The sequence below is a fragment of the Rhinoraja longicauda genome, chromosome 1 (genome assembly GCF_053455715.1).
Source record: "Rhinoraja longicauda isolate Sanriku21f chromosome 1, sRhiLon1.1, whole genome shotgun sequence".
Lineage (NCBI taxonomy): Eukaryota > Metazoa > Chordata > Chondrichthyes > Rajiformes > Arhynchobatidae > Rhinoraja > Rhinoraja longicauda.
In genome coordinates, this window is record NC_135953.1 from 142,383,307 (window position 1) to 142,527,485 (window position 144,179).

General features: G+C 48.6%; 1 protein-coding gene across 2 annotated transcripts; it reads right to left on the bottom strand.

Moving 5' to 3' along the window:
• Positions 1-1,733: 1,733 nt before the first annotated feature.
• LOC144597937 (sodium/hydrogen exchanger 9B2-like) lies at positions 1,734-119,985 on the bottom strand. Of its 2 annotated transcripts, none has more exons than XM_078407762.1 (13): positions 119,853-119,985; positions 59,824-59,917; positions 49,120-49,288; positions 45,421-45,591; positions 43,066-43,208; positions 38,783-38,910; positions 36,959-37,134; positions 29,183-29,289; positions 25,465-25,614; positions 23,817-23,925; positions 19,453-19,589; positions 12,429-12,621; positions 1,734-4,691 (listed from the first exon to the last, which is right to left on the bottom strand). In XM_078407762.1, exons 2-13 carry the CDS (start codon positions 59,905-59,907, stop codon positions 4,624-4,626), a joined length of 1,635 nt encoding a protein of 544 aa, XP_078263888.1. In that variant the 5' UTR covers positions 59,908-59,917; positions 119,853-119,985; the 3' UTR covers positions 1,734-4,623. The 2 variants fall into 2 exon arrangements, with proteins under 2 accessions (XP_078263888.1, XP_078263896.1); XM_078407770.1 differs by lacking the exon at positions 119,853-119,985 and adding an exon at positions 106,663-106,793.
• Between the last annotated feature and the right edge of the window lie 24,194 nt (positions 119,986-144,179).

Consider the following 144,179-nt stretch of genomic DNA (forward strand, 5'->3'; position numbering starts at 1 on the left):
GAGAACATGGACACAGAGTGCTGGAGTAACTCAGCGGGTCAGGCAGCATCTCCGGAGAACATGGACACAGAGTGCTGGAGTAACTCAGCGGGTCAGGCAGCATCTCCGGAGAACATGGACACAGAGTGCTGGAGTAACTCAGCGGGTCAGGCAGCATTTCCGGAGAACATGGACACAGAGTGCGGGAGTAACTCAGCGGATCTGGCAGAATCTCCGGAGAACATGGATTGGGGAACTTGCTTTATATCACTTCCTGGTTTAAGCAAGTAACTATTTCCCCAGACGGCAGTAACAATTTGGGAGGTGCACACCCAGGGAGAGCAGCCAGGAAAGTTACATCAGCATGTTACATCAATAGGCACCAACTCCAGAGATGAGTGTGAGTGTGTTACACTGACAGTCACTGGGCACTAACTCCAGGGATGAGTGTGTTATACCGACAGACACTGGGCACTAACTCCAGGGATGAGTGTGTTACATGGACAGAGGGCACTAACTCCAGGGATGAGTGTGTTACATGGACAGAGGGCACTAACTCCAGGGATGAGTGTGTTACATGGACAGAGGGCACTAACTCCAGGGATGAGTGTGTTACATGGACAGAGGGCACTAACTCCAGGGATGAGTGTGAGTGTGTTACACCGACAGACACTGGGCACCAACTCCAGGGCAGTGTGTATCTGAACACCTATTGCCAGCGGACATGCAGAGTAATTTTGTATCCACTCCCTGCTCTAGATTCAGGAGTTGTTGTTTAATTTTTACATTTTTCTTCCTTCATTACCTCCCCCAACCTAAATAAAACCTGCAGGCGAAAAGAATTCAATAATAGTTGAAAATAATTCAATAAATAATTGATAAATAATAAATTGAAATAATCCAAGTGAAACAATTTAGGGAGAGTTTTGGTTGAGGAAAAGATTTGTTTTTTTGCTTGGTGTTTTATTGGTGTGACCAAAGTAAAGGTGAATTACAAAATGTATATTTGGTGTAATTTTCTCTCAAAAGCATCAACCTTATTTATGCTATGTCTCTCATGTACAAAACAAATTAATGCCTATTCCAACATTAAATTAATTAACAAACCATTTCTAAATACATAACAACTTTTAGTAAGGTAGACACACAATGCTGGAATAACTCAGCGGGTCAGGCAGCATCTCTGGAGAACATGGACACAGAGTGCTGGAGTAACTCAGCGGGTCAGGCAGCATGTCTGGAGAGAAGGAATGGATGACGTTTCGGTGGTCGAAACCCTTCTTCAGTCTGAAGAAGGGTCTCGACCCAAAACGTCACCCATTCCTTCTCTCCCGAGATGCTGCATGACGCGTTGAGTTACTCCAGCATTGTGTCTACCTTTTCGATTTTAACCAGCATCTGCAGTTTTTTCCACAAGTTTTAGGAATATTTAAAATACAATCAATGCAAACATCCAGAAGCAATGATACTTTAATAATTTGCACAGGTTTAGCATCTTTTGTGTAAAATGTCCTACATCGCTCTTTTATTTCTATTGATGCCCCTCATGACACTTGAACTCTTCATTGTAGTTAATTCAATCACCTCCTGAGACTTCTCTTTGTAAAACAAAATGATTTGAAATCTTTATTTTACTTTTGTAAACATGAGCCACTTGGTCCAACAGAAGGTAGACACAAAAAGCTGGAGTAACTCAGCAGGACAGGCAGCATCTCTGGAGAGAAGGAATGTGTTCTCTGCAGAGATGCTGCCTGTCCCGCTGAGTTACTCCAGCCTTTTGTGTCTATCTTCGGTTTAAACTAGGGTTGCCAACTGTCCCATATTAGTTGGGACATCCTATATTTTGAGCTAAATTTGTTTGTCCCGTACGGGACCGTCCTTGTTCCATATTAGACCTGGGGTGCGCTGTAGGCCCAGACACTGTAGGTCCAGACACTGTAGGCCCGGACACTGTAGGCCCGGATAGTGTAGGCCCAGACACTGTAGGCCCGGACACTGTAGGCCCGGATAGTGTAGGCCCGGACACTGTAGGCCCGGACACTGTAGGCCCCAACACTGTAGGCCCCGGCACTGTAGGCCCGGATAGTGTAGGCCCGGATAGTGTAGGCTAACGGAGTGTGTTCGGGGAGTGGGGCCGAGTGTGTTCACCTAACGGAGGTTGCGTAGCAACGCTCCTCCCGGCCCGGGCGGCCACCATTGGTGGAACGGGAGCAAGTGGCCGCTGGCTGGGTGAGGTCACATGGGGCGCGGGGCGGTGACGTCACCTTTGTCCCTTATTTGGGAGTTAGAAAGTTGGCAACCTTTGTAGTATCTGCCTCAACTATTACACATGGCAGCCAGTTGTATAGAATCGTTTCCTAAATAAATAACAAAGTGTGCAAGTTTTACTGATGAACTGTTGAGATCCAGGGCTGACGTCATGCAGCGAGCTTTGCCCTGCATTCTGTCAGCTCAGATTCTGTGCAGAGTAGGGTTGCCAACTGTCCCGTATTAGCCGGGACATCCCGTATTTTGGGCTGAATTGGTTTGTCCCATATGGGACCGCCCTTGTCCTGTGTTGGGTGCACTGTAGGCCTGCAATGCCGTCGGCCCCGACATTGTAGGCCTGGACACTGTAGGTCTCGACAGTTTAGGTCCCAACACTCTAGGATTCTGACATTTTAGCTTTGGACACTGTAGGCCCGGACACTGTAGGCCATGGGCCGTTGTAGGCCCCTACAGTGTAGGCCTGGAGGCCCAGGGACTGCCTAACGGAATGGCGGCTGCCATTGGTGGATTGGGAGCACGTGGCCGCTGGCTGGGTGAGGTCACGTGGGGTGCGGGGCGGTGATGTCACCTTGTCCCGTATTTGGGAGTGAGATAGTTGGCAACCCAGAGTGCAGGGTAAACCCGCAATCATCTTTGGTTTCCCAAAAGATTTACAGGTGACTTGGGGATGTTTGGCATGATGCTGTACACATTGGTGCTCTCAATGTGACTCACCAAACTAATTTCACCGTGCTTTAGGGGAATGGAGCGTGACTGGGTCTGCTCAGTACATCAGTAATTGCTGTAACTCACTGAGCATTTCAGGCTGTGCTATCAAGATGGAAACTTTATCACAGCTTCAAAATCTTTCAGCTTTGATTTATTGCTTGGCCTTTGTGCACCAGGTAATCTGTGAAGGCATCTACAGATGATGCATTCAAGGAAAGAGAATCAGGGACTGTACAACATTATTCGCATCGGCATGTCCCTGAGTGTAAACATGTTGCTGTTAAACTCAACCCGTATACAAAGAGGGAAGCACCATGAGAAAGCCCACCAGCGAGGCCTCGTCCTCAGCCACACCAGGAGGATCTCAATCAGTTACCCTCCAGAGGCACAGAGGGATGAAGCAGGTACTCGACAGGGACTGCGGTGGTGTGGAGAGGGTGCTGTGACAATACTTACTGCCACAGACCCTGAGCTATTTAAAGCAGGATCAGCCAGGGAAGCACCCAGCGGAGTACGTCAGGCATCAGATCAGGCTGTGCCACAGCTCCAGGGTTGCCAACTGTCCTGTATTAGCCGGGACATCCCGTATTTTGGGCTAAATTTGTTTGTCCCGTACGGGACCACCCTTGTCCCATATTAGGCCCGGACGCTGTAGGCCCGGATGCTGTATCATATCATATCATATATATACAGCCGGAAACAGGCCCTTTCGGCCCACCAAGTCCGTGCCGCCCAGCGATCCCCGCACATTAACATTATCCTACACCCACTAGGGACAATTTTTTACATTTACCCAGCCAATTAACCTACATACCTGTACGTCTTTGGAGTGTGGGAGGAAACCGAAGATCTCGGAGAAAACCCACGCAGGTCACGGGGAGAACGTACAAACTCCTTACAGTACAGCACCCGTAGTCAGGATCGAACCTGAGTCTCCGGCGCTGCATTCGCTGTAAAGCAGCAACTCTACCGCTGCGCTGCCGTGCCGCCCGGAGTGTAGGCCTGGGCACCGCCTAACGGAGGTTGCGTAGCAACCAGCCTCCCGGGCCGGGCATTTGGTGGAGCGGGAGCACGCGAGCGCTGGCTGGGTGAGGTCATGTGGGGAGTGGGGCGGTGACGTAACCCTGTCCTTTATTTGGGAGTGAGGAAGTTGGCAACCCTACCCAGCTCCCATTCTATCCCCATAGTCAGCCCCGGTCAAGGGAAGCCCATCAGTGACGCTGGGCAGACCCGAGCATCAGGCTCCACTGCGCTGCCTTCAGGAACATGTGACAACTCACCCGTGAGAAGGAACTGAGTGGGGAACGGACTCTGATCAAGCCCACGCGGACTTCCTGGCCAAGCTATAATGCCCAGGGAAGCTGCAAAATACTGACATCAACCCTGGTAACAGTGGTATCAAGATCATTGTAAAACACAACCAGAATGTCAAGAACAATGCTAAAACCTCTTGTTGATTTCCACAAATAAAAGGTCCAAATATGCTTTTTTATACATTTTTGATTGTTTCTTTAAAAAATAAATCTACATAATGTACAACCGTTAATTTTTAAAAAGCATTTTAAAATCCATTTCCTCCAGTGTCTTCAGAACTAGTTCCAGGAATCAAATCTGAGTTGAAACTCTCAGCAATGTTTTGTAAGAAAAGTCGGAGCACAGGTGAGCATCTCAGACCTCAATCTCGTTTTCTATCCCTTCTCCAGGATCAAGTGTTAAAACGGTCCGTGATTCTGTACCTGTGGATCAAAATATCAGGATGTAAAGCAAGGGAGGTGCCAGCCAAAGGCCCCACACACGCTCATAGTTTAGTCTCGTTTATTGCCATGTGCACAGAGGCACAGAGAAAAGCTTTTATGTTTGTGTGCTATACAGTCAGCCAGAAGACTAGACATGATTACAATCAAAGGTAGATACAAAATGCTGGAGTAACTCAGCAGGTCAGGCAGCATCTTGGGAGAGAGGGAATGGGTGATGTTTCGGGTCGAGACCCTTCTTCAGACCCTTGACCCGAAACGTCACTCATTCTTTCTCTCCCGAGATGCTGCCTGACCTGCTGGGCTACTCCAGCATTTTGTGTCTACTTCGATATAAACCAGCACCTGCAGTTTTTTTTCCTACTTATGATTACAATCAAGCTGTCCTGTATCCACTCATGGACAATAACCCCTGCCATCACCCACACCTGGAGTCTCATGGACAATAACCCCTGCCATCACCCACACCTGGAGTCTCATGGACAATAACCCCTGCCATCACCCACACCAGGAGTCTCATGGACAGTAACCCCTGCCATCACCCACACCTGGAGTCTCATGGACAATAACCTCTGCCATCACCCACACCAGGAGTCTCATGGACAGTAACCCCTGCCATCACCCACACCTGGAGTCTCATGGACAATAACCCCTGCCATCACCCACACCAGGAGTCTCATGGACAGTAACCCCTGCCATCACCCACACCTGGAGTCTCCCTCACTAACTCAAGGAAACTGCATTACATTGGAACATTCACGTTCATGTTCACTAGTGATTGGAGCAGAATTAGGTTATTCAGCCCGTCAGGTCTACTCCGCCGTCCAATCATGGCTGATCTACCCCTGACCCCCGTACTAATCAAGAATCTATCTATCTCTGCCTTAAAAATGTCCAAAGCCTTCCGTGGCAATAAATTCCACAGATAACTCTGACAAGATATTCCTCATCTCCTTCCTAAAGGAACATCCTTTTATTCTGAGGCTATAACCTCTAGTCCTACACTCGCCCACTATTGGAAACATCCTCTCCACATCCACCCTATCCAAACCTTTCACTATTCAGTACGTTTCAATGAGGTCCCCCCTCATCCTTCTAAACTCCAGTGAGTACAGGCCCAGTGCCGACAAACGCTCATCATATGTTAACCCACTCATTCCTGGGATCGTTCTTGTAAACCTCCTCTGGACCCTCTCCAGAGCCAGCACATCCTTCCTCGGATATGGGGCCCACCATTGCTCACAATACTCCATATGTGGCCTTATAGAGCCTCAGCATTACATCCCTGTTTTTGTATTCCAGTCCTTTCGAAATAAATGCATTTGCCTTCCTAACTACCGATTTGACTTGCAAATTAACTTTTTGGGAATCCTGCACCAGCACTCCAAAGTCCCTTTGCACCCCCAATTTCCATATTCTCTCTCCTCTTTATTCCTACCATCAAAATGCATAACTCCACACTATGCTGCACTGTATTCCACCTGTCACTTCTCTGCCCACTCTTCCCAACCTGTCCAAGTCCTTCTGCACAGTCCCTGCTTTCTCCGCACTACCTGCCCCTCCACCTATTTTCGTATCAGCCGCAAACTTGGCCACAAAGCCAATCCCCTCGTCCAAATCATTGATATACAACGTGAAGAGTAGCGGCCCCAGCACCGAGCCCTGCGAAACTCCGCTAGTCACTGGCAGCCAAACAGAAACCCCCCCCCTTTATTGCCACTCTTTGTCTTCTGCCACCCAGCCAACCTGCTGTCCATGCCAGTATCTGCCCTCTGATACAGTGGGCTCTCATCTTCGTTTGCAGCCTCACGTGTGGCACCTCATCAAAGGCTTTCTGAAAATCCAGGTAAACCACATCCCTGACTCTTCACTTCACATCCACTGACTCTCATCATACATCATACACATACAGCCGGAAACAGGCCTTTTCGGTCCACCAAGTCCGTGCCGCCCAGCGATCCCCGTACATTAACACTATCCTACACCCACTAGGGACAATTTTTTAAATTTTTTTTTAACATTTTACCCAGCCAATTAACCTACATACCTGTAGGTCTCCTTTGTCTGTCCTGCTATTTACTTCCTCAAAGAATTCCAACAGATTGGTCAGACAAGATCTCACCTTCACAAAACCATGCTGACTACGGCCTATTTTATCGTGAACTTCTAAGTACTCCGTAACCTCATCCTTTATAATTAGGGTTGCCAACTGTCCCATATTAGCTGGGACATCCCGTATTTTGGGCTAAATTGATTTGTCCCGTACGGGACCGCCCTTATCCCGTATTAGGCCCGGGGGGCGCTGTAGGCGCTGTAGGTCAAGACAGTGTAGTAGGAAAAAACTGCAGATGCTGGTTAAAATCTGTGTCCACCTTCCGGACAGTGTAGGCCCGGACAGTGTAGGCCCGGACAGTGTAGGATCGGACAGTGTAAACCAGGACAGTGGAGGGCCGGACAGTGGAGGCCCGGACAGTGTAGGCCAGGACAGTGTAGGCCCGGACAGTGTAGCTCCGGACACTGTAGGTCCGGAGGCCCAGACACCGGAGGTTGCATAGCAACCCGCCTCCCGGCCCGGGCGGCCTCCATTGGTGGAGCGGGAGCACGTGGCCACTGGCTGGGTGAGGTCACGTGGGGCATGGGGCGGTGACGTCACCTTGTCCCTTATTTGGGAGTGAGATAGTTGGCACCCCTATTTATAATGGACTCTAAAATCTTACCAACCACTGAAGTCAGGCTAACTAGCCTTTGGTTTCTTGTACAGCGGGTTCATATTTGCAATTTACCAATTGTCTGGAACTACTCCTGACTCTGGGATTATTGAAAGATCACTACAAATGCCTCCACAATCTCTAGAGCCACCTCTTTCAATACACCCTGGGGTTCTCCTCCAGTACCTGAAGGCCATCGAGTTGCAGGAGCCCACACAACAGTTCCCACACAGCATCCCATCCACCTCTCAAATAGTCCTGTCGTTAGAAACTAACCCATGCAGATCCCTATTGAATGCTTGCAGTGAACACATTGTCAGAGCATTAACTCCAGAGGTTGAAAAACCTCCTTAAATCTAATCAAAAACATTCTGACAAAGTCATGACCGGGAGTGTAACCCTGAGTCAGTCCTAATGTTGCTTCAACTCTGGTTAACCTAAAGATGTTTTGCTTGCAAGCAGACATTCCAACAAACATATTTCTAAGTTTACGAGTTTGGATAAAACTGGTAATTGTCACTTGCTGTATTTTGCTCTTTGGGATTTAATAATCAGTGGGTTCAGCAGTTCCTGCACTACCCATAATATGGGTTTGCAAAAAGGTTGCATGTACAAGTAGTGTTACCAACTTCCCCACTCCCAAATAAGGGACACAGTGACGTCACCGCCCCGCGCCCCACGTGACCTCACCCAGCCAGCGGCCACGTGCTCCACCAATGGCGGCCGCCCGGGCCGGGAGGCGGGTTGCTACGCCTACACCTACACTGACCAGACCTATAGTGTCCGGGCCTGCAGTGTCCGGGCCTGCAGTGTCCGGGCCTGCACTGTCCGGGCCTGCATTGTCCGGGCGTACACTGTCCGGGCGTACACTGTCCGGGCGTACACTGTCCGGGCCTACATTGTCCGGGCCTACAGTGTCTGGGCCTACAGCGCCCCCCGGGCCTAATACGGGACAAGGGCGGTCCCGTATGGGACAAACCAATTTAGCCCATTATACAGGATGTCCCGGCTAATACGGGACAGTTGGCAACCCTATGTACAAGTGAAACAAAATCATTAATTTGTTCCTTTAGGCTAACATAATTCCACTGCCTGGATCAATCTTCCTTCAGCTCCTACTCTTCAACGAGCTTTTCTGATAACTTACACTGTGGAGTAACTCAATGGCTCAAGCTGCATCTCTGGCGAACGTGGATAGATTGGAGAGATTTTGTGTCGGGTCCCATCTTTGACTAATTATTACAGCAACAGGAATCAGAGGGGGAGCAATGGGAGAGGATATCAAAACTCCTGTTGTAGAGAGGAGAAGAACTTCTTCAAAGTAGGCATGCCATGAGGAGATTTCACAGGGAAGCAGTAAAATGTAGTGACGAGGAACTGCAGGTGCTGGTTCACAAAAAAAGACACAAAGTGCTGGAGTAACTCAGCAAGACAAGCATCATCTCTGGAGAACATGGGTCCTCTCCCGAAACGTCCCCTCCCGAAGTGTTCTCCAGAAATGCTGCCTGTCCCGCTGAGTTACACCAACACTTTGTCATTTTCCTGGGCTGATCAACTGGATCCATTCGAGAAATTACTACTGAGTTAATCCTTGGTGTCAATTTGTTCTTGTCTAAACTTGCTCTTGAACTAAGGATTTAAAATAATGTGGCAACATGCCTGGAACAACCTTCAATTTCTGAAACTGATTGGATTATGTGGAACAAATGTCAGGATTAAAGGATGTTCCTTTAGGAAGGAGGAGGGGGGATTTCTTTAGTCAGGGGGTGGTAAATCTGTGGGATTCATAGCCACAGATGGTTGAGGAGGCTGTCAATGGATATTTTTAAGGCAGAGATAGATAGATTCTTGATTAGGCGGGTGACAGAGGTTATGGGGAGAAGGCAGGAAAATGGGGTTAGGAGGGAGAGATAGATCAGCCAAGGCTCGGTGCTGGGGCCGCAACTATTTACAATATATATTAATAATTTGGATGATGGGATTAAAAGTAACACTAGCAAATTTGCAGATGACACAAAGCTGGGTGGCAGTGTGAACTACGAATGTTAGGAGGTTGCAGGGTGACTTGGACAGGTTGAGTGAGTGGGCAGATGCGTGGCAGATGCAGTATAATGTAGATAAATGTGAGGTTATCCACTTTGGCAGCAAAAACAAGGAGGTAGATTATTATCTCAAATGCTGTCAGATTAGGTAAGGGGGAAGTGCAACAAGACCTCAGTATCCTTATACACCAGTCACTAAAAATTGGCGTGCAGGTACAGCAGGCAGTGAAGAAAGCAAATGGCATGTTGGCCTTCATAACGAGAGGATTTGAGTATAGGAGTAAAGAGGTTCTTCTGCTGTTGAACAGGGCCCTGGTGAGACCACATCTGAGGTATTGTGTGCAGTTTTGGTCTCCTAATTTGAGAAAGGACATCCTTGCTATTGAGGCAGTACAGCGGAGGTTCACAAGGTTAATCCCCGGGATGGCGGGACTGTTATATGAGGAAAGATTGGAAAGACTGGGCATGTATTCACTGGAATTTAGAAGGATGAGAGGGGATCTTATAGAAACATATAAAATTATAAAAGGACTGGACAAGCTAGATGCAGGGAAAATGTTCCCAATGTTGGGGGAGTCCAGAACCAGGGGCCACTGTCTAAGAATAAAGGGGAGGCCATTTAAAACTGAAATGAGAAAAAACTTTTTCACCCAGAGTTGTGAATTTGTGGAATTCTCTGCCACAGAGGGCAGTGGAGGCCAATTCACTGGATGAATTTAAGAGAGAGTTAGATAGAGCTCTAGGGGCTACTGGAATCAAGGGATATGGGGAGAAGGCAGGCATGGGTTACTGATTGTGGATGATCAGCCATAATCACAATGAATGGCGGTGCTGGCTCGAAGGGCCAAATAGCCTCCTCCTGAACCTATTTTCAATGTTTTCTATGATTGAATGGTGGAGTATTGATGGGCCGAATGACCTAAATCTGCTCCTATCACTTCTGACCTTATGACATTGACTCTTACTTAATTTCACCAGATATTGGGTACAGAGTCAATAAACGCTTGTTCTCCGAATCATGATGTATAAAATCATGAGGGACAGATTGGGTAGACACGCACACTGTCTTGGCCAAAGCAGAGGAATCGAGAACCAGAGGTGGTTAATAAGTTGGAGGCCATTCAGTCCATCGTCTACTCCGCCATTCAATCATGGCTGATATATCTCTCCCTCTCAGCCCCATTCTCCTACCTTCTCGCCATAACCTTTGACACCTTTGGGAAGTGGGGGGGGGGTAAGATTTAATAGGAATGTAGGTAACTTTTTCACACAAAGAGTGGTGGGTGATTGGAACAAACTGCCGGAGGAGGTAGTTGAGGCAGGGACTATTGCAACGTTTAAGAAACAATTAGACAGGTACATGGATAGGTCAGGTTTGGAGGGATATGGACCAAGCGCAGGCAGGTGGGTCAAGTGTAGATGGGACATGTTGGTTGATGTGGGCAAGTTGGGCTGAAGGGCCTGCTTCCACGCTGTATCACTCTATGACTCTAGTGTAGCTGGGACATGACTCTAGTGTAGTTGGCCGGTGTGGGCAAGTTGGGCTGAAGGGCCTGTTTCCACACTGTATCACTCTATGACTCTAGTGTAGCTGGGACATGTTGGCCGGTGTGGGCAAGTTGGGCTGAAGGGCCTGTTTCCACACTGTATCACTCTATGACTCTAGTGTAGCTGGGACATGTTGGCCGGTGTGGGTGAGTTGGGCTTAAAGGCCTGTTTCCACACTGTATCACTCTATGACTCAAGTTAATGCTCTGAATCATTCACTCTCTACCTGACCCCTTGACCTCCGGCGTTTGGTGTTTTGATTAATTCCAGAGTCCTGATTTGGCTGAATGTGAGAAACAATTGAACTTTTCCTATAACGCCTTCCACAATATATCAACATCAGCTCCGTCAACATAGAGTGATACAGTGTGGAACATGTTCTTAGGCCCAACTTGCCCACACTGACCAACATGTCCCATCTGCACTAGACCCACCTGCCTGTGTTTGGCCCATATCCCTCTAAATCTACTCTATCCATGTGCCTATCTAAATGTTTCTTACATGTTGTGAAAGTACCTGCCTCAACTACCTCTTCTGGCAGCTCATTCCATACACCCCCCACCTCTCTGTGTGAATAGATAGGTTCCAGGGATAGAATAACCCTCAGGTTTCTGTTAAATTTTTCCCCTCCTCACCTTAAACCTGTGTTCTCTGGTTCTCAATATCCCTGTTCTGGGCAAGATACTCTGTTATTTATCTAACCTATTCATCCCATGATCATCTCCTATGAATATTGAACCTAAATGAAGGATTTGATTTCTATTGTCTTTGTCCATCTCTTTTGTTTTAGTTTAGTTTAGTTTAGAGATACAGCACGGAAACAGCCCCTTCGGCCCACCGGGTCCGTGCCGACCAGTGATCCCCGCACATTAACACTATCCTATCGACACTAAGGACAATTTATACATTTACCAAGCCAATTAACCTACATACCTGTACGACTTTGGAGTGTGGGAGGAAACCGAAGATCTCGGAGAAAACCCACGCAGGTCACGGGTACAGACAGCGCCCGTAGTCGGGATGGAACCCGGGTCTCCGGCCCTGCATTCGCTGTAAGGCAGCAACTCTACCGCTGCGCCACCGTGACCGCCTGTGACATTCTCCCCGTTACCTCCAGGGTTTTCTACAGGTGCTCCGATTTCTTCCCACATCCCAAAGACGTACAGGTTTGTAGGTTAATTTGCTTCGGTAAATTGGCCCTCGTGTGTGTGTAGAATAGAGATTGTGAGTCAGCGCGGACACCTTGGGCCGAATAGCCTGTTCCCACGCTGTATCTCTACAAAATGAATATGTTCTATGTACCTCTGGCACCCACCCATGTTTACAGAACCATCCTTATTTCATTTAACATTGCTCACACTTGCATTGAGTGGGATTCCTGTAAAGAGGTCCCCCAGGCATCAGCATGTTTTGGGACTGACCTGCATCATCTGCTCCCTGCTCCCTCTCCTTCTGCAGCAGCTTTGGGCCCAGCAGGCCGATGATGACGGCTCCGATAGGAGCGGTGATGAGGATGCCCAGAAAGGCCAGTGTCAGAACACTCATCCCGTACTCCACCGCCATCTTCTCATTCCGGGTCCGCGCCATGTCCAAAGCCACAGAGCCGATGGCAGCCTGGCGCAGCACAGAGGGCAAGGTTTAACGCACAGCATCTTGACAACACCACATGTCATGCAGCATTAGATCACCTCACTTTGCCAGCACGCCCCCTGGTCGGCCAGTGTGTTTCCGCTCCACTCTACAGCCTGACTGAAGAACGGCATTACCATGGCCGCTGCCAGAAATGTAAACCACAGATGGCCGGAGACGCGGTGAAGATTTGTTTTATTTATTCTTTAGACATTAGAGATACAGTGCATAAAGAGGCCCTTCGACCCACCGAGTCCATGCCGACCAACGATCACCCCGTACCCTAACACTATCCTATACACTGGGGATCATTTTTACTGAAGCCAATTAACCTACAAACCTATATGTCTTTGGAGTGTGGGAGGAAACCGGAACACCCGGAGAAAACCCACTCGGTCACAGGGAGAACGTACAAACTCCACACAGACAGCACCCGAGGTCGGGACCGAACCCTGCTCTCTGGAACTACCGCTGCGCCACCTGGACTGTGTAATGCTGATGTGACTGGTGTTTATTAACAATCCCTAATTATCAAAGAAGTAAGCAGCTTTCTTAAACCACTGCAATTGCTCTTGTAAGGGAGATCCAGGATTTAGACCGAGTGATGTCTCAGAGGCAGATTGCAGTGTGGACACAAGAACTGCAGGTTCTGGTTTACCAAAAAAGGACAAAGTACTGGAGTAACTCAACGGTCAGGCAGCTTCTCTGGAGAACATGGACACAGAGTGCTGGAGTAACTCAGCGGGTCAGGCAGTATCCCTGGAGAACATGCACACAGAGTGCTGGAGTAACTCAGCGGGTCAGGCAGTATCTCTGGAGAACATGGACACAGGGTGCTGGAGTAACTCAGCGGGTCAGGCAGTATCTCTGGAGAACATGGACACAGAGTGCTGGAGTAAAAGACGTATGGATTTATAAGTTAATTGGCTTCTATAAAATTGTAAAATGTCCCCAGGGTGTTGGGTTGCCAACCATCTCACTCCCAAATATGGGACAAGGTGACGGCACCGCCCCACGCCCCACTTGGCCTCACCCAGCCAGCAGCCGCGCGCTCCCGCTCCAGCAATGGCAGCCGCCCGAGCTGGGAGGTGGGTTGCATAGCAACCTCCGTTAGGTGGCGCCCGGGCCTACACTGTCCGGGCCTACAGCGCCGTCTGGGCCTAATACGGGACAAGGGCGGTCCCGTACGGGACAAACCAATTTAGCCCAAAATATGGGATGTCCCGGCTAATACGGGACAGTTGGCAACCCCACCAGTACGTAGGATAGTGCTAGTGTACGGGGTGATTGCTGATCGACATGGACTTGGTGGGCCGAAAGGCCTGTTTCCACACTGTATCTCTAAACTCCAAAGTAAAATCTAAAGATTAGGACACCAATTCTGTGGTGAAGTAGATGCCAGCGACCAACTCGGCCAGGAGTGCAGTTGGACAGAACAGATCAACCCAGTTATTGAGAAGGTACATCCTGACTTCACTGCTCTTGTACTCAATAGACAATAGACAATAGACAATAGGTGCAGGAGTAGGCCATTCAGCCCTTCTAGCCAGCACCGCCATTCAATGCGATCATGGCTGATCACTCTCAATCAGTACCCCGTTCCTGCCTTCTCCCCATACCCCCTCACTCCGCTATCCTTAAGAGCTCTATCCAGCTCTCTCTTGAAAGCATCCAACGAACTGGCCTCCACTGCCTTCTGAGGCAGAGAATTCCACACCTTCGCCACTCTCTGACTGAAAAAGTTCTTCCTCATCTCCGTTCTAAATAGCCTACCCCTTATTCTTAAACTGTGGCCCCATGTTCTGGACTCCCCCAACATTGGGAACATGTTTCCTGCCTCTAATGTGTCCAATCCCCTAATTATCTTATATGTTTCAATAAGATCCCCCCTCATCCTTCTAAATTCCAGTGTATACAAGCCCAATCGCTCCAGCCTTTCAACATACGACAGTCCCGCCATTCCGGGAATTAACCTAGTGAACCTACGCTGCACGCCCTCCATAGCAAGAATATCCTTCCTCAAATTTGGAGACCAAAACTGCACACAGTACTCCAGGTGCAGTCTCACCAGGGCCCGGTACAACTGTAGAAGGACCTCTTTGCTCCTATACTCAACTCCTCTTGTTATGAAGGCCAACATTCCATTGGCTTTCTTCACTGCCTGCTGTACCTGCATGCTTCCTTTCATTGACTGATGCACTAGGACACCCAGATCTCGTTGAACTCCCCCTCCTCCTAACTTGACACCATTCAGATAATAATCTGCCTTTCTATTCTTACTTCCAAAGTGAATAACCTCACACTTATCTACATTAAACTGCATCTGCCATGTATCCGCCCACTCACACAACCTGTCCAAGTTACCCTGCAGCCTTATTGCATCTTCCTCACAATTCACACTACCCCCCAGCTTAGTATCATCTGCAAATTTGCTAATGGTACTTTTAATCCCTTCGTCTAAGTCATTAATGTATATCGTAAATAGCTGGGGTCCCAGCACCGAACCTTGCGGTACCCCACTGGTCACTGCCTCCCATTCCGAAAGGGACCCATTTATCCCCACTCTTTGCTTTCTGTCTGTCAACCAATTTTCTATCCATGTCAGTACCCTACCCCCAATACCATGTGCCCTAATTTTGCCCACTAATCTCCTATGTGGGACCTTGTCAAAGGCTTTCTGAAAGTCGAGGTACACCACATCCACTGACTCTCCCCTGTCAATTTTCCTAGTTACATCCTCAAAAAATTCCAGTAGATTTGTCAAGCATGATTTCCCCTTCGTAAATCCATGCTGACTCGGAATGATCCTGTTACTGCTATCCAAATGCTCAGCAATTTCGTCTTTTATAATTGACTCCAGCATCTTCCCCACCACTGATGTCAGACTAACTGGTCTATAATTACCCGTTTTCTCTCTCCCTCCTTTCTTAAAAAGTGGGATAACATTTGCTATCCTCCAATCCACAGGAACTGATCCTGAGTCTATAGAACATTGAAAAATGATCTCCAATGCTTCCACTATTTCTAGAGCCACCTCCTTAAGTACCCTGGGATGCAGACCATCAGGCCCTGGGGATTTATCAGCCTTCAGTCCCATCAGTCTACCCAAAACCATTTCCTGCCTAATGTGGATTTCCTTCAGTTCCTCCATCACCCTAGGTTCTCCGGCCCCTAGAACATTTGGGAGATTGTGTGTATCTTCCTCAGTGAAGACAGATCCAAAGTAACGGTTTAACTCGTCTGCCATTTCTTTGTTCCCCATAATAAATTCCCCTGTTTCTGTCTTCAAGGGACCCACATTTGCCTTGACTATTTTTTTCCTCTTCACGTACCTAAAAAAACTTTTGCTATCCTCCTTTATATTATTGGCTAGTTTACCCTCGTACCTCATCTTTTCTCCCCGTATTGCCTTTTTAGTTAACTTTTGTTGCTCTTTAAAAGAGTCCCAATCCTCTGTCTTCCCACTCTTCTTTGCTATGTTATACTTCCTCTCCTTAATTTTTATGCTGTCCCTGACTTCCCTTGTCAGCCACAGGTGTCTCTTACTCCCCTTAGAGTCTTTCCACCTCTTTGGAATAAATTGATCCTGCAACCTCTGCATTATTCCCAGGAATACCTGCCATTGCTGTTCTACCGTCTTCCCTGCTAGGGCCTCCTTCCAGTCAATTTTGGCCAGCTCCTGCCTCATGCCTCTGTAATCCCCTTTGCTATACTGTAATACTGACACTTCCGATTTTCCCTTCTGCCTTTCCATTTGCAGAGTAAAACTTATCATGTTGTGATCACTGCCTCCTAATGGCTCTTTTACCTCTAGTCCCCTTATCAGATCAGGATCATTACACAACACTAAATCCAGAATTGCCTTCTCCCTGGTAGGCTCCAGTACAAGCTGTTCTAAGAATCCATCTCGAAGGCACTCTACAAACTCTCTTTCCTGGGGTCCATTTCCAACCTGATCTTCCCAGTCTACCTGCATGTTGAAATCTCCCATAACCACCGTAGCATTACATTTTTGACACGCCAATTTTATCTCCTGATTCAACTTGCACCCTATGTCGAGGCTACTGTTTGGGGGCCTATAGATAACTCCCATTAGGGTCTTTTTACCCTTACAATTTCTCATTTCTATCCATACTGATTCAACATCTCCTGATTCTATGTCACCCCTTGCAAGGGAATGAATATCATTCCTTACCATCAGAGCAACCCCACCCCCTCTGCCCACCTGTCTGTCTTTTCTATACGTTGTGTACCCCTGAATATTCAGTTCCCAGCCCTGGTCCTCTTGTAGCCATGTCTCAGTGATACCTACAACATCATACTTGCCCATGACTAACTGAGCCTCAAGCTCATCCACTTTATTTTTTATACTACGCGCATTTAAGTACAACACTTTAACTTCTGTATTTACCTCCCCTCTCACATCGGTCACAATTGGCCCTGCCCTTAATTTCTTTTCCCCTCTAGAACTTCTGTTCCCATTCTTCCGAGAGTCTTTTGCAATATCTCCTGTATTCCCTTTTTTTTTTTACCTCATCTTCATATTCACAATTTGTTAACCCCTCCCCCCCACTACTTAGTTTAAAGCCACAGGTCTCACACTAGCAAACCTGCCTGCCAGAATGTTTGTCCCCCTGCTGTTAAGATGTAACCCGTCCCTTTTGTACAAGTCACCCCTAGCCCAGAAGAGATCCCAGTGGTCCAGAAATCTAAATCCCTGCTCTCTGCACCAGCCCCTCAGCCATAAATTCATACCCTCTATCTCTTTGTTCCTGGCCTCACCAGCACGAGGTACCGGTAGCAGTCCAGAGATAACCACCTTCGACGTCCTACTTCTCAGTGTTTTTCCCAACTCTCTAAACTCCCGCTGTAGCACCTCCTTCCTCTTCCGCCCGACTTTTAAGTAACTTACTTTTCTTCTCAGCCAACGGGCGTCCTTGCTCTGCTCCCGGACTTTTCAAACTGACTACTAGCGTCCTCTTGGCGCTCTTTTTAAACTGCCTTTTCCACTGTAATTAACACTTACTTTTCTACTCTGCATCTATTTATAGAGCGCAGCATCCCATCTGTTATGTAACCACTTTGTTCACCACTTTCAATGAACTGTGTGTATCCACCCACATATCTGTCGATTCTGTTTTTGTCCACGTCAAATCGATTCCCATGAATTTGATTTAATGCTTTGAAGAGGGGACCAAGAGGACTGATGAGGGCAGAGTGGTAGAGGTTGTCCACGTGGACTTTAGCAAGGTCTTCACAAGGAACCACATGATCGGTTAGGTCACATGGGAGTAGGGTTGCCAACTATCTCACTCCCACATAAGGGACAAAAGGTGACATCACCGTCCCGCGCCCCATGTGACGTCACCCAGCCAGCGGCCACCTGCTCCCATTCCACCAATGGCGGCAGCCCGGGCCGGGAGGCAGGTTGCTATGCAACCTCCGTTAGGCCAGGCGCCTGGGCCTCCGGGCCTACACTGTTCGAGCCTACAGTATCCGGGCATACAGTGCCCGGGCCTACAGTTTCCGGGCCTACAGTTTCCGGGCCTACAATTTCCGGGCCTACAGTTTCCGGGCCTACAGTTTCCGGGCCCACAATGTCCAGGCATACAGTGTCCAGGCATACAGTGTCCGGGCATACAGTGTCCGGGCATACAGTGTCCGGGCATACAGTGACCGGGCCTACAGTGTCCGGGCCTACAGTGTCCCCCGGGCCTACTGTGGGGCAAGGGTGGTCCCGAATGGGACAAACCAATTTAGCCCAAAATACGGGATGTCCTGGCTAATACGGGCCAGTTGGCAACCTTACACATGGGAGCCAGCATGAGGTAACCAATTGGAATCAAAATTAACCAAAAATGCCTGGGGGGCACTGTAGGCCTGGACACTGTGTGCCTGGACAGTGTAGCCCGGACAGTGTAGGCCCGGACAGTGTAGGCCCGGACACTGTAGGCCCGAACACTGTAGGCCCGGACACTGTCGGTCCGGATACTGTAGGTCCGGACAGTGTAAGCCCCAAGGCCCGTGCACCGCCTAACGGAGGTTGCTCAGCAACCCACCTCTCGGCCCGGGTGGCTGCCAATGGTGGAGCGGGAGCACGTGGGCACTGGCTGGGTGAGGTCACGTGGGGCGCGAGGCGGTGACGTCACCTTGTACCTTATTTGGGAATGAGATAGTTGGCACCTATAACCTGTACTCTTACTGCAAAGTTAATTCATTAAATTATCCAGAAAACAAATTCTACTTCAGCACTTTGTGTTTTGCTGAAGATTCCAGCGTCTGCAGTTCCTTGTGTCTATTGTCTATTTTCAGTGGTACAGAATGCAGAGTCAGTTTGGCAAAGGCATGAGGCCGAGAAAGGACTTTAGAAAGCAGGTTTACTATAGTTTAGTTTAGAGATACAGCATGGAAACAGGCCCATACCGACCAGCAAACCCCTCACATTAACACTATATCCTACACACACTAGGGTCAACTTACACTTATACCAAGCCAATCAACCTATAAACCTGCACGTCTTTGGAGTGTGGGAGGAAACTGAAGATCTCTGAGAAAACCCACGTGCTCACGGGGAGAACGTACAAACTCCGTACAGACGGCACCCGTAGTCGGGATCGAAACCTGGTCTGTGCCGCTGCAAGCGCTGTAGGGCAGCAACTCTACCCCTGCACCACCGTGCCGCACTTAGGTGAGGAGGGGGGAAGGTATCTAAGGCAGTCTATGGATCAGGCAAAGCAGGGCAAGTGGTGCAAGCACTATTACGGTTAAATCTTTACATTGACAGGCAATCAGGTAACGTCAAACCCATACACTGACCTGAACCGTTGCTTTGGGAACCCAAGCCAAGGAAATAAAAACTTTTTCCTTCATGTTAAATCCAGAGCAGTTTACCATTAAAAATGTTACGAAGATTCTGACGACAAGAGATATGCATAGAGTGGCGATTCCCAGGCCTGGAGTTAAACAAAATGCCAGATTACTGAACTTCAGTAAATTCAGACTATAAACATTATAATCCTGCACAGAATTGGTGCATAAATAATCGTCAACATGCCAGCTAACATTCGGTCGGGTCGGGAATAAAAACAGAAAACACTGCTTTTAGAATATTGTGTTCAGTTCTGGGCACCATGTTATAGGAAAGATATTGTCAAGCTTGAAAGGGTTCAGAAAAGATTTATGAGGATGTTGCCAGGACTAGAGGGTGTGAGCTCTAGGGGGAGGTTGAGTAGGCTGGGTCTCTATTCCATGGAGCGCAGGAGGATGAGGGGAGATCTTATAGAGGTGTACAAAATCATGAGAGGAATAGATCGGGTAGATGCACAGAGTCTTTTACCCAGAGTAGGGGAATTGAGGACCAGAGGACATAGGTTCAAGGTGAAGGTGAAAATATTTAATTGGAATCCGAGGGGTAACATTTTCACACAGAGGGTGGTGGGTGTATGGAACAAGCTGCCAGAGGAGGTAGTTGAGGCTGGGACTATCCCATCGTTTAAGAAACACTTGGACAGGTACATGGACAGGACAGGTTTGGAGGGATATGGGCCAAGCGCAGGCAAGTGGGATTAGGGTAGATGGGACATTGTTCGCGTGTAGACGAATTGGGCCGAAGGGCCTGTTTCCACACTGTATCACTCTATGACTGTGACACTGGAAATAATAAGCCGGTCAGGCAGTATCTGTGGAGGGAGAAATCAAGTTAATACTTAGGGCAATGAGTTTTCAAAAGAACTGGGAAATGTTGAAAACATTTGAGAGGTTGAAGAGTGGCAGGGTGTGGGGGGGGGGGAGGGTGAGTGGAGGGGGAGGTGGTCAGTGAGGGGAAACGGTTGAGAACAGAGGGGATGTGTGTGAGGGATGAAGTTACTGAGGGTGTTGTGGTGCTGGCTGAGAGGGCAGAGACTATCTGTTCACTGCAGCTATCCTCAGGAGAGGTGCAAGCGTAAGGAAATGACTGAGAACAGAGTACAGGAGCATTGCCTCAACTGTGTCACACAATACACTGCAGTTGCTGCAAACCCGCGATAAACAAGGCTGAAATACGACAGGTCTGGCAGCATGTCTCGGTCTATCTTTAATCGGACTTTACTGGACTTTATCTTGCACTAACTATTACTCTGTTTATCCTGTATCTGTACACTGTGGATGGCTTGATTGTAATCATAATTAGTCTTTCCGCTGACTGGTTAGTATGCAACTGAAAGCTCTTCACTGCACCTCGGCACACGTGACAATGAACCAAACTAAACATGTGGAGAGAGAAAGATTCAACTCTTGTCACCTTACCGGCGTTGAGAACTAGCCAGTTTGATACCAAATGGGAAGGCTGTTTGTCACTGAATCATGAGATGATTCTTGGAGCTTGTGCTGGGCTCCATTGCCTGCAGTTCTACTCTCACTCCCTCTCCACCCAGAGCAAAGGGCCCTTCCAGCATCCTCTGACTTCACATTTCACCCTCTTCTATCCCTGTGCCTCATACTTTCTGTCTCTGGCCTCAGTTCAACCATCCGCCAATCAAAATTCCACCACCTATATCCACCTGTGACCTGGCAGGTTTTGCCCCGCACTCTCCTCTCTTCCAGCTTTCTCCCCACTGCTACAACCAGTCTGAAGAAGCGTCCCAACCTAAAACATCGCCAATCCATGTCCTCCAGAGATGCTGCCTGACCCGCTGAGTTACTCCAGCACTCTGTGTCCATGTCCTCCAGAGATGCTGCCTGACCTGCTGAGTTACTCCAGCACTCTGTGTCCATGTTCTCCAGAGATGCTGCCTGACCCGCTGAGTTACTCCAGCACACTTGTTTTGTAAAGCAGCACCTTCAGTTTTTTGTGTCAACAATAGTGTTCCTTTTGTCCTCACCTTCCATCCTATTGGCCTGTATATTCAACAGATAATCCTCAATAACATCTACCGGCTTCAATGTGAAGCCACCGTCAGACATTCCCTTTCCTCCAAGCACTGCAATGGGCAGATCCTCACAGTCTCGGGTTTATTTTCTATCGCATCAATGCTCACTTTCCTTCGCACGCAGATGCAATATCTGCCCTTTCGTGTCTTCCTTTCCCCCTACTGCCACTCCTGCCACTGAAGCAGCACTTAACCTCACTCCCAGGGTTGCCAACTATCGCACTCCCAAATAAGGGACAAGGTGACGTCACCGCCCCACGCCCCACGTGACCTCACCCAGCCAGCGGCCACGTGCTCCCGCTCCACTAATTGCGGCCGCCCGGGCCGGAAGGCGGGTTGCCATGCAATCTCCATTAGGCGGCGCCCGGGCCTCTGGATGTACACTGTCTGGACCTACACTGTCTGGGCCTACACTGTCCGGGGCTACACTGTCTGGGCCTACACTGTCCGGGCCTACAGTGTCCGGGCCTATACTGTTCGGGCCTACAGTGCCCCCTGGGCCTAATACAGGTGAAGGACGGTCCCGTACGGGTCAAACCAATTTAGCCCAAAATATGGGATGTCTCGGCTAATACGGGACAGTTGGCAACCCTACTCAATCCACACCTTCCATGGTCAGTGCACAGTGGCCTCCTCTACAATGGAGAACCAAAACGCAGATCGGGTGCCCACTTTGCACAACACCTCCGTTCACTCAACAGCATTTCACCTTACAACAAGCCACAATGCAGCTCTCGGATGCAATCATTTGTCAGAAGCAGTCCCGTCTGCTTTGCGTCAGACATGGTCCATTCCGATCATCAAGGTGCCATGCTGACCCTTCTTCATGTCTCCACGGATGCTCCTGACCAGATGTGTTTCCCAGCATTCTCTTATATTTCGGACTGGTTTAGTTTAGTTTAGTTTAACAAAACAGGCCCTTTGGCACACCCAGTCTACACCAACCAGCAATTCCTGTGCACTAGCACACTACACTAGGACAATTTACAATTTTTACAGGACCCAATTAACCTACAAACCTGTATGTCTTTGGAGTGTGGGAGGAAACCGGAACTCCCGGGGAAAAGCCAAAGTGTTCGCAGGGTGAACGTACAAACTTCATACAAACAGGAGTCCTTACTCAGGATGGAGCTCTCGGGCCTTGTAAGACAACAACTCTCCCGCTGTCCCACTGTGCCGCTCCGCAGCAACTGTCCAGTATTGTACCCCACTGTTCCACAGACTATCCCCTCTCTCTTCCCGCCCTCATTCATCTCCTTCTCTTTACACTTCCGCCACATTGATCATCCATAATCAACAAGCCTTCAGCACCTCTCTCAGCCATTGATTGCTTGGTCTTCAATGTATTAGGCAGCCTGGTAGTTCTTTCTACCTCTCCCTCTTTTTCTTACAGAGAAACATAGACAATAGGTGCAGGAGGAGGCCATTTGGCCCTTCGAGCCAGCACCGCCGTTCATTGTGATCATCGCTGATCATGGCAGTGTGTTCCAGGCTCCCACCACCCTCTGTGTAAAAAAATTGCCCCACTCATCTACTTTAAGCCTTGTCCCTCTCACGTTAAAGGTATGCATTCTAGTTTAGTTCAGAGATACAGCGCGGAAACAGGCCCTTCGGCCCACTGGGTCTGCGCTGACCAGCGATACCCACATGGAACACTATCCTACACCCACTAGGGACAATTTTTACATTTACCAAGCCAATTAACCTACAAAACTGTACGTCTTTAGAGTGTGGGAGGAAACAGAAGATCTCGGAGAAAACCCACGTGGTCATGGGGAGAACGTACAAACTCTGTACAAACAGCACCCGTGGTCAGGATTGATTAAAGGTTTAATGTCTTTACGATGATGTCGAGGTGCGGCAGACTCAGGGATAGGGGGTGTGGAACAGTAAGGGCACCAACCCCACCAATGTAAACATTACGCACATTACGGTGTACAGATTTAAATAGATACAGCATATGCAAGTTTATCCTACAATCCTTCCATCCCAAAGTGACTTGTTGAATTCCTGTGTAATCTGTTTTAACCACAAAGGAAAGTTGTGCAATTCTTTCACCCTCTCTGGGGAAAATGTAACTGCCATTGCCGACACAAACCGTTCCTCACACAAGCAAATACAGCAGAAACCTTCCCTCCCGCTTTGTATTAGCTGCAATGTCAGACCTGAACACATCTCACCTGGTGCACAGCAGTAAAAACGTTCAGTTAAATTATGACATAACAAGCACAATTGTGATTTCAATCACCGCATTTAATATTTTTATCTTACCTACTGTATATGGATTTAAAGAGGTGACGGATATTTCTGCTCCAATCAGTCCGAACAGCAATGGCTGGAAAATGGCCCAGGCGTTGGCAGTGACACCTTCCGCTCCTCCCTGCACAGCACACACAAGCAGAGGAAATGTTTGCACAGGCGGCAGGATAAGGAAGCAGTGTGTGAGCCAAGATCACAAACCCAGACGTGGGCTGTCTATTCCCTCCACAGAGGCTGCCTGACTCACTGAGATCTTCCAACACTTTATGGTTTGCTTCTGCAGGCTCTGAAGCTAGCAGAATAACTGGATTTTGCAAGTGTTGGCTGAGGGATGAACTGTTCAAGGTACCCGCCTGCTCTTCCAACAGTGAGATCTCTTACATTCAGGTAGAGGTAGTTCACAGTTGAGGTAGATACAATCACACCATATAAAAAGACACTTGGACAGGTACATAGATAGGAAAGGTTTAGAGGGACGTGGGCAATCACAGGCAGGTGGGACTAGTGAAGATGGGGCATCTTGGTTGGCACGGGCAGGTTGGGCTGAATGGTTAGTTTCCGTGTGACACGACTGTGTGAAGATGTTGATCTTCTGCTAATGGCTCTACGTTCCCAGTGTTGGGGGAGTCCAAAACCAGGGGCCACAGTCTAAGAATAAAGGGGAGGCCATTTAAAACTGAGGTGAGAAAAAACTTTTTCACCCAGAGAGTTGTGAATTTGTGGAATTCTCTGCCACAGAGGGCAGTGGAGGTCAATTCACTGGATGAATTTAAAAGAGAGTTAGATAGAGCTCTAGGGGCTAGTGGAATCAAGGGATATGGGAGAAGGCAGGCACGAGTTACTGAACTCCTGCACCTATTTTCAATTATTCTAAACCTAAACCTACCATATTGTGTGGCTTTCTGATTGTGCTCCGGGCAGTAATTTATGTAAAGTTTGAGTAACTTATTTTAATTTGTAAACAAATTCACGTTTTATGTTATAACACTCTTAACACTCCAGAGCAACTGCTGGTTTTCGATAAACAAATAATAAAGATGCAGGATACAAATTCACTTGTTAATTCTCCTAATTTGTGGAAGGACGTCTTTGCTATTGAGGCAGTCCAGTGTAGGTTCACAAGGTTAATCCCTGGGATGGCGGGATTGTCATATGAGGAAAGATTGGAAAAATTGGAGTTTAGAAGGATGAGAGGGGATCTTATAGAGACGTATAAAATTATAAAAGGACTGGACAAGCTAGATGCAGGAAAAATGTTCCCAATGTTGGGGGAGTCCAGAACCAGGGGCCACAGTCTTAAGAATAAAGGGGAGGTCATTTAAAACTGAGGTGAGAAAAAACTTTTTCACCCAGAGAGTTGTGAATTTGTGGAATTCTCTGCCACAGAAGGCAGTGGAGGCCAATTCACTGGATGAATTTAAAAGAGAGTTAGATAGAGCTCTAGGGGCTAGTGGAATCAAGGGATATGGGGTGAAGGCAGGCACAGGTTACTGATTGTGGATGATCAGCCATGATCACAATGAATGGGGGTGCTGGCTCAAAGGGCCAAATGGCCTCCTCCTGCACATATTTTCTATGTTTCTATGTTTCTGTGTTTAATTTGGAACGTCTAATTACATGACTGCCTCCAACACTCTGCATCAGCCACTTGTCTCCTCACCTTGCCATCCACCCATCCGACTCCTGCAAGAAAGGCCATGACGATGGTACAGAGCCCTCCAGAACCTGGGAAACCAAAGAGTCCCGTAGCAAAGATAGCAAACACAGCCAAGCCCAGAAGGAGGTAGGAACGCTTCATCACAAGATCTTCCTGCAAAGGAAGGAGAAATACTCAGTTGGAAACTTGCTTTTGTTTAGGGTTTGGGCAAACAAGAATGCAAATATTATTGGAAATCAGTAAATATAAACCTGTGGTGAAACTAAAATTAAATTGTTTGTCTTGGAGTTTTAGCTATAATCCTACAATTATTTGGGATCCTAAGCTTTTTTGCAGTCACAGTGATTCCGGTTGATGACCTTTCTTCATAACCAGGACAAGTTAGAAATATAGACAATAGATAATAGACAGTAGGTGCAGGAGGAGGCCATTCGGCCCTTCGAGCCAGCACCACCATTCACTGTGATCGTGGCTGATCATCCACAATCAGTACCCCGTTCCTGCCTTATCCCCATATCCCTTGACTCCACTATCTTTAAGAGCTCTATCTAACTCTCTCTTGAAAGCATCCAGTGAATTGACCTCCACTGCCTTCTGAGGCATAGAATTCCACAGATTCACAACTCTCTGAGTGAATAAGTTCTTCCTCATCTCCGTTCTAAATGGCCTACCCCTTATTCTTAAACTGTGGCCCCTGGTTCTGGACTCCCCCAACATTGGGAACATGTTTCCTGCATCTAGCGTGTCCGGTCCTTTTATGCATCTGCTTAGCCAGTGATGCATCTGCAGCTGTCATAAAGGGTGGCATCAACTTTCTTCGCATGAGATGATCTCTCCCAAACAGGACAAGCATACTCAACATTCACTAACCCATTTCAGATGTATTTAGTTTGCTGACTATCAATTAATGTAAAATTCAGACACACAGATCCAAATTGGTGTAAACCTTCTGCAAATGGTTCGTTTGTGCACAGGACAGCTGCCACCGCGAGTGAATGATTTGTCAACATCATACTATCACACATCTTCCTTCAAGTTGCTTCTTGTCAAAATACCAGCGGTACCACAGAACGCTGTTGAATCCAATATCAGTGACACCACTCAGACACGACCCAATACAGTCACTAAGTCACAAAGGACCATTCTCTTGCCACTCTCACTCAATCTGCATTGCATAAGACACTAGGGGAAATCTGTGTTTACAGGTTTTATAATACATAAAGAATGCGACACACAAGATTGCAGTAGGGATGCCAGAACACACAGTGGAACTGGGAAATAGAACTAACACTCATAGTTAATTGCAGCCTGGGTTTTGTGCATGGGTGTTGACTTGGAGAAACCTGTCCTCAAAGCATTAGTTGCCTCTGTGGGATGGATTTCCCCTGCCCTCAGGACATTTGAGTACAGGAGTAAAGAGATCCTTCTGCAGTTTTACAGGGCCCTGGTGAGACCACATCTGGAGTACTGTGTGCAGGTTTGGTCTCCTAATTTGAGGAAGGACGTCCTTGCTATTGAGGCAATACATTGCTATAGGTTCACGAGGTTAATCTCCGGGATGGCGGGACTGTCATATGAGGAAAGATTGGAAAGACTGAGCTTATATTCACTGGCGTTTAGAAGGATGAGAGGGGATCTTATAGAGACGTCTAAAAATTATAAAAGAACTGGACAAGCTAGATGCAGGAAAAATGTTGCCAATGTTGGGGGAGTCCAGAACCAGGGGCCACAGTCTAAGAATAAAGGGAAAGCCATTTAAAACTGAGGTGAGAAGAAACTCTTCCACCTATTTTCGTATCATCCGTAAGGCCATAAAGCCTTCAATCCCCTCGTCCAAATCATTAATATACAACGTGAAGAGTAGCGGCCCCAGCACCAAGCCCTGCGGAACTCCACTAGTCACTGGCAGCCAACCAGAAAAAGCCCCTTTACTGTCATTCTTTGCCTTCTGCCACCCAGCCAACCCGCTATCCATGCTAGTATCTGCCCTCTGATACCATGGGCTCTCATCTTCCTTAGCAGCCTCACGTGTGGCACCTTATCAAAGGCTTTCTGAAAATCCAGGTAAACAACATCTACTGCCTCTCCTTTGTCTGCCCTACTATTTACTTCTTCAATGAATTCCAGCAAATTTGTCAGGCAAGACCTCCCCTTCATAAAGCCATGCTGACGTAACATGGTGCCCAAAACAGAACACAATACTCTAAATGAGCCTCACCAACATCTTATACAACTGCAACATGACCTCCCAACTTCTATATTCAATACTCTGACTGATGAAGGCCAATGTGCCAAAAGCCTTTTTGACCACCCGATCTACCTGTGATGTGACCTGTTAACAATCGTTTGTTAACAATTCCAGAGGAAGGAATGCCTGGCCTCTGAAGAGCATGCAGACCCATAGCTTCAGAACAGCTAAGCTGCAAGTTCTTAATGATGTAAGGTTAAAACTGGCAAAATAACCACCGTTCCATGTCTATTTTACATTCAGTAATCAGTTTAGTTTAGCGCTGCAGCGCGGAAACAGGCTCTTCAGCCCATCGAGTCCGCACCGACCAGCAAACACCCATACACTAGCACAATCTTGCACACTCGGGACAATTTACAGAAGCCAATTAACCTACAAACCTGTACATCTTTGGAGTGTGGGAGGAATCGTGGAGCTTGCGATCCTTTGCCGAGGATCGACTGTGGAGAGCTCCAACCGTGGGGCATGTGTACTATAACACCGTGAAGCCCGCGGTCTCTGGTAAAAAGAGGCCGACTCGGGAGCTCCATGCTGTGATTTAATCCAACCCGATGCCGGAGTTTCGATCATCCCGACGCGAGGGCTTTGGACGGTCGGCAGCGGACGGTCGGCAGCGGACGGTTCAACAGCCCCGACCGCGGGTGAACAAAGAGGAAGGTGATTGAACGTTGTTACCTTCCATCACTGTGGTGGATGTTTATGATGAATTTTATTTTATGTGGCTCTGTGTCTTGTTGCTTTTTACTTAGTACTAGGACCAAGTGGACCCATTGGGCCCATTCCTCGTAAGTTTTCCATTGTAACTTGGGAAAATTGCGTCTCTTCTTTAAAATAAATTGCTTTAAAAAAAAAAAAATCTCAATTAAATAAATATGCTATGTAAAATAAAGAGCTGAGATGGATCCGAGGTCTTTTCCAAATAAGGGCGGCCGGGCGGGGAGTGTCTCCCGGGGCAGTGGGCGGGCGAGGGGGACAGGGAAGGGGAGATGGTGCCACTCACCTCAGCCCCATGACGCCAGCGTTGCAGCCAGAGCGAGCTGTGGACCCAAAGCCTCTCCTGTACTGTGGAATCCGCTGCGGTGGATGTTTATGTTAAACTTTATTTTATGTGGCTGTGTCTTGTTGCTTTTTACTTAGTATGGCTGTATGGTAACTCAAATTTCACTGTACCTTACTTAATTGGTATATGTGACAATAAATTGAGTCTTGAATCTTCAATCTTCAATCCTGAGCACCCAGAGAAAACCCACAAGGTCAGATGGAGAACGTACAAACTCCGTACGGACAGCACCCATAGTCAGGATCAAACCCGGGTCTCTTGTGCTTTGAGGCAGCAACTCTACCGCTGCGCCACTGTGTTGCCAGTAATGATATCTATCTCTCCAGTTGTGATCTATCAACATGGTTACACAATGATTGTAATATGACTTTGCAGCATCACCAAGGATTATAACATAAACTGTTTAGCATTACCTGATCCCTGCTAGGAAAATACCGAAGGAACAATCCAATAGCGGCTCCAGCTGCCACGCCAATGAGAACTTCAAGGAATCCTCTGAGTATATTGGAAAGCATGGTACCTTGGGAGACAAGTGGATCTCAATTAGTTCACTTCCCAGTGAGAATATACCTGGGAAACCAAGATAACAGCAATATCAGCCACACAGTTGGAAGTTTTAGATCAATAGCTGTTTTACAGTGTGAATTACACATAACATTCTTTAGAACATGCGATCGATCAACAATTTCCCTCAAATATTGATAAAAAACGCAGTGAGGCATGTTAGAAACATAGAAGCATAGAAACATAGAAAATAGGTGCAGGAGTAGGCCATTCGGCCCTTCGAGCCTGCACCGCCATTCAATATGATCATGGCTGATCATCCAGCTCAGTAGCCTGTACCTGCCTTCTCTCCTTACCCCCTGATCCCTTTAGCAAAAAGGGCCACATCTAACTCCCTCTTTAATATAGCCAATGAACTGGCCACAACTACCTTCTGTGGCAGAGAATTCCACAGACTCACCACTCTGTGTGAAGAAATGTTTTCTCATCTCGGTCCTAAAAGACTTCCCCCTTATCCTTAAGCTGTGACCGCTGGTTCTGGACTCCCCCAACATCGGGAACAATCTTCCCGCATCTAGCCTCTCCAACCCCTTAAGAATTTTATATGTTTCTATAAGATCCCCCCTCAGTCTTCTAAATTCCAGCGAGTACAAGCCCAGTCTATCCAGTCTTTCCTCATATGAAAGTCCCGCCATCCCAGGGATCAATCTGGTGAACCTTCTCAATACTCCCTCTAAGGCAAGAATGTCTTTCCTCAGGTTAGACCAAAACTGCACACAATACTCCAGGTGCGGTCTCACCAAGGCCCTGTACAACTGCAGCAGAACCTCCCTGCTCCTAAACTCAAATCCTCTTGCTATGAATGCCAACATACCATTCGCTTTCTTCACTGCCTACTGCACCTGCATGCCTGCTTTCAATGACTGGTGCACCATGACACCCAGGTCACGTTGCATCTCCCCTTCTCCCAATCGGTCACCATTCAGGTAATACTCTGCTTTCCTGTTCTTGCCGCCAAAGTGGATAACCTCACATTTATCCACATTATATTGCATCTGCCATGCATTTGCCCACTCGCCTAATCTATCCAAGTCACTCTGCAGCCTCCTAGCATCCTCCTCGCAGCTAACACTGCAACCCAGCTTCGTGTCATCTGCAAACTTAGAGATGTTGCATTCAATTCCCTCGTCCAAATCATTAATATACACTGTAAATAACTGGGGTCCCAGCACTGAGCCTTGCGGTACCCCACTAGTCACTGCCTGCCATTCCGAAAAGGACCCGTTTATTCCTACTCTTTGCTTCCTGTCCGCCAACCAATTTTCTATCCACCTCAACACTGAACCCTCAATACTGTGTGTTTTAAGTTTGTACACCAATCTCCTATGTGGGACCTTGTCGAAGGCCTTCTGAAAGTCCAGATATAACACATCGACTGGTTCTCCCTTATCCACTCTACTAGTTACATCCTCGAAAAATTCTATAAGATTCGTCAGACATGATTTGCCTTTGGATGTGTAGAAAGGAACTGCAGATGCTGCAGATGCTGTCTACCGCAGATAGACACAGAGTGCTGGAGTAACTCAGCGGCTCAGGCAGCATCTCTGGAGAACATGGACACAGAGTGCTGGAGTAACTCAGCGGCTCAGGCAGCATCTCTGGAGAACATGGACACAGAGTGCTGGAGTAACTCAGCGGGTCAGGCAGCATCTCTGGAGAACATGGACACAGAGTGGTGCTGGAGTAACTCAGCGGGTCAGGCAGCATCTCTGGAGAACATGGACACAGAGTGCTGGAGTAACTCAGCGGCTCAGGCAGCATCTCTGGAGAAAAAGGATGGGTGACGATTCGGGTCGGGACCCTTCTTCAGATTGAGGTCACCCAACCTTTTTTCCTCCAGAAATGCTGCTTGACCCTCTGAGTAACTCAAACACTTTCAGTCCTTAGATTGTCATTTTGGAGTCTGCCGTGTTTGAAAATACTTCCCTGAACGTTAATGTGTGCACTATTTTAAATCTCATCCTCCTCCCCTGTGCTTAAAATTATAAATTCTGGATATAAACGTCACTGAAAAATGAACAAATTTAATCTCCTTTAACTTTAAAAAAAAAGATATAGATTGGAAAACAAGCTCTGCTCAATACTACTGAAAAATACAGCATGGAAACAGGCCCTTGAACCCACCACGTCCATGCCGACTATCGATCGCCCGTTCACTAGTTGCATGTTATCCCACTTTCACATCCACTCCCTGCACACTAGGGGCGATTTATAGAGGTCAATTAACCTACAAACCCACAAATCTTTGGGATGTGGGAGGAATCATGAGAGGGGATCTTATAGAAACATATACAATTCTTAAGGGATTGGACAGGCTAGATGCAGGAAAAACGTTCCTGATGTTGGGGGAGTCCAGAACCAGGGGTCATAGTTTAAGAATAAGGGGTAGGCCATTTAGGACTGATATGAAGAAAATCTTTTTCACCCAGAGCTGTGGAATTCTCTGCCACAGAAGGCAGTGGAGGCCAATTCACTGGATGTTTTCAAGAGAGAGATATAGCTCTTAGGGCTAACGGAGTCAAGGGATATGGGGAAAAAGCAGGAACTGATTTTGGACGATCAGCCACGATCATGTTGAATGGCGGTGCTGGTTCGAAGGGCTGAATGGCCTACTCCTGCACCTATTTTCTATGTTTCTATGTTTCTAAAATGGAGCACCCAAAGAAAACCTATGTGGTTACAGGGAGAACGTACAAAGGCCACACGGATAGCATCTGAGGTCAGGATCAAAGCCGAGTCTCTGGCAGTGGCAACTCTACTCACTGCATCGCTGTCTCTCTGAGCGATGAATGACCCCAGTCAGAATGCCAAGGTGGTCTTCCGCTTTGTGTCTTGTATTTTCAACATACTCAGGTTTAGCAATTTCCTTATTTCTTTCCATGGAGGAATTGAAAAATGAATTGAAAAATACAAAAACAATATCTTTTCATTCGTAATCGATGTTTCAGGTCAAAATGTCGACCATTCTTTTCCACCCTCAGACGCTGCCTGACAGGCTGAGTTCCCGGCACACACGGTTTGTTGCTCGGCAAGGCAGTTTGTTGCTTGGTTTGACTCTAGTCTCATCATTCTGCAACCATGACATTGCATTCAACAGTTTAAATGTCATTTCAAGGTGATAAAAAGAACAAAATAGAACAAAATAGAACAAAACTCCCATAGTTTGGCAAAATCAGACACAAAATTATTGTAACTGTGGAGCAGCAAGCAATTCACTGAAATTCAAAGTTTCATTGAGTCACACTGTCCTCCAGCTCTTATTCCTTGCATTATCTAAATACTAAAGCTCTCGTTTGTTTGTTTGTTTGTTTGTTCCTGAGCTACATACAAAACGGTACACGATAGCGCGACAATTTTAGGCCCACCTTACTCACCATCGTCCCTTTGGTGCTAATGGAAGAAGTTTCATTGAAATCGGTGTTATATTTTTCAAGTTATTCACATTTTAAACTTGTTATTCACAAGTTTAAATCTATCTCCTTGGGAGGGAGTGGGGTAGGGAGGGAGGGGGAGGAGGGGATAAGGGGGTTGAGGGGGATGGAGTGGGGAGGGAGGGGAAGGGAGGGTAGGGGAAGGGGCTCGGGTTACTGATTGTGGATAATCAGCCATGATCACAATGAATGGCGGTGCTGGCTCGAAGGGCAGAATGGCCTCCTCCTGCACCTATTTTCTATGTTAATATAATGCCTCACCCACACTTGCCTTCCACTCTGCCCAAGCTCCTCTCTGTCCCCCAGTTACAAGACATCCATTTCCTGTGCCAATTGAATGCTCATATTGGGCCGCATTATTTCAGTTTACACACAACACATTGGTTGCCGGTTTCTGCGAAAGATGACAGCTTTGTGAAAAAAGCTGCAACAAACAGCAGAAAAATACAGCGGCCCAACAATCTCCCCACTTGTGAGAAATGGGAACATTGATAAAAATCAACAGAAGGAAGCAAAAATGTTTCAATTCCTACTTTAAAAATAAATGCATAAGCAGCACTGTAGCTGACAGGAACCCAGAGAATCCATCAGAGGTACCAGGGTTGCCAACTGTTCAGTATTAGCCGGGACATCCTGTATTTCGGGCTAAATTGGTTTGCCCTTGTCCCATATTAGGCCCGGACGCTGTAGGCCTGGACAGTGTAGGCCCGGATAGTTTAGGCTCGGACAGTGTAGGCCCGGACAATGTAGGTCCGGACAGTGTAGGACCGGACAGTGTAGGTCCGGACAGTGTAGGCCCGGACAGTGTAGGTCCGGACAGTGTAGGCCCGGACAGTGTAGGCCCGGACAGTGTAGGTTCGGACACTGTAGGCCCGGACAGTGTAGGTCCGGACAGTGTAGGTCCGGACAGTGTAGGCCCGGACAGTGTAGGTCCGGACACTGTAGGCCCGGACAGTGTAGGTCTGGACAGTGTAGGTCCGGACAGTGTAGGTCCGGAGTCCCGGGCACCGCGTAACGGGGGTTGCGTAGCAACCCTCCTCCCAGCCGATGCGGTCGACATTGGTGGAACAGGAGTACTTGGCTGGGTGAGGTCACGTGGGGCGGTGACGTTACCTTGTCCTTTATTTTGGAATGAGATAGTTGGCAACCCTAACAGGTTGCCTCCCCATCAAAGGGATCTACAGTAGGCAGAGGCTCACTGGAAGTGTCTTGAGAGCAGTCAGGGTTACTGTCGAAGAAATACTGAAGGTACTGTCGTGTTTGAAGGTTGACAAATCTCCAGGGCCTGATCAGATATATCCGAGGTCATTGTGGGAAACTAGAGAGGAAATTGCGGGGGCCCTGGTTGAAATTTACCAGTCGTCCTTAAATACAGGAGGGGTGCCGGAAGATTGGAGGGTGGCAAATATTGTGCCTCTTTTCAAGAAGGGCTGCAGGGAAAATGCTGGGAACTATAGGCCGGTGAGCTCAACATCTGTAGTTAGTAAGTTACTGGAGAGTATTCTGAGGGATAGGATATACAGGCATTTGGATGGGCAAGGGCTGATTAGGGATAGTCAGCATGGTTTTGTACGTGGGAGGTCGTGTCTCACAAATCTGATAGATTTTTTTGAAAACCTGACCAAAAAGGTTGATGAGGGCAGAGCTGTAGATGTTGTGTACATGGACTTCAGTAAGGCGTTCGACAAGGTTCCACATGATAGGCTGCTCTGGAAGGTTTGATCGCATGGGATCCAAGGAGAGATAGCTGAATGGATAAAAAATTGGCTCCATGGAAGGAAGCAGAGGGTGATAGTGGAAGGTTGCTTATCGGACTGGAGGCCTGTGACTAGTGGTGTGCTTCAGGTTTCGGTGCTGGGCCCGTTACTGTTTGTCGTCTACATCAATGATTTGGATGAGAACATACAGGGCAAGATTAGCAGGTTTGCTGATGATACAAAAGTGAGTGGTTTTGCAGATAGTGAAGATGGTTGTGAACGATTGCAGCAGGATCTGGATCAATTGGCCAGGTGGGCAGAGGAATGGTTGATGGAATTTAATGCAGAGAAGTGTGAGGTGTATTTTGGGACCGAACAACGGCAGGACCTACACAGTAAATGGTAGGCCTCTGGATAGTGTTGTAGAGCAGAGGGATCTAGGAGTGCAGGTGCATGGTTCCTTGAAGGTCGGGTTGCAGGTAGATAAGGTGGTCAAAATGGCTTTTGGCACGTTGGCCTTCATCAGTCAGAGTATTGAGTATAGAAGTTGGGAGGTCATGTTGCAGTTGTATAAGACGTTTGTGAGACCGCATTTAGAATATTGTGTTCAATTCTGGGCACCATAATGTCTGGAAAGATATTGTCAAGCTTGAAAGGGTTCAGAAAAGACATGAGGATGATGCCAGAACTAGAGGGTGTGAGCTGTAGGGAGAGGTTGAGTAGGCTGGGTCTCTATTCCATGGAGCGCAGGAGGATGGGGGGAGATCTTATAGAGGTGTACAAAATCATGAGAGGAATAGATCGGGTAGATGCACAGTGTCTTTTGCCCAGAGTAGGGGAATCAAAGACCAGAGGACACAGGTTCAAGGGGAAGATTTAATAGGAATCCGAGCCAAAACATTATGACCACCTGCCTAATATGCTGTTGGTCCTCCGTGTGCAGCCCCATACGCAGCAGGGTGCGATGCACTGTGTATTGTGACACATTCCTCCCGTGACCACCATTAACATTTTCTGTGACTTGTGCCACAGTAGACCTTCTGTCGGTTCAGACCAGACGGGATAGCCTTCGTTGCCCTCACGCATCGATGAGCCTTGGGCGCCCAACACCCTGTCTGTCGCCGGTTTGTGGTTTGTCCCTCCTCGGACCACTGTCGGTAGATACTCACCACTGCTGACCGGGAGCATCCCACAAGCCTTGCCGTTTCACAGATGCCCTGACCCAGTCGTCTGGCCATAATAATTTGGCCCTTGTCAAAGTCGCTCAGGTCTTTACTCCTGCCCATTTCTCCTGCATCCAACACATCAACTTCAAGAACTATATACCACCGAAGGTATTTATTCACAAAATGCTGGAGTAACTCAGCAGGTCAGGCAGCATCTCGGGAGAGAAGGAATGGGTGACGTTTCGGGTCGAGACCCTTCTTCAGACTGAAGAAGGGTCTCGACCCAAAACGTCACCCATTCCTTCTCTCCCGAGATGCAGGTCTCTCCTGACCTGCTGAGTTACTCCAGCATTTTGTGAATAAATACCTTCGATTTGTACCAGCATCTGCAGTTATTTTCTTATACTATATACCACCCCTTGACAGGTGCCATTGTAACAAGATAATCAATGTTATTCACTTCACCTGTCAGTGGTCATAATGTTTTGGCTCATCGGTGTATATCACAAACAACAAGGGTCCCACATCAGTTCCAATGGTACAATATTGCTCAAAGACTTCCACTTGTATTTTTTCAGTAAATTGTACATGAGGTTTACGCCAGTGGTTACACCGCTGAAGGTAGACACTCTGCCTGCTGAAGCTGTGCTGACCCACTGTGACAAATACAGCTACTCTCCATCCTCTGTCCTTGCACCCCTTTTACAATTGAGCCCTGTGCCTTGTATTGTCTCTGCTCAATCATTTTATCGTGCTTGACATTGCTATTAGTGGTAGGGTTGCCAACTTCCTCACTCCCAAATAAGCGACAAAGGGTGACCTCATGTGACCTCACCCAGCCAGCGGCCACGTGCTCCCGCTCCACCAATGGCGGCTGTCCGGGCCGGGAGGCGCGTTGCTATGCAACTTTCGTTAGGCGGCACCCTGGCCTCCAGGCCTACAGTGTCTGGGACTACAGCGGCTCCCGAGCTATTGTGTCCGGGCCTACAGTGTCCGGACCAAGAGTGTCCAGGCCTACAGCGCCTAATACGGGACTAATACGGGACATGGGCGGTCCCGTACGGGACAAACCAATTTAGCCCAAAGTACGGGATGTCCCGGCTAATACGGGACAGTTGCCAACTCTAATAAGTGGTGATTTGGAATAGATCCAGCATAGAGCTAAATGCTAAAGAAAACCATTTCCAAACAACTCTTGTCAATCTATTAAAAAAATAAACAAAAAAATAAATAAATGACCACAAATGCCTGACAATCAGTGCTCGAGTTTAGGGTTGTGTGTAATCCGTGTGCACCAGCGGACAATGTCATTGTTCAAGAATACAACATACCTGAAGAAAAGGCTATTCCCAGACACGTGTTGAAGCCGGTAATGGCCAGGATATCATCAAAGCTGCCTGCGGCCATTAGTAGTGTTGGGATTCCCTTCTCAACACCATAGCGTTCTTTCTGCAGGAGCAACATGCATGGGACCACCACAGCGGGCGAAACTGCACCAATTACAAACCTGCAGAGACAACAATCACAAACGTTTGAGCATTTAACAAGTTAGTTACATAAATACCTATACTGTTAAGGTTAGAATAATTTCAGACCAAAATCTGAGAAACGGATTTATTTTTTGGAAGGCCGAGTACGCACTCACTCACGCCTGTCGTTTAACTGCTGTGAAAACAGCTGCAAACAGAGCAAAGTACAGAGGAGGACTGACTAGCTGATGGCAGCTAAACCCTGTTCATGTCAATGTCACGGATATCACAAACTCTGGACATCAGTAGAGTTGCTGCCATATAGCGCCAGAGACCCAGGTTCGATCCTGCCTACAGGCGCTGTCTGTACGGATTTGGTATGTTTTCCCTCTGGTCACGTGGGTTTTCTCCAGGTGCTCTGGTTTCCTTCCACACTCTAAAGACCTGCAAGTTTGTAGGTTAATTGGCTTCTGTAAATTGTAAACTGTCTCTAGTGTGTAGGATAGTGCTAGTGTACGGGGTGATGGCTGGTCGGCGCGGACTCAGTGGGCGGAAGTGCCTGTTTCTCTACGCTGTATTACTAAAATCTTAAGTAAAGACTAAAGTCTAAAGCATGACTCACAAATATATTTCTAATTAGTTTACTTTAAAACCATTTTTGAAATGGGCATACTTCGTTCGAAGGCTTAGGAAGTTCGGCATGTCCCCTACGGCATGTCTCACCAACGTCTACAGATGCGCCGAAGAAAGCGTTTTATCAGGATGCATCACAGCATGGTTTGGGAACAGCTCCATCCAACTCTATGATTCTAGTGTAGCTGGGACATGTTGGCCGGTGTGGGTGAGTTGGGCCGAAGGGCCTGTTTCCACACTGTATCACTCTATGACTCTAGTGTAGCTGGGACATGTTGGCCGGTGTGGGTGAGTTGGGCCGAAGGGCCTGTTTCCACACTGTATCACTCTATGAGTCGCACCCTGGTCTCCCCTCTCCCATTGGGTAAAAGGTATAGAAGTGTGAAAACCCACGCCTCCAGATTCAGGGACACTTCTCAGTTGTTATCAGGCAACTGAATCATCCTACCACAACCAGAGAGCAGTGCTGAACTACTATCTACCTCTTTGGTGACCCTCGGACTATCCTTGATCAAACTTTGCTGGCTTTACCTTGCACTAAATGTTATTCCCATATCATGTATCTATACACTGTAAATAGCTCGATTGTAATCGGGTATTGTCTTTCTACTGACTGGATAGCGTGCAACAAAAGCTTTTCACTGTGCCTCGTACACACGACAAAAAACTAAACTGAAACTGAAACTGATTCTTTTGCTGATCTTAGTGAGATTAAATTAGGTCTAATTAATTTGTGAACACCTATCTTAACAGTTTTGTTTCGCAAATACATTCACCTATGTATGTAAAACCATTAAAATATTTAACTGCACTTTAAAATTTAAACTGGAATATCAAGTCCAGAAGTAGACCATGATAAATTGCATTCCCGTCATCCCTGTGCTTCTAATTACTTATCCTTTTGCTTCCAGAGAGAAGCAGTTATGACATGAAACTTTTATAAGTATTATATTACTTTCCTGGAATGTTAAAACAAAGGCAAGTATCTTAGAAACCTATCTGGAATTCAGTATTTGCTGCTTTTGCTGGGCGTAATTGTTCAGCAGTCCTTACCCCAGAATAAAACTCCAAGCCCAGGGCAGCTTCAGTAGGTAGTGTCCAAGAACAGCACAAACACCAGCTTCCACAAGACAAGGGACAAATGCCAGCCTCATGCACACAGCCTTCAACTTCCGAAGAGCCTGATAATGAAAGATGGGGTGAAAAAGTAAATCCAACTAAAAATAAAGACAATAAATCAACATTCACCCCAATCGTGATGGCAGTGTTTTCGCTTCTGCAGTACGGCACGGTGGCGCAGCGGTAGAGTTGCTGCCTTACAGCAAATGCAGCGCCAGAGACCCGGGTTCCATCCCGATTGCGGGTGCTGTCTGTACGGAGTTTGTACGTTCTCCCCGTGACCTGCATGGGTTTTCTCCAAGATCTTCAGTTTCCTCCCACACTCCAAAGATGTGCAGGTTTGTAGGTTAATAGGCTTGGAAAATGTAAAAATTGTCCCTAGTGGGTGTAGGATAGTGTTAATGTGCGGGGATCGCTGGTCGGCGCGGATCCGGTGGGCTGAAAGGGCCTGTTTCCGCGCTGTATCTCTAAGCTAAAGCCAACTTGTCTGTGAATCAGAGCTGAGAACTCTCACCCACCGTGACCAAGGGCTGCTCTCACAGCAGCACAGGTGAAAAATTATCACATGCAAGGTTGAATGGAAGAACTGAAGAGGAAAATAAAGAGTACCGAAATATGGAGTCATAGAGTCATCATGTGTGGAAACTGGCCCTTCGGCCCAACTTGCATACTCCGACCAACATGCCCCATCTATACTTGTCCCAACTACTTGGATTGGTTGATGGAATTTAATACAGAGAGGTGTGAGGTGTTACGTTTTGGGAAGTCTAACATAGGCAAGACCTACACAGTGAATGGTATGACTCTGGGGAGTGTTGTAGAGCAGAGGGATCTAGGGGTACAGGTGCATGGTTCCTTGAAGGTAGATAGCGTGGTCCAAAAGGCTTTTGGCACATTGGTCTTCATCAGTCAGAGTACTGAGTATAGAAGTTTGGAGGTCATGTTGTCTTGGAAATAAGACTTTGGTGAGGCCGCATTTAGATATTGTGTTCAGTTCTGAGTACCATGTTTTAGGAAAGATGTTGTCAAGCTGGAAAGGGTACAGAGAAAATTTACGAGGATGTTGCCAGGACTAGAGGGTCTGAGCTATAGATAGAGGTTGAGTAGGCTGGGAGTCTATTCTTTGGAGCGCAGAAGGATGAGGTGTACAAAATCATGACTTATAGAGGCGTATAAAATCATGAGAGGAATAAATTGGGTAGAGAGTCTCTTGCCCAGAGTAGGTGAATATAGGACCAGAGGACATAGCTTTAAGGTGAAGGGGAAAAGATTTAATGGGAATTTGAAGGGTAACTTTTTCACGCAAAGGAATGGAACAAGCTGCCAGAGGAGATAGTTAAGGCTGGGACTAAACAGTTAGACTGGTACATGGATAGGGCAGGTTTGGAGGGATATGGACATAACGCTGGAAGGGGGGGATTAGTGTAGCTGAGACATGTTGGACAGTGTGGGCAAGTTGGGCCGAAGGGCCTGTTACCATACTGTATCACTCTATGCCTCTATTAATTCTGTCCCCCCCCTTACTTTCAACCTGTATCCTCTGGTCCTCGATTCCTCTACTCTGGGCAAGAGATTCTGTGCATCTACCCGATCGATTCCTCTCATGATTTTGTACACCTCTATAAGGTCACCCCTCAACCTCCTGCGCTCCAAGGAATAGAGACCCAGCCTACTCAACCTCTCCCTATAGCTCAGACCCTTGAGCTACATCCTCATAAATCTTTTCTGTACCAGCTTGACACCTTTCCTATGACATGGCGTCCAGAACTGAGCACAATACTCTAAATTTATAACTGCAACATGATCACCAAACTTCAATATTCCATAGAGTTAGAACCCATAGGCTAGAATACATATTATAGACAATAGACAACAGACAATTGGTGCTGGAGGAGGCCATTTGGCCCTTCCAGCCAGCACCGCCATTCACCGTGATTATGGCTGATCATCCACAATCAGTACCCCGTTCCTGCCTTCTCCACATATCCCTTGACTCCACTATCTTTAAGAGCTCTATCTAACTCTCTCGTGAAAGCATCCAGAGAATTGGCCTCCACTGCCTTCTGAGGCAGAGAATTCCACAGATTCACAACTCTCCGGATGAAAAGGTTCTTCCTCATCTCCGTTCTAAATGGCCTACCCCTTATTCTTAAACTGTGGCCCCTGGTTCTCGACTGCCCCAACATCGGTGACATGTTTCCTGCCTCTGCGTGTCCAATCCCTTAATAATCTTATATGTTTCAATAAGATCCCCTCTCATCCTTCTAAATTCCAGTGCTGTAGTTTTATTGAAAAATCAAAGGCTTGACAAGGCCAGCGCTTCTCATGGCAAAGCTGTCTAAAATCAAGGGTTGTCCCCTGGGATTCAGGAGAGTTGAGAAATTTCTTCACAGAATAGGTAGCGAATCTTTGAATTACATACCCTAGAGGACTGCGGTGTTCAATTACTGAGTACACCACAGGAACAGGCACTTCGGCCCACAATGTCTATGCCGAACACAATGCCAAGACCAACTCTTTTCTACCTGCACATAACCCATATCCCTCCATTCAGTTAGATGCAGGAAACATTTTCCCAATATGCGAGATGCAGGAAAAATGTTTATCCAATGTTGGGGGAAGCCCAGAACCAGGGGCTACAGTCTAAGAATAAAGGGGGGGGCATTTAAAATTGAGGTGAGAAAAAACCTCTTCACCCAGAGTGATGTGAACTTGTGGAATTCTCTGCCACAGAAGGCAGTGGAGGCCAATGCACTGGATGAATTTAAAAGAGAGTTAGAACTCTAGGGGCTAGTGGAATCAAGGGGTGTTGGGAGAAGGCAGGCACGGGTTACTGATCGTGGATGATCAGCCATGATCACAATGAATGGCGGTGCTGGCTCGAAGGGCCAAATGGCCTCATCCTGCACCTATTTTCTATGTTTCTATGTTTCTATTCCCTGCATATCCATCTGCGTATCCAAAAGTTTCTTAAATGCCATTGTCATATCTGCCTCCACCTCCACCCCTGGCAGCGCGTTCCAGGCACCCACCACCCTCTGTATAAAAAACATGCCCTACATATCTCCTTTTAACTTTGCCCTCTCACTGTAAAGCTATGCCCTCAAGTATTTGACACTTCCATCCTGGGGAAAAAGGTCATTACGTATCCTATCTGTGCCTCTTGTCATTTTACATACGTCTGTCAGGACTCCTCTCAATCTCTGTGCTCCAGATAAAACAATCCAAGTTTGTTCAACCTCTCATGTCCCGTAAACCAGGCAGCGTTCTGGTAAACCTCCTCTGCACCCTCTCCAAAGCCTCCACATCCTTCCTGTAACGGGTCGAGCAGAACTGCACGCAATGCTCCAAATACAGCCTGACCAAAGTCCTTTAAAACTGCATCATGACTTCCTGACTCTTATGCTCAATGCACCGACCGATGAAGGCAAGCGTATTGTATCCTTCTTAACGACTACATCTACTTGTGTTGCCATTTTCAGGAGGTTATGGACTAGGATGCCAAGATCAATGCTGTCAAGGGTCTTGCCATTAATATCTATTTTACCCTTACATTTGACCTCCCAAAGTGCACCTCCTCACACCTGCTCAGATTAAACTCTATCTGCTTTTTCTCCAGCCATTTCTACAGCTGATCTATATCCCACTGTATACTTTAACAGCCTTCAACCCCAGCTATCTTGCTGTCATCTGCAAACTAATTAACTAACCCATTTACATCTATTCAATTGATATTGATAGTTTGAGAGAACTAAAAGGTAGAAGTTAGTGCAAGAAAGGTAAACGTAAGTCATGATCTCATTGAATGATGAAGCAAACACAAGAGGATGCAACTTGACTTGAGGAACACAAGACCCAAACTGTATGCTGCACTACTGTTTCCCACGTCCAGAGGTTCTGTTCCTTTCCCTGGCCATGAAATGCACAGCTACACTGGTTAGGATCAGCTACCAGATATGTCAGTGGTACAACAGTGAATGAGGAATATCAAATTTGAGTAACAGTGGGTTTATATGTGATAAATGGAGGTGTAGAACACATTAAATGCAGATGTAGAAAATGGAGGTGTAGAACACATTAAATGGAGGTGTAGAACACATTAAATGGAGGTGTAGAACACATTGTGGAACACTAAATGGAGGTGTAGAACACACTAAATGGAGGTGTGGAACACATTATAGAACACTACATGGTGGTGTAGAACACATTGTCCATACCTTTGCGTCCAGCCCAAGTCCGGCTCGGGTAAGAATGATCGCAAGAGCTATACTTCTCAAGGATGACGACCACTTGTAGTCAATGTAAATTGCTTCACTGACAACGGGAATATTTCGGAGAACAAATCCAGCAAGTAACATTCCTAATGCACACAACGGGTAGAAGTGCAAAGAAAACATTACACATTGAACAGCTGCCATGTTAAAATTAAATCTTGACAGCAAACACTGGCTATGGATCAGAGCTTGGATAACATTTTACTAACAAAAATCATGCACGTTTCCATAAAATAAAGATGCCTGGCAGCCTTATGGCGGATAGATCTACAAGGACAGGTCCGATTGACCCTGGCTTCCACAGGAAGCAGCGGAAGGAATTGCTGAGGCTTCAGTTGAGATTTTATATCTCGTGGCCACAACTAAGGCATTATGGGACGATATATGTGATCCCCTTTTCAAGGAGGGCAGCAGGGGGAAAAAAAACACTAATTACAGGCCTGTTTGCTAATATCAGTTGCAAGGAAGTTATTGGAAAGAAAATCGGTAGAACAGTACAGCACAAGAACAGGCCCTTTATGCCTGCACATAATTCATAATCTTTATCCAAATGTCTCTTAAATGCCATTATCATATCTGCTTCCACCACAACCCCTGGCAGCATGTTCCAGGCACCCACTACTCTCTGTGTAAAAAAAACGTGCCCCATATATCTATATACTAAAATTCTCATTTGTTTGTTTGTTTGTTCCTGAACTACAGCCAAAACGGTGCACGATAGCATGACAATTTTAGGCCCAACTTACTCACCATCGTTCCTTTGGTGCTAATAGAAGTTTAATTGAAATCGGTGTTATATTTTTTAAGTTATTCACATTTTAAAGTTTGAATCTATCCTAGGGAGGGAGGGAGGGAGGGGGGAGGAGGGAGGATAAGGGGGGTTGAGGGGGATGGAGTGGGGTGGGAGGGGAATGGGGAGGGGGAGGTGGGTGGATAGAGAGGGGAGGGGGAGGGGGGAGGGAGGAAGGTGGGGGAGGAGAGGGTGCTGCACCAGTGCAGGAGAGGTTTGGGCCCAACGGGTCCACTTGATCTAGTAAGTATACAAAATCATGAGAGGAATAGATCGGGTAGATGCACCGAGTCTTTTACCTAGAGTAGGGGAATCGAGGACCAGAGGACATAGATTCAAGGTGAAGGGGAAAAGATTTAATAGGAATCCGAGGAGTAACTTTTTCACACAGAGGGTGGTGGGTGTATGGAACTCGCTGCCAGAGGAGGTAGTTGAGGCTGGGACTATCCCATTGTTTAAGAAACAGTTGGACAGGTACATGGATAGGACCAGGCGCAGGCAAGTGGGACCAGGGTAGCTGGGGCATTGTTGCTCGGTGTGGGCGAGTTCGGCCGAAGGGGCCTGTTTCCACACAGTATCAATCTATGACTATGACTCTAATGCAAAAACAAAAAGCCACATGCAATAAAACAAACTTGCTTTTTAAAATGTTAAAATTCCATGCGTTCTAATATGGTTCAGATAAACAGTTTAAAAATACAAAAGCACTGGAACAGATAAATCATCTATCAATAATTCTTCAGAAGTCTAATTGGTTCGCATGTTTTCAAAAGGGCCCTGTCAATGATTGGAATTAAACCAGATTGATAATACAAAGGTGAAAACACAGAAACTAAATATTTTGGATTTAGGAAACAAGTACGTACTTGAACTAAACATAATGATTCTTTAGGTTTTTTAATATATGGGAGGCTATGGGAAGCGGTAGAGCTACTGCCTTACAGCGCCAGAGTCCCAGGTTCGATCCTGACCAGCAGTGCTGTCTGTATGGGGTTTTACGTTCTCCCTGTGACCTGCGTGGATTTTCTCCGAGATCTTCGGTTTCCTCCAACACTCTAGTGTGGGCAAGTTGGGCCAAAGGGCCTATTTCCACACTGTATGACTCTGTGACTCCAAAGACGACGTACAGGTTGTAGGTTAATTGTATTAAATGCATAAATATTTTTTTTAAGTGTCCCTAGTTTGTGTAGAGTAGGGTTAATGTGCACAGATAGCTGGCTGGTGCGGACTCAGTGGACTGACGGGCCTGTTTCTGCACTGTATCTCTACACTAAACTAAACTAAGATGAAAACCTGAGACTACTGAGAAACAGTCGTACAAGAGAGTGAGACATTGTGGTTTGGTCTGGGGTGTAAAAATTGCCTTTCACAACTTCAAGACACATCACAGATGACTAATACGTTAAAAGTGAAGACCACATTGCAGTTTAGGAGAAACAATTATTTTTCTTTCAACCTGCGGTAGAGCGCCATGATTGTTCTTGTGTTTACGTCTTCTATTTTCTTACCTAGAAGAGGTGGCAGTGGAGGCAAATTCGGGAATTTGATCATTCCAACCAGCTTCCCTCCCAGGACCGCACAGATAAATAGAATCAGATTTCCAAATAAATTACCACCGGGGAGGCACTCTGGTCCAGTAATTGACCAGACAACAGCCCACAGCAGGATCATCATAATCACTGGAAAAGAATGGTAAACAATGTTTAATATGACCATCTCTGTACATCCTTCAAAATCAAAAATGATAATCTAGGATTTTATATTTAACCTAGACTGGGATCCCGTCGTGACGCCAGCGATCTCAAAATGGCGATCTCATCTTGTATATATATAAGTATGTTCCCGAAATACAGCCAAAACGGTACATGATAGCGCAACAATTTGAACGAAACTTGATACTGCACCGAAGGCGAATGGTGTGTAAGGTGCCCCTAAAATAGTTGCTCTATCATGTACCGTTTGGGCTGTATTTCGGGAACATACATTTATACAAGATGAGACTTTTAGTAATATAGAAGATAGATTTGGAAAGTAACATGTCAACAGAAAACCAATAAACACACGGATTTCTGCTGTGTTACCAATGGTAACCATGCTGTTAACACCATAGAAGATTTATGGTGCCACAGTGTTATGAAATGTCTGCCATAACATCATGCAAACATTAAAACCACAAATTAAATACAATACATTACATTTGATCCTGTCTGTCTGGAAAGGCACAGGAGACATTGCCAAAAACCTGTCCCCAGTCTAATACTATGTAATAAAACTGGACTGGGCATCTCAGTTTGAAGAAGGGTCCGGCCCTGAAATATCACCTATCCATGTTCTCCAGAGCTGCTGCCTGACCCACTGAGTTACTCCAGCACCCTGTGTCCATGTTCTCCAGAGATGCTGCCTGAGCCGCTGAGTTACTCCAGCACTCTGTGTCCATGTTCTCCAGAGATGCTGCCTGACCCGCTGAGTTACTCCAGCACTCTGTGTCCATGTTCTCTAGAGATGCTGCCTGACCTACTGAGTTACTCCAGCACTCTGTGTCCATGTTCTCCAGAGATGCTGCCTGACCCACTGAGTTACTCCAGCATCTGTGTCCATGTTCTCCAGAGATGCTGCCTGACCCGCTGAGTTACTCCAGCATCTGTGTCCATGTTCTCCAGAGATGCTGCCTGAGCCGCTGAGTTACTCCAGCACTTTGTGTCCTTTCGGTAGCTCCACCACCTCAATTTACTATTCCAATCTGTGATGAGGTGCACAGCACTGCACTCCAGAGCTGATGCAAGGAGTAAATTTACGATGTTGGGGAAGGTTTGTTGGTCCCTTGTGTTTCAATAGCACCATAAACCAATGGTTCCACGTGTGGTGCTGAATAAAATTGGCACCCATTCTGTCACACTTAGTGCAGATCCTCTCAGTGCAACCGTTGGTTGTGTTAGTCTGGAGCCCTGCAGGTAGTAATACTCCACATGGACCCATGGCCACAAGAATCAAAACAACTTCTGGGCTATTTCTGGGCTGGAAGCCGGTTCTGCTTCCAGAACCAGGGGCCACAGTCTAAGAATAAAGGGGAGGTGAGAAGAAACTTTTTCACCCATAGAGTTGTGAATTTGTGGGATTCTCTGCCACCGAGGGCAGTGGAGGCCAATTCACTGGATGAATTTAAAAGAGAGTTAGATAGAACTCTAGGGGCTAGTAGAGTCAAGGGCTTTCGTGAATCCAAGTACCATTGTTGCTATTAATTTATTGTCGTCACTTGTACCGAGATAGTGAAAAGCTTTGTTTGCGGGTACAATCAAGCCATACACAAGTACCATACACAGGTACAAGTACCATAGGTAGCGCAACGAGGCATATACCAGATTGCAGAATATAGTGTTACGGTGTTATAGCGTTACAAAGAAAGTGCAGATAAAAAATGTGCAAGGTCTGCAATGAGGTAGGTTGGAAGATGGAGACTACACCCTCATCATCGGCGGTCACTCGAAGCGAGTATGACTGTCCTTTATGGAGGACGCCCGTGCGTGACTGTGTTTAATGTGGGGAGACTGGTGCACAGACAGCCACCACACGGTCCTTGACAGATCTGGGTCAGGACCCAGTAGATTGTTTTTTGCTCAGGACATAGATCAATTGTAAGTTTCGGGAGATAGTGTTTAATCTGGACAGTGTGAGGTGGGGGAGGTACATTTCTTCTACCCAGGGGCAAAATTTGAATAAAATAATAATGTTAAAAACAGTATTTTTTAAATTCCCCTTTGTCGGTTGCTTTATTATGGTAGAAGTGTAAACTCATATTACTGAACAAAAAAAGGGTGGGGGTAAATTTACTTTCGAAAAGTTGCCAAGGGTAAACAGGAAAAAAAATGTTGGGAACCCCTGGTATACAGTAATTAGCAAGAGCCTTTGGAGTAGTGATATGCAGAGAGATCTTGGGGTGCAGGTCCACAGCTCCCTGAAAGTGGCAACACAAGTAGATAGAGTGATAATGAAAGCTTGCCTTCATCAGATGGCGATAGTGTAAATGTTTGGAAAGTCATGTCTCAGTGGTACAAATTTGCAGTTGGGCCAGATTGAGATATTGTGTGAGATATTGTGCCAATAGAAGCATATAAAATAATGACAGGCATAGGTTTAACACGAAGGGGATGGAGGGAATCTAAAGAAGATGTGCAAGTTTTTGACACAGGGTAGTTGCCCTGGGAGGTGTTCGAAGCACCTCGAGAGCACCCATTATGAGGCATTTAGACAGACACATGAACTGGCAGGGAATGGACTGAAAGTAAGCGTGCAGGTACAGCAGGCAGTGAAGAAACTAATGGCATGTTGGCCTTCATAACGAGAGGATTTCAGTATAGGAGCAAAGAGGTCCTTCTGCAGTTGTATGGGGCCCTGGTGAAACCACATCTGGAGTCTTGTGTGCAGTTTTGGTCTCCTAATTTGAGGAAAGACGTCCTTGCTATTGAGGCAGTGCAGTGTAGGTTCACGAGGTTAATCCCCGGGATGGCGGGACTGTCATATGAGAAAAGATTGGAAAGACGGCTTGTATTCACTGGAGTTTAGAAAGATGAGAGGGGATCTTATAGAGACGTATAAAATTATAAAAGGACTGGACAAGCTAGATGCAGGGAAAATGTTCCCAATGTTGGGGGAGTCCAGAACCAGGGGCGTCAGTCTAAGAATGAAGGGGAGGCCATTTAAAACTGAGGTGGGAAGAAACTTTTTCATCCAGAGAGTTGTGAATTTGTGGAATTCTCTGCCACAGAGGGCAGTGGAGGCCAATTCACTGGACGAATTTAAAAGAGAGTTAGATAGAGCTCTAGGAGCTAATAAAATCAAGGGATATGGGGAGAAGGCAGGCACAGGTTACTGATTGTGGATGATCAGCCATGATCACAATAAATGGCGGTGCTGGCTCGAAGGGCCAAATGGCCTCCTCCTGCACCTGTTTTCTATGTCAATGTCTATGCAGGCAGATGGGATTAGTTTAGATTGCCAGTGTCGGCAGAGAAATGGTGAGTCGAATGGCCTGTTCCTGTGCAACACCGTTTTATGTTCGACACTCTAATTGGACATCTAATAAAATGTTTAATCTAATGACAAGACATGGCAATGTTACTGTAACCCGTTAATGTATAAATATGCACCATGCAGGTTATACAATGCTGCAGTGGTTATTAATGAGCAATAATACCAAAACGCGTACTAACCCTTTGTTAGTACGCTGGCAATGATTCCTTGTGGTGGGCAGGAACATATCTGCCAGAGTTTACGATGATGCTTTTGGGTCGGTTCCTTGCTCTCACTGTTCTTCTTCAAGAGGGTCGTTTCATCCAACTCTATTGGCAAATCTATGGTATTTGCCTTGTCTGTGAAGTCCTGGAACAAGAATAAAAAATGTAAAATATTTCTTAGATATCTACTCCGTCATATGAAATAATATATTAAAATGTAATGGAATAATGAAAGGATATGGAAGGCTTGTGAGAGTGAGATGGAGAAAGTTTAGTTTAGAGATACAGCGCGGAAACAGGCCCTTTCGGCCCACCTGGTCCACGCTGCCCAGCGATCCCCACATATTAACACTATCTTACACCCACTAGGGACAATTTTTACATTTGCCAAGCCAATTAACCTACAAACCTGTACTTCTTTAGAGTGTGGGAGGAAACCGAAGATCTCGGAGAAAACCCACGCAGGTCACGGGGAGAACGTACAAACTCTGTACAGATAGCACCCGTAGTAGGGATGAAACCGGGTCTCTGGCGCTGCAAGCGCTGTAAGGCAGCAACTCTACCGCTGCGCCACCGTGCCGCACCAGTTCATGCCCAGGAACATCCTCTCTAGGTACTGCCTTGATGTTCTCCTTGATCAATATCACAACTCTCCCTCCTGACTTACCTCCACCTCTATCTCACCTGTACCATCTGTATCTCAGAATATAATTTATTATTAAACGCTTTGCAATTCCAAGCCAATTTTAGCAAATAATTCTAAGAACTAATCTTTTCCAATAAGTTTAAGGACTACGATGTAATTCCACCGCCCCGTTTTTACTAAATTGGTGTCGTTAACACAGGAGTGCCAGGCCAGGATCTTTAAAATCTAGCTGTTGAAAAAAAACTCCACTTTCAAAGAGAAATGGCAGACACTCCTTGATATGGTCTTAGATCGTTTTCTCCTGAGCATCAGAGGCTGAGGGGAGAACATAGAAGTAGATAGAATTATGGGATGCATTGATAAGGTGGACAGTCATGACTTTTCTCCTTGCAGGAAGCTGTCAAAGAATAGAGGTTACAGCTTTAAGGTGACTGGGGCAACATTTGATGGGGAAAATGTTATTTTCAGAGTAGTAGGTGCCGGGGAAGGTGCTGGGAACGTACTGCTGTGGCGGTTATGGAGGCAGACATGATGGTGATGTTTAAGGGGTTTTCATACAGGCACATAGTTATGCAGGGAATAGAGCGATATGGATCACGTGCAGGCAGAGGAGATTAGTTTATCTTGGCATCATGTTTGGCCCTAGGGTTGCCAACAGTCCGTATAAGCCGGGTCATCCCATATTTTGGGCTAAATTGGTTGGTCCCGTACGGGATCGCCCTTGTCCCGAATCAGGCCCGGGGGTTGCTGTAGGTCCCGATGCCCGGGTGCCGTGTAGCAACCAGCCCCCTGGACCCGAAACGTCACCCATTCCTTCTCTCCGGCGATGCTGCCTGTTCCGCTGAGTTACTCCAGCTTTTTGTGTCTACCTTCGATTTAAACCAGCATCTGCAGTTTTTTCCTACACAACCCGCCTCCCAGCCTGGGTGGCCGCCACTGGTGGAGCGGGAACAAGGGGCCACTGGCTGGGTGAGGTCACGTGGGGCGGTGAAGTCCCTTATTTGGGAGTGAGGAGGTTGGCAACCCTATTTGACGCAGGCATTGTAGGCCGAGGGGCACAGTGCTGTACTGGTCTATGTTCTTGTTATACTATGAAAGGAAACATGAGAAATAAACACATACAACCTGTTTATCAAATTTATTAGCTCCACTAATTGTTCAGTTCGCATAATTTTTATTTTCCCAACAATGTTTTTGTTTGACCCATTTCTGCATCAGCAGGCTATCATTTTCATGTGTACCTATGGGGTGTGTAATGATCACATTACACAATTGCTACGCTGGTAACAAGCATTGTTTATAATACGCTGTGTTTCAATGATACGTGAAGGTGCAGCAGAATTGCAAACAGGTGCTGTTAGATGAAGATAAGGGGTGCCAGCCAAAGCTGGGGATCATCCATCAAGGAATAATGCTGTTTGATTTTCTGTATATTGTTTTAGCTTTTGGTTTTGAAGTTGAGGTCAAAATAATTTAACATTGTTCAGTACACACGATTCTCCTCTAGTCACTAATAGTGACAAAGAAATTGTGTCCTGTCACATACAAATGTACAAAAGGTCATTGAGGGTCGACCACAATTGTGGATCTGCATTCATTTGCAGGCTAAACCAAATGAGAACAGCAGATGGGATGCTACGACAATCCATGGAGCACAGAACAGTACAGCACAGGAACAATGTTTGTGCCCAATATGTGGATAAATGTGAGATTATCCACTTTGGCGGTAAGAACAGGAAAGCAGAGTATTACCTGAATGGTGGCCAATTAGGAAAAGGGGAGATGCAACGTGACCTGGGTGTCATAGTGCACCAGTCATTGAAAGCAAGCGTGCAGGTGCAGCAGGCAGTGAAGAAAGCGAATGGTATGTTAACATTCATAGCAAGAGGATTTGAGTATAGGAGCAGGGAGGTTCTGCTGCAGTTGTACAAGGCCTTGGTGAGACCGCACCTGGAGTATTGTGTACAGTTTTGGTCTCCTAATCTGAGGAAAGATATTCTAGCCTTAGAGGGAGTACAGAGAAGGTTCACCAGATTGATCCCTGGGATGGCAGGACTTTCATATGAAGAAAGACTGGATAGACTAGGCTTATACTCGCTGGAATTTAGAAGACTGAGGGGGGATCTTATAGAAACATATAAAATTCTTAAGGGGTTGGAGAGACTAGATGCGGGAAGATTGTTCCCGATGTCAGAGAAAACAATTCAAGTCTATCCACCTACCTCTCCCTGTAGCTGAAACCCTCTAATCCAGGCAGCTTTCCAATAAACCTTCTCTGCACCCTTTCCAAAACCTCCACATCTTTCCTGTAGCGTCATTACTAACACTCATATCTCTGAATCAACAATCCAGGTGTCTGGATATTGGTTTATTAAGTTATCCACTCTGCTGCCAACCTATGTACTTCTGAGAAAGCTTTGAAATATTGTAAGACATTTTGGTCACAAGGTACCTTCTACAATGGATATAATGATTGCAAGATTTGCTCTAACTTCACCTGAAAGGAAAATAGTATTTAACAAATTAGCTAGAATCCTAATTTGCGCTGTCCTTTATTCAGGATGTAACAGCCTGACTGGATAAAGGAGAATTGGATATCAGTGGTATATTTGGATTTCCAGAAGGCATGCAATGACCCCCATAGAAGGTTGTTGCATCAGATAAGAGTGCAAGGACTTGGGATAATAATGTGCTTGAATAGGGGATGACCAATTGACTGAGAACCAGGGTTGCCAACTTTCTCACTCCCAAATAAGGGACAAAAGGTCACGTCACTGCCCCGAGCCCCACTTGACCTCACTCAGCCAGCGGCCACGTGATCCCACTCCACCAATGGTGGCGGCCGGCCGGGCCGGGAGGCGGATGCATATGCAACCTCCGTTAGGCGGCGCCCGGGCCTCCGGGCCTACACTGTCTGGGCCTACAGCGGCCACCGTGCCTGCAGTGTTCGGGCCCACACTGTCTGGGCCTACACTGTCCAGGCCAATAGCGGCACCGGGCCTACAATGTCCGGGCCTACAGTGCCCCTTAATATGGGACAAGGGCGGTCCCATACGGGACAAACAAATTTAGCCCAATATACGGGACAATTGTGGCAACCTCACTGAGAACAGAGTTGAGATAAATGGGATATTTTCAGATTGGCAATCACACGAACACAAGAAATTAGAAGTGGGCCATTAGGCCCTCCACCTGCCCTCATTCAATATGATCACCTGGCCTCACCTCCTCTTCTATGCCAGGAGCTGTCCATTCCTCGATCCTTCAAATAATTATCCGTGCCGACCTTCAATATTTCTGTTGTTCTGGGTTTCACCGCCCTCTGGTCAGAGGATTCCAGAGATTCACTACCCTCCGAGAGAGGAAGTTTCAATGCACCTGTTTTAAATGGCCTCTTATCTTGTAATTTGCCATCTTGCTCGTGACTCTCTCGCTAATGAAAACACCCCGATATCCACTGTGTCAAACCCTCTTAGAATACCATAGAATAGTGCAGCACAAGAACAGGCCCTTCAGCCCACAATGTCCGTGCCGAACATAATGACAAGACCAACTCTTATTCGCCTGCAGATAACCCATATCCAACCATTCCCTGCCACGTCCATGCGCCCATCCAAAAGCCTCTTAAAAGCCACTATCATATTTGCCTCCATCACCAACCCCGCTGAGCATTCCAGGCACTCACTACCCAGGAGTACTCAACGACTCAGGTACGGTATGAACAATGGAGGTGTACACCTTCTTCCTTCATTGTTCATACCGTTGGCTTGTAAACTACCTGAGTTTGGTGTTTTGAAAACTGAGTTCTGTCTCAGTGACTGAGTCTGAAGAAGGGTCTCGACCCGAAACGTCACCCATCTGTGAAAACTATTTGCCCCGCACATTTCCTTTAAACTTTCACCTTAAACCTATGCCCTCCAGCATTTGATTTTTCTATCCTGGGAAATAGGTTCTGACTATCTTACCCAATCTATGCCTATCATAATTTTATATACCTCTAACAGGTCTCCCCACAATCTCCAGTATTCTAGAGAAAACAATCCAACCTCTCCCTGTAAATCACCTTAGGATCTTATATATTATATCCCTTCTTTTACTGAACTCCAAGGAATGAATACACACCCAAACCATGTAGCCTCTTTTGATAGGACATTCGGGAACTATGGAGTAGCTTTAGGATCAGCAGTGGTACTAGGGTTGCCAACTTCCTCACGCCCAAATAAGGGACAAAGGGTGACGTCACCGCCCTGCGCCCCATGTGACCTCACCCAGCCAGCGGCCACGTGCTCACGCTCCACCAATGGTGGGCCGACAGCATCCGGGCCTACAGCGCCCCCCGGGCCTAATACGGGACAAGAGCGGTCCCGAGCGGCCCTATATACAGGATGTCCCAGCTAATACGGACAGTTGGTAACCCTAAGTGGTACTCAACTATTTGTAATTTATATTAAAGACGGTGGAAGGGACCAAACGTCCGAGGGCCAGTTTTGCTGATGGTACAAACATAGGTGGGTTAGCAATTGATGAGAAGGACACCAGGAGCCTGCAGAAGGATAAACATGTTAAGGGAGTGGTCAAGAGCTTGGCAGATGGATAATGTGAAAAAATGCGAGGTTATATACTTTTGGAAAAAAACCCTGACATTTAAATGAGGTTAAACAGCACCATGTTGTGGCACCAAGGTTTGGGGAGCCCCAGTGCCTGAGGCTCCAGGTTTGCATGCATTTGGAATGCTGATGGAATGTTGCTTTTACTGCATCGAAACATAGAAAATAGGTGCAGGAGGAGGCCATTTGATGTTCAATTAGAGTGTCGGACATAAAACGGTGTAGCACAGGAACAGGCCATTCGACTCACCATTTCTCTGCCGACACTATGGCAATCTAAACTAATCCCATCTGCCTGCATCGACATAGACATAGAAAACAGGTGCAGGAGGAGGCCATTTGGCCCTTCGAGCCAGCATCACCATTTATTGTGATCATGGCTGATCATCCACCTGTGCCTGCCTTCTCCCCATATCCCTTGATTTTATTAGCTCCAAGAACTCTATCTAACTCTCTTTTAAATTCATCCAGTGAATTGGCCTCCACTGCCTTCTGTGGTAGAGAATTCCACAAATTCACAACTCTCTGGGTGAAAATGTTTTTTCTCACCTCAGTTTTAAATGGCCTCCCATTTATTCTTAGACTGTGGCCCCTGGTTCTGGACTCCCCTGACATTGGGAACATTTTTCCTGCATCTAGCTTGTCCAGTCCTTTTATAATTTTATACGTTTCTATAAGATCCCCTCTCATCCTTCTAAACTCCAGTGAATACAAGCCCAGTCTTTCCAATCTTTCCTCATATGACCATCCCTCCATCCCCGGGATTAACCTCGCGAACCTACGCCGCCCTGCCTCAATAGCAAGGACGTCCTTCCTCAAATTAGGAGACAAAAACTGCTCAGAGTGTGTTTTTACGATGCAATGGGTGCATCGTACAAAAGCAGGGAAGCTTTGATGCAACTTACAGGGACTGCAGCTGGAGTACTGCAGACATTTTTGGTCTCCATAATTAAGGAAGCATATACTCATGCATTGGAGGGAATGAGGAGAAAGCTGGTTCCAGGGATGAAGGGTTAAATTATAAAGTTGGGCCTGAGTAGACTTTACAAAAATGAGAGGTGGTCTTTTGTAGATTCTGAGGGGTTTGACCTGATGAGTGATGAAATTATGATCTGAAACTAGAAAGCGAGGCTTCAGATTAAGGGTGCTCATGTAAAACAGTGATTACAAGGAATTTCTTCCCTTCGGAGGGTTGACCTTTCACCGTCCGGCGCGGCCTGGAATAGGCCGCGGGATTTTCTCTGCCCGGCGGGGGCTTCAATGTCGGGAGCCACGACCGCCCCGACGTGGCAACTCCAACAGCCTGACCGCGGGAGAAGACGGCAGGGGAAGAGAAAATACATTCTGGCCTTCCATCACAGTCAGGAGGTGACTGGAGGAGACTCACTGTGATGGATGTTTCTTTTTTTTTGGTGTTGGTTTATGATTGTGTGTTATTGCATATTTTTATTGCTTATTTTTATTGGTCTTATTGTTGGACTGTGGGTAATGTTTCATTTCACTGCACATTTATGTGTATGTGACAAATAAATTGACTATTGACTATTGACTGTTGGTATTTAGGATTCTCAAGCCCAAAGAGCGTGGAGGCAGAGTCAATGAATATATTCAAGGTGGAGATTGACAGACATTTGAACTACAAGGGATATGGTAAAAGAGCAGGAGACAGGACGAGGGCAAGATAGACTTAACCATCATTTTACTTTATGGTAGAGCAGGCTCAAGATAATGACTGACCTATTCCTGCTCTTGTTTTGCATGTTCTTAATCCAATTAAGATTCCTTGCATTCAGAAAGGATGTGATGCAGCGTAGACAAGACAATTAAATCATGAAGAGAATAGATTATGTTGATCAACTGTGCAAAAGGTTGGGTACGAGTACGATGCTCATTGAACAGATTTGTAGGAGTAACTGCTACAAAAATGTGAGCAGAAAATACTCTCTTGTAGATTAGTATTAATTAGTGCCGCACTAATCAGGCAACACGGTGGCGCAGCTGGTAGAGCTGCTGCTCACTGCACCAGAGACCCGGGTTCGATCCTGACCTCGGGTGCAGTCTGCATGGCGTTTGCACATTCTCTCTGTAACTAGTGTGAACGGGTTATCAATGTTCGGCCTGGAGAGTGCACCAATTGGCCTGTTTCCATGCCGTATTTAGTTTAGTTTAGAGATACAGCGCGGAAACAGGCCCTTTCGGGCCCACCGGGTCAGCGCCAACCTGCGACTCCCGCACTTTAACACTATCCTACACCCACTAGGGACATTTTTTACATTTACCACGCCAATTAACCTACAAACCTGTACGTCTTTGGAGTGTGAGGGGAAACCAAAGATCTCAGAGAAAACCCACGCAGGTCACGGGGAGAAGGTACAAACTTCGTACAGACAGCACCTAAAGTCGGGATGGAACCCGGGTTTCCGGCGTTGCATTCGCTGGAAGTCGGCAACTCTACCGCTGCGCCACCGTGCCGCCCCGTATCTTTTTTTCTTTCAATCAATCAAACATAAGGCACAGAAAATGGCCATTCAGATATTCGTCCATGGCACGTTTAAGCCCTCTCAATTTATCTCATCTAAATCTAATCTGTTACCCTCTGTTCCCTTCCCCCCTGATATTCCTGACCAGCCCCCTCTGAAATAGTTTAGTTTAGAGATACAGCATGGAAACAGGCCCTTCGGCCCACCGAGTCCATGCCGACCAGCAATCACCTGTACACTAGTTTTATCCTACATATTTGGGACAATTTACAGAAGCCAACTAACCTACAAACCTGCACATTTTTGGAATATGGGAGGAAAGCGGAGCACACAGAGAAAATCCAGGTGGTCACAAGAAGGACGAAGAAACTCCGTACAGACAGCATCTGTAGTCAGGATTGAACCCGGGTCTCGGGCACTCTGTCAGCAACTCTACTGCTGTGCCACAGTGTGGCCAAAACACATCTAATCTATTTGCTCCATGGTAGCAAGTTCCACATTTTTACCATTCTAGATAAATGTCTCTTCTGAATTCTCTTTCAGATTTCTTGATGACCAATTCATATCAAAGCCCTCTAATAATGCTCTTCCCCACAAACACAAACATGGTCCCTGTGATCACTCTACCCAAACCTACTTTAAAGACCATCACCCGTTCATCCCTCAGCCTCCTTTCATCAAGTGACCAAGTCTGTTCATCCTTTTCTGATATGTGCCCTCACGTTTCTAGAGTCCCCCAGTAATCCTCTCTGGTGCTTCCATATCGTTTTTATAATGTGGCAACTGGAATTGTATGCAGCACTCTGCATGGTCTAACCAAGGTTCAATGCAGGTAGTTCCAGTGCTTGGTCAGCTTTCTTCTATGGTCTTGGCAACAGGGCAGTCACGGTGGCGCAGCGGTAGAGTTGCCGCCTTACAGTGAATGCAGCGCCGGAGACCCGGGTTCCATCCCGACCAAGGGTGATGTCTGTACGGAGTTTGTACGTTCTCCCCGTGACCTGCGTGGGTTTTCTCCAAGATCTTCGGTCCAAAGACGCACAGGTTTGTAGGTTAATTGGCTTGGTAAATGTAAAAATTGTCCCTTGTGTGTGTAGGGTGGTGTTAATGTGCGGGGATCGCTGGTCGGCACAGACCCACCGGGTCCGCGCCGACCAACGATCCCCACACATTAACACTATCCTACACCCATGAGGGACAATTTTTACATTTACCAAGCCAATTAACCTACAAACCTGTACGTCTTTGGAGAGTGGGAGGAAACCGAAGATCTCGGAAAAAACCCACGCAGTTCACACACGGGGAGAAGGTACAAACTCCGTACACACAGCACCCATAGTTGGGATGGAACCAGGGTCTCTGGCGCTGCATTCACTGTAAGGCAGCAACTCTACCGCTGTGCCACCGTGACCGCCCAACTTTTGCAAGACAATGTGTCTTAAAATGATAAGTACCAGGGGTGGTGGTGGAAGCAAAAACAACTGCAACGTTTAAGAGGAATTTAGACAGACACAAACAAGCAAGGAATAAATTGACACAGATTGATGGGATTAGTTCGATCAGCATCATGAAAGCCTCGGATGTGGTGTGCCAAAGCACGTGTTTCCGTGCTGTGCTGTTCTATGTTCTATGGTACCGATCAATGCAAATGGTTTTGTGAGGAAGGACTACACTGAGTGGCTGGGTCCTGTGTAAGAGCCCCACAAACACGAAACACTTGCCTTGTTCATAAAGGCAGCACGGGCAGCAATGCACTTTGTACAGAGAATGTTTAGATCTAGGTTTAGGTTTATTGCTGTCAAGTGTAGTGAGGAACAGTAAAAAGCTTTGTTTTGCATGCTATCTAAACAGATTAGATATACCATACATAAATACAATCATCAAACTCAAGTACAATAGATACAGCAAAGGGGAAGATACAGAGTGCAGAATATAGTTCTCAGCACTGTAATGCATCAGATCCACAATAGGGTGGAGGTAAATTGGACAGAACCCCAGCTTACGGGTCATTTAGAAGCCTTAAAAAAATAGGGTAAAAAGCTGTTCCCGAGTCTGGTGGTGCGCACTTTCATGTTTCTGTTCCTTCTACAGGAAGAAGGAATGACTGGGGTGGGTCAAGTCTTTGATTATGTGGAGGAAAGTCTGAAGAAGGGTCTCGACCTGAAACGTCATCCATTCCTTCTCCCCAGAGATGCTGCCTGACTCTGGCTTTTTGTGTCTATCTTTGATTGTGTGGGTTGCCTTTCCCAGGCAACATGGTGTAGATGGAGTTAAAGATGGAAAGTCTGGTCTGTGTGATAGACTGGGCTACATCTACAACTCTGCAATTTCTTGCGGTCTTGGGCAGAACTGGTCCCAAACCAAACTAATGCATTAACTTACACTATGAATCTCTAGACTGGTTAACACTATGGATGTAAAGCCACAAACATTTTGCATTTCTTGTATGTATATTTTATCAATACATAGGTCGACGCAAAATGCTGGAGTAACTCAGCGGGTCAGGCAGCTTCTCAGGAGAGAAGAAATGGGTGAAGTTTCGGGTCGAGACTATTTTTGAAATGAAAAGATCAGAAGAAATAATTCCAAAATTCAACATAGGAACTGAACAAAACCTATTTTTACACAAATATTTATACAGCATTTCAAAGACTTTTGGATGGGTACATGGATAGGAAAGATTCAGAAGGATATGGACCAAACGTGGGCAAATGGGTCAAGCTTGGTTGGCATGGTCAAGTTGGGTTGAAGGACCTATTTCCATGCTGCATGACTCAAATGAAACCACTTTCTGAAATATTTGCAGGATGGATTATTTTACAATCAACAAATAACATGCACAAGAACAAGATTCATGAACCATTTGAAAGAATCTCAATAATATAAACAATGTAAATAGGAAAAGTGTGCACAGTTTTGCGAGACAATTTTTTTTCATGTTCACACGTACCTGTGAGTCTGACATTTTCAGAGTTGCCTGTGTAGTTTTATCTTCAAGCGAAGCATTATTTAAGTGTTCAATTCTGTTTTCCATCTTGAATGAACTGAAAAAGGAAGAGAATGCTGTCATAAGATTCCAAGGCATTCCCGCCCTCAGGAAGTAGAACCAAATGTTCTAAATGTTTTAAATTTGTCCAGATTTCTGCATTGACCCCATTAAGGGAACAGTCCCAAACTTAAGACTCTCTTGTGCCTTCATCAAGGCTTTTCTTGTGTAATTAAAGTAAATAATGTCAGGAAGCTGAAAACAGGATTTAGAACATAGAACAGTACATAGAACAGAACAGTACAGCACAGGAACAGGCCCTTTGGCTCTCAATGTCTCTGCTGACACAATGCCAATTTAAACTAATCGCTCTGCGTGTACACAGTCCGTATCCCCCCTTCCCCTGCCTGCTCATGTGTTTGTCTAAATGCCTCATAAACATTACAATCATATCTCATGGCGGCATGTCCCAGGCAACTACCATAGTAAAAAAAACTAAGAAGATCTGTAGACAAATGCAAGTCTCAGATGATGGCTTACCAGTGGGCATGTCATAGAGTCATACAGCACTTAAACAGGCCCTTCTGCCCAACTTGCTCATGCCAACCCACATGCCACATCTACACTAGTCCCACCTGCCTGCATTTGGCCCATATCGCTCCAAACCTATCCTATCCATGTACCTATCTAAATGTTTCCTAAACATTATGAGAGTAACTGCCTCAACTACCTCCTCTGGCAGCTTGTTCCATGCACCCACCACCCTTTGAGATGTGAGAACTGTTCTCATGAGAAATTTTGTTACTCTTCGACACTTTGTGTTTTCTTTCATAAGCATGAGAGAAAATAGTTAGCCATGAGGCAAGCCTGCCCCATTTACTGTGATCATGGCTGATCTACGCCGTCCTCAACTTTTCTGTGCCATTTTTCCCTACCCTCTACTCCTCAATCTCCACCCTCGGCAGGAAGAAATGTACTTCAGTTTCACCCGACCCCTTATATTGCAGTATGACCTTGTTTGAGACTCTCCCACCCATGAAAACATTCCAACATCTCCCCAATACAGCACCCTGAGGATCTTGTATATATAAATACGGTCACCTCCTCATTCTTCTAAATCCCAATGACTCCTGTTCAACCTTTTTAGACTCCCTTGATAAGACAACCCTCCCATCCTAAGAATTAGCCTGGTGAACCTTTGGATTGCTTCCAATGCTATTCTATCTTATATTTTTGTGAGAGGACCAAAACTCTACGCAGTATTACAACGTGTAGGAAGGAACTGCAGATGCTGACTTACACCGAAGATAGACACAAAATGCTGGAGTAACTAAGCGGGGCAGGCAGCATCCCTGGAGAGAAGGGATGGGTGACGTTTCGGGATGAGACCCATCGCCAGTTTGAAGAAGGGTCTCAACCCAAAACGTCACCCATTCCTTCTCTCCAGAGATGCTGCCTGTCCAGCTGAGTTACTCCAGCACTCTGTGTCCATGTTTTCCAGAGATGCTGCCTGAGCCGCTGAGTTACTCCAGCACTCTGTGTCCATGTTCTCCAGAGATGCTGCCTGAGCCGCTGAGTTACTCCAGCATTTGGGCCTATCTTCAGAAGTTTACAACTGCGGTCTCACAAACAGCTTGTACTGCAAAACCTCCCAATTATTATATTCCGAACCCTTTGCTATAAAGGCTGTTTGCCTTCTTAGTTAGTTAGCCTCCTACCTGCCTGGTAGCTTTTGGCAATTCATTCACTAGGGACATCTAGACCCTTCAGATCAGTTAGTACTTCAGCTCAGTCTCCCTCCATTTACATAATAATCAGCCTTTTGATTTTTCTTTCACAAGTGCAAGACCTCATACTTTACCATATTAAATTATCTGAAAGGATCTGAACTGGTAAAAAAAACTAAAAAGCGACATCCCAATCTTGGATCACAAAACGTTCCAAACAAGTACAACTTATTAAAGTTATAAAGGACCTCAAAGCAGCGTTTCTCAGAACTTTAAAACAATTTGGTATATCTTGCACAGTTCTCCACACTCTTTCCATCTTAATGAGATTATTACTTATGACATAATGCTTCTCATTAACAATGTTTAATATCACCTTGCAGTTAGAGACTGATGGTTTTGTCTGATTTGGGGTCTACCACGATGGGTGTTGTCTAGTCATCCTGCTGCACTCCTTGGTCATTCCAGCTTTTCCACCTGTGCTTTAAGGATAAGGCTAACAGGTCTATGCTTACATGTAGGGCCTTTGGCCATCTATTTGTAAGTATTTTTGAGCAAGCCTGCGTACAGCATCAAGTGTCAAACCAGCATTCCTGTGTTAAGACCAACTACCTGCTTCCAGTCAGTTTTGAGGGTCTCTGATCAATCAAAATCCAAAAAGAAGGATTTGCACCTTTAGATAGCCACGTTTATTATTGGTTCTGCTTCCTGACAACCTTCTCGGATATCTTGAGTGCTTCATACATAATATATACATCGACCCTTTTTTCTGCTCACTAATGGGCTCATGCTGAATTTTATTCTGCCGTAGGAAGAGATGTATACAACCAATGTATGGCAAGGAAAAACTCATTTCTAGCTTTAGACCATTTACCATCAATGGTCTTGCTATTAACAAGCCCATTACTGTGACATAACCATTATCTATTGTAATGTCTTCATGATGCTATTAGCTTTGAGCTGACCAAAACACGTTTTTCAAAGCTATTTCCACGGCTGTAGCAATGTAGGTTCATATGTCGGACTTGCCAATGATTTCGTCTGGTGAAGATTGCAGTTTACCCAGCCATTTTAACAAGAGTTTCCATCAGAAATGTTTTGCTTCAAGCAGCTGGCATTCTAAAGGATCTCATGCTTACTGCCAATATTAGGTACTGGTTCCAGGTGAAACCACAGCAAGGTGGACTTTAGAAACCACATCAGAACTTTGAAAAGGTGTGTCAGTTTATTCAACGTCACCTTCCAACTGCTAGTTACAACTGGTTCAGCCCCCGTTTCACAATGTCAATGACCTAATCAACATTGCGCACCTAACAAATCTCAGGCTCAGTGTTGGTTCTTTGATCTGTGACTGGGGGCTTCAGAACACTCCACCAGGACATGAACGAAGTGGAAATGAGTGCATGCTTCACAATTGATGCAGACCGATTGATTGGCAAATTATTGGTGGATTAGAATGTTGTGGTGTGCCAAACTGGGTGGATGGAACAAAATACAGCCGTAAACGGCAAGGTGTCCTGAAATACATTTGATAAATAATCATTGATGGTTGCACAAAATGTTTTGCAATTTTAGCAACATTTTTCCTTGGTTAATTAACTCACAAATGGTTGTAGAGACCTTCCCTAGACACCACACCTGAACTGACAATTTTTGGCTGACAAGATTCTTGAAGGGACCTTACATATTAACTCTTGATAACTTTGTACTACTCGGCTAAAAATGCAACCTGGCAAAATGTTAGGCTTTTGTCCAAGTGTTTTTCTTATGAAATTAGAAGCTAGAGGCATCATGTGCTGTTTTGGTTATTGGTTTATTTTTGTCATGTGTAGATACAGTAAAAAAAATGTTTTTGATGCTATCCAGTTAAAATATCCATAAATGAATACAAACAAACCATGCGGAATATAATGTTACAGCTACAGAGAAAGTGTAGGTAAAAGAAAGAGTGCAAGGGCCACAGCGAGATAGGATTGCAGGAATTGGGAATACATCCTTTGTTTATAAGAAGTTCGTTCAAGGGTCAGATGACAGCGGTCCTTCAACCTGCACCTTCATTGTTGATGACTAGTAAATTGATTAACACCAATGAAAACATGTAAAGGTAAATTCACCTATTATAGGAATCTTATAAAGGCTAACTTGCAAGACTGAGTCAAGATGGCAATCAGGAGGAATAGGATACCCTTGAGATAGTCAGGAAGGGGAATAGAAAAAGGAGGGGAAGGAGAACCCTAGAAACACTATGACCAAGTAAAAGAAAGGGGAAAGGGGAAATCACAGTAGTTTTTCAGAACACAAAAAACTGCAGAGTGAAGAGAGATGGTTTATTGTGAGCTGCAGCTAAGTTTGTAAATTTGCTGGATGGTCTAAATCATGTCAAATCCCAGTAAAGAGCCAGGATGTAACAACAATGAATTATTATGAAGCCACACTTCATCTGGTTTATTCCTTCATCGTCAGTAGATGTAACAATTTTAAATAAAGACAAAGTTATATAAACAATACAAATTGAAACATGTTTGGCAATTCAACTTGCAGGTTAGCGTGTTAAAATAGTCATTATTGATCAGAAAGTGATGCTTTGAAACAGTGATTTATCTTGCTAACATAGAACAGTACAGCACAGGATCAGGCCGTTTGGCCCACAATGTTTGTGCCAATCATGATGCCTCGTTAAACTGATCTCATCTGCCTGTACATGATCCATATCCCTCTACTGCTGTTTGCACCCATGTCATTTCTTTCATTATTATAGTCTGACTAATTTGATGGAGCTTTTCAAAGACGTAAATAAGTATACGAATGTGGACAGTGCAATTGATGTTGTCTATATGGACTTTGTTGTCTATAAAGAATTTGATAGTCCCATTTGGAAGGCTAGTCCTGAACATTAGAGGCCACAGGACTCAAGGCAAGTTGGCAAATTTAATCCAAAATTGGTCTTATAATAGGAGACAGAGGATGATACCTTGCTTATGTAGTTGGAAGTCTGTGACCAGTCTCTGCATTGGTTAAGGATTAGTACTGTGACCATTACTGTTTGCTATATACGCTAATGGCTTAGATGTTATTGCAGAACGCATGTTTAGTAAGTTTGTAGATGGCACAAAAATTGTGATAGTGAGGAGAACAGTCTCAGGCTAGAGAAAAATATTAATCAACTGGTAAATTGGGCAGACCAACGGCAGATGGACCTTAATCCTGACATGTGTGAAAAGATTGCCAAGGCAAGGAAGGTTTGCATGAAAAAGTGGTAAATGGGATTAGTATGGGTCCTTTATAGGCAGCATGGACAATGTGGGCCAAAGGTCCCTTTTCTGTGCTGTGTAACTCTAGATTCAGCAGTGCAAGCGGTTTCAAAATAGAGGACAATAAACACCTGACGTAACAGGAGAAGGAATATGCGTTTTAGTTTAGTTTAGTGATACAGCATGGAAACAGGCCCTTCGGCCCACCTAGTCCACACCATCCAGCGATCGCCTCACATTATCATTATCCTACACTCTCAGAACAATTTACACTTATACCAAGCCAATTAACCTACAAACGTTCTTGAAGGATTTATTGTAAATCCGGATTAATTGTTGGATCTGACCGATATTTAACTCGAGCTTGGCCATGAATAGTTTGGTTTCAGTTCCAAGATCTATATTTTTTACTTGTAGGAATCATTTTACTGTTTACACGAGTAAAGGTTTTTGACATAATCCCAAACTTTAACAGCATAACTGAAATGTGCTTCATTATTATGTGCTATTTGGCATTAGCTCTCTAAAGAACTTTACAATCTATTCTGGAAGAACTTAAAAATAATGACCAACCATGAAAGAAGGGCTAATATATTTGTGTATTCATCAACCAGAACCAAGCTCACCTAAAGCAGCTGCAGCAAACTTGAGACTAGTGCGAGAGAATAAAGACAGAAAGGTACGTTTTTACTTCAACATTGCAGTTGCAGTTTTATCTCTACATAATGGACAGGATGCAATGTTATAAAACAAAAGAGCTGCTGAATTTAGAACTCAGACATAGAGCAGTATAGCATAGGAACAGGCACCGTTGACCCACTATGTCTGTGCTGATCAGGATCCCAAACTAATTGTCCCATCTACCTGCACCGTCTGTAATTCCTTGCCTATTCCCATGTCTGCCTTCATGCCTCTTGCATCTAAGGTAGCTGCTTCCATTGCCTCATACACCGATCAGCCAAATCATTATGACCTGATGAGCCAAAGCATTATGCCCACCTGCCTAATATGCTGTTGGTCCTCCGTGTGCAGCCCCATACGCAGCAGGGTGTGATGCACTGTGTATTGTGACACATTCCTCCCGTGACCACCATTAACATTTTCTGTGACTTGTGCCACAGTCGACCTTCTGTCGGTTCGGACCAGAAGGGATAGCCTTCGTTGCCCTCGCGCATCGATGAGCCTTGGGCGCCCAACACCCTGTCTGTCGCCGGTTTGTGGTTTATCCCTCCTCGGACCACTGTCGGTTAGTACTCACCACTGCTGACCGGGAGCACCCCGCAAACCTTGCCGTTTCAGTGATGTTCTGACCCAGTTGCTGGCCATAACAATTTGGCCCTTGTCAAAGTCGCTCAGGTCTTTACTCCTGCCCATTTCTCCTGCACCCCAAGCATCAACTTCAAGAACTGACTGTTCACTTGCTGCCTAATATATCCCACCCCTTGACAGGTGCCATTGTAACAAGATAATCAATGTTATTCACTCCGCCTGTCAGTGGTCATAATGTTTTGGCTGATCGGTGTATATTCCACTACTATGACAGCTCTACGTGTTTGTACTACCACGGTCTAGTTTACTTACAATAACTGATCATTTACTACATGTTGTTGTTGTTGCATTTAATGTGCCTGCAAAGGTGCAGCAAGGAAGAATTTCACAGTCCCAGTTCATACCAGGTGCACGTGACAAATAAACTCAACTCTCCTCTGGAAACTCTTTCTAGCCACTTACCACTGTGTAACAACTTGCCTCACAAATCACCTTTAAACTTTACCCCTCTCTCGGAGTATGTCTCTAGTATTTGACATTATAATCCTGGGGAAAAAATCCCATCTACTCTGTCTATCCCTTTCATTATTTTATAAACCTCTATCAGTCCCATATAGATGTGGAATTCTCTGCCAAAGAAGGCAGTGGAGGACAATTCTCTGAATGCATTTAAGAGAGAGCTAGATAAAGCTCTTAAGGATAGCGAAGTCAGGGGATATGGGGAGAAGGCAGGAACGGGGTACTGATTGAGAATGATCAGCCCTGATCACATTGAATGGTGGTGCTGGCTCGAAGGGCCGAATGGCCTCCTCCAGCACCTATTGTCTATTGTCTCCCGTCAACATCCGATGCCCAAAGAAAACAATCAATGTCGTAAAAGTCATCGATCGAGTCATATAATGTGGAAAGATACCCTTTGGCCCAACTTGCCCATGCCGACCAACATGCCCCATCTATACTAGAAAAAAGCCAGAACTGCCATTCAATATAATGGCTGATCATCTAAAATCAGTACCCCATTCTTGCTTTTTCCTTGATTCCATTAGCCCTAAAGAGCTAAATCTAACTCTCTCTTGAAAACATCCAGTGAATTGGCCTCCACTGCCTTCTGTGGCAGAGAATTCCACAGATTCACAATTCTCTGGGGGAAAATGTTTTTCCTCATCTCAGTCCTAAATGGCCTCCCCTTATTCTTAAACTGTGATGCCTCGTTTTGGACTACCCCAACATCTGAAATATTTTTCCTGCATCTAGCCAGTCCAATCCTTTAAGAATTTTATGTTTCAATAGATCCCCTCTCATCCTTCTAAATTCCAGTGAATACAAGCCCAGACGACCCATTCTTTCATCATGTGTTCATCCCGCCATCCCGGTAATTAACCTGATGAACCTACGCTGCACTCCCTCAATAGCAATAATGTCCTTCCTCAAATTAGGAGACCAAAATTGCACACAATACTCCAAGTACAGTCTCACCAAGGCATTGTACAACTGCAATAGGACCTGCTTGCTCCGAAACTCAAATCCTCTCAAATGAAGGCCAACATGCCATTAGCTTTCTTCACTGCCTGCTGTACCTACATGCTTACTTTCAGTGACGGATGTACAAACACACCCAGGTCTCATTCCACCTCCCCTTTTCCTAATCTGACACCATTCAGATAGTAATCTGCCTTTCTGTTCTTGCCATCAAATCATTATCATCATCATTGTCATCATCATCATAATCATTATAATCATACTTTATTAGCCAAGTATGTTTGGCAACATATGAGGAATTTCATTTGTCATGGAGTCATGCCAATAAAAAGCAACAGAACATACAAAATACATTTTAACATGAACATCAAGTGACTCCTCCACATTCCTCACTGTGATGGAAGGCGAAAAAAAGTTCAATCTCTTTCCTCCTTTGTCCTCCAACGGTCGGGGGCCTCTAACCTTCCATTGACAGAATTTATCCACATTATACTGCATCTGCCATGCATCTACCCACTCACCCAATATCTGCCCACTATCCAAGTCACCCTGCATGCAGCCTCATAGCATCCTCATCGCAGCTCACACTGACACCCAGCTTGTGTCATCCACAAACTTGGAGATGTCACTTTTAATTCCCTTGTCTAAATTGTTAATACTAGTCCCACCTGCTTGCATGTGGCCCATATCCTTCTAAATCTATCCTATTCAAGTACCCGTCCAAATGTTTGTCCAACCTCTCCTTATAGCTCATCCTGTCTCACTCTGACCTGGTCAACCTCTTCTGCACCCTCTTCAAAGCCTCCATCCTCTTCCTACAGCGTTGTGATCAGAACTGTACACTACACTCCCAATGTGGCCTCAAGTTTTATACATCTGCAAAAGCACTTCCTGACTTTTATACTTGTGAATCGATGAAGACAAGATGAAGGGATATGTGCAGGAAAAAAAGAAAAACAGAAAAAATAATGTGTAGGAAGGGATATGTAGGAAGACAAGGTAAAGAATCGTCTGACTTCTTTACATTTTCAGGGAGCTATGAACGTTCACCCCGATTTTAAATGCAATCCCATTCAAAGTATCAATCAAAAAATTGCTGATTTTTAAGAAAGCAGATTCGTGCTGTGTCCTTTAATGTCTGTCAAATATATTAATGACTTGGAAGATAATGCAGGTATCGCAATTAGTAATGCCGTCTATGTTTCTCCATAGATATTGCCTGTTAACCTCCTCCAGCACTTGTTTTTTTGCTCCAGATTCCAGCATCTGCAGTATCTTGTGTCTCCACTCTACTCTACTCTACTCTACTCTTCTGAGGTACAAATTGTTGGTTGGGCAGCAGCTGGAGTACTTTGTGCAGTTCTATCAGCACACTTATGAAGAATGCTAGAGGGTGTATAAAAGATTCACAGGAATGTTGCCTGGAAAAGGCTTGAGTAATAAGGAACAGGTGAATAGGCTGTGACTTTTCCCTGGAGCATAGGACGCCAAGGAATGACCTTAGAGCTTTCTAAAATGATGAGGAGCCTAGATAGGGCAGTTTGTCAATCTTTTTTTCCAGGCTATTTTCCCAGGTCTCGTTCACACGGCGGCACGGTGGCGCAGCGGTAGAGTTGCTGCCTTACAGCGAATGCAGCGCCGGAGACTCAGGTTCGATCCTGACTACGGGCGCCGTCTGTACGGAGTTTGTATGTTCTCCCCGTGAACTGCGTGGGTTTTCTCCGAGATCTTCGGTTTCCTCCCACACTCCAAAGACGTACAGGTATGTAGGTTAATTGGCTGGGCAAATGTAAAAAAAAAAATTGTCCCTAGTGTGTGTAGGATAGTGTTAATGTGCGGAGATCGCTGGGCGGCGCGGACCCAGTGGGCCGAAGGGCCTGTTTCCGCGCTGTATCTCTAAATCTAAAAAAAAATCTAAACCAAGAAAGCATTGCTTTAAGATGAGACAGGAAAGATTAAAAGGGATTCTGAGGGTCTAGTTTTACTAGTCGTGTGCCTCAGGGTTCAAGGTTTCAAGGCCAGTTTATTGTCACATGTACCAATTAAGGCACAGTGAAAGTTGAGCTACTCGGTGCTGGTGCCATTGCTGTTTGTCATCCAATTCAATGATTTGGATGAGAACATACAAGGCTTGATTAGTAAATTTGAGATTACACTAAAGTGAGCGGTATTGTAGATAGTGAAGATGGGTATCAAAAATTGCAGCAGGATCTTGATCAGTTGGGCAAGTCGGCTGAGGAATGGTTCATGAACTTTTATACAGATAAGTGTGAGGTTTTGCATTTTGGGAAGTTTAACATGGGCAGGACCTACACAGTGAATGGCAGGGCTCTGGGGAGTGTTGTGGAACATAGGGATCTAGAAGTCCAGATACATAGTTAATTGAAAGTGACATCACAGGTACATCACAGGTGGTCAAGCAAGAAGGCTTTTGGCACATTGGCCTTCATCTGTCAGAGTATTGAGTATAAAACATTGGTGAGTACAATTGGAGATTATCTTCAGTTTTGGTCACCCTATTATAGGAAAGATGTTGTTCAGATGGAAAGGGTGCAAAGAAGATTTACAAGGATATTGTCAGGACGCAAGGGCATGACCTATAGGGAGAGGTTGAATGGGCTAGGACTCTATTCCTTGGAGCACAGGACGATGTGGGGTGATCTTAGAAGTGTATAAGATCATGAGAGGAATAGAAAGGGTAAATGCCATCTTTTATCCAGAGTAAGGGATTCAAGCACCAGAGGACAAAAGTTTAAGGTGGGAGGGGAAGCAGGTACTATCACACTGTTTATAAAACATTTGAACAGGTACGTGAAAAGGATAGGTTTAGGGGGATATGGGTCAAATGCAGCCAGTAGATGGGGCATGTAGATATCGGCAAGTTTGGCCGAAAGGCCTGTTTCCATGGTGTATGACTCTCTGGCTAAATGCTGGAGTAACTCAGCAGGTCAAATGGCATCTCAGGAGAACATGGATAGGTGATGCTTTGGGTTGGGACCCTTCTTCAGACTGTTTGTGTGATGGGGAGAGAAAGCTGGAAGAGAGGTGGGGGAGGACAAAGCCTGGCAAATGATAGGTGGATAGAGGAGAGGTTTTGATAGGTATATTGTTGGACCAAGGCCAAAGATGAAAAGACTAAAGATATGGGATAAGGGTAGAAAATGTGAGAATATTTAGGTGGAAGGGGAGAGGGATGGTGCGAGTCCAGGTAAGGCACAGGAGAAGGGGGAGGTTAGGTTAGTTAGCTAAAATTGGAGAAATCAACGTTCATCCCATTAGGTTGCAACTACCCAAGCAGAATATCAGGTCCTGTTCCCTCAATTTGCATGTGACCTCACTCTGGCAATGGAGGTGGCCCAGAACAAGAAGGCCTATATGGGACTGGGAAGAGGAGTTAAAATGTTTAGCAACCGGGAGATCCAGCAGGCCTTGACCGACCGAATGCAAGTGTTCGGCGAAACCGTTCTTAAGTCTACGCTTGGTCTGGCTGATGTGAAGGAGGCCACATTGGGGATGGAGTAGATGAGGTTAAAGGAGGTGTACGTGAACCTGGCGGCACTGAATGGATGTAATTGAGGAGGTTTCGGGACAGGTGTTAGAACACTATCACTGTTTGTGCTTCACAGGTGCTACCTGCTAAGTACTTTCAGCATTTCCAGTTTTTGTATAACTTATTGTTGGACCTCAAGGGCCTGTCCCACTTAGGCGATTTTTTAGGCGACTGCCGGTAACTGTCATAGTCGTACCAGGTCGCCGAAAAACTGGCGACTGGACCCCCCCTTTGACAATATCTACGACAAGCTACAACAACCTACCACTTACGCGACGTCAAACTACGGCAAGCTACCGACAACCGGTGAGCCAATTGGCGCGACTTAGGACATCCACCTACGACCGCACCTATGACAACCTACGACAACCGAAGCCAACCTACGTCCACCCGTGACAAGCTACGACCCTGTCGGTGACAACTGAAGACAATTCACATCATTTTGGCCTCCGGTTTTGACGCCGGTACCTGTCGCCGGTTGACGTAGGGAGTCGCCAATGGAATTCACCGAAGTCAGCACCGGCGACAACCTACATCACCTGGCGACAACCTGGTGACAACCTATGACAGCACCCACGTCAGGATACGTCAAGTTACGCTCATTGGCGTCAAACCCAGTCGCCAAAAATGTTCAACATTCTGAAAATCCAGCAACGACCAGAAAGACGCGACGACTCTTTGGAGACGACTCACGACCGTACAGGCGACACCTCGACAACTGTGTGGCCACAGCCTAGTCATCTGTAGTCACCTAAACAATTGCTTCAGTGGGACAGGCCCTTGTCATGATAAACTGGGTCCCACAGGAAACACTGACCTTTAATTGATCAACATCCTGGTTGGCTTCACTCTCAACAGTTTCTGCCCGAGTTTCTGATACCCAACAAATTAATGTTTCCCACCCTGTTAACAAAACATCAAGATTAAAACACAAAGATAAGAAAATACAACGTTGGTCACTGAGATATCAGTAGAAAGGTGTGTGTTGGTTGACCACAGTTTAAACACCTTAAATGCAATCACCATGGAAGTATTGATGACGCATATTTTTAATGGTGTCTTTTGTGCACGTGTTATCCAAATGCAATGCCAATATTTGAGTAACTGACTTTATGAATGAATATTGAACAGTATTACGATTAGCTTGCCTGTTATCTAAAAACAGGAATACGTTTGACTTTGAATTTTATTTCCTCTCCCCGTAAGTGTCATTGATTCTATTTGCAGTGCAAAAAAACCCCTCCTTTAGCATTACTTCAAAGAACCCCCTAAAATCTCAGAATTATAGAATTGTGCAGCACAGAAGCGTGCCCCAAGGCCCGCCTTGTCCTTGCTGACCGTAGAGTCTTTCTACACCAGTCCCGTAGAGTCTTTCTACACCATGTGCCTATACTCAATCTAAATCCCTATCCTATCCAAGTACTTGTCCAAATGCCTTTTAAACATTGTAAAACTATCTGTCTCCACTACCTCCTCAGGCTGAACCCTCTGCATTAAAAAACTTAACCCTCACATCTTTAAATCTCTCCCCTCATCTTAGACCTCTGCCTTCCAGTTTAAAGCCCCACTACCCAAGGAAAAAGATTATATCCAATCTGTTATTATAATTTTAAAAACCTAATTTCATAAGGTCACACCTCAGTAGGGTTGTCAACTGTCCCGTATTAGCCGGAACATCCCGTATTTTGGGCGAAATTGGTTTGTCCCGTACGGGACCGCCCATGTCCTGTATTAGGCCCGGGGGGCGCTGTAGGCCCAGACACTGCAGGCCTGGAGACTGTAGGCCTGGGGGCCACTGTAGTCCCGGAGGCTGCCTAACGGGGTTGCATAGCAACCCGCCTCCCGGCCGCCATTGGTGGAGCACATGGCCGCTGGCTGGGCGAGGTCACGTAGGGTGCGGGGCGGTGACGTCACCTTTTGTCCCTTGCTTGGGAGTGAGAAAGTTGGCAACCCTACCCCTCAGCCTGCTGGACGCGAGTGAGAATAAACCAAGCTTTTCCAGTCTCTCCTTGCAACATCCCACTGACTCTTTTGTGCATTCTCTCTATAGTTACCACATCCTGACTGCAGACCGATGACCATAATTTGAAACAACACTCAAAATGCAGGTAACCAATGTTTTGTACAACTGCAACATGACTCCCCAACTCATACTCTCAGCTTCCATGTATGGAGACAGGCACATCAAATACCTTTTTGATATTACTCTATCCACCTATCATATCATATCATATATATACAGCCGGAAACAGGCCTTTTCGGCCCACCAAGTCCGTGCCGCCCAGCGATCCCCGCACATTAACATTATCCTACACCCACTAGGGACAATTTTTACATTTACCCAGCCAATTAACCTACATACCTGTACGTCTTTGGAGTGTGGGAGGAAACCGAAGATCTCGGAGAAAACCCACGCAGGTCACGGGGAGAACGTACAAACTCCTTACAGTGCAGCACCCGTAGTCAGGATCGAACCTGAGTCTCCGGCGCTGCATTTGCTGTAAAGCAGCAACTCTACCGCTGCGCTACCGTACCGTTACCACTTTCAGGAATTTATGGAATTGCATCCCAAGATCCCTTCCAGAATTTGACCTCTCAAACAGCGGAACTTCACACTTGTCCGTATTAAATTCCACCTGCCACTGCTCTGCCCAACATTGCAGCTGATCCACACCGATCAGCCAAAACATTATGACCTGATGAACCAAAACATTCTGACCACCTGCCTAATATGCTGTTGGTCCTCCGTGTGCAGCCCCATACGCAGCAGGGTGTGATGCACTGTGTATTGTGACACATTCCTCCCGTGACCACCATTAACATTTTCTGTGACTTGTGCCACAGTAGACCTTCTGTCGGTTCGGACCAGACGGGATAGCCTTCATTGCCCTCGCGCATCGATGAGCCTTGGGCGCCCAACACCCTGTCTGTCGCCGGTTTGTGGTTTGTCCCTCCTCGGACCACTGTCGGTAGGTACTCACCACTGCTGACCGGGAGCACCCCACAAGCCTTGCCGTTTCAGAGATGCTCTGACCCAGTCGTCTGGCCATAACAATTTGGCCCTTGTCAAAGTCGCTCAGGTCTTTACTCCTGCCCATTTCTCCTGCATCCAACACATCAACTTCAAGAACTGACTGTTCACTTGCTGCCTAATATATCCCATCCCTTGACAGGTGCCATTGTAACAAGATAATCAATGTTATTCACTTCACTTGTCAGTGGTCATAATGTTTTGGCTGTATCATGCTGTATCTTTAAACAACTCCTTTGTTATCTTTACTTGTTGTTCACCTATAAACTTGCTCACCACACCCCTACATTCCCATCCTTCATTAATGTGTATCACACACAACAATGGTCCCTGTGCCGGTCCGTGAAGCGCACCTCTGGTTACAGATTTCCATTCAGAAAAACACCCCTCTCTCACGACCCTCTGCATTCCATCGCCCAGCCAATTTTGGATCCAATTCACAAATATGCCATGGATCCCTCACCTTAAACCTATGCCCTCTAGTTTTTAATCTCCATACTCTGGGTAAAAGACTGTGCATTTACTCTATCTATTCCCCTCGTGATTTTATACACCTCTCTAAGATCACTCCTCAGCCTCCTGCGCTCCAAGGAATAATGTTCTAGCTTGCCCAAGTGGACATTATCCTATAGCTCAGGCCGTCAAGTCCTGTCATATCCTTGTAAATCTTCTCTGCACTCTTTCCAGCTTAATACAATCTTCAATTGGGTTGCAATTTTTTTTCCTGCAGCGATAGAGACTGGGAGTTGCCCTGATAGATGTCTCTAAAATTATGAAGGGCACAAGGAGGGTAGAGAGTCAGAAATTTCTCCTCCATGTTGGGGTTATCAAAAACAGGAGGGCAGGCACAGATTGAAGCTAAGACGAAGGAGCTCGAGAGGAGCTTGGAAGGGAAAGCTTTTTTAAAATCTTAGAGAGTGATTGATATCTTGAACTTACTGGTGGTGGGAACAGACCCAATCATGAGGATTAAGAGACATTTTGAGAGCCACTTTAAAAGGCAATGCAGAGAAGGACATAACGATCATCAAGGATGTGGTGGGTCATGGTTCCCGTTTCTGTGCTGTACAAGTATGATTATGAAATCAATCAGTGATCAACATCAGGCCACAAGCGGGGTTATTTCCACTGCTGCCGCTCACATGATAACAGATGTTGGCCTTCAACATTATTCCATTTTTTTGCATCAGTTCATAATAGAAAAACAGGATATTTACATATTTTAGCTGTTAAATGTTTAGGAAAAAGCTTTTTTTAAATCCAAGAAAAAAGGACAACTCAGTATTTCTCCCGACTCTATTTAAGCACTCATTACATAAACTTGGTAAAGTTGTTATTGAAAGCTTTTCTTCCATTGGTTGAGAGACGTCATAACAAGGTCTGGGTAAAGGCCACCGTTCTCAAATATAAATGGCATCAATGAGACTGTACATTATTTAATAATGTTATGATAAGGTATGTAAGTTTTGAATTTGTTTTGTATACACCAATGTGTTCAAATCCTTGCAATCTTCCCAAAGCTCCCAAACGACAAGATTGTAAGAAAATAACTGCAGATGCTGGTACAAATCAACATGGTACAAAACGACAAGATTCCTGCTTTAAATGCTGCCAAATCCCAGGATCTCACCCCAGCTCAAAGCTCTCATTGTGACTCTGAGGAATTTTGCCCACACCTTAAATCCAGATAGACCCAGTCAGCCTTGGTACAGTGCTCGTATCTTGTGATGGTCAGGCCTTCATCAGTCAGGGTACTTCACTAGACAATAGACAATAGGTGCAGGAGGAGGCTATTTGGCCCTTCAAGCCAGCACCGTCATTCACTGTGATCATGGCTGATCATCCACAATTAGTACTCCGTTCCTGCCTTCTCCCCATATCCCTTAACTCTGCTATCTTTAAGAGCTCTTTCTAACTCTCTCTTGAAAGCATCCAGTGAATTGGCCTCCACTGCCTCTGAGCCAGAGAATTCCACAGATTCACAACTCTCTGGGTGAAAAATAATTTCCTCATCTCCGTTTTAAATGGACTCCCCTTTACTCTTAGACAGTGGCCCCTGGTTCTGGACTCCCCGAACATTGGGAACATTTTTCCTGCATCTAGCCTGTCCAGTCCTTTTATAATTTTATACGTCTCTATAAGATCCCCTCTCATCCTTCTAAACTCCAGTGAATACAAGCCCAGTCCTTCCAATCTTTCCTCAGATGACAGTCATGTAATTTTGGACTCTTATCCAAGTACAATAATGTTCAAATTCAATATGATTTTTTAATTACCCAGTGATTCAAATAAAACATCCCCCCCCCAAATAAAGTAAAATATATGACGCTCCTCTTCCACAGTTTGATACAGAAGGCTTCTTTCAGTTAACACTCAGAAAATAAACATGTTGCACATTGTTTAATAGGATAAACAATCCTAACGTAAACGCTCCAAAGAAAGTAACCTTTTCTTAAAAAGGTTCCTTTAAAAAATTACAGCTCTCTTGTTCTTTCCCAGAAGAAGCACAGCATTTCTCACCTGGTGAAGTGTGTGGCCTGTTCCAAGTCTGGCAGCAAACCTGTTGCCCTTGCTGAGCTGGTGCTGAGTGGAGCAGTGTACCATGCTATACAAGACTGTCAGTGCCCCACCCTGCAACGTAAAGGCCTGTACAATGTGGGTGAGTAGGTTGGAGACAATGCAGACTGGAGGGCTGATAAAGCACACTGGTTTCAATTGCAATTATGTGTCACTGGATCAACATTAAGTTTCCGGGGACAACTATTTGCCTGCAGAAATATCTACCAGTAATTATTCCATAAACACTGATAGTTACCTCATGTCACTAACATTAAGCAATGACTGTGGTGTACAATTACAACGGTGCTGCATGTTAGTGCAACAGAAGTGTAGCAAATAGAGCAATTTATCTGGTGGCCTCTGCAAGATCTCAGCGACAGCCTCCCATTCCTGTGCGATGACTGTACCACAAGAATATTCATTGGTTGACAAGTGCTTTGGAAATTCTGAGGTCATGAAAGACCTTACACACGTTATTTTCAGTCATCAAAGGCGACATCTTGTCTGTGTTCAGAGGAACAGCAGCAGTACCTTGCAGGGAATGTTCAGCACAACTTGTTTGTGGCTGCAAAGCTTTCATGCCAGCCCAGTGCGGAGATTGACTTGGCTATTACACTAGGATATAGGGTTGCCAACTTTCTAACTCCCAAATAAGGGACAAAAGGTGACGTCACCGCCCGCACCCACGTGACCTCACCCAGCCAGCGGCCAGGTGCTCCCGCTTCACTAATGGCGGCTGCCCGGGCCAGGAGGCGGGTTGCTACGCAACCTCCGTTCGGCAAACACACTCGGCCCCATTCCCCGAACACACTCCATTAGCCTACACTGTCCGGGCCTACAGGGCCCCTGGGCCTGCAGTGTCCTGGCCTGCAGCGCCCCCCCGGGCCTAATACGGAACAAACCAATATAGCCCAAAATACGGGATGTCCCGGATAATACATAGAAACATAGAAAATAGGTGCAGGAGGAGGCCATTCCGCCCTTCGCGTCAGCACCGCCATTCATTGTGGTCATGGCTGATCATCCACAATCAGTAACCTGTGCCCAACTTCTCCCCATATCCCTTGATTCCACTAGCCCCCAGAGCTCTATCTAACTCACTCATAAATTCATCAAGTGAATTGGCCTCCACTGCCCTCTGTGGCAGAGAATTCCACAAATTCACAACTCTCTGGGTGAAAAAGTTCCTTCTCACCTCAGTTTTAAATGGCCTCCCCTTTATTCTAAGACTGTGGCCCCTGGTTCTGAACTCCCCCAACATTGGGAACATTTTTCCTGCATCTACCTTATAAAATTTTATAATTTTATATGTCTCTATAAGATCCTCTCTCATCTTTCTAAACTCCAGTGAATACAATCCTATCAATCTTTCCTCATATGACAGTCCCGCCATCCCAGGGATCAATCTCGTGAACCTACGCTGCACTGCCTCAATTGCAAGGATGTCCTTCCTCAAATTAGGAGACCAAAACTGTACACAATACTCCAGATGTGGTCTTACCAGGGCCCTATACAATTGCAGAAGAACCTCTTTACTCCTATACTGAAATCCTCTCGTTATGAAGGCCGTTAGCTTTCTTCACTGCCTGCTGTACCTGCACGTCAACTGTGACTGGTGTACAAGGACACCCAGGTCTCGCTGCAACAGTTTGCAACACTACTCGGATACCACATCACAGGAACAGCTGGTTTTCTGTGTGTAGAACCACTGAGTGGACTGGGAATGCATACTTAGGAGCTGATAAGAATGAGGAGCTCGCAGTCTTATTTACAAAATTGTTAAAGGAGCTTCATAGTGAGATGCAGTAAGGATGTTTCTTCTGGATGAAGAGGTTGCTGGGATCAATTCTAAAATAAGGCTATTTAGGGCTAAAGTAAAGAAACATTTCTTCAATGGGTGGTGATCTGTCGGAACTCTCTCCCCTGGATCAGTTTAGAAAAAAAATGGTCGTAATGGTCATTCAGAACTGAGTTTGATAGGTTTGTGGGCATCAAGGGAATCAAAAAAGAGGATGGATATGGAAAATGGCATTGGGCATGATCTTGATCAATGGTGAAGTTGACTCAAAGGTCTAGGTGGCCTCCAACTGCTCCTAACATGTTCTTTTATTAAAAAAGCACAACTACTCCTACTCCACAACTATGAAACATAGGAATATTCAGTTATCTCTCATCTGCTGTTATTTTCCTATGTAACTTAATTTATTTATTCACAAAATGCTGGAGTAACTCAGCAGGTCAGGCAGCATCTCGGGAGATGCTGCCTGACCTGCTGAGTTACTCCAGCATTTTGTGAATAAATACCTTCAATTTGTACCAGCATCTGCAGTTATTTTCTTATATAACTTAATTTATTGTTCCCTATCATGCCGTTTCTTTACAGGTGGCTCTGTCAGCGATGGCAGCCTCGCCGACAGCTTGCCTGTCTTTTCTTCTTTTTTGTTATTTTTAATGTGTTTTAAAAAGTCTGTGTTAATGTTCTCTGGTTTGTTTTAAGTTGGGAGGTGGTGTCGGGGGAAACTTTTTTTCAATCTCTTACCTTGCGGGAGATGCGATTGTTTTCCAGATCGTATCTCCGGTCGCTCTGCGGCCTAACATCATGGAGCTGGCGGCCTTGCTCGAGACTGACTTTGAGCCCCACCGGGGGCCGTGGACTTAGCATCAGAGAGTGCGATCCCTTGCCTGGGATCGACGCTCCAACCGCGGCCTGCGGATTTCACCATCGAGGAGTAGAGGCTGATGTCCGAAAGCTCCAAAGTCGCAAGAGGTTCGACTAGCCCCGACCCGGGGTGAGTCGCCCGGCGCGGGGGAGCTGAGCTTGATCGCCCCGATGCGGAGGGCCCGATCGCCAGCTACGGGAGCCAAGATCGTCCCGTCCACGAAAGGCTCAAGGCCCCCAACCGCGGGAGGAGAAAGAAGGGAAGAGATTGAACTCTTTCTTCACCTTCCATCACAGTGAGGAATGTGGAGGAGTCACTGTGGTGGATGTTCATGTTAAAATGCAATGTAAAATCAAATTCCTAATTCCTCGTATGCTGCAAAACCTACTTGGCGAATAAAGTATGATTATGATGATTATGATTATAATAAACTATGCCAATAACTTCCCCATGATTTTCAGCTTCTATATGGTTTTGTTTAAAACATATACTGCAAATGGCTAATGTTTATTTCCACTAAATCTAATCTAGTAGGTGGCATTTTGGGTATTGTGTGCATTTCCGGTTGCCCCATTACGAGAAGGATGTGGAGGCTTTGGAGAGGGTGCAGAAGAGATCTAGCAGGATGTTGTCTGGATTAGGGAAGCATTAGCTTTGAGAGAAGTTGGACAACTTGGATTGTTTTCCCTGGTTATATACCAAGAACGATCCAAAATTATTAGAGAGATAGGGTAGACAGTCAGAACACATTTCTCTCAAGATATAAATTTCAAAGATTTAAAGGGCATAGTTTTAAGGTGAGAGGGGTAAAGTTTGAAGATGTGTGAGACAATTTTCTGTATACACAGAGGGATGGGGGCCTGGAATGCACTGGCAGGGATGGTGGTGGAGGCAAATATGAAAGTTGTACTCAAGAGTCTTTTGGATCGGCAGAGGGATACGAATGGAATGCAGAGGGATACGAATGGAATGCAGAGGAGATTAATTTAACAGCATTATTATCAACATGGACATTGCCGTCCCGAGGGCATGTTCCTGTGCTGTACCACTCTATTTTTAAAAAGTGAATGGTTACATAGGAAATAGGTGCAGTATGAGGCCACTCGGCCCTTCGGCCATTCATTGTGATCAAGGCTGCTGGCTATGATTAGTTGGCTACTGATCTAGAAATAAATTATTGGAACTGAGGTGGCCTTTGACACACAGTGACTAACTCCTGCAATAAAAACAAAAATGTACTGCAAGAGCTCAGCGCAAGGCAGCATCTATGCCAAGTCCAAAGAAGACTGCACCTATTGGACTGTTACATAGAAACATAGAAAAGAGGTGCATTCGGCCCCTTTGAGCCAGATGATCATGGCTGATCATCCAAATCAGTACCCCATTCTTACTTTCTCCCCATATCCCTTGGTTCCGTTAGCCCTAAGAGCTAAATCTAACTCTCTCTTGAAAACATCCAGTGAATTGGCCTCCACTGCTTTCTGTGGCAGAGAATTCCACAGATTCAAAACTCTCTGCGTGAAAAGGTTTTTCCTCATCTCAGTCCTAATTGGCCTACCCCTTATTCTTAAACTGTGACCCCTGGTTCTGGACTCCCCCAACATCGGGAACATTTTTCCTGCATCTAGCCTGTCCAATCCTCTAAGAATTTTATATGTTTCTGTAAGATCCCCTCTCACCCTTCTAAATTCCAGTGAATACAAACCCAGTCGACCCATTCTTTCATCAAATGTCAGTCCCGCCATCCTGGGAATTAACCTGGTGAACCTACGCTGCACTCCCTCAATAGCAATAATGTCCTTCCTCAAATTAGGAGACCAAAATTGCACACAATACTCCAGGTGCAGTCTCACCAGGGCCCTGTACAACTGCAGTAGGACCACCTTGCTCCTAAACTCAAATCCTCTCGCAATGAAGGCCAACATGCTATTAGCTTTCTTCACAGCCTGCTGTACCTGCATGCTTACTTTCAGTGACTGATGTACAAGCACACCCAGGTCTCGTTGCACCTCCCCTTCTCCTAATCTCATACCATTCAGATAATAATCTGCCTTCCTGTTCTTACCACCAAATTGGATAACCTCCCATTTATCCACATTATACTGCATCTGCCATGCATCTGCCCATTCACCCAACCTATCCAAGTCACCCTGCAGCCTCATAGCATCTTCCTCGCAGCTCACACTGCCACCCAGCCTTGTGTCATCCACAAATTTAGAGATGTTACATTTAATCCCCTCGTCTACATCGTTAATATATATTGTAAACCACAGGGGTCCCAACACCGAGCCATGCGGCACCCCATGCCTGTGCATATGTTGCACAGACTGCTTTGTTTGACGAGTGTCCAGCTTTAATGAGATGGGTAGGACCTTGTGTTACCTACAGAGGGAGCAACATCAAAAGGGAACATCTGCTGATCTATTAATACTGAGCCTGGCTCTGCAGAATCATAGATTTGCAAAAAACCCAACTGTATCCAACAGATCAAATTTGACCAAGGAAATTTATCTTCACCAACTTGGCTTCTAACATCTTCATCAGCTTCCTATGCTAAGGCTGCCATATACAGTATTTATTGCATTTAAGTGGTGTGCATCAAAAATAACCTGTTTGTAATTATCCGTAAGAAAATTGTGACCCGAGGTTTGTTAAGGTATAAAATTAAACCCTGATCCAACTATGGCCAATTGTGAATGGTCCGAATCTGAATCCAGCCAGTGGCCAGTTGCCCAACTTTCTTTCATGACGGTCAATGTAAGAATCTCAAACATGCTATTGATTCAAGGATTAAACCCAAATAAGTTGACAAATTCATGTTCATAAGTTGTTGGAGCAGAATCAGGCCATTCAGCCCATTCAATCATTGCTGATAAACTCAACTTGACCACTGCTTCTCATTATATTAATTACATGGACTGAAGTGTACAGGATTCAATTGGAATTCACAGAAGACACAAAACTTGGAGGTGTAGTCAAGTGTAGGAAGACAGTATCTTGGATAAGCTGGCAGATTGATGTCACAAGATAAAACACTGAGAAACGTGAAGCGTTACATTTTTGGCATGACAACTGGCACGGTAGCGCAGCGGTAAGTTGCTGCTTTACAGCGAATGCAGCGCCGGAGACTCAGGTTCGATCCTGACTACGGGTGCTGCACTGTAAGGAGTTTGTACGTTCTCCCCGTGACCTGCGTGGGTTTTCTCCGAGATCTTCGGTTTCCTCCCACACTCCAAAGATGTACAGGTATGTAGGTTAATTGGCTGGGTAAATGTAAAAATTGTCCCTAGTGGGTGTAGGATAGTGTTAATATACGGGGATCGCTGGGCGGCACGGACTTGGTGGGCCGAAAGGGCCCGTTTCCGGCTGTATATATATGATGATGATGATGATGATGAGAAGTACCAATTTAAACTAGAGAGCAAATTTCTAAAAGGGATCGAGGAAGCAGTCTGGAGACTTACGAACAGAGTTCATTGAAAGCGCCAAGCTGTTGAGAAAGTGACATATCCTGGGTTTTATAAATAGAGGTAAAGTTCATAAGTCAAAGGCCATTCGGTCCATTGAATCTACTCTGTCATTCAATCATGGCTCATTTATCTTTCCCGCTCAACCCCATTCTCATACCTTCTCCCCAGAACATCCTTACTAATTAAGAATCTGTCAATCTCTGCCTTAAAAATACCCAATGGCTTGGTCTCCACAGCCACTTATGGCAATGATTTCCACAATGACTAAAGAAATTCCATGTCATATCCTTTGTAAAGGTACATCCTTTTATTCTGCGGCTGTGCCTTCTGGTCCTAGACTCTCCCACTAATCATCCTCTCCACATCCACTCTATCCAAGCCTTTCACTATTTGGTAAGTTTCAATGAGGTCTCCACTCATCCTTCTAAACTTCAGCGAGTACAGGCCCGGTGCCCTCAAATATGAATCAAAAACAGAGGACACGTGGTAATATCAACCCGAGCTGGAGAACGTAACAGAATTCACAGCATCCATACCCGAAAGCTTTGTGAGAATAGGTATTTCCTCATTGGGAACTGTTGGGCATGGAGTGGGTAGTCTCGTGTGAACACCCTGTGAATAAAGCCTGGTAAACACCTAATGATTGTTATTATTCTGTTATCATTCCATCCTTCCCCACCTCACTATCTCAGTTCAATGCCTAGGTTTGTTGCAGCATGCTCGGCTGGATAGATGATGCTACTGCATCTACCTTCCCATGGATGGAGTCAGTGCACTCTTTAATTGATTTTCCACTTGCAACAATTCCAGGACTATGTCTTTGCTCATATTTGGTGCCCCGAAAACATTTCTCTTTTCAAATCTCAAAACTTCAAAACGTGCCCAAGGCACTTCAAAGTCTGACATCCACAATTCAGCAAAGACACAAGCAACTGCAAATGCTGGAATCTTGAGCAAAGTGTTGGAGTAAATCAGCGGGTCAGGCAGCTTCCGTGGAGGGAAATGGACAGTCTGGAGAAGGAGAAATGTCATCTGTCCATTCCCTCCACTGAGATACTCCAGCACTTGTTTTGCCCAACACTTAGCAATATTTTCTCTCAAATTTTTCAGTCCCAGCTTTTTCTGGTCACTCATGCATCATTCTTCAATTCCCTTCTGATTTACCAGCTACTTCCCTGCAAGCAAGAATTGGGTGGTTACTATAAAACACTGGCAGGTTGGAAGCTTGGGGAACTGGTCAGTACAGGGATTTTAAAAAGTTAGAATTGGTTGTGGAGGATCTTAATTCCCATGTAAGTAGTCTCTGTTGTAGTGCACATGCAGGCCACATCTATATACTAAAACTCTTGTTTGTTTGTTCCTGAACTACAGCCAAAACGGTACACGATAGCATGACAATTTTAGGCCCACCTTACTCACCGTCGTCCCTTTGGTACTAATGGAAGAAGTTTCATTGAAATTGGTGTTATATTTTTAAAGTTATTCACATTTTAAAGTTTAGATCTATCTTCTAGGGAGGGAGGAGGTAGGGAGGGGGGAGGATAAGGGGGGCTGAGGGGGATGGAGTGGGGGGAGGGGAGGGAGGGAGGGGGAGGGGAGGGGAGTGTGGAGGGGAGGGGGGAGGCAGGAGAGATTTGGGCCCAACGGGTCCACTTGGTCTAGTTGCAACAAGAAGAGTGGAAAAGTTGCAACAGACCAGCAGCTGGCAATTGCCAGCCAGATCAGATGAGGGATCGTTATTCTAATAATAACCACAGCCTTGCAAATTTGTCTTCAGCATATATTATCCAATTCCCTCTGGAAGGCCACAGTGGAACCTGCCTCCATCATATCCACAAGCAGTGCGTTCCAGATTCAGCCACATGTTGTGTCATAATATTTTCTTCATGTCACTCTTAATTTTCTTCCCTTTCATTTTACACCTATCATCCCTGGTCCACAAGCCTCCACCAATGTGAGCAGCATCCCCTATCCATTCTCTCCAGACCGTTCCTTACTTAATACACTTCTATTACATCCCCGCCGCTGTCTCTCTTCCCTCAAGAAAAGGTCACAGCCTCTCTAAATATCCTGGTAACTGCAGTCCCTCATCCCAGGAACCGTCCTCGTAAACCTTTTCTAAAGCCTCTTTGATGGCTTCACATTGTTCCCAAAGTAAGCCGACCAGAACTGAACACCATGCTCCAGTTGGGGCTGGAGCACTGTTTTATAAAGGTTCAGCATCAATTCCGTGCTTTTACATTCCATGCCTCTATTGAGAACCCAGATTTATCTCTGCACTAGCCATTGCTTTCTCAATCTGCCCACTCAATTCCAATCACTTCTGCACCTTTCTCGCCAGGTCTCTGCATCCATTTTAGAACGGTATCCTTTACTCTACATTGCCTTTCCTCATTAGTTCAGTATTCACCGCCCCTCTTCTCACATTGGTCCCAACTTTACCTGACTTTTGTCTGTTATCCCTTCTCAAACTTCCTGTCCTATTACTTCTGGAGACTTCAGTAACCTCTCTTGCACTCTCCTTTCCTTCAACCTCATCGCAGCAGATGGAGGAAACAAAAGAATGGCCAACCTCAGGGCAGCGTCCTTGCTCCGGTGCTGTTCAATGTGGACACTAATGATCAGCCAGTGTTGCCAGGGACGAGAAGCTGCATTTATGCTGAAGACCTTGGAATAGCAGCCCAGAGCACTCACATAGATGGGGTGGAAGCTGCCCTCTCATCATCCTTAGACAACTTGACAAACTACTACAAGGACAGTTGTACAGGGCCCTGGCAGACCACATCTGGAGTATTGTGTACAGTTTTGGTCTCCTAATTTGAGGAAGGACATCCTCAATTGCGGCAGTGCAGCATAGGTTCACAAGATTGATCTCTGGGATGGCGGGACTGTCATATGAGGAAAGATAGAAAAGACTGGGCTTGTATTCACTGGAGTTTAGAAGGATGAGAGGGGATCTTATAGAGACATATAAAATTATAAAAGGACTGGACAAGCTGGATGCAGGAGAAATGTTCCCAGTGTTGGGGGAGTCCAGAACCAGGGGCCACAGTCTTAGAATAAAGGGGAGGACATTTAAAACTGAGGTGAGAAGGAACCTTTTCACCCGGAGAGTTGTGAATTTGTGGAATTCTCTGCCACAGAAGGCAGTGGAGGCCAAATCAATGGATGAATTTAAGAGAGAGTTAGATAGAGCTCTAGGGGCTAGTGGAATCAAAGGATATGGAGAGAAGGCAGGCACGGGTCTCTGATGGTGAATGATCAGCCATGATCACAATGAATGGCGGTGCTGGCTCGAAGGGCCAAATGGCCTCCTGCACCTATTTTCTATGTTTCTATGACAACCAACTGAAGGCAAACCCTGCTAAGACCCAAGTTAGCCTGTTCCACCTTCGTAATCACGAAGCTGGGAGGAAGCTGTCCTTAACATGGAATGGTTTCCCTTTGAGACTGTGACTACACTGTTTATCTTGGGGTCACTCTGGACTGAGCCCATTCCTTCAAGCAACACGTCGTAAAGGTGAAGGGCAAAGTGAGGATGAGCAACAGCCTCCTAGGCAAGCTGACAAACTCGTCGTGGGGGACCAATGCATCTACACTGCGGTCCACTGCTCTAGCGCTGTGCTACACTGCTGCAGAGTATGCTTGTCCTGTTTGGGAGAGATCATCTCATGCGAGGAAAGTTGATGGCGCCCTTAATGACAGCTGCAGATGCATCACTGGCTGCCTAAAACCAACGGATGTGGATAGCTTGTTCATCTTGGCCAGTATTTCTCCACCAGGAATACGTAGATCAGTTGCCGGTGGAACTGAACGTATTGGGCAAGTTGGGGACACCCGCCATCCCTGTCACTCCCATCACCCAGCCCCAAACCGCCTGAAATGGAGGAAGAGCTTCCTTCACACAGTCCAGCCCTTGGTCACAGTCTCCTCAAGCAACCAGACTAGCCTTGTGGAAACGCTGTGAAAACCACCACCACGAAAAGCTGCCGATCCCAACCAAGGAACAGCTACCACCTTGTCACAGGTGTGACTGGAAGACCTGGAAGTCCCTCAATAGGCTTCGTACAGGGATGGGCTGATGCAAGGCCAATATGAGCAAATGGGGCTATGCAGATGCAGCAGACACAGAACGTGAATGTGGAACATCTGTACAATCCATGCCACACTTACTAAGATGCCCACTTCTTGGCGAACAATGCTGCCTGGAAGATCTAGCAGTGGCAAACGAGAAGGCTGTCCACTGTGCAAGAGACTGGCCGAACATTTGAAGCATAGATGATGGACACGAAAGAAGATCCATACTGAGGGGCAACATTTACACACGCAGAGGGTGTACGTGAAACAAACTGCTAGAGTAAGTAGAGGCAGGTACAACACCTTTTAAAGGACATTTGGACAATTACATGGATAGTAAAGGTTCCGAGGGATAGGAGGCAAATGGGAGTACCTTAGATGGGGCATCCTGGTCGGCATGAACAAGATGGATCGAAGGGCCATTTTCTCATGTTCCAACGCTCTTATATCCAATGCATACATCAGCACCAAAGTGCTTTAGTATAAAGTAAATGATTAAGTTAATTTATCAGCAAAAAATGTAATCAGGCTATTTAATAGGATAAGAATTTGCATTAGCAAATAATATTCGGTGGACATTATGTGTTGAGTAATAGCATGAACCGGATGGTATTCAACTATAAAGAATGTTGCTGACCTGAATGTTGAAGGGTATGATGAAATGCGACGCGCTGTGCTTACGTCCATGGTAAATATCAGCTCCGTCTAATTATGAACAGATCAATGCTGCCTCCTTTATGTCATTAAAATCTTTCCTCTCAAGAAACACTTACAATCGTCTCTTGAAACAATGGACCACTAAAGTTTCATTACTTTATTGATATAAAAGTTTTACCTCAGTCCTGATACTCAACCTCTATACTTTAGAATTTGAAACATGTGCCACAAGGAACACTGGTCCAATGCCATTAAACTCCCCGAATAATCTTGTGATCAGAAAATGTCCAAGCTCCTCAACCTCGTGTCATTCAGCGTAAACACAGGCCCTTTGGCCCACTGCATCCATGTTAACCATTGTAGTTATCTATACCATTCCCATTTACCAGTATTTGATCTGTGGTCTTTGTGCCTTGTCAAGTGCTTATCGAGATGCTTCTTACATGTTATGGGGGCACCAGACCTACCTTAGGCAGCACATTCCAGATTCTAACTGCTCTGTGAAAAGAATGTTCACCAGGTTTCCTCCAAAGCCCCTACTGGCCACATTACACGTCTGCCCTTTTTCTAGATGCCATGAATTTTACCGCCCTCATTTTCATCTACCTCTATCAAGAACCAAAAGTGTTTGTTATATTCACTGGGAATGGAACAATGAAATTCTTTTTGCCGTAGCTTTCACGGGTGCATTAACACAACAGCACAGCAATTAAATAATAGTACAATCAGTTATACAGACAACCAGACTATAATAATGCAAGCCGAAGTGCGTAGATTAATTCATATACAAAGACGATAGTGGTTTGATACTGAGGTAGGGTCACCCCTCAGCCTTCTCTGCTCCAGGAAAGAAAAAACTATCAAATCTCGCTTTAGAACTAATTTGCCACTCCTTATATAACTGAAATGCTCCAATGCAAGCAACATCCTGGTGAATCACCTCTGAGCATCCCATATGCCTTCTTCATCACCCTACCTACCAGGAACGCTGAGGCACTGTACAAGAAGGGATACGGCAGTCTGTACTTTCTGAGGAGGCTCCGCTCTTTCAACGCCTGCAGTAAGATGCTGCAGATGTTTTATCAATCGGTGATGGCCAGTGCCATCCTCTACACTGTCTCCTGTGCTGGGGTAGCAGGGCGAAGGCCACTGACGCCAACAAAATCAACGAGCTCATGAGGAAGGCTGGCTCCGTCCTGAGAGTGGAGTTGGATTCATTGGAGGTGATCGCGGAAAGGAGGATGCTCCTCAAACTGCGAAGCATCTTAGACAATACAGCTCACCCCCTTCATGACACACTGGTCAACCTGAGGAGCACCTTCAGCTACAGACTGGTCCCACCAAGATGCAGCACAGAACGCCACACGAGATCCTTTTACCAAGCATGTGAGTGAGGTAAAAAAAAAAGAGGAAAAGAGCCGAGCGCTTGCGTACAGTAATTTCACACACAAAATTACCAGTTTCAGGCTTATTTTAGTGTATTTCAAAGTAAAAACGGACATTCCAAAATAATGTGAATATGTCACTATATACTAATAACATTTTGAAGTAAATTTGCATATTAATTGATAATCAGCCTAAAAAGGTGGTAAATGGCTTTTCTGCTGTCTTTTATATTTTAACCCCACCTCAATTAATTTAGTTATATAATCTTGCACTTAAATGTAATATTTACTCATTACAGTTCCACCACTGATTTTCTGGCACTCTTGGTTCCAGAGCTTTGCTGGTTTATCCAGCCGGCCAAGGAAGTCGGCTGTGGGGATAGATGTGCTGGTTCCAGCTGGGCTGGAGTTCCAGAGCCCCGGCCGCAGGTTGCAAATTCAACCCACCGATCGGCGGCGGAAGTCCCGATGAGGTGGAGATTGGCTACTTTGCCCAGCCTGGGTGCCACATTTTCGGAGAGACTTCCAGGACGCGGGGGGGATTTCTCGTGGAACCCCTAGCGACCTCTAGCCGAACCCTAGTGTTCATTACAAGTCTATATATCGTTTATTTGGCAAAGTGAAAAACGTAGAAATCATGCAATAAGCGCGGAAAATGGATTTTAAAAACGTGGAAATCCGCGGAAATTTCACATGCCTGTTATTATAATGCACATGACACTTTCAATGCCTGGTAACTGTTTCTTTTGACTGGTGGCCGACCCATTTCCCTCTGGGATAAATAAAGTTATATCGTATCATATCGTACCTCATTTCACCTTCCAAAATAAATCACTTTGCACTTGTCAGGATTTAATTCCAACTATCATTGCTTCGCCCAACTTTCCAGTTGATTTCTATGCTGTAGCTGAGGGCAATCCTCCTTGCTTTCCACAACACCAATTTTTGTGTTATCTGCAAACCTATTAATCATACCTCTTACATTCATATCTAAGTTATTGAACAGAAGGGCAATGAAATGATGTCACATCCCCGCCCTGATAACCTTAAATACACCTGTAACCACAGGCACTGTCACTGACTTCAGATAAAACTTCCTGACAGTGAACCATGGAAAGTAACTGGTCCAGGTGGACTCCCCGGCATTGTTGTCAGAACCTGCGCAGACCAGTTGGCAACGATATTCACAATATCTTTAACTTCTTACTACTCTATTCTGAGTTTCCTACCTACTTTAAGAAGACAACAGTGCCATTCCGATGCCGAAAGAAAAGGGTGCCGGACCTAACGACCATGAGTTACTCCAGCATTTTGTGTCTATCCAGTTATAGAGAAAGGTCCAAGGTTCACAATGAGATAGGTTGGAAGATTGGGACAACACTCTGGCTTATGGGAGGACCGATCAGTAGTCTGATTACAGCAGGGAAGTAGCTGTTAATGAATCTGGTGATAAGTGTTTTGAAGCTCTTGACTATCTTCAACTTCAGAAAGTGAGGTGGAGTACATGCCCCGATCTACTTCATTAGTTCTGAAGTGGAGATGGTGGAGAGTTTCAAACTGTTAGGTGTAAATGTCACCAACAATTTGTTCTGGTCCAATCACATTGATGCTACGAACAAGAAAGCACACCAAAGCCTTCAGTTCCTCAGAAGACAGGGAATTAAAGTTGGGAACCAAAAATGGTATAATAATTTAAGAGACTGTGGTTCTGTCATCATAAAAGAAGACAAAGAACTTGCTACATATGTTTGGTAATTGAAGGAAATAAAGAAACAGAGCATGGAAAATTAATGGGCCTAAAGACTGACAAATCACCATAAACAATCTAAATATGAGAGTGCTCTCTGATGTGGCCTGGAAATTAATGGCCATCTTCCCAGATTCTTTAGACTCTAAAGTTGTTCTTATTGATCAAAGGGTGACAAATCCAACACCACAATTTAGGAAAAAGAGAGAGTAAACTAGGCCTAGATTGTAACAGGACAAGACTGATTAGATAAGGGATGTTCCGAGTGGCTGGAGAGTCCAGAACCTGGAGTCACAACCACACATACAAGGCATGCCATTAGAACAGATATTAAGAGAAATGCATACACCCAAAGAGTGGTGAACCTGTGGATTCTCTAACACAGCAGTGAAGTCAAGTCATTAAATTCATTCATGGAAGAGTATGAATGCAATTCATACATTATGAATGTATAATGTATATTATATCCACAGAATTTCATAAGACTAAAAACATTAACAGGAATGGGGGAAAGTCAGGGACAGAGTACTGAAGTGGGTGCTAAACCCTGATCATAATAAATGGTGGAGCAGACCCAAAGGGCCAATTACATATTCCTTCACACTCGTGTTTCTGTGTATCATTTGCAACCTCCCCTGCAATATCATCTGAAAATTGCATAGGTACAAGAAACTGCAAGTGCTGGATTACCAAACAATAAAGATACAAAGTGCTAAAGTAACTCAGCGGTCAGTATCTCACCTTAAGGGGTTGGAGAGGCTAGATGCGGGAAGATTGTTCCCGATGTTGGGGAAGTCCAGAACCAGGGGTCACAGCTTAAGGATAAGGGGGAAGTCTTTTAGGACCGAGATGAGAAAACATTTCTTCACACAGAGAGTGGTGAGTCTGTGGAATTCTCTGCCACAGAAGGTAGTTGAGGCCAGTTCATTGGCTATATTTAAGAGGGAGCTAGATGTGGCCCTTGTGGCTAAAGGGATCAGGGGGTATGGAGAGAAGGCAGGTACAGGTTACTGAGCTGGATGATCAGCCATGATCATATTGAATGGCGGTGCAGGCTCGAAGGGCCGAATGGCCTACTCCTGCACCTATTTTCTATGTTTCTATGTTTCTATGTCAGACCGCATCTCTGCAGAATATGGATAAGTGACGTTTAGAGTCGGGATCTTTCTTCAATTTACTTTAGTTTAGAGATACATGCGCAGAAGCAGGCCCTTCGGCCCACCGAGTCCGCACCGATCAGCGATCCCCGCACATTAACACTATATTACACACATTAGGGGCAATTTACACTTATATCAAGCCAATTTACCAACATACCTGCGCGTCTTTGGAGTGTGGGAGGAAACCGAAGATATCGGAGAAAACCCACACGGTCACAGGGAGAACGTACAAACTCCTACAGATGGCACCCTGGTCCCATAGTCGGGATCTAACCCGGGTCTCCGGTGCTGCAAGCGCTGTAAGGCAGCAACTCTACCGCTGTGCCACCGTGTTGCCCTACTGATTACCCACTTCAGTACTCTGTCCCTACTGGTTGTAGTAATGGGGAGAAACCTGGAAGAGAGGTGGGGACAAGACAAGTCTGGAGAGGGAAGGGAAAGGAAGGTGATATGGTTAGCAACTGGGAGATCCAGCAAGCCTGGGCAGATTGAGCATGTATTCAACAAAACGGTCAACTAGTCTATGCTTGGTCTCGCCCCAAATGCAGTAGACAGAGGCTCATGTGAGACAGATGTTTTATCCTTCTCTTCCCTGTGCCCCACCTGGATGCACACTCATTTCTCTTTTCTCCTTCTTCCCCACTCCTTCCACCTATATTCCTCCTCCTCGATTCACATTTCACACCTCTTCTATCCTTTTCTCTTTATCTCTCACTCTTTGTCTTTTCATCTCTGGCCTTTGTCCAACCATCTGCCAATCACAAACCCCTCTCCCCATATCCACCTATCACTTGCAAGACTGTCCCACCCCCCACGTATCTTCCAGTTTCCCACCCACCCCCCCACCCCATCTACAATTAGACCGAATAAGGGTCCCGATACAAAACGGTGCCTATCCATGTTCTGAAACCTACCCTTTTCACCCAGTAGTAGCCCCACAATTCCCTACCCTTATATAACCTCTCGAAAATAATTTCACTTACTGAAGCTTACCTGAAAATCCATCAGATAGCAAAGAAATTGTTTTATTGTACCTCAATAATAGTTAAATATTCCTGCAGCCTTTAAAAGATAGTTAAAAACAATGCTGAATTCATTGCAGGATAAAATCTTTGCAATATCAGACATTCAATGAGGAAAAAAACTAAATTTGCATAATCTCATTTAACCAAAAGCCTTATGTACAACTCTTTTCACAGGACCAATGGACTCAGGAACAGCTTCTTCCCCTCTGTTATCAGGCTTCCGAACAGTCCTTCCAGAAGCTAGGGTACTGTCCGATTCACCTCTACCCCATTGCGGACATTGGACTTTGTCTCTGAAATTGATGCACTACAAAACTGAGAATTATATTCTGCACTTGGTATCTTTCCCTTCGCTCTATCTATTGTGCCTGAGTAATGTATTTATGTATAGTATTATCTGATTTAATTGCATAGTAAGCAAATCAACTTTCACTATACCTTGGAACACATGACAATAGTAACCTAAAGTGACATTTATCACTTGACAATATTGAATTGCATAGGCAAATTTCTTTTTTATAAATATTAACGAATGGCAAGTTAATATTCTAGTCAAAGACCAAAAATTCCCATTGCTGAAAATCTTGAATAAAAACAGAAATGAGAGACAATCAGGCAGGTGTAGCAAAAGAAACAATGTTAACGTTTCAGGTTGCTAACTTTCATCAAAACTCAAAAACAAGTTTGCTTTGAGTTAGAGAAGAAAGGGTGCAGAGAATAGTGCAAATGTCTGTGCAAGGATAGAGGCCAAGGTTGGCAAGGTGACACAAACTAAGAGAGAGAGGATATCGTAGCGACCATAGAGATTAGTCCTGGGAGTCGAACCCTCAGATTGGCCAGTAAGGTCACGTGTGGGTGCGACCGTAGGGATTGGTCCAGGGAGTTGAGCCCGCTGATTGGACAGCGTCGTCACGTGTGGTTTTGGCGCCCAAAACCAGTCAGTTAGGAGACTTCTTCGAAGTGAACAGTTAGAATTAATGGTTGTCTGTAATCTCGTTCGTTATACTTTGTAATCGAATGTTGCTGTCGCAATAAACTTCTTCAACAAAGAACGAGCCTCCAGACTCGCCATATTGGTGACCCCGACGTGATCCAGCCGATCACCTACCATGAGTGAACAAGACGCCTCGTCTTTGGTTCCTACGCCCGGCACACCGCAACTAAACGCAGTCAGCGTTCACCTTCCGCCGTTTTGGGCACATCAACCGCAATCCTGGTTTGTCCATGCCGAAGCTCAGTTTCACCTAAGAAACATCTCGACGGACGTGACAAAGTACTATTACCTCGTCAGCGCTCTACCGCCGGAGACGTCCGCGCGGGTGATGCAGTTCATCATCGACCCTCCTGCAGACGACAAGTACGAGGCACTGAAGGTACTCTTGTTACGAACCTTCGGATTCAGTAGGCATGACCGAGCTAAGAGGCTTATGCACCTACCGGATCTCGGAGATCGGCTGCCGTCCGTTCTCATGGCGAAATGTTGGCGCTAGCAGGTGAACACACGGATTGCCTCATGTTCGAGCAGGCTTTCAGAGAGCAGCTTCCCGAGGATGTCAAGCTCATGGATTGTTCTTTTAAGGACCCCGTGGCATATGCAGAGAAAGCTGATGCGCTCATGGCATCCAAATCAAAAAGAAACAGTTCGATCAACAAGGTCTCGGCATCAGCGGGTGGGCCGCAGCGGCATCAAGATGGCGCCGCGTCTCCCGCCATTTCTCCAAAAGCCCGCCAAAAGGATCCGCACAAGTGCGGCTGGTGTTATTACCATCTACGATGGGGTGGAGAAGCCCGCAACTGCCGCTTACCTTGCACCTTCTCGGGAAATGCCTCGGCCGATCGTACATAGACGCGGTTGCGATTGGCCAGAACCGACGCCTCTACGTCCGAGATCGATTTACGGACACGGAATTTTTGGTTGACACGGGAGCCATAGTCAGCATCGTGCCGCCGACCGACCTCGAAACCCGATTGGGTAAGACAGGGCCTACCCTCATCGCGGTTAACGGCAGCCCCATCCGCACGTACGGTACGCGGACAATGTCCTTGGCTTTCGGCACCCGCACGTATGAATGGCCATTCATCATCGCGGAAGTCGGTCAGGCGATCCTGGGCGCAGATTTCCTCTGGGCCTTTTCACTAGTCCCCGATGTCCGCGGTAACGGCCTTCGACCCTCCGCCAGCAGCGATGAGCCCGCCGCTCCACCGGCCGCCACCCCGCCCAGCCCGACTGTCCAGGCCGTCGTCGCGGCCCCCGACCCGTATGCTGCAGTCCTGGCGGAGTTTCCGGAGCTGCTCGTTCAGCGGTTCGACGCCCCTTCTGCCCGGCACGGCGTAGTCCACCACATCCGCACCGAGGGACCCCCCGTCTTCGCAAGGGCCAGGAGGTTACCGCCCAACAAACTGGTGGTGGCGCGGGCAGAATTCCGGAAGATGGAAGAAATGGGCATTGTCCGTCAGTCCGACAGCCCGTGGGCCTCTCCGTTGCATATGGTCTCCAAAGCATCTGGGGGGTGGAGACCATGCGGCGATTACCGGCGCCTCAATGCCGTCACCATGGCCGACCGCTACCCCATACCGCACCTCCAAGACTTCTCGTCTGGGCTGGAAGGTGCCGTGGTTTTCTCCAAGATCGATTTGGTGTGGGGCTACCACCAGATCCCTGTGTGCCCGGAGGACATACCAAAGACTACCACGATCACTCCGTTCGGGTTGTTCGATTGGTTGCATATGCCTTTCAGTTTAAAGAACGCGGCACAGGCTTTTCAGCGACTCATGGACCGTGTTGGTCGAGATTTGCCTTTTGTTTTCATTTATTTAGATGATATCCTGGTCGCCAGCCCCTCGGAGCAGGAACACCTGGCCCACTTGCGGACCGTATTCCGGCGGCTCCAAGACCACGGGCTCATCGTCCAACCCTCCAAGTGTCAATTTGGCCTCCATTCTCTTGATTTCTTAGGACACCGAATCACCCCTGCCGGCGCCACCCCTTTGCCCGAGAAGGTGGAGGTTGCAGGAGTTCGTGGGCATGGTGAACTTCTACCATAGGTTCGTCCCGGCAGCAGCACGGGTCATGCGCCCGCTCTTCCAGTGCCTCGCGGGCAAATCTGTGGAGTTAGAATGGTCCGCGGCTGCTGAGACGGCCTTTGAGGCAGCTAAAGCGGCTCTGGCAGACGCCACCATGCTCGTCCACCCGAGCGCCTCCGCCCCCACGGCCCTGACGGTCGATGCGTCGGACGTAGCGGTGGGAGGGGTTTTGGAACAGCAGGTGGGTGGCCTTTGGCAGCCCTTGGCGTTTTTCAGCCGACAGCTGAGTGCGGCTGAGCTGAAGTATAGCGCCTTTGACCGAGAGCTTCTGGCTCTCTATTTAGCTGTCCGTCACTTTAGGTATTTAGGTATTTAGGTGCCTTTACGGACCACAAACCGTTGACTTTTGCTTTTTCCAAATTGTCCGACCCATGGTCGGCCCGCCAGCAGCGGCACCTGACTGCCATCTCAGAGTTTATTACCGATGTCCGTCATGTCGCGGGTAAGCTTAATGCCGTTGCTGACGCCCTGTCCCGGCCAGCCGTTTCCCCCATTTCAGCGGTGGACTGCGAGGTGGATCTCCAGGAGCTTGCGGAGGCACAGCTCCTGGCAGACACCGCCTCGGTTTACCAGTCCGCCACTTCGGGGTTGAAGTTGGCCCAGGTGGCCTGCGGGCCTGCGGGTACAAAAGTCTGGTGTGATGTTTCCCTTCCCCATCCCAGGCCGGTGGTGCCGGCCTCCCTCCAGCGCCGGGTGTTTGATGCCATTCACGGGCTGGCGCACCCGTCCATCCGCTCCACCTCTGCCTTGGTGGCCGCTCGGTTTGTGTGGCATGGCCTGCGAAAGCAGGTAGCCGCTTGGGCACGTTCCTGCGTTCCCTGCCAGACCGCTAAAGTTCACCGCCATGTTCAACCCCCGGTGCAAGAGTTTGCGGTTCCAGCGGTCCGTTTTTTACATATTCATGTTGATTTAGTTGGACCTTTACCTTCCTCCCGGGGCTACACTCATGTGCTCACGGTGGTTGATCGATTCACCCGGTGGCCGGAGGCTTTCCCGTTGTCCGATACCTCCGCTGCCTCTTGTGCCCGGGCCCTGGCCCTCCATTGGGTGGCCCGTTTCGGTGTTCCGTCCTTCATTGCCACAGACAGGGGATCCCAGTTCACCTCTGCCCTCTGGGCCACGCTGGCGGAGCTGTACGGCTCCCGGTTGCAGCACACCACAGCGTACCACCCACAGGCTAATGGGCTCATGGAGAGGTTTCACCGGCAACTTAAGGCGGCCCTCAGTGCACGGCTGGAAGGCCCGGACTGGGTAGACCAACTTCCCTGGGTCCTTTTGGGCATCCGGACTGCTCCTAAGCAGGATCTCGGCGCTTCGTCCGCGGAACTAGTATATGGCTCGCCACTTCGAGTGCCCGGGGATTTCCTGCCAGAGTCCTCTGGTCAGCAGCCATCGGTTCCGTCGGTTTTGGCATCACTCCGGGCACGCGTGGGTTCCCTGGCTCCGGTTCCTACTTCGCGTTATGGGTGTTTCATGGTACATTAACCGCCTGCCTTGAAGGACTGTGAGTTTGTGTTTCTGCGTAGGGATGCCCATCGTTCCCCGTTGCAGAGGGTCTATGAAGGCCCGTTCCGCGTGTTGCGTAAAGGGACGGTCACCTTCACCTTGGATGTGGGCGGCAGGAGTGAGCTCGTCTCGGTGTCCAGGCTCAAACCTGCGCACTTGGATCCGGACAGCCCTGTCCTGGTCGGCCAACCGCCTCGGCGGGGCCGTCCTCCTGCAGTTCCACCCGATCAGGGACCCCGTGCTCCTGTGGTTCCGGCAGCCCCTCTCCTTACTCGTTCTGGTCGTGAAATCCGGCTCCCTGCTAGGTTCCGTACCTCGGGTTCTGGGGGGGTCATGTAGCGACCATAGAGATTAGTCCTGGGAGTCGAACCCTCCGATTGGCCAGCAAGGTCACGTGTGGGTGCGACCGTAGGGATTGGTCCAGGGAGCTGAGCCCGCTGATTGGACAGCGTCGTCACGTGTGGTTTTGGCGCCCAAAACCAGTCAGTTAGGAGACTTCTTCGAAGTGAACAGTTAGAATTAATGGTTGTCTGTAATCTCGTTCGTTATACTTTGTAATCGAATGTTGCTGTCGCAATAAACTTCTTCAACAAAGAACGAGCCTCCAGACTCGCCATAATATGCATGTTCATCACACCTCTTCTATCCTTTTCTCTTTATCTCTCACTCTTTGACTTTTCATCTCTGGCCTTTGTCCAACCATCTGCCAATCACAAACCCCTCTCCCCATATCCACCTATCACTTGCAAGAGTGTCCCGCCCCCACGTATCTTCCAGCTTCCCCCCCCCCACAAACCCTCATCTACAATTGAACTGAATAAGGGTCCCGACCCAAAACGTTGCCTATCCATGTTCTGAAACCTACCCTTCTTACCCAGTAGTAGCCCCACAATTCCCTACTCTTATATAATCTCTGGAAAATAATTTCACTTACAGAAGCTTACCTGAAAGTTTATCAGATAGGAAAGAAATTGTTTTATTGTACCTCAATAATAGTTAAATATTACTACAGCCTTCAAAAGATAGTTAAAACCAATGCTGAATTTATTGAGGGGTATACCATGAGGAAAAAAACTAAATTTGCATAATCTCATTTAACCAAAAGCCTTATGTACAGCTCTTTTCACAGGACCAATGGACTCAGGAACAGCTTCTTCCCCTCGGTTATCGGGCTTCTGAACAGTCCTTCCAGAAGCTAGGGTACTGTCCGATTCACCTCTACCCCATTGCGGACATTGGACTTTGTCTCTACAAAACTGAGAACTATATTCTGCACTCTGTATCTTCCCCTTTGCTCTGTCTATTGTGCTTGAATACTGTATTTATGTATAGTGTTATCTGTGGGAACAAATTTCTCCCATGTCAGTATTAAATTGCCCTTTTCTCAAACTGGTCCTAGTCTCCTCAGTCGAGGAAATATCCATCCTGAATCCTGCCTGCCAAGCCATGGAATAATCTTGTAAGTTATGATGAGATTTCCTTTCACTCCATTAAAGTACAAAATAAATTTGAAGTCTGAATATTCACTGAATATTCACTCTATAGCAAGTATGCATAAAGAATGTTGTTAGAATGCAGAGAAGATTTACAATAAAGTTGCCACAGTCGAGGGCCTGGGCCAAAGGGAGAGGTTGGGCAAGCTAAATCTTTATTCCTTGGAGCGCAGGAGGCTGAGGGGTGATCTTATAGAGGTGTATAAAATTATGAGGGAAATAGATAGGGTGAATGCACAGTCTTTTCCCAGAGTAGGGCATCAAGAACTAGGGGACATAGTTTAAGATGACAGGGGAAAGATTTAATAGGAAACTGAGGGGCAACTTTTTCATACAGAGGGTGATGGGTATATGAAATGAGCCGTCAGAGGAGATAGCTGAGGCAGGTATGATAACAAGGTTTAAAAGACATTTGGAAAGGTATGTGGATAGGAAAGTTTGGGGGGATATGGGTCAAACATGAGTAGGTGGGACTAGAGTAGATGGGGCATCTTGGTCAGCAGGGGAACGTGGTCCAAAGAAAATGGTTCAATGGCCTGAATCTGGAGGTGTGCATTCTCAAACTTCTGTACCTCTTGTCTGGTGGGAGAGGAGAAAAGAAGGAGTGGCCAGAGTGAGATTGGTCCTTGATTACTTTGGTGGCCTTGCCTAGGCTGCATGAAGGGTCGATGTAGTCAATGGAAGAGAGGTTGGATGGTCTGGGCTACGTCTACAACTCTGCAATTTCTTGCGGTCTTGGGTGGAGCTGTTCCCAAAGCACCAGGTAGTGCCCTCCACTGGCTGCCTCGCCAACAGTCTGTCTTGTCCCTTTCTCTCTTTGTTGTTTTTTAGTCTGTAGATTAGTTTAGAGATACAGTGCAGAATCAGGCCCTTCGGCCCATCGGGTCCGTGCAGACTAGCGATCCCTGCATATTAACACTATCCTACACCCACCAGGGATAATTTTTACATTTACCAAGCCACCTACAAACCTGTATGTCTTTGGAGGAAACCGAAGATCTCAGAGAACATCCACGCAGGTCATGGAGAGAATTTACAAATACCGTATAGACGCACCTGTAGTCAGGATTGAACTTGAGTCTTGGGCGCTGCATTCACTGTAAGGCAGCAACTTTACCGCTGCGCCACTGTGACCGCCCATTAGTTAAATGTTGTTTTAGTGTATCTTTAGTTTTGTATTATGTGGGGGTGGGGGGTAGGGGAAACTTTTTTAATCTCTTTCCTCGACAGAAATGTGACTTCTTCCTTATCGTATCTCTGTCCGCACTGCGGCCCAACATTGTGGAGCTGGTGGTATCTTGCTGGGGATCGACCTTGGGAGCTCCAACCGCGGGAGCCTGCGGACAACATCTTGGAGCTGGTAGTCCCTTTGCCAGGGATCGACCTCGGAAGCTCCAACAGCGTGAGTCTGCGGACTTTAACCTCGTGGAGCTCGCGGATCCTTGGTTAGGGACCGACTTCGGGAGCTCCAAGCCACAGGAGCTTCAACCGTCCTGATCACGGGAGCTTCGATCACCCCGGCTGCGGATGGTTTGACTCCCCCAGGTACCGCGGGAGAAAAAGGAGGAAAGAAGATAAGAGTTTATTGCCTTCCATCACAGTGAGGAATGTGGAGGATCCGCTGTGATGGATGTTTATGTTAAATTTTTATGTGGTTGCGTGTTTTGTTGCTTTTTTGGTATGACTGTATGGCAAATCAAATTCCTCGTATGATTTACATACTTGTTTTGTTTTCATACTTGTCTCATAAAATCAATTACAATTACAATGCCGTGAAGCATCCCGATACTGTGCAGCTGTAGAAGTTGCTGTGCGTTATTGGGGACATGCTGAACTACCTAAGCCTTCTAAGGAAGTAGACATGTTGGCGAGCTTTCTTAATTACGTGCTGTTGACCATTCATGTGGAACATTACCAAAAGCCTTCCAAAAATTCACGTTTTTGTTTCTACTCAGGGAATTCCAGATTAGACAACATTTTTCTGTTATAAACGTACATAGATTCAGTTCAGTCCTATTATCCTTTGAGGCGTCTTTTATTTTATCCTTCCTTATAACATTTCTTACTACTGGAGACACAAGGGACTGGAGTCTTGGAGTGAAAAAGAAAGCACTGGAGGAACTCAGCAGGCCAGGCGGCCTCTGTGCGAGTTGGTAGGTTAATTGGCCTCTGTAAATTGCCCCTTGAATGTAGGGAGTGGATGCAAAAGTAGGACGCAGCCCAGACCATCACACAAACCAACTCCATTTACACTTCACGCTGCCTCAGCAAGGCCACCAACATAATCAAAGACAAGTCACACCATAGCTTCTCCCCACTCCCATCAGGCAAAAGGTATAGAAGTGTGAAAACGCACACCTCAAGATTCAGGGACAGTTTCTTCCCAGCTGTTATCAGGCAACTGAAGCATCCTACCAACACGAGAGAGCAGTCCTGAGCTACTATGTACTTCATTGGAGACCCTCGGACTATCTTTGATCGGACTTTACTGGACTTTATCTTGCACTAAACGTTATTTACAATATTCCCTTTATCATGTATCTATCTGTACAGTGTGAATGGCTCAATTGTAATTATGTATTGTCTTTCCGCTAACTGGTTAGCATGCCACAAAAGTTTTTCACTGTATCTCGGTGAACGTGGCAATAAAATAAACTCAACTCGGATAGAACGGTAGTGTGAACAGCGTACCAATGGTCAGCATGGACTCGGTGGACTGAAGGCCCTTTTTCCACATCATATCTCTAAACGAAACTGAATGGGCAAATAACATTTCACATTAGGACCCTTCTTCAGACTGGATCCGCAAAGGTGGCAGCATAGGTTGATAAGGTGACGAAGGACACATGCCTTACACTTGCACCAGTCTGAAGAAGGATTCCAATCCAAAATGTCACCTATCCTTTTTCTCCAGAACTGCTGCCTCACCCGCTGAGTTACTCCAGCATTTTGCGTCTATCTTTCTTTCATTATCTGGGTAATAGAATATTAGAACAGGGAGATCATGGTGCAACTTCATAGAACTTTGGAATGTTAAGTGCAACTCTAGTAGCCACATTATAGGAAATAAGTAATTGCATTGGAGAGCATGCAGAGGTCTACCAAGATGGTTGCCTGGGTTGGAACTTCACAGTTACAATGAGATGCTGTATTGTTTTCCTAGGAGCAGAGGCAGGACCAGATGTAGGAATACAGAATTACAAAGGGCATAGATAAGGTAGATAGTAAGGAGGTTTTCCCCATTGTGGAGATGCCAAAAACCAGACAGCAGACGTTCAAGGCGAGGATAAGATAGGTAAAGGGAATCTGAGGAAAAAACATCTGAATGCACTGCCTAAAAAGATGCTGGAGGCAGATAATTACAGACAACCTTTCAGGTCAGAACCTTTCTTCAGACTGATGGAGATGGGGGAAAAGCTGGAAAAGAGAGGTGGGGTGGGGCAAAACCTGGCAAGTGATAGTCAGACACAAAATGCTAGAGTAACTCAGCGGGTCAGGCAGCATCTCGGGAGATGTAGGAAAGAACTGCAGATGCTGGTTTAAATCGAAGGTAGACACAAAATGCTGGAGTAACTCAGCGGGTCAGGCCTGACCCCTTCTCCCGAGATGCTGCCTGACCCGATGAGTCACCCAAGCATTTTATGTCTACCTTCGATTTAAACCAGCATCTGCAGTTTTTTCCTACACAAGTGATAGTTGGATACAGGCTCATTGGCAGTTGGGAAGAGGAAGTGATAAAGGCTGCAGATGAAAAGGAGATTAAAAAAGTATTTAATAAGGAGAGAAGCGGACGAGTGAAATGTAAATCCGGAGGCAGGAATATGTGTGGAAGGGGACAGGGGGAAGGGGAAAGAATGGAAAATAAAAGGGAAATATAGGACTCTGGTATGGGACGCAAGTCTATGGAGGGGGAAAAGAATAACTAGAGTGATGGGAGAAATGTGTCGGGTGGGGGAGGCAGGGACTAAGAGAGGGGCTTGCGTAGAATATTACTTGAAACTGTAAAATTCAATGGTCATACCACTGGGTTGTAAGCTACCCAAGCAGAATACGAAGTGGTGTTCTTCCATTTAAGTGTGGCCTCCCTCTGGTTGTGGAGGAGCCCAAGGACAGAAAGGTTAGCATCGGAATGGGAGGGGGAGTCTCTCCCCAGATACTTTCGCCAGCAACTGTTTGTAACACCTCCTCCCTCACATCTCTCCAGGGACCCCAGCAGACCTTCCAGGTGAGACAGAGATTCATGTGTATCTCTCCGAACCTCATATACTGCATTTGATGCTGTTGATGTGGCCTCCTTTACATCGGTGAGATCAAGTGTAGACTTGGCGACCGCTTCGCTGAACACTTGCACTCGGTCCTTTAAGGCCCATGGATCTCATGGTCCATTTTAATTCCCCTTTCCATACTGACCTTCCTGTTCTTGGCTTCTTCCATTGACAGAGTGAGGATACTCCGCAAACTGGAAGTGGCTTTACATTTCATTCCTCTTCTTCTTTCCGTATTTCCTTTTGTTAGGCTTTGTTCCACCCCCCCTCTTCTTTCCAGCTATCACTCCCTATCTCCATCAATCGGCAGAAGGATCTGGACCCTAAATGCCATCTGTCCATTTCTCTCCACAGATGCTGCCTGACATGCAGTCCCTCCAGTACTTTGTTTTTTCCTTCATAATAGTTGGCACTGACACGCTAGGCTGAACATCCTGTTTCTGTGTTATAGAAACATAGAAACATAGAAAATAGGTGCAGGAGGCCATTCGGCCCTTCGAGCCAGCACCGCCATTCATTGTGATCATGGCTAATCGTTCACTATCAATAACCCGCACCTGCCTTCTCCCCATATCCCTTGATTCCACCAGCCCCTAGAGCTCTATCTAACTCTCTCTTAAATCCATCCAGTGATTTGGCCTCCACTGCCTTCTGTGGCAGAGAATTCCACAAATTCACAACTCTCTGGGTGAAAAAGTTTCTTCTCACCTCAGTTTTAAATGGCCTTCCCTTTATTCTTAGACTTTGGCCCCTAGTTCTGGACTCCCCCAACATTGGGAACATTTTTCCTGCATCTAGCTTGTCCAGTCCTTTTATAATTTTATATGTTTCTATAAGATCCCCTCTCATCCTTCTAAACTCCAGTGAATACAAGCCTAGTCTTTTCAATCTTTCCTCATATGACAGTCCCGCCATCCCAGGGATCAATCTCGTGAACCTACGCTGCACTGCCTCAACGCATCTGGCCACTCACTCAACCTGTCCAGGTCACCCTGCAACCTCCTAACATCCTCTTCACAGTTTACACCGCCACCTAGCTTTGTGTCATCCGCAAACTTGCCAGTGCTGCTTCTAATTCCCGCTTCCAAATCATTAATATATATGGTAAACAGTTGTGGCCCCAACACCGAGCCTTGCGGCACTCCACTCGCCACTGCCTGCCATTCTGAAAAGGACCCGTTTACTCCTCCTCTGCTTCCTGTCTGCCAACCAATTTTCTATCCATGTCAACACCCTACCCCCAATACCATCTGCTCTATGTTATCTGACATGTTATCTGACATGACCTCTGTTGTTCCATCTATGACCTTCAATTTTGTATGACTTGTTCCTTATTCTCTGTGTACTTAATTGACCCTTGATTCTTTAAGGATTATTTTCTAAACTACCTGATAGGTTTGTACCTTCTTCTATGAAGACATTCAAACTAATCATTTAATTATTCTACCATTCTCCTGTCTATTAGAGGCCCAGATTTGGTCTTGCTCTCCTCTTCCTTTTATGTTTCTGCACTTATATACAATCTTTCTTTCCTTAATTCATTTCTTGAACCTCCTTTGCTGTGTTCTACAATGCTCCCAACCTTCAGGCTAAGGGATTCTGATCATTTTAATTTCCCTGAGAAGTTCTGTTAGCCCCTACTTAGGGGTGTACAACATTATGTGGAATAGATTAGGTGAAAGCACGGCGTCTTTATTCTCAACGTAGGGGAATCAAGAACAAGATGGCATAGATTTAAAGTGAGAGGGGAAAGATTTAACAGGAACCCAAGGCGCAATTTTTTAAATCTTTGGATGGTAGGTATACAGAACGAGGTGTAAGGGGAGGTGGTTGTGGCAGGTACAATAACAGCATTTAAAAGACACTTGGACAAGTACATGGATAGGGAAGAGTTAAAGGGATATGGATCAAACAGGGACAAATGTTTAGTTTAGTTTATTGTCAAAACACTTTTGTTGTGCGCTGAGCAGTCAGCGAAAGACTATATATAAGGTCATAGAATTAGACCATTCTGCCCATCTAGTCTACTCCGCCATTCATACATGGCTGATCTACCTCTCCCTCCTAATCCCATTGTCCTGCCTTTTCCCCATAACCCCCGACACCCGTACTAAACAAGAATTTATCTATCTCAGCCTTAAAAATGTGAATTGACTTGGCCTCCACAACCTTCTATGGCAAAGAATTCCACAGATTCACCACTCTCTGGCTAAAGAAATTCCTCCTCATCTTCCTAAAGTAACGTCCTTTAATTCTGAGGCTATGACCTCCTGGTCCTAGACTCTCCCACTAGTGGAAACATCCTCCCCACATCAAAGTCAAGTCAAAGTCAATTTTATTGTCAATCCTCAGCCAGTTTACACAGACAGAAAATCGAAATACCGTTTCCCACAATCCCGAGGAACAAAGTGCATAAAACAAAAGGCACAGCAAACAACAATCAACATAAAATATAAAATATAAAATATAGTCACTTCAAATTTTTTTTTAAAAAAAGTGTCTGGTGCTGGATGTGCGTGTGTGTGGGGTGTTAAAGTCCAGGTCCCATAGGGGCAGGGGAGAGAGGAGGAAGGGAGGGGAGAGAGTTCAGCATCCTGACAGCCTGGTGGAAAAAACTGTTCTTTAGTCGGGTGGTGCTTGACCTCAGGCTGCGAAACCTTCTCCCTGAAGGCAGGAGGGTGAAGAGGCTGTTGGAGGGGTGGGAGGGGTCACCCACAATGCTCAATGCTTTGCGGGTGAGGCGGGTGGTGTAAAGGACCAGGAGTGTTGGGAGTGAGGCGCCAGTGATCCTCTCAGCAGTGTTCACTATGCGCTGCAGGGTCTTACGGCTGGAGGCTGTGCAGCTTCCGAACCACACAGTGATGCAGCTGCTGAGGATGCTCTCGATGGCACCTCGGTAAAAAGTGTACATGATGGGTGTGGGGGCTCCCGCTCTCTTCAGTTTGCGGAGGAAGTAGAGGCGCTGCTGGGCTTTCTTGGCGTCCAGGCCTATTACTATTCGGCAAGTTTCCAAAAGGCCCCCCCTCATCCTTCTAAACTCCAGTGCAGTCAAACACTCATCATAGGATTACAATCAAGCCAGAATGGGACCAGCTTAGATGGACATGCTGGTTGGCACGGATGCATTGGACTGTAGAGCCTGTTGCTGTACTGAATGATGAGTGGCTTTTCCTTTCTGGGTTTGATAATATTCTAGTGTAGCATCTTGTGATAGTTACCAATTTTTACAGGTTGCTCCTCCAACTTCCTCCCTAAACCATCTTCCTAACAATATAAAGATCTGTTAAAAATGAAAGAAAACTCGCATTTTCTTTAATTGGTGTAGACACTCTGACAACGGAGGAAGCCCAATTAGGGTTGCCAACTTACTGACTCCCAAATAAGGGACAAAAGGCGACGTCACCTCACCCAGCCAGCAGTCACGTGCTCCCGCCTGGGCCGGTAGGGGGGTTGCTACGCAACCTCCGTTAGATGAACGAACTCGGCTCCCCGAACACAATCCGTTAGCTACACAGCAGCCCCCGGGCCTACAGCGTCCGGGCCTATAGCGCCACCCCGGCCTAATACGGGACAAACAAATTTAGCCCAATATACGGGATGTTCCAGCTAATACGGGACAGTTGGCAACCCTACTTCAAACTATTCCTGAAAGGTTGGTCGCACAATTCCATTGCCTGATGATGCCAAACAATTCAAGAATTCTGGGTAGACACAAAATGCTGGAGTAACTCAGTGGGACAAGCAGTATATCTGGAGAGAAGGAATGGGTGATGTTTCTGGTCGAGACCCTTCCTCAGACCGATGTCAGGGCAATGGAAAGGACAGAGATATAATGTAATCAGAGACAGTAAGACTGGTGGGAGAACTGGGAAGGGGGAGGGGATAGAGAGAGAGGGAAACCAGGGACTATCTGAAGCTAGAGAAGTCAATATAAGAAAATAACTGCAGATGCTGGTACGATCGAAGGTATTTATTCACAAAATGCTGGAGTAACTGAGCGGGCCAGGCAGCATCTCGGGAGAGAAGGAATGGGTGACGTTTCGGGTCGAGACTGTTCTTCAGTCTGAAGAAGGGTCTCGACCCGAAAAGTCACCCATTCCTTCTCTCCCGAGATGCTGCCTGACCTGCTGAGTTACTCCAGCATTTTGTGAATAAATACCCTAGAGAAGTCAATGTTCATACCACTGGGGTGTAAGCTACCCAAGCGAAATATGAGGTGCTGTTCCTCCAATTTATGCTGGGCCTCACTCTGACAACGGAGGAAGCCCAGGACAGAAAGGTCAGTGCGGGAATGGGAGGGGGAGTTAAAGTGCTGAGCTCAGATGGACTGAGCGGACGTGTTCAGCAAAACGATCGTCGAGCCTGCGCATGGTCTCGCCGATGTACAGAAGTTGACACCTGGAACAGCGGATACAGTAGATGAGGGTGGAGGAGGTGCAGGTGAACCTCTGCCTCACCAGAAATGACTGTCGACGTCCTTGGATGGAGTCAAGGGGGGAGATAAAGGGACAGGTATTGCATTTCCTTCGGTTGTAGGGGAAGGTACCTGGGGAGGGGGTGGTTTGGGCGGGAAGGGCCGAGTTGACCAGGGAGTTGCGGAGGGAACGGTCTCTGCGGAAAGCAGAAAAGGGTGGAGATGGGAAGATGTGGCCAGTAGTGGGAACCCGTTGAAGGCGGTGAAAGTGTTGGAGGATTATATGCTGCATATGTCTGAAGAAGGGTCTCGACCCGAAACGTCACCCATACCTTCAATTTAAACCAGCATCTGCAGTTCTTTCTTACACATATGCTGTATGCGACGGCTGATGGGGTGGAAGGTGAAGACAAGGGGAACTCTGTCCTTGTTGCGAATGGAGGGAGGGGGAGCAAGAGCAGAGCTGCGGGATACCGATGAGAGCCTCATCTATAATGGAAGTGGGGAATCCCGTTTCCTAAAGAATGAGGACATCTCCTCTGATCTAGTATGGAAGCAGGGGATACAGTCTTTACAGGAAGCAGGGTGGGAAGAAGTGTAGTCTAAATAGCTATGGGAGTCAGTGGGTTTGTAGTAGATGTCGGTCAATAGTCTGTCTCCTGTAATGGAGATGGTGAGATCCAGAAACGGTAGGGAGATGTCAGAGATGGTCCAAGTGAATTTGAGCATCCTATTCAAGAATTCTGGTGTAACAGAAAATCCGAAAAAACAGGCAGTAGCATGACAATCCAGACATTAAGGATGATACCACTCCAAAATGACCCTGAAGCTCTCTGTCAATCGGCAGCCATTACATTGCACCCACCATCAATATACATGCACCTGGGAGGTGGGGGGGGGGGGGGGGTAGAGATGACCAGGGCAGGGGATGCAATGGCCAGGGGATAGGGGAAGGGGGATGAGATGGACAGAGGAAAAGGGGTAGAGGAGGGGATAGGGAATTGGGAGATGTAGGAATGGGGATAAAGAGGGTTGGGCGGCAGAAGAAGGGATGGGATGGAGGGAAGGAGGTTGGCTGACAGGAGAGTTGAGGGGAAGGGATGGGATGGAGGGAAGGAGGTTGTTGGTGGGCAGCGGGAAGGGGATGGAGGGATGGCATTGGGCAGCAGGAGAGGAGGGGATGGAGGGATGGGGTGGAGGTGTGGGGTGGAGGGCGCTGGGCAGGGAGAGAGGAGGGAAGGATGATGTGGGGATGGAGGGATGAGGTAGCGGGCGTGGCGTGTTGGGGGGTTGGGGTGGAGGGCTTTGGGTGGGCAGAGAGGGAGGAGAGGAGGGAGGGATGAGGAGGGGATGGAGGGATGGGATGGAGGGCATTGGGCAGGATGGAGGAGATGGAAGGATGGGGTGGAGGTGTGGGGTGGAGGGCGCTGGGCGGGGGAGGGAATGGAGGGATGAGGAGGGGATAAGGAGGAGATGATAAGGGAATGGGGAGGGGATGAGGGGAGGGGATGGGGATGAGGGGATGGGGATGAGGGGAAGGGGATGAGGGGAGGGGATGGGGATGAGGGGATGGGTTGAGGGGAGGGGATGAGGGGATGGGGGAGGGAATGGGGATGAGGAGAGGGGATGGAGAGGGGATCGGATGGATGGAGGGAATGAGGGGACGAGGGGAGGGGATGAGGGGATGGGGATGAGGGGATGGGGATGAGGGGATGGGGATGAGGGGATGGGGATGGGGGATGGGTTGAGGGGATGGGTTGAGGGGAGGGGATGAGGGGATGGGGGAGGGAATGGGGATGAGGAGAGGGGGTGGGGAGGGGATCGGATGGATGGAGGGAATGAGGGGATGAGGGGAGAGGAGGGGGAAGAGGGGGTGTTGAGGGGATGGAGGGATGAAGGGTTGATGAGGGGTGGAGAGGGGATGGGCGGGGATGGAGGGATGAAGAGATGGAGGGATGAAGGGACGGAGGGATGAGGCAGGGATGAGTGGGGATGAGGGGATGGGGAGGGGATGAGGGGGATGAGGAGGGAGGGATGGATGGGGAGGGGATGAGGCGAGGAATGGGGGAGGGAGGGATGGGGAGGGAGGGAGGGAGCGATGGGGGGAGGGAGGGATGGGGAGGGGGGGAGGGATGGGGAGGGGAGAGATGAGGAGGGAGGGAGGGATGGGGGAGGGAGGGAGGAATGGGGGAGGGAGGGAGGGGGTATGGGAGGGAGGAATGGGGGGAGGGAGGGATGGGGAGGGAAGGAGGGATGGGGGAGGGAGGGAGGAATGGGGAGGGAGGGATGAGGAGGGAGGGAGGGATGGGGAGAGGGAGGAATGGGGAGGGAGGGATGGGGAGGGAGGGATGGGGGGAGGGAGGGATGGGGAGGGAGGGAGGGATGGGGAGGGAGGGAGGAATGGGGGAGGGAGGGATGGGGAGGGAGGGAGGGAGGAATGGGGGAGGGAGGGATGGGGAGGGAGGGATGGGGGGGAGGGAGGAATGGGGAGGGAGGGATGGGGAGGGAGGGAGGGATGGGGAGGGGAGAGATGAGGAGGGAGGGAGGGATGGTGGCAGGGAGGGAGGAATGGGGGGAGGGAGGGATGGGGGGAGGGAGGGAGGAATGGGGAGGGAGGGAGGGAGGGATGGGGAGGGAGGGAGGAATGGGGGGAGGGAGGGAGGGATGGGGGAGGGAGGGAGGGATGGGGGAGGGAGGAATGGGGGGAGGGAGGGATGGGGAGGGAGGGAGGGATGGGGGGAGGGAGGGAGGAATGGGGGGAGGGAGGGATGGGGAGGGAGGGAGGGATGGGGGGAGGGAGGAATGGGGGAGGGAGGGATGGGGAGGGAGGGAGGGATGGGGAGGGAGGAATGGGGAGGGAGGGATGGGATGGGGAGGGAGGGAGGAATGGGGGGAGGGAGGGATGGGGATGGAGGGAGGGATGGGGGGGAGGGAGGGAGGAATGGGGGAGGGAGGGATGGGGAGGGAGGGAGGGATGGGGGAGGGAGGAATGGGGGAGGGTGGGATGGGGAGGGAGGGAGGGATGGGGGAGGGAGGGATGGGGAGGGATGGGGGAGGGAGGAATGGGGGGGATGAGGAGGGGATAAGGAGGAGATGAGGAGGGAATGGGGAGCGGATGAGGGGAGGGGATGGGGATGAGGGGATGGGGATGAGGGGAGGGGATGGGGATGAGGGGATGGGTTGAGGGGAGGGGATGAGGGGATGGGGGGAGGGAATGGGGATGAGGAGAGGGGATGGGGAGGGGTTCGGATGGATGGAGGGAATGAGGGGATGAGGGGAGGGGATGAGGGGATGGGGATGAGGGGATGGGGATGAGGGGATGGGGATGGGGGATGGGTTGAGGGGATGGGTTGAGGGGAGGGGATGGTGAGGGGTTGAGGGGATGGGGGAGGGAATGGGGATGAGGAGAGGGGATGGGGAGGGGATCGGATGGATGGAGGGAATGAGGGGATGAGGGGAGAGGAGGGGGAAGAGGGGGTGTTGAGGGGATGGAGGGATGAAGGGTTGATGAGGGGTGGAGAGGGGATGGGAGGGGGATGGAGGGATGAAGGGATGGAGGGATGAAGGGATGGAGGGATGAGGCAGGGATGAGTGGGGATGAGGGGATGGGGAGGGGATGAGGGGGATGAGGAGGGAGGGATGGATGGGGAGGGGATGAGGCGAGGAATGGGGGAGGGAGGGATGGGGAGGGAGGGAGCGATGGGGGGAGGGAGAGATGAGGAGGGAGGGAGGGATGGGGGGAGGGAGGGAGGAATGGGGAGGGAGGGATGGGGAGGGAGGGAGGGGGGGATGGGAGGGAGGATTGGGGGAGGGAGGGATGGGGAGGGAAGGAGGGATGGGGGGAGGGAGGGAGGAATGGGGAGGAGGGATGGGGAGGGAGGGAGGGATGGGGGAGATGGAGGAATGGGGAGGGAGGGATGGGGAGGGAGGGATGGGGGGAGGGAGGGATGGGGAGGGAGGGAGGGATGGGGAGTGAGGGAGGAATGGGGGAGGGAGGGATGGGGAGGGAGGGAGGGATGGGGGGAAGGGAGGGAGGAATGGGGGAGGGAGGGATGGGGAGGGAGGAAGGGATGGGGGGGAGGGAGGAATGGGGGAGGGAGGGATGGGGAGGGAGGGTGGGATGGGGAGGGGAGAGATGAGGAGGGAGGGAGGGATGGGGGGAGGGAGGGAGGATGGGGGGAGGGAGGGATGGGGGGAGGGGGGGAAGGAGGATTGGGGAGGGAGGAGGGAGGGATGGGGAGGGAGGGTGGAATGGGGGGAGGGAGGGAGGGATGGGGGAGGGAGGGGATGGGGGAGGGAGGAATGGGGGGAGGGAGGGATGGGGAGGGAGGATGGGGAGGGAGGGAGGAATGGGGGGAGGGGGGATGGGGAGGAGGGAGGGATGGGGGAGGGAGGAATTGGGGAGGGAGGGATGGGGAGGGAGGGAGGGATGGGGGAGGGAGGAATAGGGGAGGGAGGGATGGGGAGGGAGGGAGGGATGGGGGAGGGAGGGATGGGGAGGGAGGAGGGGATGGGGGAGGGAGGAATGGGGGGGGAGGGATGGGGAGGGATGGGGAGGGAGGGTTGAATGGGGAGGGAGGGATGGGGTGGAGGGAGGGTTGGGGGAGGGAGGAATGGGGGAGGGAGGGATGGGGAGGGAGGGATGGGGAGGGAGAGATGAGGAGGGAGGGAGGGAGGGAGGGAGGGGTGGGGGGAGTGGGGGATGGGGAGGTGGGAGTGGGGGGATGGGGAGGGGGGGATGGGGAGGGAGGGAGGGATGGGGAGGGAGGGATGGGAGGGGGATGGGAGGGAGGGAGGGATGGGGAGGGGAGGGAGGGGGATGGGAGGGAGGGATGGGGAGGGGGAGGGATGGGGGGAGGGAGGAATGGGGGAGGGGAGGGATGGGGAGGGGTGGGTGGGGAGGGAGGGATGGGGGGGAGGGAATGGGGAGGGAGGGATGGGGAGGGAGGGAGGGATGGGGGGGAGGGAGGAATGGGGGAGGGAGGGATGGGGTGGGAGGGAGAGATGGGGAGGGGAGAGGGTAGGGAGGGAGGAATGGGGAGGGAGGAATGGGGGGAGGGAGCGATGGGGAGGGAGGGAGGGATGGAGGGGAGGGAGGAGGGAGGAATGGGGAGGAGGGATGGGGAGGGAGGGAGGGATGGGGGAGGGAGGAATGGGGGCGGGAGGGATGGGGAGGGAGGGAGGGATGGGGGGATGGGGGAGGGAGGGATGGGGAGGGAGGGAGGATGGGGAGGGAGGGAGGAATGGGGAGGGAGGATGGGGAGGGATATGGGGGAGGGAGGGATGGGGAGGGATGGGGGGAGGGAGGGAGGAATGGGGGAGGGAGGAATGGGGGAGGGAGGGATGGGGGAGGGAGGGATGGGGAGGGAGGGATGGGGGGAGGGAGGAATGGGGGAGGAGGGATGGGGAGGGAGGGAGGGATGGGGAGGGGAGAGATGAGGAGGGAGGGAGGGATGGGGGGAGTGGGGGATGGGGAGGGGGGATGGGGAGGGAGGGATGGGGAGGGAGGGAGGGATGGAAGGGAGGGAGGAATGGGGAGGGAGGGATGGGGAGGGAGGGAGGGATTGGGGGAGGGAGGGATGGGGAGGGAGGGAGGGATGGGGGGGGAGGGAGGAATGGGGGAGGGAGGGATGGGGAGGGAGGGAGGGATGGGGGGGAGGGAGGGAGGAATGGGGGAGGAGGGATGGGGAGGGAGGGAGGGAGGGATGGGGGGAGGGAGGAATGGGGGAGGGAGGGATGGGGAGGGAGGGAGGGATGGGGAGGGGAGAGATGAGGAGGGAGGGAGGGGTGGGGGGAGGGAGGTAGGAATGGGGGGAGGGAGAGATGGGGAGGGAGGGATGGGGGGAGGGAGGGAGGAATGGGGAGGGAGGGAGGGAGGGATGGGGAGGGAGGGAGGGATGGGGAGGGAGGGAAGAATGGGGGGAGGGAGGGAGGAATGGGGGGAGGGAGGGATGGGGAGGGAGGGAGGGATGGGGGGGGGAGGGAGGGAGGAATGGGGGAGGGAAGGATGGGGAGGGAGGGATGGGGGAGGGAGGAATGGGGGAGGGAGGAATGGGGGAGGGAGGGATGGGGAGGGAGGGATGGGGGATGGGGGATGGGGGGAGGGAGGGAGGAATGGGGGAGGGAGGAATGGGGGAGGGAGGGATGGGGAGGGAGGGATGGATGGGGGAGAGAGGAGGAATGGGGGGAGGGAGGGATGGGGAGAGGGGAGGGATGGGGGAGGGAGGGAGGAATGGGGGGAGGGAGGGATGGGGAAGGAGGGAGGGATGGGGGAGGGAGGAATGGGGGAGGGAGGGATGGGGAGGGAGGGAGAGATGGGGAGGGAGGGAGGAATGGGGAGGGAGGCAGGGAGGGGGAGGGAGGGAGGAATGGGGGGAGGGAGGGATGAGAGGAATGGGGGGAGGGAGGGAGGAATGGGAGAGGGAGGGATGGGGAGGGAGGGATGGAGGGATAGGTAGGGAGGGATAGGTGAGGGGGGATGGGGAGGGAGGGAGGGAGGGATGGGGGAGTGGGGGATGGGGAGGGGGGATGGGGAGGGAGGGATGGGGGGAGGGAGGGATGGGGAGGGAGGGAGGGATGGGGAGTGAGGGAGGAATGGGGGAGGGAGGGATGGGGAGGGAGGGAGGGATGGGGGGAGGGAGGGAGGAATGGGGGAGGGAGGGATGGGGAGGGAGGAAGGGATGGGGGGGGAGGGAGGAATGGGGGAGGGAGGGATGGGGAGGGAGGGTGGGATGGGGAGGGGAGAGATGAGGAGGGAGGGAGGGATGGGGGGAGGGAGGGAGGAATGGGGGGAGGGAGGGATGGGGGAGGGAGGGAGGAATGGGGAGGGAGGGAGGGAGGGATGGGGAGGGAGGGAGGAATGGGGGGAGGGAGGGAGGGATGGGGAGGGAGGGAGGGATGGGGGAGGGAGGAATGGGGGAGGGAGGGATGGGGAGGGAGGGATGGGGAGGGAGGGAGGAATGGGGGGAGGGAGGGATGGGGAGGGAGGGAGGGATGGGTGAGGGAGGAATAGGGGAGGGAGGGATGGGGAGGGAGGGAGGGATGGGGGAGGGAGGAATAGGAGAGGGAGGGATGGTGAGGGAGGGAGGGATGGGGGAGGGAGGGATGGGGAGGGAGGGAGGGATGGGGGAGGGAGGAATGGGGGGGGAGGGATGGGGAGGGATGGGGGAGGGGAGGGTTGAATGGGGGAGGAGGGATGGGGAGGGAGGGAGGGATGGGGGAGGGAGGAATGGGGGAGGGAGGGATGGGGAGGGAGGGATGGGGAGGGGAGAGATGAGGAGGGAGGGAGGGAGGGAGGGAGGGGTGGGGGGAGTGGGGGATGGGGAGGAGGGAGTGGGGGATGGGGAGGGGGGGATGGGGAGGGAGGGAGGGATGGGGAGGGAGGGAGGGAGGGAGGGATGGAGGGGAGGGAGGAATGGGGAGGGAGGGATGGGGAGGGAGGGAGGGATGGGGAGGGAGGGATGGGGAGGGAGGGAGGGATGGGGGGGAGGGAGGAATGGGGGAGGGAGGGATGGGGAGGGAGGAAGGGAGGGATGGGGGGGAGGGAGAGGAATGGGGGAGGGAGGGATGGGGAGGGAGGAGGGATGGGGGGGAGGGAGGAATGGGGGAGGGAGGGATGGGGGAGGGAGGGAGAGATGGGGAGGGGAGAGGGGAGGGAGGGAGGAATGGGGGGAGGGAGGAATGGGGGGAGGGAGCGATGGGGAGGGAGGGAGGGATGGAGGGGAGGGAGGGAGGGAGGAATGGGGGAGGAGGGATGGGGAGGGAGGGAGGGATGGGGGGAGGGAGGAATGGGGGAGGGAGGGATGGGGAGGGAGGGAGGGATGGGGGGATGGGGGAGGGAGGGATGGGGAGGGAGGGAGGGATGGGGAGGAGGGAGGAATGGGGGAGGGAGGGATGGGGGGAGGGAGGGATGGGGGGAGGGAGGAATGGGGGAGGGAGGGATGGGGAGGGAGGGAGGGATGGGGGGATGGGGGAGGGAGGGAGGGATGGGGAGGGGGGATGGGGAGGGAGGGATGGGGAGGGAGGGATGGGGAGGAGGGAGAGAGGGAGGGATGGGGAGGGGGGGATGGGGGGAGGGGGGATGGGGAGGGAGGGATGGGGGGAGGGGGGATGGGGAGGGAGGGATGGGGAGGGAGGGATGGGGAGGGAGGGAGGGAGGGAGGGATGGGGAGGAGGGATGGGGAGGGAGGGAGAGAGGGAGGGATGGGGGTGGGGGGGGATGGGGGGAGGGGGGATGGGGAGGGAGGGATGGGGGGAGGGGGGATGGGGAGGGAGGGATGGGGAGGAGGGATGGGGAGGGAGGGAGGGATGGGGAGGGAGGGAGGGAGGGAGGGATGGGGAGGGGGGATGGGGAGGGAGGGATGGGGGGAGGGAGGGATGGGGGGAGGGGGATGGGGAGGGAGGGAGGGATGGGGGGAGGGGGGATGGGGAGGGAGGGAGGGATGGGGGGAGGGGGGATGGGGGGAGGAGGGATGGGGGGAGGGGGGATGGGGGAGGGGGGGATGGGGAGAGAGGGAGGGATGGGGGGAGGGGGGATGGGGGGAGGAGGGATGGGGGAGGGAGGGATGGGGGGAGGGAGGGATGGGGAGGGGGGATGGGGAGGGATGGGGGGAGGAGGGGGATGGGGGGAGGGAGGGATGGGGGGAGGGGGGATGGGGAGGGAGGGAGGGAGGGAGGGAGGGATGGGGGGAGGGAGGGATGGGGGGAGGGGGGATGGGGAGGGAGGGAGGGAGGGATGGGGAGGGAGGGAGGGAGGGAGGGATGGGGAGGGAGGGATGGGGAGGGGGGATGGGGAGGGGGGATGGGGAGGGGGGATGGGGAGGGAGGGATGGGGGAGGGAGGGATGGGGGGGAGGGAGGGAGGGATGGGGGGAGGGAGGGATGGGGGGAGGGGGGATGGGGAGGGAGGGAGGGATGGGGGGAGGGGGGGATGGGGGAGGGGGGATGGGGAGGGAGGGAGGGATGGGGAGGGAGGGAGGGATGGGGGGAGGGAGGGATGGGGGGAGGGGTGATGGGGGGAGGGGGGATGGGGGGAGGGGGATGGGGGGAGGGAGGAGGGAGGGAGGGATGGGGGGAGGGAGGGATGGGGGGAGGGGGGATGGGGGGAGGGAGGGAGGGAGGGAGGGATGGGGGGAGGGGAGGGATGGGGGGAGGAGGGATGGGGGAGGGGGGATGGGGGGAGGGAGGGATGGGGGGAGGGAGGGAGGGAGGGGAGGGAGGGATGGGGAGGGGGGGGATGGGGGATGGGAGGGAGGGAGGGAGGGATGGGGGGAGGGAGGGATGGGGGGAGGGGGGATGGGGGGAGGGGGGATGGGGAGGGAGGGAGGGAGGGATGGGGGGAGGGGGGATGGGGGGATGGGGGGATGGGGGATGGGGAGGGAGGGAGGGAGGGATGGGGGGAGGGAGGGATGGGGGGAGGGGGGATGGGGGATGGGGGGATGGGGGGAGGGAGGGAGGGAGGGAGGGAGGGAGGGAGGGAGGGAGGGAGGGAGGGAGGGATGGGGGAGGGAGGGGGGATGGGGAGGGAGGGAGGGATGGGGGGAGGGAGGGATGGGGGGAGGGAGGGATGGGGGAGGGGGGATGGGGAGGGAGGGAGGGATGGGGGGAGGGGGGATGGGGAGGGAGGGAGGGATGGGGGGAGGGGGATGGGGAGGGAGGGAGGAGGGAGGGATGGGGGGAGGGAGGGATGGGGGGAGGGGGGATGGGGAGGGAGGGAGGGATGGGGGAGGGGGGATGGGGGGAGGGAGGGATGGGGGGAGGGGGGATGGGGAGGGAGGGATGGGGGAGGGGGGATGGGGAGGGAGGGAGGGATGGGGGGAGGGGGGATGGGGAGGGAGGGAGGGATGGGGGAGGGGGATGGGGAGGGAGGGAGGGAGGAGGGATGGGGGGAGGGAGGGATGGGGGGAGGGAGGGATGGGGAGGGGGGATGGGGAGGGAGGGAGGGATGGGGGGAGGGGGGATGGGGAGGGAGGGAGGGAGGGAGGGATGGGGGAGGGAGGGATGGGGGGAGGGAGGGATGGGGGAGGGGGGATGGGGAGGGAGGGAGGGATGGGGGAGGGGGATGGGGGAGGGAGGGATGGGGGGAGGGGGATGGGGAGGGAGGGATGGGGGGAGGGGGATGGGGAGGGAGGGAGGGAGGGATGGGGAGGGAGGGATGGGGAGGGGGGATGGGAGGGAGGATGGGGAGGGGGGATGGGGAGGGAGGGATGGGGGGAGGGGGGATGGGGAGGGAGGGAGGGAGGGATGGGGAGGAGGGAGGGAGGGAGGGATGGGGAGGGAGGGATGGGGAGGGGGGATGGGGAGGGGGATGGGGAGGGGGGATGGGAGGGAGGGATGGGGGAGGGAGGGATGGGGGGGAGGGAGGGAGGGATGGGGGGAGGGAGGGAGGAGGGATGGGGAGGGAGGGAGGAGGGAGGGATGGGGAGGGGGGATGGGGAGGGGGATGGGGAGGGAGGGATGGGGGGAGGGAGGGATGGGGGGGAGGGAGGGAGGGATGGGGGGAGGGAGGGAGGGAGGGATGGGGAGGGAGGGAGGGAGGGAGGGATGGGGAGGGGGGATGGGGAGGGGGGATGGGGAGGGAGGGATGGGGGGAGGGGGGATGGGGAGGGAGGGAGGGAGGGATGGGGAGGGAGGGAGGGAGGGAGGGATGGGGAGGGAGGGATGGGGAGGGGGGATGGGGAGGGGGGATGGGGAGGGAGGGATGGGGGAGGGAGGGATGGGGGGGAGGGAGGGAGGGATGGGGGGAGGGAGGGATGGGGGGAGGGGGGATGGGGAGGGAGGGAGGGATGGGGAGGGAGGGAGGGATGGGGGGAGGGAGGGATGGGGGGAGGGATGAGGGGGAGGGAGGGAGGGATGGGGAGAGAGGAATTGGGGCGAAGGGGGATGAGGGGGATGAGGGGGAGGGAGGGATGGGGGAGGGAGGGATGAGGGGGATGAGGGGGATGAGGGGGATGAGGGTGATGAGGGGGAGGGAGGGATGGGGGAGGGAGGGATGAGGGGGATGAGGGGGATGAGGGGGAGGGAGGGATGAGGGGGATGAGGGGGATGAGGGGGAGGGAGGGATGGGGGAGGGAGGGATGAGGGGGATGAGGGGGATGAGGGGGAGGGAGGGATGGGGGAGGGAGGGATGAGGGGGATGAGGGGGATGAGGGGGATGAGGGGGAGGGAGGGATGAGGGGGATGAGGGGGATGAGGGGGAGGGGGGGATGAGGGGGATGAGGGGGATGAGGGGGATGAGGGGGATGAGGGGGATGAGGGGGAGGGATGAGGGGGATGAGGGGGATGAGGGGGATGAGGGGGATGAGGGGGATGAGGGGGATGAGGGGGATGAGGGGGGATGAGGGGGAGGGAGGGATGAGGGGGATGAGGGGGATGAGGGGGATGAGGGGGATGAGGGGGATGAGGGGGGATGAGGGGGATGAGGGGGATGAGGGGGATGAGGGGGAGGGATGAGGGGGAGGGGGGGATGAGGGGGATGAGGGGGATGAGGGGGATGAGGGGGATGAGGGGGATGAGGGGGAGGGAGGGATGAGGGGGATGAGGGGGATGAGGGGGATGAGGGGGAGGGAGGGATGAGGGGGATGAGGGGGATGAGGGGGAGGGGGGGATGAGGGGGATGAGGGGGATGAGGGGGATGAGGGGGATGAGGGGGAGGGATGAGGGGGATGAGGGGGATGAGGGGGATGAGGGGGATGAGGGGGATGAGGGGGAGGGAGGGATGAGGGGGATGAGGGGGATGAGGGGGATGAGGGGGATGAGGGGGATGAGGGGGAGGGATGAGGGGGATGAGGGGGATGAGGGGGAGGGATGAGGGGGAGGGGGGGATGAGGGGGATGAGGGGGATGAGGGGGAGGGAGGGATGAGGGGGAGGGATGAGGGGGATGAGGGGGAGGGGGGGATGAGGGGGATGAGGGGGATGAGGGGGATGAGGGGGATGAGGGGGATGAGGGGGATGAGGGGGATGAGGGGGATGAGGGGGATGAGGGGGATGAGGGGGAGGGATGAGGGGGAGGGGGGGATGAGGGGGATGAGGGGGATGAGGGGGATGAGGGGGAGGGATGAGGGGGATGAGGGGGAGGGGGGGCGCTGGACGTTTGTGGGGCAGCCCCCCCTCCCGCGCCCCCCGACCCGCGCCGCCCCCACAAACGTCCAGCTGGGATTTGAATGTAACGGTCATCCGCGCTCACCTGCCGATGTGTGCGGTCGCACAGCCGGGCCGAGGGGGGGAGTCGCCGCCGCCGCTCGGACCACGTCGGTTCCCGGTGCCCGGCCGCCGCTCGCGCGCGCTCCCGCTTTCCGCCGCTCGCACGAGCCGCGCGCTCCCGCGGCTGTCAGCCCCGCGCGCTCCCGCGGCTCTCAACTCCCCCCCCCCGCGCGCTCCCGCAGCTGTCAGCCCCGCGCGCTCCCGCAGCAGCGCGCAGGCGTGGGAGCGGGCTGCCGGGCCCGACAGGGCGCATGCGCAGGCGGAGGGCGGGAGCCGGTTGTGCGGCGGCGGGGACAGGAGGGCGCATGCGCCACTCGGTGAGGGTGAGAACAGCAGCGGCAACAACAGCAGGACAACAACAACAGCAGGGCGGCAACAACAGGGCAACAACAGGGCAACAACAGCAGGGCAACAACAACAGCAGGACAACAACAACAGCAGGGCGGCAACAACAGCAGGGCGGCAACAACAGCAGGGCGGCAACAACAGCAGGGCGGCAACAACAGCAGGGTGGCAACAGCAGGGTGGCAACAACAGCAGGGTGGCAACAGCAGGGTGGCAACAGCAGGGTGGCAACAACAGGGCAACAGCAGGGTGGCAACAGCAGGGCAACAACAGCAGGGTGGCAACAGCAGGGTGGCAACAACAGGGCAACAGCAGGGTGGCAACAACAGCAGGGTGGCAACAACAGGGCAACAGCAGGGTGGCAACAACAGGGCAACAACAGCAGGGCGGCAACAACAGCAGGGCGGCAACAACAGCAGGGCGGCAACAACAGCAGGGCGGCAACAACAACAGGGTGGCAACAGCAGGGTGGCAACAACAGGGCAACAACAGCAGGGTGGCAACAACAGCAGGGCAACAGCAGAGTGGCAACAACAGGGCAACAACAGCAGGGTGGCAACAACAGCAGGGCAACAGCAGGGTGGCAACAACAGGGCAACAGCAGGGTGGCAACAACAGGGTGGCAACAGCAGGGTGGCAACAGCAGGGTGGCAACAACAGGGCAACAGCAGGGTGGCAACAACAGGGCAACAGCAGGGTGGCAACAGCAGGGTGGCAACAGCAGGGTGGCAACAGCAGGGTGGCAACAACAGGGCAACAGCAGGGTGGCAACAACAGGGCAACAACAGCAGGGTGGCAACAGCAGGGTGGCAACAACAGGGCAACAGCAGGGTGGCACCAACAGGGCAACAGCAGGGTGGCACCAACAGGGCAACAACAGCAGGGTGGCAACAGCAGGGCAACAGCAGGGTGGCAACAACAGGGCAACAACAGCAGGGTGGTAACAGCAGGGCAACAACAGCAGGGTGGCAACAGCAGGGTGGCAACAACAGGGCAACAGCAGGGTGGCAACAGCAGGGTGGCAACAGCAGGGTGGCAACAGCAGGGTGGCAACAGCAGGGTGGCAACAGCAGGGTGGCAACAACAGGGCAACAGCAGGGTGGCAACAACAGGGCAACAACAGCAGGGTGGCAACAGCAGGGCAACAGCAGGGTGGCAACAACAGGGCAACAACAACAGCAACAGCAGGGTGGCAACAACAGGGCAACAGCAGCAGGGCCACGGATGGGTGGAGAAGGCAGGAACGGGGTACTGATTGTGAATGATCAGCCATGATCACATTGAATGGCTCAAAGGGCCGAATGGCCTCCTCCTGCACCTATTGTCTTTGTTTATAGTTTGACTGGGAGAACTGGGAAGGGGAGACAATGGAGAGAGAGGGAATGCAAGGGTTACTTGAAATTAGAGCAGTCAATGTTCATACCAATGGGGTGTAAGCTGCCCAAGCGAAATATAAGGTGCTGTTCCTCCAATTTGCACTAGGCCTCACTCTGTCAATGGAGGAGACCCAGGACAGAAAGGTCATTGCGGGAATGGGAGGGGGAGTTGAAGGTGTTGAGCAACCGGGAGATCAGGTAGGTTTAGGCAGACTGAGCGGAAGTGTTCAGCGAAACGATTGTTGAGGCTGTGCGTGGTCTCGCCGATATACAGGAGTCCACACCTAAAACAGTGGATACAGTAGATGAGGTTGTAGGAGGTGCAAGTGAACCTCTGCCTCACCTGAACGGACTGTCGGGATCCTTGGACGGAGTCGACGGGGGAGGTACAAGGACAGGTGTTGCATCTCCCGCGGTTGCAGGGGAAGGTACCTGCGGGGAGGGGGTGGTTTGGGTTGGAAGGGAAGAGTTGTGCCTGGTGAGGGGGTGGTTTGGGTACCTGGGGAGGGGGTGGTTTGGGTGTGAAGGGATGAGTTAACCAGGGAGTTGTGGGGGGAACGGGTCTCTGCGGAAAGCGGAAAGGGGTGGAGATGGGAAGATGTGGCTAGTGGTGGGATCCCGTTGGAGGTAGCGGAAATGCCGGAGGATTATTTGCTTTACGCAAAGGCTGATGGGGTGAAAGGCGAGTACTAGGGAGATTCTGTCCCTGTTGTGACTGGGAGAAGGTGGAGCAAGAGAAGAGCTGTGGGGTAAAGAGGAGACTTTGTGTCTGTCTTTGGTTTAAGTCAACATCTGCAGTTGGTCCCTACACGTGAGGTAGATGGGAGGTCAGGAGCACACTCTAGCTGGTAAGGGAATGCATGTATGGACTGGCATTGGTGCGCTTTCTTGACCATAGTTAACATGGCAGCTCCAGGAGAAACTGCTGGTGATATTTATTCCTAAGAACTTGAGTCTTTCAACCATCTCTACTTCAGTGCCGCCGATGTCTAGCAGGGGGATGTGTAATGCTTTGCTTCCTGAAGTCATTCACAATCTCCTTTGTCTTGCTGTTAAGCGTTGGCGCATAAATGCAGGAACCCTCGGACAAACAGAAATAAATACGCCGATCAGCCAAAACATTATGACCACTGACAGGTAAAGTGAATAACATTGATTATCTTGTTACAATGGCACCTGTCAAGGGGTGGGATATATTAGGCAGCAAGTGAACAGTCAGTTCTTGAAGTTGATGTGTTTGATGCAGGAGAAATGGGCAGGAGTAAAGACCTGAGCGACTTTGACAAGGGCCAAATTGTTATAGCCAGACGACTGGGTCAGAGCATCTCTGAAACGGCAAGGCTTGTGGGGTGCTCCCGGTCAGCAGTGGTGAGTACCGACCGACAGTGGTCCGAGGAGGGACAAACCACAAACCGGCGACAGACAGGGTGTTGGGCGCCCAAGGCTCATCGATGCGCGAGGCAACGAAGGCTATCCCGTCTGGTCCGAACCGACAGAAGGTCTACTGTACCATAAGTCACAGAAAATTTTATTGGTGGTCATGGGAGGAATGTGTCACAATACACAGTGCATCACACCCTGCTGCGAATGGGGCTGCACACGGAGTACCAAGAGCATATTAGGCAGGTGGGCATAATGTTTTGGCTGATCAGGTCATAATGTTTTGGCTGATCGGTGTATAATGGAGAGATGAAAGCTCCTAGAGAGAGGGATGATTCAAATATAGAGAAACAAAGCAGATAAATGGAGGAATACCTGGACGTTAGATTCAATACTCCTGAAAATGACAAGTTTGCAGAGCTGTAGGAAAGAAGCTAAAGGCCAATGGAATAGTTCTCAGGGAGAGCAAGCAGAGGTGATGATGGACCGAATTTCAGTTTATTGTCACGTGTGCCGATGTACAGTGAAAAGCTTTTGTTGCGTGCTATCCAGTCAACAGAAAGGCAAAGCATGATTACAATCGAGCCATTTACAGAGTATAGATACATGATCAGGGAATAACGTTTAATGCAAGGTAAAGCCAATAAAGTCCAATCAAGGATAGTCTGATGATCACCAAAGAGGTAGATTGTAGTGACCCTCGGAATATCCTTGATCCAATGCCCTGTCCTTGTTCTATGAATCCATGACCAATTCACAGAGAGAAAAATAAGGACAGGCATGGACATAGATACATAACTAGATGGCAAAGAAAGTAAATAGACAAAAATACTCAAGCTGAGGAAAGCAAAATAATGCACGGAGATAAACATGAGAAAATAGCACATGCAGGGAGGCTAATTTTGTCATGGAAATAAATACCATCCTGTACAAAGAGAAAATATAAATTACCAACACAAAGATAAATACTACACCATACAAATGTATGTCCCAGCTACAAAATGAACATGGATAGAGAGTGAAAACAGAAATAGCGCACAATGCTAAATTCACAGACAAGTAAGAGAGAGGCGCAGTTAAATACAGGGGGAAGGTCAGAAATGCAGTGAGAGTCAAATAAATGTGAAGAGATCATCAAGGAGATAAATACTGTGTTTAATTTTGTCTCAGTTGGCAATTTTTTGGGATGTAGATGTTGTGAGTGCATTTATCTGTGTACTACATCATAAACGGTGACATAGGAGTAAAGAGGTCCTTCTGCAGTTGCACAGGACCTTGGTGAGATCTGGAGTATTGTGTGCAGTTTTGGTCTCCTAATTTGAGGAAGGACTTCCTTGCTATTGAGGCAGTGCAGCGTAGGTTCACCAGGTTAATCCCCAGGATGGTGGGACTGACATATGAGGAAAGATTGGAAAGACTGGGCTAGTATTCCCTGGAATTTAGAAGGATGAGAGGGGATCTTATAGAAATGTATAAAATTATAAAAGGACTGGACAAGCTAGATGCAGAAAAAAAAATCACAATGTTGGGGGAGTCCAGAACCAGAGGCCACAGTCTAAGAATAAAGGGGAGGCCATTTAAAACTGATCTTGCCAATGCCTTCATTTTCACAATGCCAGGATGCGTGCTATGAAGTTCTTCAAGGATTCTAGTCCTCATCTCCAGATTATCTGGGATAACCACTCGTGGTCCCCACAGGATTATGTCATCCTCCACTGACAGCTCTTCTTTCTTGCTGGCAAAGGGCTTTACTTCTTCTGGAAAATTCCTTGCACTTGGCCACCCTTCCATGATGTGGTTCTTCACCTTGGAGAGAACTCTGTCCTTCTTGGTGGCTCTCTTCACTTCCTGTGCATCAACCAGGGGTGTGTCCAGATTGGTGATGCGTGTCTCTGGTGCTTCATCAAGCTCGGCGAGCTCGGGATGATTCCATGAAGAGTCCTCTTCGTGGATCGGCAAGCACGACAACGCATCTGCATTCTGGTGTTTCTTGCCTTCTCGATGGACTATCTGGTAACTGTAGGCAGACAGGATCATATGCCATCTTGCTACGCGAGCAGAGGCCATCGGGCTGGTCGGCTTGTGGTCTCCAAACAGTCCCATCAGAGGCTTGTGATCAGTCACAATGGTGAAAGACCTTCCATGTAACTGCTTGTGGAACTTCTTCAGTCGGAAGATTATCGATAAACCCTCCTTTTCATATTGTGCGTAGTTCATTTGGCTGGGCTTGAGAGTGCGTGAAGCGAAAGCTATCGGGCGTTCTTGTCCATCTGATTCAACATGGCTGATCACAGCACCTAAGCCATAGGGGCTTGCATCCGTTTGGAGCAGGATGGGTTTGGCTGGATCGTAATGCATCAGCACACTGTCACTCTGAAGAAGACGCTTGGATCTCTGGAATGCCTGCTCTTGTTCCTTTCCCCATTTGAACTTGGGATCAGGCTTGCTGCTTCTCCTCCCACTCTTTGAATCTGCTGATCTGTACTCTGCCTTCAACATCTGAGTCTATGGTGCAATCTCCTGTGACAGGTTGGGTATAAACTTCCTGTAATACCCCAGTAAGCCGAGGTATGCCTGGAGTTGGCTTTGGTTCACAGGCCGCTTGGCTTCCCGTACCGCATCAACTTTGTCTTGAAGAGGACAAAGACCATTCTTGTTCAGTCGATGTCCGAGATAGTCGACTGACTCTTGCATCAGTGCACACTTCTCCTTCTTCAGACGTAACCCATTGGTCTCTAGTCTTGACAGGACCGCTTCCAGGTTCCTGAGGTGCTCTTCGTCAGTCTTTCCGCTGATGATGATATCATCAAGGTACGGCTTGCACATGGGAATATCGGCTAGCAAACTCTCCATTGTTCTCTGGAACATGGCTGGTGCATTGGATATCCCAAAGGGCAGTCTGGTATACTTGAAGAGACCTTTGTGTGTGTTAATTGTGGTGAACTTTCGTGCTCCAGGGACTAACTCTAACTGATGATAGGCATGGGAGAGGTCTAGTTTAGAGAACTTTTCTCCTCCTTCCAGTTCCTGCAGTAGATCCTCCAAAGTTGGAGGATACTTCCCATTAGGCTTGCACCTTTCTTTACTATCACTAAGGTCAGCGTTTCGGGCTTACGGTGAGGTGCGAGCTGTACCTGTACCGCTGCTTGTCCGTAGACGTCAACCTTCAGTGTAGGATTTCAGCTTGATGCTACTGGGATCTAGCCTAGCGTCTACCGAGTTTGCTAAAGACTTCTTCTGGTACGATAGTTCATGGACTTCCCGTGTCAACGTCTAATTGTACCTCCCTGCCATTCACTATCAAAGTGGCTTTATACGGTTCAGAGTTCGACAACTTGTTGATCGATTCATCGTCCAAGTGGCTCATGGTTTCTTCTGATGATGAATTCCAAGCTGCCTCCTCCAAGTGGTTTGCTTTTTTTCTGAGATTGTCCTCTCCTCCGCTGGTCGGCTCTAACAGCCTCACACTGACTCTTAGTGTGGCCCATTCCAGAGCACCTGAAGCACCTGCCATCTCAAAATTTGCACCTCACTGGCTCGTGGCTGCCACCACATCTCCAGCATTTCTTAGAGTAGTGACCCTTGTCTTTGGGTGTCCTTGGTTGACTCCTTGTCTTCTGTAGTCCAGACGCCTTCCTTCAAAGCTGATTGACGGAGGTAGTATCCTCTGGAGGCCTTCCGATCTTCTGGATCTGCTCTACATCTTGTTTGGCAACCATCGCTGTCGCCATATTGACTGCGTTCTCAAAGGTTAATTTTTGGGTACCCAACAGTTTCCGCTGGATGTTCACGTCTGCACACCCTACCACCAATCTGTCTCTCAGCATATTCTCCAGTTCCTTGAAATTACACCCATCACTTAACTGTCGAATTTGCTAGGAACTGAAGGATTGTTTCATTTGCTTGGGTGCAGGTATAGAATCGATACCTTTGCACTATTTCTGTTGGTTTTGGCGAGAAATGAGCAACTAAAGCATCCTTACATTCCTGATACGTTTTACTTGCGGGCTGAGCTGGCTGCAGCAATGCTCATAGGGTGTGGTAACCCTTGCTTCCTGTAAGGAACAATGCTCTTTTCTTCTCTTCTGACGTGATATCGTTTGAAGTGAATCAAGCCTTTAAGACTTCAGTCCATTCCTCAAAAGTATAACCAGATTCTAACTGGGGCGGCGGCTGGACTGGGGCCTTGGGCTGCACGGCACCTAATACAACCACGTCAACCAAGGACATCCAAAAACGAGGGTCACTCCTCTAAGAAATGCTGGAGATGTGGTGGCTTAGCTAATACTGGCAAGCGAACACGAATGATGTTCTGCTGGCTATAGCTGCCTCTATGAGCTGCGCTGCACGGCTACAGCACAGCTTGTACGGTAGTTTGCATCGAGGGGTTGACGTGCACTTGGCGATCGTTCGTTTCATGTTTTTCAATCACATACCGCGTCATTAACTTCATGCCGTGGAAAAACGTCAAAGTGACCGCAATCTATTCCTGTTAGAGGAATCCCATCCTCGTCGCCAAATTGTTATGTCTTTGTGCTTTAATTGGACTATGAATAAGACTCGGACACACACAAGTATTTAAACGTGCCTTGGTCATGTTATCGCCATCTTGAGTCTCTCTGCGCATGCGTACAATCGCGCAAGTCATTTCATATTAAATCGTTCTTATACACAACAAGCATCTACAAGGACTCCACACACCCACGCCACCGTCTGTTTGAACTACTTCCATCTGGCAGACATTCCATCGGGCAGACTTCCATCGGGCCTTCCATGCCCGCACCTCCAGACTAAGGAACACCTTCATCCCTAGAGCTATAGCTGCTCTGAATCGGTCCTGCTGAGAGCCCGCCATGATCTGTCTCTGCCCCCAGGGTCACCTGGCACAACTCACCCTGCATCAACCTTTTTTGCACTTTACCTGTCTGAAGTCTGAAGAAGGGTCTCGACCCGAAACGTCACCCATTCCTTCTCTCCCGAGATGCTGCCCGACCTGCTGAGTTACTCCAGCACTTTGTGAATAAATACCTTCGATTTGTACCAGCATCTGCAGTTATTTTCTTATATTGCACTTTACCTTGTTCCCCTTTTTTTTCCTTCCTCCCCCTTTTGTTGTTTTCATTTTCGCCGTGATTTATTTATATATATTTCCAGCATCGATATGGAAGTGACATTCTCAATTTCGTTGTACGTACAATGACAATAAAAGATACTGTATTGTATTGTATATTGTAGGTTGCAGGATCAATTTATTCCAAAGAGGTGGAAAGACTCTAAGGGGAGTAAGAGACACCTGTGGCTGACAAGGGAAGTCAGGGACAGCATAAAAATTAAGGAGAGGAAGTATAACATAGCAAAGAAGAGTGGGAAGACAGAGGATTGGGACTCTTTTAAAGAGCAACAAAGGTTAACTAAAAAGGCAATACGGGGAGAAAAGATGAGGTACGAGGGTAAACTAGCCAATAATATAAAGGAGGATAGCAAAAGTTTTTTTAGGTACGTGAAGAGAAAAAAAATAGTCAAGGCAAATGTGGGTCCCTTGAAGACAGAAACAGGGGAATTTATTATGGGGAACAAAGAAATGGCAGACGAGTTAAACCGTTACTTTGGATCTGTCTTCACTGAGGAAGATACACACAATCTCCCAAATGTTCTAGGGGCCGGAGAACCTAGGGTGATGGAGGAACTGAAGGAAATCCACATTAGGCAGGAAATGGTTTTGGGTAGACTGATGGGACTGAAGGCTGATAAATCCCCAGGGCCTGATGGTCTGCATCCCAGGGTACTTAAGGAGGTGGCTCTAGAAATAGTGGAAGCATTGGAGATCATTTTTCAATGTTCTATAGACTCAGGATCAGTTCCTGTGGATTGGAGGATAGCAAATGTTATCCCACTTTTTAAGAAAGGAGGGAGAGAGAAAACGGGTAATTATAGACCAGTTAGTCTGACATCAGTGGTGGGGAAGATGCTGGAGTCAATTATAAAAGACGAAATTGCTGAGCATTTGGATAGCAGTAACGGGATCATTCCGAGTCAGCATGGATTTACGAAGGGGAAATCATGCTTGACAAATCTACTGGAATTTTTTGAGGATGTAACTAGGAAAATTGACAGGGGAGAGTCAGTGGATGTGGTGTACCTCGACTTTCAGAAAGCCTTTGACAAGGTCCCACATAGGAGATTAGTGGGCAAAATTAGGGCACATGGTATTGGGGGTAGGGTACTGACATGGATAGAAAATTGGTTGACAGACAGAAAGCAAAGAGTGGGGATAAATGGGTCCCTTTCGGAATGGGAGGCAGTGACCAGTGGGGTACCGCAAGGTTCGGTGCTGGGACCCCAGCTATTTACGATATACATTAATGACTTAGACGAAGGGATTAAAAGTACCATTAGCAAATTTGCAGATGATACTAAGCTGGGGGGTAGTGTGAATTGTGAGGAAGATGCAATAAGGCTGCAGGGTGACTTGGACAGGTTGTGTGAGTGGGCGGATACATGGCAGATGCAGTTTAATGTAGATAAGTGTGAGGTTATTCACTTTGGAAGTAAGAATAGAAAGGCAGATTATTATCTGAATGGTGTCAAGTTAGGAGGAGGGGGAGTTCAACGAGATCTGGGTGTCCTAGTGCATCAGTCAATGAAAGGAAGCATGCAGGTACAGCAGGCAGTGAAGAAAGCCAATGGAATGTTGGCCTTTGTAACAAGAGGAGTTGAGTATAGGAGCAAAGAGGTCCTTCTACAGTTGTACCGGGCCCTGGTGAGACCGCACCTGGAGTACTGTGTGCAGTTTTGGTCTCCAAATTTGAGGAAGGATATTCTTGCTATGGAGGGCGTGCAGCGTAGGTTCACTAGGTTAATTCCCGGAATGGCGGGACTGTCGTATGTTGAAAGGCTGGAGCGATTGGGCTTGTATACACTGGAATTTAGAAGGATGAGGGGAGATCTTATTGAAACATATAAGATAATTAGGGGATTGGACACATTAGAGGCAGGAAACATGTTCCCAATGTTGGGGGAGTCCAGAACAAGGGGCCACAGTTTAAGAATAAGGGGTAGGCCATTTAGAACAGAGATGAGGAAGAACTTTTTCAGTCAGAGAGTGGTGAAGGTGTGGAATTCTCTGCCTCAGAAGGCAGTGGAGGCCAGTTCGTTGGATGCTTTCAAGAGAGAGCTGGATAGAGCTCTTAAGGATAGCGGAGTGAGGGGGTATGGGGAGAAGGCAGGAACGGGGTACTGATTGAGAGTGATCAGCCATGATCGCATTGAATGGCGGTGCTGGCTCGAAGGGCTGAATGGCCTCCTCCTGCACCTATTGTCTATTGTCTATTGTCTATTGTCTATTGTAATGTGCGGGGATCGCTGGGCGGTGCAGGCCCGGTGGGCCGAATGGGCCTGTTTCCGCGCTGTATCCCTAAACTAAACTAAACTCACTTCAGTGCCAATGTTAAAATAATGGGAGTCAGAACATGAAACTGGGTTAATAAGAGTGTAAACAATGTGAAGGTGCATCTTTAAAACTTGTCTCCATGCCAACACTCTAACCCTCTCATTTCTGCGGACTGCCAGCATAAATAGTGCTCTTCAGATTGCTGCCAGGATCCCTAGCTGAGTCTGCACCCTGTCTGCAAATGACACAGCAAATAAATTGTTGAAATGATGCCTGAAAAGCAAACAAAAAAATCCAAAACATTTCACAGAAGTGAGAGGATAGGTGAGAAGATTATGTACTACAAGCAAACGATTATGTACTACAAGCAAAAGAGAAATAAAGGAGGAGAAAAGAAAGTGTTAGGAAAAGAGGGATAGGAAAGAAAACAGCAGATGCTGGAGTAACTCAGTGGGTCAGGCAGCATCTCTGGAGAACATGGACACAGAGTGCTGGAGTAACTCAGCGGGTCAGGCAGCATCTCTGGAGAACATGGACACAGAGTGCTGGAGTAACTCAGCGGGTCAGGCAGCATCTCTGGAGAACATGGACACAGAGTGCTGGAGTAACTCAGCGGGACAGGCAGCATCTCTGGAGAACATGGACACAGAGTGCTGGGGTAACTCAGCGGGACTGGCAGCATCTCTGGAGAGAAGGAACGGGTGATGTTGGTTTTGCGTCTGAAGAAAGGTTTTGACCCGAAACGTCACCCATTCCTTCTCTCCAGAGATGCTGCCTGACCCGCTGAGTTACTCCAGCAATTTGTGTCTACCTATGAAAAGGGGGATTTGGGGAAAGAATGCTAGGTAAAACTTATGGGGTTCGGAGGGAGAGATAGATCAGCCATGATTGAATGGCAGAGTAGACTTGATGGGCCAAATGGCCTAATTCTACTATTCCTTATGGCCTTATGACAGTGGGCAGCAATAAAGTTGGTTCGATCCCAACCACGGGCGCTGTCTGTACGGAGTTTGTACGTTCTCCCCATGACCTGTGTGGGTTTTCTCCGAGATCTTCGGTTTCCTCCCACACTCCAAAGACGTGCAGGTTTGTAGGTTAATTGGCTTGGTAAATGTAAAAAATAATTGTCCCTAGTGGGTGTAGGATAATGTTAATGTGCGGGGATCACTGGTCGGCGCGGACCCGGTGGGACGAAAGGGCCTGTTTCCGCGCTGTACCTCTGAACTAAACTAAACATTATTTGACAAGAAATAGGGAAGGGGTACGCAAATGATAGAACATAGAATAATGCAGCACAGAAACAGGCTTTTCGGCTCACAATGTTTGTATCTGTCTCTGATCAGACGAAGGGGTAAAGTTTTTAAAGAGACAGTTGAGAAAGTGGATTGTATAAATATGCAGGCAGGCAGGCAGACAAAACCAAGCATCTTAAAATTGGGTGAACTGGGTGAGGTAGAATGTGAGTACGATACAGTAAGGTTAAAGACTTTGAGGAACATAGAACTGTACAGCACAAAATGCTGGAGTAACTCAGCGGGTCAGGCAGCATCTCTGGAGAGAAGGAATGGGTGACGTTTCGGGTCGAGACCCTTCTTCAGACCCAAAACCACGTCACCCGTTCCTTCTCTCCAGAGATGCTGCCTGTCCCGCTGAGTTACTCCAGCATTTTGTGTCTACCTTCGATTTAAACCAGCATCTGCAGTTATTGTTCCTGCAGCACCAAAACAGGCCCTTCGGCCCACAATGTCCATGCCAAACATGTTGCCAAGCTTAACTAATCTCTCTGCCTGCGCATGATCCATCTCCCTCCATTCCCTGCATATGTATGTGAATATCTAAAAGCCTCTTAAATGCCACTATTTGCCAGCACGTTCCAGGCATCCTCCACTCTCTGTGTAAGGGAAGCAAAGAGTAGGAATCAACGGGTCCTTTTCAGAATGGCAGACAGTGACCAGTGGAGTGCCGCAAGGCTCAGTACTGGGACCCCAGTTATTTACAATATATATTAATGATTTAGACAAGGAATTAAATTTAACATCTCCAAGTTTGCGGATTACGCATAGCTGTGTGGCAGTGTGAGCTGCGATGAGGATGCTATGAGGATGCAGGGTGACTTGGACAGGTTGGGTGAGTGGGCGGATGCATGGCAGATGCAGTATAATGTGGATAAATGTGAGGTTATCCACTTTGGTGGCAAGAACAAAAAGGCATATTATTATCTGAATGGTATCAGATTAGGAAAAGGGGAGGTGCAACGAGACCTGGGTGTCCCTGTACATCAGTCATAGAAAGGCAGCATGCAGGTACAGCAGGCAGTGAAGAAAGCTAATGGCATGTCGGCCTTCATAGCGAGAGGAGTTGAGCATCGGAGCAAGGAGGTCCTATTGCTGTTGTACAGGGCCCTGGTGAGACCACACCTGGAGTATTGTGTGCAGTTTTGGTCTCCTAATTTGAGGAAGAACATTCTTGCTATTGAGGGAGTACAGTGTAGGTTCAACAGGTTAATTCCCGGGATCGCGGAACTCACATATGGTGAAAGAATTGGTCAAATTGGCTTATATTCGCTGGAATTTAGAAGGATGAGACGGGATCTTATAGAAACATATAAAATTCTTAAGGCATTGGACAGGCTAGATGCAGGATAATTGTTCCCGATATTGGGGGAGTCCAGAACCAAGGCTCACGGATTAAGAATAAGAGGTAGGCCATTTAGGACTGAGGTGAGGATAAACTTTTTCACCCAGAGAGTTGTGAATCTGTGGAATTCTCTGCCATAGAAGGCAGTGGACGCCAATTCACTTGATGTTTTCAAGAGAGAGCTAGATTTAGATCTAAGGGCTAACGGAATCAAGGGATATGGGGAAAAAGCAGGAACGAGGTACTGATTTTAGATGATCAACCCTGATCATATTGAATGACAGCGCTGGTTCGAAGGGCCGAATGGCCTACCCCGTGCACCTAGTTTCTATGTTTCCATGTAAGAGACGCCCTTTAAACCTTGCCCCTTTCACCTTTAAGTTATGCCATTTTGTCTTTGACATTTCCACCCTGGAAAAAAGGTTCTAACTGTCTATTCATAATGAGATGCCTCTCATAATTTTATTTACTTCTATCAGTTCTCCCCTTAGCCTCTAAAGCTCCAGAGGAAAAAAAATCCAAGTTTGTCCAAGTTTAGGGAGGTGAAGGTAGGCGAATGGGAGATTGTCAAGGGGTCTGAGGTGAGAAGAAACTGAGGTGAGAAGGAACTTTTTCACCCAGAGAGTTGTGAATTTGTGGAATTCTCTGCCACAGAAGGCAGTGGAGGCCAATTCACTGGTTGAATTTAAAAGAGAGTGAGATATAGCTCCAGGGGTTAGCAGAATCAAGGGATATGGGGAGGAGGCAGGCACGGGTTACTGATTGTAGATGATCAGCGATGATCACAATGAATGGTGGTGCTGGCTCGAAGGGCTAAATGGCCTCCTCCTGCACCTATTGTCTATGAATTTCTATCAGTGAATGTGCAAGGAAATGTTGGGAGCATTTGCAAGTAGACTGTCTGCAATGGAGTAGTAGTGTGGATGATGAGGTTAAGGTTTCAAGTGCTGACAGTCAGGATTGATCAGGCATGCAAGGATATAAATAGTTTGATTCAGCCTGAGACATTGGCCAGCCAAGCAATAACATCAATGGTGAGAGTACAGAATGTGTGTGTGTGTGTGGGCTCCAGATAGTGGTTACAGCCGACCCAAAGTTGGGCTCATATTATTTTAAGACTGTTGTTAGGCAAGTATTAATTTCTAGGCAGCAAATTAGTATTTTGGCATTATGTGTACATTGCGATCAAGATCACAGGGTGTGTTCGAAGAAGGTGGTGTATGAAACATACTTATAATTTCAACGAGATAGTAACTTTTGCCACACATGAGCCTACGTGCTCAGCATTCAGACATCAAAGCTTTGGTGGAGTAAGCTCAAAGTGAGTAACATGTCCACGGAAACAGTGGTACCAATGGTCCCGTTAATGCACTAGTAAGGCAGATACAGAACCAACTTTGAACCTGTAAAGTAATTAGTAGATTTGCCAAATAATTGTGTAAAATTTTATACTAAGAAATATTAGATAAAATATTTGAAGAGGAAATATGAGCGGGTGGCTAATGTTATTGTATTGTGAAAGTCAGTATTCGTAGTGTTGTTTTAGTTTAGTTTAGAGATACAGCGTGGAAAAAAGCCCTGTGGTCCACCAATAGGGTTGCCAACTGTCCCGTATTAGCCGCGACATCCCGTATATTGGGCTAAATTTGTTTGTCCCGTACGGGACCGCCCTTGTCACGTATTAGGCCCGGGGGGCGCTGTAGGCCCGGACACTGTAGACAATAGACAATAGGTGCAGGAGGAGGCCATTCGGCCCTTCGAGCCAGCACCGCCATTCAATGTGATCATGGCTGATCATTCTCAATCAGTACCCCGTTCCTGCCTTCTCCCTATACCCCCTGACTCCGCTATCCTTAAGAGCTCTATCTAGCTCTCTCTTGAATACATTCAGAGAATTGGCCTCCACTGCCTTCTGAGGCAGAGAATTCCACAGATTCACAACTCTCTGACTGAAAAAGTTTTTCCTCATCTCAGTTCTAAATGGCCTACCCCTTATTCTTAAACTGTGGCCCCTTGTTCTGGACTCCCCCAACATTGGGAACATGTTTCCTGCCTCTAACGTGTCCAACCCCTTAATAATCTTATACGTTTCGATAAGATCTCCTCTCATCCTTCTAAATTGCAGTGTATACAAGCCTAGTCGCTCCAGTCTTTCAACATATGATAGTCCCGCCATTCCGGGAATTAACCTAGTAAACCTACGCTGCACACCCTCAATAGCAAGAATATCCTTCCTCAAATTTGGAGACCAAAACTGCACACAGTACTCCAGGTGCGGTCTCACTAGGGCCCTGTACAACTGCAGAAGGACCTCTTTGCTCCTATACTCAACTCCTCTTGTTATGAAGGCCAACATTCCATTGGCTTTCTTCACTGCCTGCTGTACCTGCATGCTTCCTTTCAGTGATTGATGCACTAGGACACCCAGATCTCGTTGTACGTCCCCTGTTCCTAACTTGACACCATTCAGATAATACTCTGCCTTCCTATTCTTACCACCAAAGTGGATAACCTCACACTTATCCACATTAAACTGCACCTGCCATGCATCCGCCCACTCACACAACCTGTCCAAGTCACCCTGCAACCTCATAGCATCTTCCTTACAGTTCACACTACCACCCAGCTTTGTATCATCTGCAAATTTGCTAATGGTACTTTTAATCCCTTCATCCAAGTCATTAATGTATATAAGAAAATAACTGCAGATGCTGGTACAAATCGATTTATTCACAAAATGCTGGAGTAACTCAGCAGGTCAGGCAGCATCTCGGGAGAGAAGGAATGGGTGACTTTTCGGGTCGAGAGCCTTCTTCAGACTGATGTCAGGGGGGCGGGACAAAGGAAGGATATAGGTGGAGACAGGAAGATAGAGGGAGATCTGAGAAGGAGGATATCACTTTAGATAGTTCCTCTGTCCCTCCCTTCCCTTCCTCCTTCCCAGATCTCCCTCTATCTTCCTGTCTCCACCTATATCCTTCCTTTGTCCCGCCCCCCTGACATCAGTCTGAAGAAGGGTCTCGACCCGAAACGTCACCCATTCCTTCTCTCCCGAGATGCTGCCTGACCTGTTGAGTTACTCCAGCATTTTGTGAATAAATCATTAATGTATATTGTACATAGCTACGGTCCCAGCACCGAGCCTTGCGGTACCCCACGAGTTACTGCCTGCCATTCTGAAAGGGACCCATTTATCCCCACTCTTTGCTTTCTGTCTGTCAACCAATTTTCTATCCATGTCAGTACCGTACCTCCAATACCATGTGGTCTAATTTTGCCCACTAATCTCCTATGTGGAACCTTGTCAAAGGCTTTCTGAAAGTCAAGGTACTCCACATCCACCGGCTCTCCCCTGTCAATTTTCCTGGTTACATCCTCAAAGAATTCCAGAAGATTAGTCAAGCATGATTTCCCCTTCGTAAATCCATGCTGACTCGGAACAATCCTGTTACTACTATCCAAATGCTCCGCAATTTCGTCTTTTATAATTGACTCCAGCATCTTCCCCACCACTGATGTCAGACTAACTGGTCTATAATTTCCCGTTTTCTCTCTCCCTCCTTTCTTAAAAAGTGGGACAACATTAGCTTCCCTCCAATCCACAGGAACTGATCCTGAATCTATAGAACATTGGAAAATGATCACCAATGCGTCCACAATTTCTAGCGCCATCTCTTTAAGTACTCTGGGATGCAGACCATCAGGCCCTGGGGATTTATCAGCCTTCAGTCCCATCAGTCTACCCAACACCATTTCCTGCCTAATGTGGATTTCCTTCAGTTCCTCCGTCACCCTAGGATCTCTGCCCACTAGAACATCTGGGAGATTACTTGTATCTTCCTTGGTGAAGACAGATCCAAAGTACCCGTTCAACTCGTCTGCCATTTTCTTGTTTCCCCATAATATATTCCCCCCCTGTAGGTCCGGACAGTGTAGGCCCGGACAGTGTAGGCCCGGTGGTGTAGGGGTGGTGACGTCACCTTTTGTCCCTTATTTGGGAGTTAGAAAGTTGGCAACCCTAAAGGCAGATACAAAACTAACTTGAATCTGTAAACTGATTAGTAGATTTGCCAGATAATTGTGTAAAATTTTACACTAAGACATATTAGATGAAATATTTGAAGAGGAAATACGAGCGGGTGGCTGATGTTACTGCATAGTATTCTTAGTGTTGTTTAATTGGTGAAGTTAGAGAAGTCAATGTTCATACTGCTGGGGTGTAAACTACCCAAGCGAAATATGAGGTGCTGTTCCTCCAATTTGCGCTGCCTGGGCCTCACTCTGACAATGGAGGAGGCCCAGGACAGAAAGGTCAGTGTGGGAATGGGAAGGGGAGTTAAAGTGTTGGTAGTGTTAATGTCATTAAAGTGTTAATAATGTAGGTGAGGAAGGTTTTTGTTTTTGTTTTCTGTGTTTATACATATTTAGAATAGCATCATGATTTCAGGAATAGCATCAGGAATTGAGGGATATGGGGAGAAGGCAGGCGTGGGTTACTGATTGTGGATGATCAGCCGTGATCATAATGAATGGCGGTGCTGGCTCGAAGGGCCAAATGGCCTCCTCCTGCACCTATTTTCTATGTTTCTATGTTTCTATGATTTGAATGGCAAATTTAGTGTACAATGCAAATAACATTGTACACATTGGCTCACGGACGCCGCGCTGGGCACACAGTCCCCACGAGGCAGAGTCCCACAATGCGTGGTCTGACCCCGCAGGTACACTGCCCACCCCCTCCCACAAGGAACCTCAGCAGGGGTTCGACTGGGTCTCCCCCTTCCCCCTCTAGCCAGGAGCCCCTAGCCAGGTCCCCACCCATACATAGGTCCTCATGCCCCCCTCTGTTAACCTACCGCCCCCTCAACATACATCCCCTCCACCTCCACCTGCCCCCCTGCCTCCATCCGACCCCAACCCCCACACTTGCCGGGTGTTCACCATCCCCCCTGACCTCCCCTTTCAGACACCGAACGGTCTGTCCTCAGCAGAGGCCTCACCTTTGTTTCCCTCCGCCCCCACATCAACGAGTTCCGCGTCCGCCATGACGTGGAGCTCTTCTTCCGCCGCCTCCGAGCCTTTTTCGATGGGAAGGAGTCCTCACCCCCACTGATGACCCCTTCTCCCATCTCCAGCGGACCCCCTCCTCTTGGACCCCCCCGTTTGGCCAACTACCCTCACTAGAACTTTTCATCTCCAACTGCCAGCGTGACATTAACCGCCTCAAATTCTCCACTCCCCTGACTAACTCTAACCTCTCCCCTCCTGAACGTGCAGCCCTCCACTCACTCTGCAACACCCTGACTTAGTCATCAAACCCGCTGACAAGGGAGGGGCTGTGGTAGTCTGGCGGGCTGACCTCTACCGGACCGAGGCCAGACGACAACTCACAGACACCTCCTCCTACTTATCCTTGGACCATGACCCCACCGACGAACACCAGACCTTTATCAGCACCATCACGGACCTCACCATCTCCGGCGATCTACCCCCCAGTGCCTCCAAACTTATCGTTCCCCAGCCCCGCACGGCCCGATTCTACCTCCTACCTAAAATCCATAAACAGAACTGTCCCGGCAGACCCATTGTTTCTGCCTGCTCATGCCCCACCAAACTTATTTCCACCTATCTCGACTCCATCCTATCCCCCCTGGTCAAATCCCTCCCCACCTACGTCCAAGACACCTCACATGCTCTCCATCTCCTCGATAACTTCCGGTTCCCAGGCCCCCACTCCCTCATCTTCACCATGGATGTCCATTCACTCTACATTTCCATCCCCCACAAGGGCATCAGAGATGTCTTCATTCTTCAGGAAACGGGGCTTCCCCTCTTCCATTATAGATGAGGCTCTCACTAGGGCCTCTTCTACATCCCGCAGCTCCGCTCTTGCTCCCCCTCCCCCCATTCGTATCAAGGACAGAATCCCCCTCGTTCTCACCTTCCACCCCATCAGCCAGCGTATATAACAAATTATCTTCCAACATTTCCGTCACCTCCAACGGGACCCCACTACTGGGCATATCTTCCCATCCCCTCCCCTTTCTCTGTTCTGCAGAGACCGTTCCCTCCGTAACTCCCTGGTCCACTCGTCCCTTCCTACCCAAACCACCCCCTCCCCGGGCACTTTCCCCTGCAACCGCAGGAGATGCAACACCTGTTCCTTTACCTCCCCTCTCAACTCCATCCAAGGACCCAAACAGTCTTTCCAGGTGAGACAGAGGTTCACCTGCACCTCCTTCAACCTCATCTATTGTATCCGCTGCTCTAGATGTCAACTTCTCTACATCGGCGAGACCAAACGCAGGCTCGGCGATCGTTTCTCTCAACACCTTCACTCAGTCCGCCTTAACCAACCTGATCTCCCGGTGGCTGAGCACTTCAACTCCCCCTCCCACTCCCAGTCTGACCTTCCTGTCATGGGCCTCCTCCAGTGCCATAGTGAGGCCCACTGGAAATTGGAGGAACAGCACCTCATATTTTGCTTGGGCAGCTTACAGCCCAGCAGTATGAACATTGACTTCAACTTTAGATAGTTCCTCTGTCCCTCTCTTCCCCTCCCCCTTCCCAGTTCTCCCTCTATCTTCCAGTCTCCACCTGAAGAAGGGTCTCGACCCGAAACGTCACCCATTCCTTCTCTCCCGAGATGCTGCCTGACCTGCTGAGTTACTCCAGCATTTTGTGAATAAATCCACCTATATCCTTTCTTTGTCTCGCCCCCCTGACATCAGTCTGAAGAAGGGTCTCGACCCGAAACATCACCAATTCCCTCTCTCCTAGATGCTGCCTGACCTGCTGAGTTACTCCAGCATTTTGTGATACATGCAAATTACAAAATAAGTGAATCACCCAGAACAGAAATCCAATCCACAGTGCAGTGCCCCAGAGTGGTGAGTGCACCACTTATGTGGAAAATATAGTTTCAGTCAACTGGATGGATCATATTCAACACATTAGTGCAACAGGATCATTGTAAAGGGACAAGAAGGTCTGAAGAAGACAGGGTCTGAAGAAGGGTTCTGACCCGAAACGTCACATATTATTTTTTTCTCCAGAGATGCTGTCTGACCCACTGAGTTAATCCAGTGTTTTGTGTGTGTAGAAGGAGACAAAGTCAGACTGAGAGAGAAACACAAGGATCGCAGATTAAATTAGTTTAGAGATATAGCGCAGAAACAGGCTCTTCGGCCCACCGGGTCCGCGCCGACCAGCGATCCCCGCACACTAACACTATCCTACACCCACTAGGGACAATTTTTACATTTACCAAGCCAATTAACCTACAAACCTGCACCTCTTTGGAGTGTGGGAGGAAACCGAAGATCTCGGAAAAAACCCACGCAGGTCACGGGGAGAACGTACAAACTCCGTAAAGACAGCATCCGTAGTCGGGATGGAACCCGGGTCTCTGGCGCTGCATTCGCTGTAAGGCAGCAACTCTACCGCTGCACCACCGTGACCGCCCTATTCTTTTTTTCTCCAGAGATGCTGCCTGACCCATTGAATTAATCCAGTATTTTGTGTATGTAGAAGGAGACAAAGTCAGACTGAGAGAGAAACACAAGGATCTGCAGATGCTGCAATCTTGAGCAAAAGTGATGTGCTGAGCGGGCATAGTTAGAATCTTTGTAGCAGGATATGCAGACCCAGGTTAGAACAGAGAACAGCACAGCACAGGGACTGGTATTTCAGCCTGCAATGTCTATGCTGGACATGATGCCAAGATGAACTAATCTCATCTGCCTACACTTGTTCCTACCTCTCTGTCACATATCCATGTGCCTAATTATCATCATAATCACAATAAACTTCGTACAGACGGAACCTGTAGTCAGGCTCGAACCCCGGTCTTTGCTGAGGTTAGGCAGCAACTCTATCACTGTGCCACCCTCTGTTTTACTCTTTAAGGTGTTAGAACTTCTCTTGTTCAACTGGCAGTTCACACCACTGAGATTCAGTTCAGCTTTTTCCTAAGATTCAAGATTCAAGATCAGTTTATTGTCACGTGTACCAATTAAGGTACAGTAAAATTTGAGTTACCATACAGCCATACTAAGTAAAAAGCAACAAGACACACAGCCACATAAAATAAAATTTAACATAAACATCCACCACAGCGGATTCCACATTCCTCACTGTGATGGAAGGTAATAAAGTTCAATCACCTTCCTCTTTGTTCACCCGCGGTCGGGGCTGTTGAACCGTCCACAGTCGCCGCTGCCGACTGTCCAAAGCCCCCGCGTCGGGATGATCGAAACTCCCCGCGTCGGGGCGGTTGAAACTCTCTCCGCGGCATGGAGCTCCCAAAATAACACATGATGTTGCATTAAATACCAACTCAACTTCTGAAACTGCTGCCACTGAATATCTTTGCAGACAAATTTTAAATAGCTTTTGAAGTTGAACAATGTTGGATGGAATGTAATCATTATTTACATAAAATCAAGTTGACTTTCCTATTAATTGTGATTTTTCTTTTGAACTTTGAGGCATTCTGCAAGGAAGGTGCGACAGTAATTGCTACAGACATCAATGAAGAGAAACTGAAGGAGTTGCTGCAGTACTCAGGTGAACAATCTACTTGTTCGTGTCTGTGTTCCCACACAATCTGTAGTGAAAACTCCTCATGGAATAACTGTGTTTGTTTAGCTTGGTTCACTAAACATAAAATTATATAATGGATTGGACAAGCTAGATGCAGAAAAAATGTTTCCAATGTTGGGGGAGTCCAGAACCAGGGGCCACAGTCTAAGAATAAAGGGGAGGTGAGAAAAAACTTTTTCACCCAGAGAGTTGTGAATTTGTGAAATTCTCTGCCACAGAGGGCAGTGGAGGCCAATTCATTGGATGGATTTAAAAGAGAGTTACATAGAGCTCTAGGGGCTAGCGGAATCAAGGGATATGGGGAGAAGGCAGGCACGGGTTACTGATTGTAGATGATCAGCCATGATCACAATGAATGGCGGTGCTGGCTCGAAGGGCCAAATGGCCTCCTCCTGCATCTATTTTCTATGTAAGATATGTAGGAAAGACCTGCAGATGCTGGTTTAAATCCCAGTTAGACACAAAATGCTGGAGTAACTCAGAGGGACAGGCAGCATCTCGGGAGAGAAGGAATGGGTGATGTTTCGGGTCGAGACCCTTCTTCAGACCACCCATTCCTTCTCTCCCAAGGTGCTGCCTGACCCGCTGAGTTACTCCAGCATTTTGTGTCCACCTTCACTCAACAAGATAAACAGACCAGCTGAGTGGATGTGATGTGGAGAGAAATGTCTGCACCCAGTGCTGGTGAATATTTGGAATTCTCTACTCAGGAGGTCAGTGGAGTATTGATCATTGACTCATTCAAAACTGAGATTGATTGATTTCTGAACATTGAAGGGATCTGAGCGATATTGGGAAAGATAGGGCGGTCACGGTGGCGCAGCGGTAGAGTTGCTGCCTTACAGCGAATGCAGCGCTGGAGACCCGGGTTCCATCCCGACTACGGGTGCTGTCTGTACAGAGTTTGTACGTTCTCCCCGTGACCTGCGTGGGTTTTCTCCGAGATCTTCGGTTTCCTCCCACACTCCAAAGACGTGCAGGTTTGTAGGTAAATTGGTTTGGTAAATGTAAAAATTGTCCCTAGTGGGTGTAGGATAGTGTTAATGTGCGGGGATCGCTGGTCAGCGCGGACCCGGTGGGCTGAAAGGGCCCTTTTCCATGCTGTAAAATCAGGTAAATGGTGGTTATATGGCGAGTCCGAAACTTGCCAGTTGTAGACGAAGTTTATTGCAGCCGCAATACACGAATACAGAGTCAAAACAACAAGTTACAGGACAACCAATATAAACTTACTGTCTTCCTTGAAGACTTCGCCGAACTGGCTAAAACGGGCGCCAAACGCGCACCTGACATCGCTGGCCAATCAGCGATGTCGTTTCCTGGACCAATCCCCATGGTCGCGTTCCCACGTGACCTCGCTGGCCAATCCGAGGGTTCGACGACCTGGACCATTCTCTATGGTCGATACATGACCCCCCCCAGAACCCGAGGTGCGGAACCTAGCAGGGAGCCGGATTTCGCGACCATAACGAGTACGGAGAGGGACAGCCTGAACCACGGGAGCCGGAGGTTCCGGACTTGGTGGAACAGCCGGAACGGGAGGTTCTGGAGGAACTACCGGAACGGAGGGTCCTGGAGGAACTGCCGAAACGGGGGGTCCTAGGGGAACTGCCGAAACTGGGGGTCCCGGAGGAACTGTCGGAATGGGGGTTTGTGGACTGGGCGGAACTAACGGAGGTCGGCCTCTTCTAGGGGTTTGACCGACCAGGACTGGTTGATCCGGGTCCAAATGGGCAGGTTTGAGCCGGGACACCGAGACGAGTTCACTCTTGCCGCCCATGTCTAAGGTGAAAGTAGCCGTTCCCTTACGTAAAACCCGAAACGGCCCTTGATAGACCCTCTGCAACGGGGCGCGATGGGCATCTTTACGCAAAAAAACAAACTCACAGTCCTTCAGGGAAGACGGTTCATGTACCATGGGACACCCATGACGTGAAGTCGGCACTGGAGCCAGGGAGCCCACCCGTTCCCGGAGAGCTGCTAACGCTGCTGGGACTGTAGGGAGCAGTGCTGAAGTGTCCGGAAACAGATCTCCAGGTACTCGAAGGGTCGAGCCATATACCAGCTCTGCGGACGACGCACCGAGATCTGGCTTAGGAGCCGTCCGGATGCCCAAAAGAACCCAAGGGAGTTGGTCTACCCAGTCCGGGCCTTCAAGCCTTGCACAGAGGGACGCCTTAAGTTGGCGGTGGAACCTCTCTACGAGACCATTTGCCTGGGGGTGATATGCAGTTGTGGGTTGTAATTTGGACCCGTACAGTTCCGCCAGCGCGGCCCAGAGGGACGAAGTGAACTGTGGTCCTCTGTCAGTTGTAATAACTGCCGGGACCCCGAAACGAGCTACCCAATGAAGGGCCAAAGTCCTAGCACAAGACGCTGACGAGATGTCAAACAATGGGAAAGCCTCTGGCCACCGGGTGAACCGATCCACCACCGTGAGGAGGTGGGTGTAGCCCCGGGAGGAAGGCAAAGGCCCGACCAAATCCACGTGGATGTGGAAAAAATGAAAAGCCGGGACTTCGAAATCCTGTACGGGGGGCTGGACGTGGCGCTGGACCTTAGCGGTCTGACAGGGCAC

What these genes read in the sequence shown, in the direction of transcription:
- LOC144597937 (XM_078407762.1), bottom strand. Translation starts at nt 59,907, where the DNA reads ATGGAAAACAGAATTGAACACTTAAATAATGCTTCGCTTGAAGATAAA. An exon ending in TGCCAGCGTACTAACAAAGG is followed by an intron (nt 45,592 to 49,119) that starts GTTAGTACGCGT and finishes ATTCTTTTCCAG; the next exon opens with TGATTATGATGATCCTGCTG. An exon ending in GACTTGGGCTGGACGCAAAG is followed by an intron (nt 38,911 to 43,065) that starts GTATGGACAATG and finishes TTTCATTATCAG; the next exon opens with GCTCTTCGGAAGTTGAAGGC.